The sequence below is a fragment of the Glycine soja genome, chromosome 18 (assembly GCF_004193775.1).
Source record: "Glycine soja cultivar W05 chromosome 18, ASM419377v2, whole genome shotgun sequence".
Taxonomy (NCBI): domain Eukaryota; kingdom Viridiplantae; phylum Streptophyta; class Magnoliopsida; order Fabales; family Fabaceae; genus Glycine; species Glycine soja.
This window is the reverse complement of record NC_041019.1, coordinates 3968207-4091454: the sequence shown is the minus strand read 5'-3', so window position 1 is coordinate 4091454 and position 123248 is coordinate 3968207. Positions and strand designations below refer to the sequence as shown.

Sequence of the window (123248 nt, the reverse complement as noted above, 5' to 3'; positions counted from 1 at the left end):
CAAAACCAAAAAATTAAAAATAAGGTGACTAATTAAAATTATATGTTATTATATAAAGAGATCAAATTACAATAAAATATTAATCTCTTTCCTTCTTATATATAGCTAACACAAATAGGCCTTGGTTTGAAACTTTCAATTTCCACTAAGGATTTAATTATGATTATATTGAACCATCGTGCTCCTATGAGGCGTGGTCCCGGATAAGCTGCTACCCACCACTCATGGCACTAACAGCGTAGATATTAATTTGAATCTAGCTATATATAATTGAAAGGTTTTCTTCATTATATATATATATATATATATATATATATATATATATATATATATATATATATATAAGGTTTTCTTTGCTATTTCCCTCATATTGTAGATGTTTCTTTTTATATTTGTTTATTTATTATTAAAAATAAATGGTACACTTCTTTTTCAACTGTTCACATATCTATGTTTTTCCAATTTCGACACAATAACTACTTTGTCAATAAAGTACTTTATTAACTGTTTTCTTTGTTGGCAAGGGAATAAATGATTATTAAATATTTAATGCATATGAATCAGGCTGAATATAATCGTGAATGTATTTGAGAGAAAATATTATGCAAATTTCATATTTTTTATTTTCTACTGTTTGGATCAATCATCAAATCTGTAATAAAAAATTTATATAATCATAATTATTTGTCAATATTTTAATTTAAAATTTATAAATACTTGTGTGCTGCATGCGTATTAATTAAAATCATAATTTACAAAATTTTGATATTATTATAAACTTTTAATATATTTGTCAATAGTTTTATTAATTTAAGCATATATATATATATATATATATATATATTAAAAGGATTATTAAACAAGCATGTTTTTTTCTACACCTAAAAAATGTATGTTAGCAAAGAAAATAATCCTGTACTTATAAACATATAATTATTTGAATATATATGAAGAGATATGTTAATAATACACTATCTACCATATTATTTTGAATGCACACTTTGTTAATTACTTGTTGGGATTTAATGAAAATCCAAAAATTCTGAAGTATTTTTAGTTTTATTTAATGATTTTTCATTTTCATATTATAAATTTTAATAAATTTCAACTAATAATAAAATACTAAAAAATATTTAAAAATTACTTCTTATTTTTTAGTATAGAATAAATTTCTCCATCAAAGAATTTAAAAGTGCATATTATAGTGCAGTTCTTGTCTCCCTTATCAAAGATTGTCACGTCAACTAATGAGTCCACAGTCAACGCCCTTCCTCGGCTAAAAATTTCGACGACGACCATGCTTCGCCGAAGAAGGAAAGAAAAGAAGGGGAAATTGACGTTAATGAGAGGAAATTACATCAATCAGGTTGTTTAAATTTATTTCTTGAAAAAAGGTATTTATAAATATTTTTAATGTATTTGTTTGAATTAATTTTGATTGAAAAAATTATTTTCTATTTAGTTTGAGAAATAAATTTTATATGTTTATTAAAAAAACATTTTTTTAAAAAAATATTTATTTTAAAATTGATTTTTAAGTTTAAACAAAATTAGCCCTAATTAATCCTCTGTTAAACATATGCAGCGGAAAATGATTTGGGACAAATTGGATTTGGACATAGATCAATTAATTTTCATTCAATCATTCACGTGTTGAAGTGAACGCCAAAATTGACTAAAATTAATTAATTTCCAAAGTCGTTGCCAGTAATTATTTATGGAAAATGTTGATTAGTACGAAATACACAAAGGCTATTTTCGTAAGAAGACTATTTTTTGTCAACAAAAATCACTATATCTTTTTTAATATTTAGTTTATAATTATTTTTAAAAATATAACAACATATAACTGATTATGGTCCACGCAATGTCATCATATCTTCATTGACAAGGGACGGATCCAGAGATTTACTATACAGGTGATTAATTTTTTTTCATCTACAATTATTTAAATGTTTATTTTTTCTTAAAGAATTATTTTTATAAAATATTTACTTATTCTATACATAAACTAAAACTGATTTTTATTTCAAATGACAAAAATAGAAAAAAGTAACAAATATTTCTATCACTGATTTTTATTTTATTTTAAACAATAAAAACTCTTTAATTATCGGAATATTGATTGTTTTAAAAGAAAGGAAATATCTGATAGTTACTTATTTAAAAATTATTGAATAATATAATAATTTTTTTAATGAAAATCTATTAAATTATTGAGAAGTTTATACAGATACTTTATCCATTTATTAATTTGTTTATTACTTTTCAATTTATTAAAATAATAGTAGTAAATGAAACAAATTAATAAATGGGATGAATTTTATTTGAAATTTATCAAATGGGGTGATTTTTTTAATTAATTTCTAAATGGGAATAAGTTGTAGAGATCCCACAACTCTAAATTAAGAAGTCATAAATAATTTATGACTTATACTTTTTTATTTTTTTAATGAAGTCATAAAAAATTTCACAACAACTTATGTAATTTTATTTTATAAATTTTTTAATGTAAAGTCATAAATTTTTAATGACTTCAAAGTGGTGCAACTTTCTTTTTATTTAATTTTTAACAAAATTTCCAACTATTCGCTTCGCTATTTTTGTCTTAATATTTTCTATACATTTTGTTATTGATATTAACAAATAATATTAACGATATTTATCTAATAATATTAAATTCATTTTTAATATTTTTTATTTTTACATTTATCAATTAGGTAAACTAATAATTTCATGTGATTTGATAGTATTATTAATTAATTTTATTTCATAAAATTATTTAACATTAATGACAGAAAATAATTTACTTATAAAAATAATTGTTAAAATAAAACAACATAATAATATATTAATATAAATTGAACAATACAAATTAACCACAAATATAAAATTGAAAAGTAGATACAATATTAGGTGTTAACTTGTTTGTATAAACAATTATTACGATTATGTCTTTTAGTTCTACACAAAGAACATTTTTTGAACTTATTTGGAACTAGTTTGTTCATTTCATTATGTACACATCTAGTGATTGGCCTTCCTGATGTGTTTTGTCACTTCCAAGGATCAAGCATAAAATATATCCAAACATTGAGATCATTTTTCTTCTCTTCCAAGAGAATGAAACTGATGCTGATAAACTTTATAAATATTTTTCAACTTGTGTGTAGGATCAACAAAATCATCGCATTTTAAATTGTAAGAGACACGTGCTACAATTGCATTGCCCACAATCACACCACCATTCAAAGTGTTTGAAATTTCGCACAATCACACCACCATTCTCTCAATTTGACAGTGTATGTCATTGCTAGTCGCCCAAGTTCATTATTTGCAATCTCCTAAACCTCAAACTCCCCTGCCTCCTTAGATGTACATTCCAATGTAATGCGAGCTAGCAATGTATCGATTTCTTGCATCATGACATATACCTCTTTGGAGTACCTATGTCTCGTCTTTATCGTATTCATGATTTTCATCCCATTAATAACAAAGAAATCATTTATTTCATTAAATGTTTCCTTGACTAAGACAGTAATAAATAATACTCGAACTCCTTTCAAAACTAAATTCATACATTAGAGAAGGTTAAAACAAAAACAGTATCTATAACAAAAATATAGAAAATATTAAAACAAAAACTATTTAAAAAAATAGAGAAGTCGTAGAATTAAAAACGACTTTAAAGTCGTTGGAAATTTTGTTAAAAATTTTTAAAAATGTTGCATCACTTTGAAGTCATTAGAAATTTACAACTTTACTTTAAATTCTTTAAAAAATAAAATCATAAAATTTTTATGACTACACTAAACAAAATAAAAAAGCAGTGAAATGTGTTATGACTTCTAACTTTAAATTTGTGGGAATCCCTATTTGGGGATAAATTCAAAATTCACCCTCATTTGATAGGTTCCAAATAAAATTGTCCCCTTTTGGACAAAAGGCCCTAGTCTCTCAAACCGACCACACAAAGCTATAAGGATAATGCCGCAACTTCTTAAGCTCCTAGCCTTAACTTTGATATGGTGGAGTAGTAATATTGTTGAATATTTTTTTTTTGCAGCTGACATATTGGGAGCAACTGAGTTGAAAGGTCCAGTTAGCTTCGAGTATAAAGATTTGAAAGCTGGAACAAAAAATTTCAGTGCTGACAATAAACCTTGAGAAGGAAGTTTTGGCACTGTATACAAGAAAAACTTTTGTTGTATTTTTCAATATTATGATGGAAAGCATGCTCAAAAGACAATGAGTTTGTGTGAATGTTTTTTTTTTTTTTAAAAGCAGTCGATTATCATAAACAAAAGAAATACTTTAAAGTGAAACAGAGAAAAACACTTTCATTGGTCAATCATACATACTATTATACAGGGTACTCTGAAAAATGGAAAAGTTGTTGCTGTAAAGAAACTAGTGTTGGGGAAATCAAGAAAAATGGAGGATGATTTTGAAAGTGAAGTGAAGCTTATAAGTAATGTTCATCATCGAAATCTCGTTAGACTTCTTGGTTGTTGCAGCAAAGGCCAAGAGAGAATTCTAGTTTATTAATACATGGCAAATAGCAGCCTTGACAAATTCTTATTTGGTAACTCATGTCAACCATTAATGGAATCATTTTCTTGAATCTTCATTGCTTTTTCTTATCTTCTCCACAATCTTACGTATATATCTAAACTTGGGAAACAGGTGACAAAAAGGGTTCCCTCAATTGGAAACAACGCTATGATATAAACTTTGGGCACGGCAAGGGGACTAGCATATCTACATGAGGGGTTCCACGTGTCCATCATTCATAGAGATATAAAGACCGGTAATATCCTTCTGGATGATGATCTCCAGCCCAAAATAGCTGATTTTGAGTTGGCAAGGCTTTTGCCAAGGGATCGTTCTCATCTTAGCACAAAATTTGCAGGAACATTGTAAGTAAAAAAAAAAAAAATTGCATGCAATCACATGAATTTCTTGACATTTATTTGAGTATTAAGTTGTAGCAAAAGAGACAAATTAATTAATAAAAACTTATTTGGGAAAAATGCAACAGGGTAACAAGTGTTGTTAATTTTTTAACTATGACTATATACTATACTTATCAGGAGATACACAGCACCTGAGTATGCAATGCAAGGTCAATTATCAGAGAAGGCTGATACCTACAGTTACGGTATTGTGGTTCTAGAAATCATAAGTGGTCAAAAGAGTACCAATGTGAAGGTTGATGATGAGGGTCGCGAGTACCTTCTTCAACAAGTAAGCAAGTTGCTATAACTAGGAACTGTCTGTTTTCTCATGATATTTTACTATATTATCGAGTATGAGACATATAATTTTCACTTAACAGGCATGGAAATTGTATGAGAGAGGCATGCAGTTGGAGCTTGTGGACAAGGACATAGACCTTGATGAATATGATGCAGAAGAAATGAATTTTTTTTATAGAAATTGCTATTATGCACTCAAGCGTCGGCTGCAACGAGGCCAACAATGTCTGAATTAATAGTTCTACTCAAAAACAAGAGCTTAGTGGAGCACCTACGACCAACTATGCCTGTGTTTGTTGAAACAAATACGATGAATTAGGAAGGCAGCTCTCCTGGTACATCTAATTCTACTATCTCCATTTCCGTTGGCCAGATGATATATTATTGGATCAATGTGGTTAAGGGACTTGATGAACTAGATAAAGATTGCTTTTGATTCCAGTTATTTATCAATCGTTCAAAGTAGGGACTACTGTGTGGTGGTGTTGATTTATTAGTAGAGGATAAAAAATTATTTATGAACTTTTCTGGATTATGTAATATTTTTCGTAAATAAATTAAAAAGACTTTTTAGTATAAATAAATAAATAAATTTTTAGAAAATGGAAAGATTTTTATAATTAAATAAATAAAGAAAAAATAGTTGTAATAAAATAATGCTTTGAAAAAAAATAATATATATATATATATATATATATATTTGATTTATTCATTTGATAAAAAAATAAAATAGAATTCATTTTTATAAAAAAAATAGAGTAAATAATAAGTTGTGTATCTAGGTATAAGTAGCGATATGTTAGGTCAGTTCTCACTATGCCTCATCTTCTTCTCATTTTCGTCTTTCTCTCTTCTCTTCCCAAAATTCTTTTTTTTTTCGTAGATCATCAAATATGTCTTAGAAAAATAATAATCTCAGACTCATTCACCGTTGGATCATTGTGAAATTTAACCATGAGGTTTGCAACTCAATTCTGAGTCTTTTCACCGTTGGAAATTTCGAAATCATGTCGGAGCTGAGAGAAATACACTTCGCATTGTAGTCTTTTACCTAGAGTTGTCTTGGTAAAACTATGATCCCGGACTCGTTAACCGTTAGATTGTTGTGAAATTTTTATATGTGGTTAGCTATTTAATTGCACACACCGTCACCGTTGGAATTTGTGAGATAATATTCCTGGAGGGAGAAAAAGAAATCACACAAAAACAGTACAAATAGAGGCTTCAATCCCTTCTCATTCTCTCTAACATTTGGAAACCCTATCAGGACAACCAGAGGAAAAACTTGAGAAATTTTAGGAAATTGCTAGAGATGTCACTATTGCTACCGGAACGTGAGCCCGCTTAGAGGTAAGGGATGAATTTATCGCAAGTGAGATTAGAATGAACATGTATAGGGATCCTTGAGGATTAAATTGGGGTTTATTTTGAAATGTTTATTGAATTTTTTCCTTTATGATTATAAATACAATATTGTTGTGTTCTACATATCAATTGATGTTCTGATGAGAATTGATTAATAAACTTAGTGCTCTTGATGTTTTTGTGTTTTGACCAATGATTTTGATTAATTGATTTTGATATAATTATGAGAAACTATTTGAGGGATTTTACTCCCCATGTTGTGATAAATCTTTTGTATAAATTTTTATGTTGAGATTATAAAATGATGATTCAAATTGTGAGTACGTGATAAATTGAACATGTGATAAATGATGAAATACATGTATATTGAGATGAGATGTGTGTATTGAGTTGTGAGCTATAAATTGTGCAGTCACACAATTGTAAGACCCTTTAAGGGCGACGAGTATTGTGATGAAATCTACTGTGGGAACTCAACGAGTAAAAATGATTTTGAAAACAATTGAGTAATTGTGTGTATTGCATAGTTCATAGGTAAAGTGTATATGATTCATGAGGTGTGATAACGTGTTAAATTGATATTATACCATTGTGATTGAGATTGAGTGTATGTGATAAATTGAGTATGTATGTACATTGAGATGTTGTATGCATTGAGTTGTGAACTATGAATTGTACAATTGCACGACTATAAGACCTTTTAAAGGCGACGAGTCAATACTAAGTTCCTTTAAGGGCGACAAGTTAATGTTAAGTCTCTTTAAGGGCGATGAGTTAATGCTAAGTCCCTTTAAAGGCGACGAGTTAATGTTAAGTCCCTTTAAGGGTGACGAGTTAATGCTAAGTCCCTTTAAGGACGACGAGTTAATGCTAAGACCCTTTAAGGACGACAAGATAGATTATTTTGAGAACAATTGAGGAGTCGTGTGTTTTGTACAGTTCATAGATAGAGTCTGTGTGCTAAAATGTTTTCTGGGTTGGACCTGAATCAGGAGGGAGAGACCCTGACAGACTCTTCGGAGTGTAGGCCTTGGGGGTCATCCAGTTTGAGTGCTCCTTTAAACCTATATTGATCTCATATGGTTGGAGCATTCTCGCAAAACACCATGACCCTGACTGGTCTCCTTATGATCTTACCTAGTGAGAGTGACTTAACTTGCTAGTGTGTGATTTGTCTTGTCAAATACTCCTAGGCGCTCGACGTGATTTTTCACTGATATGGTACCACATTACATATAGGATTGAGTCTTAATGTATATGTTGCATAATGCTTGTATATTGATCGATATTGATTGACTTGATGACATTGTGTTTTGATCCTTTAGTACGTGAATGTTGTGAAAATGAATGAAATGTGTTGTGTGATGATGTGATGTTGAATGACAAAGTGGTGAAATGATGTGAGCTATGTTTAAGTAAGTTTTATTTTATTTTTATGATATTTATACCTACATGTTGTATCGTTAGTCTTCATTAGTTATGAATGTGATAACTCACTCCCAGTGTGTTATTTGTGTTTGGATCGTGTGATGATTTCGAACCTTGTGTTCGTGGGAGCACATCATGTTAGAAGACACGGGAACACAATGTTCTGCTAGGATGTGACATTAGGATATATATTCTATATTAATTGTATGGAGTTTTGGATGACTTTGTTTTAAGTCAAAGTGAATTTATTATTTATTTAGACAAGTTTTATTATGATGTTAAAAAGGTGAATGTGAGCCTTTTATTCTTTTGAAAGACTTGTATTTAAAAAAAATGTTTCAAATATTTTTAATTAATATTTAAATTTTTATTCTTTTTTAAAAAAATCTTATAAAAAATTCTAAAATAATGTCTTATAGAAAGGAATGGTGAAAGTATTAGAAATGATATCTATACTTCAAATATCTTACTTTGTATCCCGTGAACTTGTCTCAACTTTAACAAAAAAATAACTATGTAGATACAGTTATTATCCAATTATTTTGAACGGGACAGGTATATAACTTATTCTTACTTGTAACTGTACTCACTTCATTACATTTTTTTTACAATTTTTTGTTTATATATATATATATATATATATATATATATATATATTATAATTTTTAAAATATAATTTTTTTAATCCTCCAGTTGATAGGGTAAGACACACTGATTAATTCAAAATTTGATATGAAAGCAAGTAAAATCAAACTAAGAGTAAGAATTATTTCCGATAATGATGAAATATAAATTAATTAATTTTATACTTAAATAATTCAATAATAATAATAATAATAATTAAACAAATTTAAATTTATAAACTTAACTAAAATTTAATTTAATTCTTAATTTTTTATTTGTAATTCCTTGTTACTTAATAATTTTTATATATTGTTTGAATTAAAATATCACTAATGAATTAATATATAATTTATTTAAAAATATAAAAATAAATTAAATTTTTAGAAAACTGTATGATGCCTTTACTCTCATGTTTACTCAAATCCAATAAAATCCGACTTGAGATAGAGATTAAATTTTAAATCCCACCCGAACCTACTTGTCTTTTGTGGGAACGGAAACTGGGAAACCTCTCAGACTCGCTCTATTTTAATATGGAGTCTTCTATCCCTAAACACAAGTCCACTCATGTTGTTTCATTTTTCTATCCTATCTTAAAGAGTAGGACCCGGCAACGACTATTTCAACTTGCAAGTTATATATATATATATGATCTTTTCTTAAAAAGAAAAATATATATAAAATCAGTATACTTTTTACAAATATTTCTGATATATATATATATATATATATATATATATATATGTGTGTGTGTGTCAGTGTGAAAATATGCATTCATGGCAAATTGAGACCAATTCTCTAAATCATTTTTTTATTTTTATGTGAAATCGTACCAAATTAATAAGATCATATATATATATATATATATATATCTTTTCGAATCTAAAACCTCAGATATATTTGAGTTGACTCGTTTTTTTATTGTTTTTCTGGGCTCACTGTGATTGTATTTCTAGACGACGACAAAGACTCCTGGGACAAGGACAATATATATATGGAGGAAAGAAATAAATTACGTTACATAACCACATTAGTTAATCCTCTGTTAAACATACATAGAGGAAAGTCAACAAGGATTGAGACATAAATCAATTAGTTTTCGATCAATCATTCACATATTGAAGTGAACACCAAAATTATATAATTATAGTATCTATATATATATGTATTATACGAAAATATAAAATAATAAAAACATCCTCCTCCTTGATATCGTGGACGTACACGACTCTTTGGTTCTCAGTCTTCTCTGAGACGTATTATACAAGTTATTAATATGTTATAATCAACATATATATAGTTAGCAATAATTGTATTTTAAATATGTGGTCAACAATTTGCAACTCCAAATTTGTAGGTACAAAAAAATATCTATTAAAAAAGATCATATCCCTTCACATACATAAAAGAAGACCAAGTCAAGACCATGGTAGGTCAATAAGCCTAAGTCCAAGAGTTCCTGATATATATATATATATAGCAATACACTTTGTAACCATAGAATACCAAAACAAAACACTCTTCACTAAAACACTCTTCACTAGAAAAACAATACCAAAATACTAGAATCTCAAACCTAGCTACCACATACACACAAAGCTAAGAGATGATGCTGCAGCAACTTATTAAGCTCCTAGCCTTAAATTTGATATGGTGGAGCAGTATTAATGTTGAATATGCAGTTGCAGCCACACGTGACACACGTGTGATAAACTCTGGGTGCAGCCCAATCAACGCTACCAACACGGTTAGCTTCTTTGGGAATGTCAATGAGACATTCTCAGAGCTGAGAGGAGAAATTAGGAACCAAAGCAAGCACTTTGGCACATCATTGAACTCCAGAGGAGCTGTCAATGCATATACTATGTTTCAATGCAGAAACTATGTCTCCAGAAATGACTGTCTTGCTTGCTTCAACACTGCCTCCGCCCAAATCCGGGATATATGCAAAATAGCCAACGGTGCCAGAGTCATCTACAATGACTGCTTCCTCAGGTATACATACACACAAGAAAAATATTTAGATTGGTGAATTTGCATTAATGTTATTAATATACACACAATGACTGCTTCATCTACAATGACTAACTAATGCTCTTGGAGCATTGAGTAATAAATTTTAAAAAAATATTTTTATTGTGTAAATCATAGAAGTTTATACAATCAAATAGTCTGAAAATTATTATACTTCAGCATGATAATCTTGACTATATGATAATACAAATACTTAGTTTCACTCTTTTTGTCTCTAACTACTTGTAAGGTGATCTTACGTAAATGAACTATTATATTATCAATAATTTTATATAAAATATGACTTTCATCGATACACTTTATAACTATATTAAGTTATAATTATAACTAGTATTTTAGCTTGTCAATTAGATAGAATAAATGACTATTTTATATATTTTATAATAAATAAATATTTTTAAATATATAAATTATGTTATAATTAAAATTTATAATAAATAAGTATTTGTGAACATATAAATTACATTTTAAATTGATGATAAATAATTTATATTGTGATATATTATTATTTTTAACTATTGATTATTTTTTAAAAAAATAAGTTTTAATTAAAGATATTAAAAGCATAAGAACGTACATCACACACATGTTAAGATTCTTTTTTTAAAAGCAAATATAGATTAATATTACTATGAAAGATAGAATTACATCTTGTACAAGATGTTAAGAGTCTATTTGCACTTTGAAGATAATATGTATTAATTTGAAATATTTTCTGATATTTAATTACAACTTGTTAAACTATTTGGCACATTGATATAAAAAGCAAAAGATTATATTTGATCTCTCTTTTTGTTACAATAAAATTAAAGAATGGATATAAAATAGAGGGAAAATGGAAGGAAAATTCTTTAATTTTAATTTAATATAATCTTTGTTATGTAAAAATATTAAATGAAATCTATGTAATCTATATATACAATCATTATCAGTTTATCAATATATATACAATGATTATCAATGAAACCACATAGTAATCAAAATTAAAATGATGATTATTTGTGAAAAATATAAAAATACTACTTATATATTTTGTCCATGATTCAGTCCTCGTATTTTTTCAATAAGTTTTGTATTAATTAATGTTATGTACTGTAAAATATTATAGTAAGGCAATTAATGTTAAGTATTTGACAATTTATTTTAAACTAATGCTGGATATTCTCAAAATGTTTGATAAGGTATGAGAGTGAGAGATTCTACCAACAGACCAACGAAATTGGTGGAGGGGTAACATGTGGGAACATCAGTTCAAATGCCACTAATTTAAAAGTAGTTGGACAACAAGCATTAATGGACCTTCAAACAGCAACACCTAAAATTAAAGGTTTCTATGCAGCTACTAAGACACAGGTGGAGGGTGGTAGTGCAATTTATGCCATTGCACAGTGTGTTGAAACTGCCTCCCCACAGAAATGTCTGGATTGCATGCAAGTTGGATACAACAACTTACAAAGTTGCCTTCCAAGCACAGATGGTACAGCATATGATGCTGGCTGTTTTATGAGATACTCCACCAAACCTTTCTTTGCTGATAATCAGACCATTGATATCAAACCCTATTTAAAAGAAGGTAGAATTACAATAAATCTCTTTTGTTAAACTTGTATTTGGATAAAAACTGTTAGGGTCATATATTTAATTTTCTTAAAACATTTCTGTTTTTATAAATAATTAGATACTGCACTATTGCAGGAGGTTCAAGCAAGAAGTGGGCTATTATTGGTGGTGTCGTAGGAGGTGTTGTTCTCCTCCTTGTGTTGTTTGCTTGGAGATTGTTTATTAAACAAAAGAGGGTTCCCAAAGGTAAGTAATTGTGATGTTAATTAGTTCATGGTTTGCATTTTTAATGCTTTTCAAATCGAAAAAAAAAATGATAGATAGTTCTACATTTGTTTTTTGCATTCAGTAACCTCGCAATGATAATTTCTTTATTTTGTTTCCTAATTTCTTTCATGATTATTTATTATTATTATTATGTGGCTAATAATTATTTCTTTTTACGAAAGCTCTCCTAATATATTTTTTTATTATAACTTATTTTAAATACAAAATTTGCTAATCTAAAAGTCATCTCTCATTTTTTATTTATTACAAAATCAAAAGTCGTGTGTTCCTTTGCAGCTGACATATTGGGAGCAACTGAGTTGAGAGGTCCAGTTAACTACAAGTATACAGATTTGAAAGCTGCAACAAAAAATTTCAGTGCTGACAATAAACTTGGAGAAGGAGGTTTTGGCGCTGTATACAAGGTAAATTTGTGTTTTATTTTTTCTATATATTGATGGAAAGCATGTTCAAAGACACTGACGATTGTGCTAGTGTTTTTTTTTAAAAGCATTATCATATTTTATTTGACAAATTGCTTATGTTTACAAAAATTTACAAATTTATTATCTTATTTTACTTTTTTCTGTTTACATTGGTAATAACAAAATCAAATTAGACTTGTCACTAATACACTTTGTTTATTATTAGTTAAAATTTATTTAAAATTAAATTTTTTATAAGACATTTTCTTATTATTTAATGAGTTTCTCTCTTGATTTTATAGTTTTCAATAAATTTTAATTTATTTTTTTCTAACTTCTTGTTCAAAATTAAAAAATGAGATAAAGTTAAAAATAAATATTTTTTTGTAATTATTTAAAAAAACAGACCTTAACAAACTAGAAAGGAAATAATTTAAAGTGCTATATAGAAAAAACACTTTCATTGGTCAATTAGTCATACATACTATTAAACAGGGTACTCTGAAAAATGGAAAAGTTGTTGCCGTCAAGAAACTAGTGTTGGGGAAATCAAGCAAGATGGAGGATGATTTTGAAGGTGAAGTGAAGCTTATAAGTAATGTTCATCATCGAAATCTCGTTAGACTTCTTGGTTGTTGCAGCAAAGGCCAAGAGAGAATTCTAGTTTATGAATACATGGCAAATAGCAGCCTTGACAAATTCTTATTTGGTAAATCATGTCAACCTTCAATGGAATCATTTCTTGAATCTTCATTGCTTTTTCTTCTCTTCTCCACAATCTTACGTATATATCTAAACTTGGGAAACAGGTGACAAAAAGGGTTCCCTCAATTGGAAACAACGCTATGATATAATTTTGGGAACAGCAAGGGGACTAGCATATCTACATGAGGAGTTCCATGTGTCCATCATTCATAGAGATATAAAGACTGGTAATATCCTCCTAGATGATGATCTCCAGCCCAAAATTGCTGATTTTGGGTTGGCAAGGCTTTTGCCAAGGGATCGTTCTCATCTTAGCACAAAATTTGCCGGAACATTGTAAGTAAACAAAATAATTGCATGCATTCACATGAATTTCTTGACATTTATTTGAGTATCCAAGTTGTAGCAAAAGAGACAAATTAATAAATAAAAACTTATGTGTGAAAAATGTGACAATGCAATGAGTGTTGTTAATTTTTTGACTATATGACTGTATATTATACTTATCAGGGGATACACAGCACCTGAGTATGCAATGCAAGGTCAATTATCAGAGAAGGCTGATACCTACAGTTATGGTATTGTGGTTCTGGAAATCATAAGTGGTCAAAAGAGTACCAATGTGAAGATTGATGACGAGGGTCGTGAGTACCTTCTTCAACGGGTAAGCAAGTTGCTATACCTAAGTTGTTTGTTTTCTCAAGATATTTTACTATTTGATCGAGCATGAGACATTTGATTTTCACTTAACAGGCATGGAAACTGTATGAGAAAGGCATGCAGTTGGAGCTTGTGGACAAGGACATAGACCCTGATGAATATGATGCAGAAGAAGTGAAGAAAATCATTGAAATTGCTTTATTATGCACTCAAGCATCAGCTGCAACAAGGCCAACAATGTCTGAATTAGTAGTGCTACTCAAAAGCAAGAGCTTAGTGGAGCAACTGCGACCAACTATGCCTGTGTTTGTTGAAACAAATAAGATGAATGGGGAAGGCATCTCTGATGATCCATCTAATGCTACTATCTCCATTTCTGTTCTATCGGCCCGATGATTATTGGATCAATGGGGTAAAGGGTTTTGATGAACTGAATCAATAAAGTAACGAAATAAAATAGATAAAGATTGTTATTCATTTCAGTTGTTTATCAATCGCTCAAGTAGAGCATATGTTGCGAAGTAAGGACTACTGTGGTGTCGTTGATTTGTTAGTAGAGTATATAATTAAGAATGTTTTGTCGATGTGTGATGCTACATATTTTCTAGTTTGATAGTTTCTTGTTTAAAACCAAAAAAGTATAGTGGAATTTTGAAGCATGTGTTTGTAACATCTTGGGTGTTGATGAAATCTGAGAGTCATCATCAGTGCAAAAAAGATGAACAAACAAGGAGCTTCTTTTGACATGCAGGCTTCCAGCATTAGGGATATATCAATAAATCAAATACACACCAGAATGAAGGATATCCTAATGTAACATTGTGATTTATTAATTGTCATATAAGTTATTTAATTTAATTACAAGGGAAATTAAATTAAATTAAAGTGCTTGAAATTAATTAATCAATGTGATTGGTGACTTGATTATGTGTTTCATGTGAGTTGGTGAGTTTTGGTGTGTTTGAGCCTAGAGGGATAGACTTTTGGTTTGTGAAAGGAGAGGTAGGTGTGCTTAGTAAAGCCTAGGTGTGAGAGGGAGACTTTCAAGAGTAATATAAACTATCTCCATTTATTATCATTGATTCACAAAAATATTTAAATCCAATCCCTTGAATGGGAAGAGACTAAATCCCTCAACTAAACTATCAATCCCTTGAATTAATTTAGTCAAGTAACTTGTTTGAAGAACAAAAGTTAAGAGATGACTGCCAAGTCTTGCTCTATCCCTAGACAGAAAACTCATTAGATGTTCTTTCATATTTCTAAGTTCAAATGCATTTCTCAATGATCATTCTAACCACAAAATCAAGCAATGGATGATCAAGCCAAGACAAGCATTAAGCATAAAAAAGAACACTTAACAATGAACAATACACAAAGATTCATAACTTGAATGTAAGCATAAGGATGGGTTCAATTACATCAATCCCCACAAAGAATAAACATAACTACAAGAAGAGAAGAAGATGCAAAAAATGAACAAAAATTATACACAAAATAATGATAGTTGGTAGGAAAGCCAAAGAAAACAAGTGAGAGTTTCTTAGCCACTCACAATGCCCTAGATAGCTCCCCAAAACCAAAAACTACTAAAAAAATCCCTTCAATTGGACATCTTATCCATTTGTTTCAGCTTCACTAATGCCACATTATCAGCCTCATGCCCAACCTTAAGTCTTCCCACATCTAGCTTCACAAAAGGCATCAAGGGTGCAACACAAGTCTTCTCACACTAGGCCTAGCTCAGATTCCTAACGCCCGACCTCAGGTAGACAACAAGCAAAATAGACTTTCTACATTCTTAATCCCAGCCTCAAATCTCCCAAGCTCTGCCTCAGCAAATAAAGAGCACAATCATTACTATGAAAATAGGATTTAACATCGCCTGGTTAACATTGGTTTTGACGAAAACCAATGTTAACAAAAAGGTGGTGACATAATTGTAAATAAAATAAGTTCGTTAGCATCGGTTTTCGAAAAACTGATGCTAACATGGCTTCATTAACATCGATTTTTTAAAAAATCAATGTTAAAGTAACTACGTTAACATCGGTTTTTTTAAAAACCGACATTGTTTTTCAGATATATATATATATATATATATATATATAATTGTTTTTCTCTCGCCCACTATCACTCTCCTCACTCTCACCCTAACACTCTCACTTCCTCCGTGGGGATGCAACTCATCCTCTCAACACACTCGCTCTCGCTCGCACTCGATATTTTACTCCCACTCACACTCGCTAATTGTTTTTCTCTCGCCCACTATCACTCTCCTCACTCTCACCCTAACACTCTCACTTCCTCCGTGGGGATGCAACTCATCCTCTCAACACACTCGCTCTCGCTCGCACTCGATATTTTACTCCCACTCACACTCGCTCTCATTCTCAGTCTCCCACTCATACTAGCTCTCGGTGTCAATGTTGGTCTCGATGACAAGGTATGTCTTTCTCTTACCTTTGGCAAATGGTGTTGCTTTGCGTTGTGCTTTGGGTGGTGTTGCTTAGTGTTGGCGGAGACGTCGTGGCGTCATGGCCATGTGGTGGACGACATGAGGAAGAAAACACGGCATGAGGTCGTTGTGAGGTCACCTTTTTTGTTATATAATATAAAAAATCATTATTGTAGACATTATATAACATCAATTTACTCTAATACAATAAAATGGTCCACTAATGAATTTTGTATTTTTTTTTCTTGTTCTACACCATCATTTACGTTGGATAGAATATATAGCATGTACATTTATCTGCCTATTTCACTCACCGACACTCATATCTATTCACGGTAGTTCAAAAGATGAAAACATAGACAAGGTTGGTAGATGAAAAGCCTCTATCTAACGGTTAACCACAACAGAGTTACGCATCGACCCATTTCACCTGGTAAGAATCTTCATCCACTCTAGGTTAAAATTTTTGTTCCTCTATCATAGACCCAAGATGATGTTAGGGTTTTTAACTTGAAGCAAAAAATTGATACTTTAAAAATATGAATATCATTCTTGGCTTTCAAAAATGGGTATATGCATAATGTCTTGCAACTCTGTGGCATGTAATAGACCAATCTCATATCTCTTGGTTTACTACTACTAAGTAGCATGCATATTTATTTTAAGTAATTCTAGCTTTTAAGACAAAGGGTAATTTTAGATTAGAGACTATACAATGTTGGATTAATAGTTTCTAACTGAACAAATTTAAGGCAAAACAGATGTTGTGGATTAATAGTATCTTTTATATTGTAAATGGAGTTTAGAAACAATGAATGAAGATCAAAAGAATTGGAATAAAATGGCTAAGACAATGATGCAGATTAACAAAAAAACCAAAGGAAATGTTCAACACAGTTCATATTAAGGATCAGGTTAAGAATTTCAAGACTATTCTCAAATAAACATGACATGATATAACACATCTGTATTGCTTATATTAGTTTACTTTAAATGTAGCCTTATGGTGAAGTGAGTAGGACATTTGTTGTAAGATGGAAGGATCAACTAGAGCATACTTGGCATTTGCTAGACAATAATGAAAACATGCACTCTATTACATACAACCAAGATCTGGTAAATCCAACTATATTGGATGGATGGACAGAACTCATGAAATTTCTATGGACTTATAGGAAATCATCAAGTGACCATGACCCATTTGGGATAGAGTCTTTTCTTCCTAACCATCTTCAAAAGAAACTATCAACCAAAAGCTTATCCTAAATGGCACTCATTGTACCATCAAATTCCTAACTCAATCACTTTTAAAGTCCTGTTAAATGAGTACAAAGTGACTTACATTAATTTGGTGAGTAACTTATCATTGTATATAATCAGTACAAAAGTACCTCTGTTTGTCAATTTTTAAAATCATATACATATTTAAGATAAACTTAATGTTAATTTCAGGATGTGTCGAGTATCGTGTACTCATTTATGAAAGGGTAGGATTCACCCATATGAATTTGGAAGTGATTACGGAATGCAAGATTGTTTATAATCATTAGAGGAAGTCTGCAAAAATTGGTTATGGATTGAGAACTTTTGCACAATAACAAAATTTGGAAGTTGAAACTCAAATTATATTTGAGTTCCTAGATGCAACATCTAACTTTGTTTTATGTTGGATTTGTTTGTAATTTAAGTATATTATACTATAATAATATCAGTAAATTTTGTTTATAACTCTTGTATATTTTTGTGGAAAATGATGTTTGGAATGTTTCTGCTAGGAATCTTTTTGTCAACTTATCATTTTGTAGATAGACAATTTATTATATAAAATATATTGAATATTCTAATTTTATTACATTTAGTTTTCATTTACTTCTTTTCAAGGATGACTTATGTTTATTTTTAGATTTTTTATAACTTTGAATGATAATTTGTGCTACGTTTAATTACAATTGGTAATTAAAAACAAAAAAAATTCCAAAACACAACATCGGTTTAATTGAGCAGAAAACATTGATTTTTTAGAAAATTGATGTTGTGTAGTTTAGTTTATATTGGTTTTCAAAAATTGATATTAGCATTGATACTTTTTAACATCGGTTAATAATCAATGTTAAAAATCCTTAATAACTAATGTTAAAAGCCTATTTTATAGTCGTGAATGATAGCTTTGGGCTTTCAAAATATGCTTCTAAAGTTGTGTGGTTTGACCTTGCAAATGTTAACTTCCAATTTATTCAATTCTTCTTCTTTTCTTACAATAAAACATAAAAAGCTAATAAAATTCTTAAAAGATTAGAAACATTAGCACTACTTCTAATTACTAGTTAGATTAGCCTAAAAGTGATTAGAACCAGGTTTTAAATCATGAAAATGTAAGATAAAAATGTCAACATGTATAAGCATACAAGGCATTTATCCAAACACCCTAAACTTAAAGCTTTGTTTGTCCTCAAGCAAATTAAAACTAAACTAAACAACCAAACATAAACAACCTACTTGTAAAATTAAAATAAAAATGAAAATAAACAACTAGACATGGTTTGAAAATCAAACACCACACCACATCCATCGACACATGCTTTCAACTCAAGTTTTTGACCAAGAAATCCCAAAATGAACAATCTTACCCTGTGGTGCCCGCACAAAAATTCACAGCAAGATACAAATGCAATTAGTTCCTCAAGAGACTAACAAGCATGGCAATGACAAATATTGAAAAACCAAAGAGCACTTGTCTCCTCACAGAGAAGATGTTTCTCTCAAGCACACAAGTTTATCTAGGTGAGTGTATCTCTCAATCTCACACAATGATAGCTTTGGCTTTCGAAATATGCTTCTAAAGCTGTGTGGTATGACCTTGCAAATGCTAATCTTCCAATTTCTTCAATTCTTCTTCTTTTTCTATAATAAAACATAAAAAGCTAATAATTTTTTTAAAATATTAGAAGCATTAACACTACTTCTAATTACTAGTTAGATTAGCCTAAAAGTGAGTAAAACAAAGTTTTAAGTCATAAAAATGTAAGATAAATGCCAAGATATATAAGCATACAAGGCATTTATCACTTTTGGTTTGTGAAAGGAGGGATAGGTGTGCTTAGTAAAGCCTAGGTGTGAGAGGGAGACTTTCAAGAGTCATATAAACTCCTTTAAATCCTCATATTTCAGATTTCACTTTCTCCAAAAACCTCTCCATATGTTTCTCCTCTTCTTCTTCAAGTAACTCATTCCTTGGGAGATTGAGTTTTGGTGATTGTGCTCATAGAAGGTCTTTTTTCTCAAATCCCATAGTCGACCATTGGAGTGGTAAGATTCTTTTCCTTTTCCCTTGTTTTCCATTTCCACTTTCTTTCCTTAGAGCAACCATGGAAGTCTTTGGTTTTGAGCCTAAATTGGATTTCTTGCTTTGGTTGGGTGTGGTTGGTGCTTTTCTTGTGTGAGCTACTAGTTGGGTGGTAGAAAGCTTCTCCCTTTCTCTCCTTTTCTCAAAAACCAAAGCTTGAAAACCCATAGGTAAGGGAAGCTAACCTTTCTTTTGAATCCTATGATTGTGTAAATTGTTGAGTATGATTTGTGGATTGTATGGAAGCCTTTTTTCTTATCAAAGTTAATGTTTTGGGATACTTAGGGATTATTTGGAGAACCAAAATTCGCATAGAACAAACTATTTTGACAAAACGCAGAATTGCATTGGGGCTTAAGTGCAGGTGAAACTAAGCTTAAGCACAACGGGCTTAAGCCCGATTTCACCCGGGAAATAAACTTAAGAGCATTAATTTTTGGAATAAAATTTGAATATATGATAGCATTAATTAAAAATAACTAATTTAACCTCTTTCTTTGATCTTGATGATTAGTGATATGTTTCTTATATATAGGAATGGAGGTAATAATGAATTGGACAAAAATTCTCTTTTACATCCATACTTAATCATCGAGCAGGTACTATAGAATTGGAGGTAGTAGCATTAGTCATAGAGGAACCAGTTCAAGCAGAGATATCTCTATGGGACCTCAAATTCGACTCAATAAAGATAGGCATTGAAGGTTTCATATGCTCAACAAAGTAATTGCTACTAAGTAGAACTACTACTTTAGACATGGTTGGCCTCATTGCAGCCGATGCTTGAGTGCACAACAAAGCAATGTCTATAACTTTCTTCACTTCTTCTGCATCATAGTTATTAGGGTCTAAGCTTTTGTCCACTAAATCCAAGTGCATGCCTCTCTCATACAACTTCCATGCCTATTGTAGTCAAAACCAAGTGTCATACACAGTAAAATGTTACAAGAAAACAAAAAACAAAAAAATGGGTACATATTTATGGGAAATTCCTTACTTGTCGAAGAAGGTATTCATCCTCACCATCATCATCATCAACAACCTTCACATCAATATTCTTTTGACCACTAATGATTTCTAGCACTACAATTCCATAGCTGTATGTATCAGCCTTTTCTGATAATTGACCGTGAAGTGCATACTCAGGTGCTGTGTATCCCCTAACAAGTGCATAACATTTATGTCACATATATAATTAAAAAATTATGAGACTATTCTGCATGTGGGGGCAGTATATTTTACACTTTAAAATTTTCAAGCTGAGTCATTAGTATTTTATTTTGACTTACATTGTCCCTGCAAATCTTGTGCTAAGATGAGATTGGTCCCCTGGAAGGAGCTTCACCAACCCAAAATCAGAAATTTTAGGCTGAAGTTGTTCATCCAAGAGGATATTCCCACTCTTAATATCTCTATGTATGATAGACACATGAAATTCCTCATGTAGATAGGCCAATCCCCTTGCTGTGCCCAAAATTATATCTAAGCGTTGTCTCCAGTTGAGTGAACCTTTTCTTTTACCTGTTTCCCAATTTTATATGTTCAAAACTTTAGAGGTAAAAAAAGAGGTAAAGAAAGGAAAACATACACAAAATGCTTTTATTGGAAATTGACATGTTAGTTACCAAATAAGAATTTGTCAAGGCTGTTGTTTGCCATGTATTCGTAAACAAGAATTCTGTCTTGGCCTTTACTACAACAACCAAGAAGTTGAACCAGATTTCTGTGGTGAACATTACTTATAAGCATTACTTCACTTTCAAAATCGTCATCTATCTTGTTGGATTTTCCTGAAATTAACTTTTTGACTGCAACAACTTTCCCATTTTTCATTGTCCCCTATACAATAGCATTAGAATTAAAAATTCTGCTTGAAAGTGATTTATCTCTATAACTAGATGCGTAGCTGGTAAGTAATATTGCCTTCTAAGCTTATGGACAGATCTTAGTTGACAACTTTATATTAAAAACAATACTCTTAGAGTCATGATTGAAATGTGTGGAGGAACAACTCAACTTTACCTTGTATACAGCGCCAAAGCCTCCTTCTCCTAGCTTATTTTTCTCACTAAAAATTTTTGTTGCAACTTTCAAGTCACTATACTTGTACTTGGTTGCAGCTTTCAACTCAGTTGCTCCCAATATGTTACCTGCCAAGTAAAATATAAGTTTGATTTTTCTTTATATATAAATGAAGAAATGAATTCATTTCTGTTTAGGAGAAAAATGATATTTTTTTTAGACATGGTAATTTGGTAATAGTTGGATGCAAAGCATCACATAAAGACTTTCTAATTAAAATCCAATTAGTCATATTACCTCTAGGAGCTCTCTTGGGACTTTGGGATCTTCTACGCCACCGGAGAAATAATGAAAGAAGGGTCACAACAAGGACTGCACCTCCAACACCACCACCAAAAATTGCCCACTTCTTGCTTGGACTTCCTCCTTCAAGACAGTAAAGAAGTTGACATCAATTCTAAATGATGCATCCGTTCAAGATATTGATATTTATTGAGGAAACCGAGTTGGAGAGATTTTCATCAACAGGATATGAACAATCACATAAATGAACTAATATCATATTTTGATCAAAAACCTTAAAGTTTAGATTTATAAATTTTTCCTTCACTTATGACATTTAATCTTCTCATTCGTACCTAATATAAGATTTCACTTTACACCTATACTTCAACAATATTATAGTATGAGAATCACTAATAACATGTTTTCTGTCATACTCTTCCTAATACATTTTTTACTATTGATTAAAATTTATTAGAAATTATAAAAACATGTGTGTGATTTATTAAATAACTTAGTCTCAAAATAAAGAATGTGTTAGATAATTTGTTATTAGCCTTTCTCCTTATACAAAGAGATGATGGCACACCACTAGGCCAATTTTTTCATTCAAGTCAACATCTATTAAATTAAGTTATGGCATTTGTACCTTGTTTTAAGAAGGGGTTGATATCAATGGTTTGGTTATCAGCAAAGAAGGGTGTCTCCGAGTATCTCATAAAGCACCCAGCATCGAATGCCCTACCATTTGTTTTGGGAAGACAACCTTGTATGCTGCTATGTTCAACTGACAAGCAATCCAAACAACTATCTTGTGTGAGAGTTTCTGCACATTGTGCAATGGCATAGATTGCACCACCAGCCACTTGTGTCTTGGTAGCTGCATAGAAGCCAGTAATTTTTGGTGTTGCTATCTGTAGATCCATCAACACTTGCTGTCCAGCTTCACTGAAAGTTGTGCTTTCATCTGCTGTATGATTTCCACAAAGTATGCTGCTGCGAGGCATGATCTGGGCAAAGAAGTCATTGCTCTCGTACCTCAACATTCAACACATAAGAAAGTATATATCAAATATTGAAGCTAATCATGACTTAGTTTCATGAACTGCCAACCTACATGTTCTTGCGATGTACGTAAACACATTAAAAGAACTAATCCACAGTCTTAAATATATATATATATATAATGTTTTATGTACAAGGTTTAATTTTAAGAAGCAGGTCACCCATTTCATTAAATTCAAAGAAGAAAAAGTTATGCTAGATTCAACGACTGAATAATAATATTAAGACTTCAATAATCAAGTGTAATGAATATTAAAGTTTTTAAACTTATCAGAAGCAATTGAATGTATAGATACATGGTGTTTGTTTGGGGTGACTGTATATGACTATAGGTTTAGGATGATTATACAAGATGTTTCTCTTTTCGGTTGCAAGTAGAAGGATTGTCTTTGATGTATTGGGGAGGAGTAGCCCTTGACTCCATATGCATACACTTTGATTTATAAATTAAAAAAGAAAAAATTATTAGAAATCATATCTTTAATAGGAGTGTGACTTTTAAATAATTATTAAAACAACTAATAAATTTATTCATGTTTTATCAATATAAAGTAAACATTTTACACACGTACTTTATATGTCTTTGTCTCGTGTCTATTTGTATTGTTTCACTTGTCACTCTCAATCTCTCTCTAGTCTTTCCTCTCATCAAAGTGTACACACCAAGAGTGTCAGAAATATCATTTTTGAATTATTGGCCATGACTATGGGAATGGATGGCTGAAGAAATAATAGATGGAAGTGTACCTAAGGAAGCAGCCGTCATAAATGACACGGACACCGTTGGCTCCGGTGGAGCAGTTGCGGACTTTGGCGGTAGCCGTGGCGAGGCAGGTGGTGCAGTCAGTGTTGTTGAGGTAGTTCCTGCATTGAAACATAGCATAGACAGGATCCGATCCAATGGTTGATTGAGCCGTGGCAAAGATCTTGCTTTGGTTGCTGACCTGTGTTCTCAGGTCTGCCAAACTTGCGTTTAGGTTTTGGTAGAAGTTGGACAAGTTGGGTACCTTGAATCCGCTGCAATCCCATTTGAGTAAAAAGAGTTGAGGGTCTCCTACTGCACCATCAAAGCTCCACCATGGCCACAGTATCGACAGGGTTAGGGCTACCAGCTTGAGTTGTACCATGTTCTTGTTTGTGATCGGAATATTTCTAAGGTTTCAAAAGATGGGTTTGATATAAGCCTCAAAGAAAAGAAAACCTAGTTGTTGATTATGTCAATGCATGGGTGGACTAAGATAATATCCAAGTCTAAAGTCTGAGAGATGGAGGAGGATATATTGTTTGTTTGTGTTTGTTTTTTTTTTTCAATAGAAGCTAGATATGCACAAGCTTCGTGTTATCTCCCATCATGGCACCATGAAAAATAACCATGCGATCTGCCGCAGAATACCTATGTATTGTTATTAAAAGTAGACAAGAGTACGTAAAAGCTATATTTTAGACTATATAAAATATAAAAAAAGATTTTATTAATTTAGAATTAATTGAAATTTTGTTCTCTTTATATAACAATATATAATTTTAGTTTCTTTTATTTTTAAATTGCTCCAATTTCCCTAAATTTATAAAAATTAATCAATTTAAATTTATATTAACTTATTAATTGTTCAATATTTATTGGAAGTATTGACACAGAGTAATACATATATGAAACTGTGTATCACCCGCGTCGGATACTTCATCGTCATATCAATATCTCTCTAAAGTATTATTATTATTTCCTTTTCATATGTTTAGATGTTTTACTCTTCTTTTTATTTCAAAATAATTGATGTTTTAAAATTTTAAAATTTAATTAATTTTTTTAAAATATATCCTTATTTTATTAATATTTTACCACTAGCAGTACAAGTATCAAGGATCCATGTATTAAATTAGAAAATTTAAATTCAAATATAAATATATATTTTTTCTATTAAATAATTCTTAACCTATGTGGATATTAATCTTGATCAAAATCTAAAAATATATAGAAGAAGGTAATAGATGATAGTGGATAAGTTAACAAACTGACTAAAGTTCCTCAATTTTAAAAATATAAAACTAAATTATTGTGAAATTAAAAATGTGAAACCAAAATAAATAATGGTGAGTTGACTATATTGGAAGACCAAAAATACCATTAATTCGAAATTTACTAACTACCAGAAAAATGTCTGGTTTGAAACTACGCTCTAAGGATTTAATTATTATAACATGGAATCATCGTGCACAAGCAAATTAAAAAGTTGCCCTTCACTTAGGGGCGGAACTACGCTCTACGTCACAAGCTAGGGTGATAGCCTCCCTAAATGGAAAAAAATGACTAAAATTTATTATAAGATTAAATCTCTGTCCCTTCTCTCGTTCCTCCTTTCCGTTCTGTTCTTGATCCATCACTCTTTTATGTTTTTCACCTTTACAGAAAATTATTGTCAGCGCATTGATTTCCTTTAATTATATATTTAATTATGTCTGATCAAAATATATGTAAAAGAATAAATTTATCAACTAAAAATATATAAGTCTTCTATAAGAAACAAAAATTATGATATAATAAAAAAAAATATCATCTTAGAGACGGAAACAATTCCGTCTGTCGGTTATTAAAATTTAGAAAACTCAAGATGAATATACAGAGACGAATTCACATATGGGTATATGGTCATGGACGATTTCCGTCTCTATAACTGTTACTGAAATAAATTTCTAGTTTTCGTCTCTACTTCCGTCTCAGTCAGAGATGGAAACTTTTCAGTCTCTATATATATTGCATTTTTCTAGTATTGAAGTCATCTCTCACACCATTATTCTCAAAAGCATCATTTTCATCCTTTACTCCATTATTCAGTTGTACGTGCTTTTATTTCATTTTATAGTTTTTATTTATAACAATTTTTACATTAGGTAAATAAAATATAAGTTAATAGCTTTGATTTGTTGGCATGTTCAAACCCACACACTCTTATAATTAAGTGTGTGTATATATATCTTCGATTCTCTTTCTTCTCTATGACTAGCTAAGACACACACGATGGCTACAAGTTATTAATATGATTAGCAGATAATTGTTAAGTATGTAGTCAAGAATTTAGTTTCCAACTTTTTATGTACAAAAACATGACTATTATAAAAGATACACTTCACTTGGGAATGGAACTGTGTTCAACAGGATGATAGCCCCCCTAAATGAAAAAAGTTGCTTAACATTTATTATAAGATTAAACATTTGCTTTCCTGCCCTAGTTTCCTTCCCCTTCAAATCTTGCTCCATCCTCCTTCCTTTACATTTCTCACCTTTACATAAAATTATTTTCAACGTCAAAATACACATGCATAACACAATAAATCTTATCAACTAATTAAAAATATATAAGTCTTCTATAAGAAACAAGTCATCTCTCACACCAGTGTTCTGAAAAGCATCGTTTTCTTTCTTTACTTCATTATTCTATTATTTCATTTTATAGATTTTATTTATAACAACAATTTTTACATTAGGTAAATAAAAACATACTTCTCCTAAATCTCTGGGATGTATATGACTCTTCGGTTCTCTTTCTTCTCTGTGACTAATACACACACAGGCTACAAGTTATTAATATGGTCAGCATATAATTGTTTTTTTTAATTATGTGGTCAAGAATTTCATCTCCAATTTATATGTGCAAAACAAATTATTAAAAAGATACCCTTCACTTAGGGACGGAACTGCGTTCAACGTCACAGGGCAATAGCCCCCTTAAATGCAAAAAGATTTCTTAAAATTTACTATAATCCCTCCCCTAGTCCGCTTCCCCAATTCTCATCTGCTCCAAACCCCTTCCTCTTATGACCTTTACAGAAAATTATTTTCAGAACACTGGTTTTCTATAAATATATATTTTATGTTGTTTAGTCACACTAATATTCTTAAATAAAAGCATCATTTTCTTCCTTTACTTCATTATTTAATTGTTCTTTTATTTCATTTTATAGATTTTATTTATAACTAATTTTTACATTTGGTAAATAAAATTTAAGTTAAGTGCTTTGATTTGTTAGCATGTTCAACCCACACACTCTTATAATTTGAGAATATATATATATATATATATATATATATATATATATATATATATATATCATAAAAATATAAAATAACAAAAACATCATCCTCCTCAATCTGTTGGACGTACGTACAACTCTTCAGTTCTCTTTCTTCTTTGTGACTAATATACACATGAAAGCTAGCTACAAGTTGTTAATATGGTTAGCAGATGGTTGTGTTTCAAGTACGTAGTCAAGAATTTGATCTCCAAATATGTATATACAAAAAAAAAAATATTAAAAGAGATGTCCTTCACTTAGGGACGGAACTGCGTTGAACGTCACAAAGGCAATAGCCCCCTAAATGGAAAAAATTGCTTAACATTTATTATAAGATTAAATATTTGGTCCCCTCCCAATATATATTTTATTTGTGTATAGATTTTGTCAACTAATTAAAAGTATATAAGTCTTGTATAAGAAACAAGCCATCTCTCACACTAGTATACTCGATCAAAAGTATCATTTTCTTCCTTTACTTCATTATTCAATTGTGCTTATTTTCATTTTATTGATTTTATTTATAACGACGCTAATTTATACATTAGGTAAATAAAATATGAGTTATGTGCTTTGATTTGTTGGCATTTTCAAACCTGCACTCTTATAATGTAAGAAGATATTAGCAACCCACTAAGTCAAAAGAGGAAAGAGCAAGAGATTATAAGGTTGATTTAATGATGAAAGAAGAAGAAAAATAAGTTGTGGGTTCAAAATATCTCATTAACAAAAATTAATAAATTAATAATTAATACTTACCGATAAAAAAAGAAAAAAAAAGAGTAAATATAAGTTAATTTTATATTAATTTTAGCTAGAATTATTTTATTTTACGTTAATTTCTATATAGATTCTTTTATTTTCTTATATTAATTATAATAGCACTAATTATTCCATTTGTTATATAATTTTATAAATTATATGTTAATTTTTTTAATTATTTTTAGGTTAATTTAAGTTTTTAGTCCTCAACTTTTAAATTTCAATTTTTCGTCTTTCAAATTTTGTTTGACAACTATTAGTCATTGATTAATTTTATGTATTCATTTTTAGTCTTTCAAAAAAATTTGCACAATTTTAGTCATTCATTTATTGTTATTACTCAAAATTAGTCCCTAATGTAAAATAAATGAGACTTAAAAATGGACAAAATAGAAATTAATTTTAAAAAATAAAATTAAAACAGGGGCTGAAAAAGTAAAAATGAGCAAAAATGTTTAGAAGAACTAAAACTACTAACGATGGATGACTAAAAATTATAAAAAAATTTATAAAAAAACAGAAAATTGGAATAAGAAAAGACTGAAAGAATAAAAACTTAATTAACTTTATTTTTTATTACAGTTTTAATTAAGTTATTGATTTCAAATATGTTTACTTTGTTATATGTTACGGTTTAAATTGATTTTAATTTGGTTGGCGAATTAATTTATATGAGAAAAAATAATTTTAGTGATAGATCATGGTTGATTTTGTTTAGAGTAAATTATATGATCTCGTCGAGATTTGCTTTTATTACATACGATATTTCTTCATTTTTATACATTACTTTGAGCCCGTAAGGTTGTGTTAACAACTTTTTATGCTTAAGAGGGCGAATCATTATAACCAAAGTCCAAAAATTAAGAGATTTTCTTTAGGATTCAAAAACGAAGAAATATTATGTATAATAAGGACAAAGCTAAAGAGGTCCTTGTAATTTACTTTGTTATTTATCATATATTAAATTTTTGTCCCTCAACAATTTTTTCTTATTCCGTCCCTCGGCTTCACGTACCTTAAAAGAAACCGAGATTATGGTAAGTCAATAAGCCAATTAAGTCCAAGAGTTCCTGATATATATATATATATATAATAGCAGTACATGCACTTGGTAATCAAAGAATACCAAAACACTAGTATCTCAAACCGACCACAAAGCTATAAGGATGATTCTTCAACTTAAACTTTTGGCCTTAAGTTTGATATGGTGGAGCAGTATTAATGTTGAATATGCAGTTGCAGCCACACGTAACCCACGTCTAATAAACACTGGGTGTAGCCAAGTTAACGCTTCCAACCCGGGTAGCTTCTTTGCAAATGTCAATGATTCGATCTTAGAGATGAGAGAAGAAATTAGCAATGATAACAAGCACTTTGGCACAGCATATAAAGCCAGGGGAGAGGTGCTAACATATGCTATGTTTCAATGCAGAAACTATGTCTCCAAAAATGACTGTCTTGCTTGCTTCAACACGGCCTCCACCCAAATTCGCAACTGCTCCAAAGCCAACGGCGCCAGAGTCATCTACAATGACTGCTTCCTCAGGTATACAATCAAATATAAACTGTGAAAAGTATTATACTTAAGCCTAATAGTGTGGATTTTGAAATAAAATTATCTAATTTGAAATTACTGAATGGCATAATAATTTATATAAATTACATTTTTTCGTATGATTTGATCCCTAAATGTGTTTGTCATTCAATTTTAACTAAGGCCTGTTTATTTGGATAAACTTCTTCGAAAGTATTTTTAGAAGAAAAAAAATTAAATGAATTTCTACATAAACTAAAATTTAAAATAAAAAAAAAGATAGAGAATGTGAAACAAGATAATGATTTGATGAAGAAAAAAATAGTATTGTGAAAAATGCAATAGAAATACATTGTTTAATATATATAAATAGTAGAAGTTCATTTAAATATAAACTATTGTTTATATATTGATAGTGGATAAAAGTTTTACAATATTATCCAAATATAAATTATTGCTTATGGTAAAATTATTTTATTTTATAACAATCACTTTTAAAATAATTTTTATAAGAAATTTTTAATTGATTGGCAATATAAAAAATTTACATCAATATTGCTTATAGCTTTTTTTTTTCTATCCTTATCTTCCCCCTCCTCCAATAAAGAAAGAGAATTTTGGATTTTTGTAGGGGTTTAACTTCGTCAAATCATCTAAACATATAATCACTATTTTTCTTATTCACATTATTATCATCAACCCACGAATATTTTCAATTCATATATAATTTCTTAAGAAAAATAACCTAGTTAGTTTTTTAATTCTACTATCAATTCCTTGAATTAATATAATTAAGTTGTTTAATTTGCATTAAGAAATTAAGAGGGTTCTAATGATACTCAATCATTTTTACCTTATCCATAGGCATAAAATTGTTGGATGATCTCTCCCATTCACAATTCAATTAAACTTTTCCATTATAATCAAATAAAATGAATCATATGTTGAGATGATCAAGCTACGAACAAGCATTAGGCATAGAAAAGAAACAATAATAATTATTTATTGAAATTAGCTAGTCATAGCTGTGGGGGAAACGGGAATTGATGAAGAATTGATCCGGGACAAAGCCTTGAGCATGGAAGCCGTCCAAATGCAACCTCTGAACTCTAAGCCTCAAAAACACAAAAATTAAAATAATGTGTTTAGATGAGGGAATTTAAAATTCTGAGAAATTTTAAATACTTTAATTGAAATTCTTTTATTTTCAAAATTTTGTGTTTGAATAAAAAAATTAAAATTATGAGGGTGAAAGAAAATGAATGTAAAAAAAAAATATATGGTTGGTGTACTTTCAGAGAGAATATTGATGCAACATGGGAAGTCGCAGAAAACCAAAACATGATAGCATACTTTACCACACCCGACCACAACATTCAGTTAACGGCGCAAAACATGACTCAGGCTCCCCGCGTCAACGAGCACCTTCGCCGCGTGATGGATAGCGACGGCTGCTCCCCTTGACTAGCGGGTGCAGTTCTACGTGTCCTCTTACGTCCACACTCGATCGATGTTCCACGAGCTCAGACGGTGTTTCTTGAAAAAGAGAATCATCGGTGTGAAGGAAGAGTCGCGAATTCGAGAACGGAATTTCAGAAACTTTCATGTGGAAAAGATGATGAAAGTTATAAAGAAAATACACAAATGTTTTAAAAGATTCTTCTATCAAGAAAAGAATTTCAATTTCTCACATTTTAGAAGGAAATTAAAATTCCACATTTTTAGTTGTTTAAAATTCTTTTTTAAAATTCCAAAAATTTAAATTCTTCATAGAAAAACACCCAAACAATGAATTTTAGATTACAGAAATCTACTGATAAATTATTTTTCTAAGTTAAAATTTTCTATCACAGTCTTAACATGTCAAAGGTCAACTCTTCATCAAACGAGTCTTTCATTAAATTTTCTACAAAACAGGAGCAAACAACCGAAGATTAAGTGTAAAAAGTAGAAAAACAGAAAATTCTAAATAAAATAAACCTTTATTCAAAACATACATAACTAAAATAAACACAAATAAAACTCAAAAACATAATTATCCTAAAATTATTACAACTAGAATATAGATATCAGTGGCCATTATCATATATAAAATAGTGGAAAAAATGAAAGGAAAATTCTTTAATGTTAAATTAATCTTTGTTATGTAAAAAAATTAAATGAAATCTATTTATACAATCATTATGAATTTATTAATATATATATATATATATATATATATATAATGGTTATCAATGAAACCACATAGTAATCAAAATTAAAATTAAGATTATTTGTGAAAAATATAAAAATACTACTTATATATTTTGTCCATGAATCAGTCCTCATATTTTTCAATAATTTTTGTATTAATTAATGTTATGCGCAATATTATAGTGAGACAATTAATTTTAAGTATTTGATCATTTATTTTATATTAATGCTGGATATTCTCAAAATGTGTGACAAGGTATGAGAGTGAGAGGTTCTACCAACAGACGAATGAAATTGGTGGTGGGGTAACATGTGGGAACAAGAGTTCAAATGCCACAGGTTTTAGAGCAGTTGGACAACAAGCACTAGTGGACCTTCAAACAGCAACACCTAAAATTAAAGGTTTCTATGCAGCTACTAAGACACAGGTGGAGGGTGGTAGTGCAATTTATGCCATTGCACAGTGTGTTGAAACTGCCTCCCCACAGAAATGTCTGGATTGCATGCAAGTTGGATACAACAACTTACAAAGTTGCCTTCCAAGCACAGATGGTACAGCATATGATGCTGGCTGTTTTATGAGATACTCCACCACACCTTTCTTTGCTGATAATCAGACCATTGATATCAGACCCTATTTAAAAGAAGGTAGAATTACAATAAATCTCTTTTGTTAAACTTGTATTTGGATAAAAACTGTTAGGGTCATATATTTAATTTTCTTAAAACATTTCTGTTTTTATAAATAATTAGATACTGCACTATTGCAGGAGGTTCAAGCAAGAAGTGGGCTATTATAGGTGGTGTCGTAGGAGGTGTTGTTCTCCTCCTTCTGTTGTTTGCTTGGAGATTGTTTACAAAACCAAAGAGGGTTCCCAAAGGTAAGTAATTGTGGAAAGTCTTCAGTATAATGCTTGGTATTGATTATTAGTTCATGGTTTGCATTTTTAATGCTTTTCTAATAGAAAAAAAAACGTAAAATATGTTTGGGATCCTATAAAATTTAAAAAATATTAATTTGATTCACATAAAAAATTTATATTAATTTAGTTCCTATTTTTTATGATCAATGGTAATTTTCTTAGATAGTTTCTTTTCGTGCTTAGGAGACTTTAATTACCTTATCTCTCTACCTTCCCAAGCAGACTCAAGATACCAAAACTCATTAATGTTTCATATTTCCTTTTAATTTTATCAAAAAATGTGAAAAAATCACTCAATAAGTGACAAAAAATTACAATTTTAAAGAATTTTAACCAAAAAAAATTGTTTAATTCATTTTGGGGTTCTAACCACCACAAATTATTTAATTCATTTGTAATAATATTATATATGTAAGTTTATTAGTTACATCACGTTACAATTACGGAGTTACTAATGAGGACCATAAAAAATTTGTTTTATTTTTCATAGATCAAATTAATACGAAAATTTTTATAAGGATCAAATTAATATTTTTTCAAATTTTAATGGGACTCCAAACATATTTTAACCAAAAAGAAATATATTGATAGATAGTACGAAAAAAATCTGTTCAATGCAATTTTTTTATTTTATTTCCTAATTTCCTTCGTGATTATTTAGTAATATTTCGTGGCTAATAATTATTTCTTTTTCGAAAGCTCTCTTAATATTTTTTATTATAAATTATTTTAATTACAAAATAAGCTAATCTAAAAGTCATCTCTCACTTTTTGTTTAATACAAAATAAAAAAGTCGTGTGCTCCTTTGCAGCTGACATATTGGGAGCAACTGAGTTGAAAGGTCCAGTTAACTTCAAGTATAAAGATTTGAAAGCTGCAACAAAAAATTTCAGTGCTGACAATAAACTTGGAGAAGGAGGTTTTGGTGCTGTATACAAGGTAAATTTATGTTGTTGTTCTTTTACAATATTAAGATGAAAAGCATGTTCAAAGACAATAACGATTGTGCGTCTGTGTTTTTAAAAGCAGTCGATCTACTTTATTTGAGAAATTGTTCAAGTTTATAAATCATTACAAAAATATTATCTTATTATACCTTTTCTATATTTACATTGATCACAAACAATCAAATAAGAAATGTTAGTAAGACACTATCTAATTAACAAACTCTTTTAAATACACTTTCTATTATTTCTATTATTAGTTAAAAATTATTGAAAAATTATAATTTTTTTTGTAAGACTCACTTATTGTTTAATCACTATCTTCTAATTTTATAGTTTTTGATAAATTTTCACTAATATTAAGAGTATTGTTACAACGAAATTATGTTTTCCAAACTTCTTGTACAAATTTTTAAAAATGACATAAAGTAAAAATAAAGATTTTTTCTGTAATTACATTTTAGAAAAATAAAATAAAAAATTCCCTACAAAAGAAATACTTTAAAGTGAAGCAGAGAAAAACAATTTCATTGTCAATCATACATACCATTAAACAGGGTACTCTGAAAAATGGAAAAGTTGTTGCTGTCAAGAAACTAGTGTTGGGGAAATCAAACAAGATGAAGGATGATTTTGAAAGTGAAGTGAAGCTTATAAGTAATGTTCATCATCGAAATCTCGTTAGACTTCTTGGCTGTTGCAGCATAGGCCAAGAGAGAATCCTAGTTTATGAATACATGGCAAATAGCAGCCTTGACAAATTTTTATTTGGTAACTCATGTCAACCATCACTGGGATCAATTTTTTAATCTTTATTAATTTTTCTTCTCTTCTCCACAATCTTAAGTATCGATACAAACTTGGGAAACAGGTGACAAAAAAGGTTCCCTCAATTGGAAACAACGCTATGATATAATTTTAGGCACAGCAAGGGGACTAGCATATCTACATGAGGAGTTCCATGTGTCCATCATTCATAGAGATATAAAGACCGGTAATATCCTTCTAGATGATGATCTACAGCCCAAAATTGCTGATTTTGGGTTGGCAAGGCTTTTGCCAAAGGATCGTTCTCATCTTAGCACAAAATTTGCAGGAACACTGTAAGTAAAAAAACCAATTGCATCCATTCACATGAATTTATTGACATTTATTTGAGCATCAAGTTGTAGCAAAAGAGACAAATTAATTAATAAAAACTTATGTGGGAAAAATGGAACAGGGTAACAAGTGTTGTTTTATTAACTATGCACTATATGCACTTCTTAGGGGATACACAGCACCTGAGTATGCAATGCAAGGTCAATTATCAGAGAAGGCTGATACCTACAGCTATGGTATTGTGGTCCTAGAAATCATAAGTGGTCAAAAGAGTACTGATGTGAAGATTAGTGACGAGGGTCGTGAGTACCTTCTTCAACGAGTAAGCAAGTTTCTATAACTAGGAATTGTTTGTTTTCTCATTAAATTTTACTATATGGCCAAGTATGAGACATTTGTTTTTCACTTGTCAGGCATGGAAACTGTATGAGAGAGGCATGCAGTTGGATCTTGTGGACAAGCGCATAGAACTTAATGAATATGACGCAGAAGAAGTGAAGAAAATCATAGAAATTGCGTTATTATGCACGCAAGCATCAGCTGCAACAAGGCCAACAATGTCTGAATTAGTAGTGCTGCTCAAAAGCAAGGGCTTAGTGGAGGACTTGCGACCAACTACGCCTGTGTATGTTGAAACGAATATGATGAACCGGGAAAGCATCTCTACTGGTTCTCCATCCAATGCTACTATTTCCATTTCTGTTCTATCAGCCCGTTGATTATTGGATCAATGTGGTAAAGGGTCTTGATGAACCGAATCAATAAAGTAACAGGATAAAATAAATAAAGATTGCATTTCATTCCAGTTGCTTATCAATCGTTCAAGTAGGGCATATGTTGCGACGTAGGAACTATTGTGGTGTTTTTTATTTATTAGTAGAGTATAAAATTAAGAATGTTTTGTCCATGTGACCATGTGTGAAGCTACATATTTTCTAGTTTCCTATTCAAAACCATGCATGGATAAGTGCAATTTAGAATCATGTGTTATATATATGTAACATCCGGGGTAGTGGATCGATCGAAAATATTTAAGTTTTTATAAATTATGATTGTCCTAGATGTATTTTCATACTTTAAAAATATTTTATGATTTTTTCGTTGTCAATATTATCAAAAATTAAAAGAATAAAGTTCTTATATTTTTTTACATTCATTTAAAAAAATGATCTTACAAAAATAATATCCATTTTTTAATGGACAAATTTTTATTACACATACAAATAAAAAAATAAGTTCTTGTGGGGGCAATTTCCCCCACACCATTACATGTGCATCCGCTAGTGATCCCGGGTGCTGAGGAAGGTTGAGAGTGATCGATGTTACAAAAAGATGAGGCACAAATAAGGAATGGCTCATGATAGTCTTCCAACAAGATGGATACATAAATGAATCAAATAGACACTCAAATGAGAGGAATCTAGAAGATTAGACAAGTATATGAAACTATAGAGTTGATGAGTACTACCTACATTAACAATATACATATACTTTTTAATTAGTATCATATCACTTAAAAATTTCACAATTAAGCATCTTTGACTTGAAAGTAATTTTGGGTGGATGATCTTCTTAGAAGTTTTTTAATTAGGAAGCATGTGAGTAAGACCAAAATATGCTAAAAAATCTTATGTTAATTTATAAAGATAGACATCAATCATAAATATTATATGTACGGATAAGAAATGCATGGAATTTGATTATTTGATTACCGTTAGATTTGAGATACTTAATTCCCCTTAACTAGTATGTCATATTTGAAATAGATATGTAAATTGGCCATAAATAATACCTTAAACTAATTGTAAAATATCAAAGAGAGGATAAAGTATCATATATGACTACAATTACTTAAGGATTCGACGTAAGCCATACAATACATCAGTATCTTCGAGGTTGTTTCACATATCTTCTGTATACCTACTTAATATAGAACAAGAATATTAATCTAGCCAGACAATGTATCAGTGAGTGTCTTAGAACAATATGTATGTGTTTTACCCATAAAAACATAACTCATATAGCATCCTTTACATGAACCATCAGGACATCGAACATGAAAATTCCATAAAGTATTAATACATATAAACTATCAACATGGGCATGCTTAAACTTTACATTTTTTCCTCTTTTCCTTTCTTTGGTAGAGATGAGCTCAATTTCTCAAGGAATGTCCCCCTTCTCTATGTCAGTCTCTTATATTTATACTCCTTCGAGTCAAGGATTCCTCAACCATTGTTCTAAATGTCATGGTTTCTGAAGCACTTTGCACATAGTACAACCACGATCGCACTTAGCATTAGTTAGGGGTGTGTATATAAACTAGTTCAAACTGAACCGTTTCCAAACTGCACTGAACTGAACTAGTTTTTGAGCCGAACTGGTTCGATTAGATAAAACTGAACTAGTTTTTCAAATAAGTTTAGTTCGAACCAAACTGATCTTAAAACTGGTTTGATTCACTTAATAATTAAACTGTTTTTTTCTAAAATTGGAAGTTTTTTTAAAGAAAAAAAACAGTTTGTAAAATAGTTTGAAACTAATTCAATTCTTAAAACTGGTTTAAAATTGATTCGAAACTTTCAGGTCACAAACCAGTTTTTAAAATCATTCCGAATCTTTTTTCTTAAAATCAGTTGGGTTGAACCAAGTCTCAAAATTTTGGTTTAAAAAATCAAACCATTTAAACCATGTTCGGAACCAGTTCAGTTGGATTTTTTCCCGGAACTAATATTTGCACACTCATAGCACTGGCGCACTGGCCATCAAGCTCAGGCCTCAAGCACTCTGCGTTAAGCACCATGAAGGCACGTTTAGCACGATAGAATGATCTACATATCGTAAAATTCACAAGATACATCCGCCAAAACAGTGTTTGAAATAAAGGAAGGGATTACATCAAAAACTCTCAATTGGACCTCCAAACACAAACCACAGCTAGCAAGCCTATCCGTGGTTCCCTTCTCGAAAAGTATGAGTCCACCGCAAAATACCACCCTCCAAGGAAAACTCCTTAATGTTCTTAAAAAGACTAAATCATGGATGAGAAGTTGGACATCCATTTTTTAGGAGATTGATAGACACCTGAGAATCACTGTATACCCAACTCTATTTTGAAATTTACTTTACTACACCAAATACAGCGCTCTAAAAATACTGCATTGTTTTATTTCTGAGGAACTGATGAACTCATTATTAAATTTATAGTGCAGCCAAGGCATCCGAAAGGTCCCCTTAAAAACCGATTCATAAGGGGTGGCCTACCCAGCTATATAAGCACTTATCATGTTCATGAATTACCCGATGTGGGACTATTCTTAACACTCATAGCCACCAATCAAAGGGTCCCTGTGCTCAAAGTAACTAAAGTGCATCCATGCCTTGCACGTCATAGGTACTTCAAATAGAGTACTGTAAAATACATCCACATATATATAATATTTGATACAAAATGCATATGGTAACCACCAATTTTTATTCATTGATAATTTATTACAGCACAAAGTGCATCTAGAAAGATACTCGAATACCAAGTAGTGCCATCAGCTGAGCAATGAACTCAGGGAGCCCTTGCCATGCAGCTCCAGTAACTAGATTTCCATCAGTGAAGCAACGGCTTATGGGGTCAGGCTCCAGCCATGTTGCTCCTGACAGAACCACATGAAGCTTCACATCGGGATAAGCAGTACATTTCCTTCCCTGTTCCAGTAAAAATGTATGTCACCATAGCACTAAGAATTTATTCTGCCATCCATTGCATATCAATTAAGTCATCACATACGCAAAGCCAAAAGAAGAGTAGTGCTAGATTTTGAGGTTCTGTCGCAATACTGAAATAGATGATAGAATGAAATAAGGGGAATGACAGAAATATCACCTTTTTCAATCCATAATATTCAATGATTATCGTTGTGTTTTTCTACCTACTTTCACTGATGTGTATAGGAAATTAAGAAAAATAAAAGTAACAAACAAGACATCATTGAATATACAAGAACTCATAACTAATCATTCCATATATTATCATTCTTTCTGTTCCTTGATAGGAGATAGAGAGCAAGTAAAGTGAAATATCCTACGAATATACCTAAGGATTACAATCCAATTATCCAAGCAAGCAAACAAGGTATACTAAAACTAGAAGACTACCTAAGTGAGAAAGGACTAGGAAAAGAATAAACTTGGGTAACAAAAGTAATCATTTCATGAACTCCAAATACACCAGGAGATGAAGCCACACAGAAGTTGGCTGATTACATTCCATTAATCCAGACTAATCAGAAAGTCAGTCTGCACAGCAGATGCCGTGATTCTCAATTCATGCATAATGTATGTCTCTACCAACCAGCAAGACAAGAATGAAGATAGGGACAATAACCAGAATAAAAAGATTAGGAGCAAGCTAGCCTGCATGACTCGTTCAAGGAAATGACTGTAACCCAGTAAATAATAAGTGATAACTTCCTACTTGCTCAGTCTTACCAGTTACACCTTTGTAAGCCAACAATTCAAAAGAATTGTCTGGATACTGCTAGAACAAACAATTGAAGCAACAAATTATTATGAGATGCATTCAAATAGAGTGCTTTTCTTTCCTGATTATTAGTACAAAACAAATCTTGACCAGAAAGACTAACCGAAATAAGTGTGGATTGAACAAGAGTTCCATGAAATCAATGTTAAGATACCTCAACTTCAAGATTACCTCAAGAGTCAATATATGCAATTCATGATCTCTCTTTTCTTTTCTTTTTTGTTTGTCAAACTATAGCAATAGCCACTTGATTCAAATACTGGTTGATAGCATATGTGAAACATAACAAGTACAGTCTTTCTTTTGAGTTTACAGTATAAATACCTTTAGAACACCAGCAGCAGCTAAAATCTGTTGGCCATGACCGATAGACCCCACTGGCTTATTGTTTAAAAAGAAATGCCTCACCAAGTCAAGGACTGGATCCATCAATGACAAATACTCAGGTGATCGACCTCCAGGGATGACAAGAGCATCATAGTCTGAAGGATCCACATCATCAAAGGCTACTGTTAAATCAAAATGATGCCCATGCTTCTCACTGTAAGTTTGATCTCCTTCAAAATCATGAACAGCAGTTGGACAAAAGTCACCAGCAAACTTTGAGGGGCAAATTGCATCGACATGGCATCCTAAAGACTGAAGGGACTGAAAAGGAACCTTGGCCTGGAAATCTTCCACGAAATCCTGCAATTAAAGTTATTAAAACTCATTTTCATTAATCATCATTTCAACAAAAGTGAAAAGTCTTATGAAAGAAACATGAAAACAGAGAGAAATTATTATTTGGTACACTAGGTGCAATAACTGAGGCAAATGGCCTACACAATTTAGGTGAAATTACTCAATGGTATAGTGTAATTAAGATTACAATCTTACACCATGTGTGGCTACTAATCTCTCAAACAACAAAAAGTAGATAGTCTCAGCCCATGATTATCAACTGTAAGCAGAAACATTTGAACCTACCCCACAAATAAAGAGAATTTTCTTTTTGGTGCCACTTATTTTGCCTCCTAATGCCTTCACAAGAAGGCTAATAATCTCCGGTTGCCCTTCATAAGTAGTTGAAGTAATGAATCCACCATCCTCCACTGTTGTTGTCATGGTGTCAGGATCAACCCAATCAGCTCCAGCATCAACCAACACTGGTTTAAGAGAAGGAAAACCCGTGCATTTGCGACCTTTAAGCACTCCAGAAGCTGCCAGAATCAAAGGTCCATGACAAGTGCTAGCAATTAGTTTTCCTAAACTTACAAACTTGGTCACCAGTTCCAGAACACCAGGAACACGAGAAAGATACTCAGGAGACCTGCCACCCGGCACCCACAACACATCATAGCTTGAAGCATCAACTTCATCAAACGTTGCATTGAGTACAAATTTGTGACCAATCATCTCAGAGTAAGTCTGAAAGCAGCCAAAATGCATCACCCAAAATTAAAACTTCACCATAACAACTACAAGTTCCTAAGAGTTGTATGTTTTCATGTTTTCAAAAAATTGTATGGAAAGAAAACAACTTATATTTTGTTTTCACTATTTCCTGTATAAACTTTTGAAAAGAAAAAATCAAATGAAAATAAGTTGGTATTTTTGTTATTAAAAGTGAAAAGGTAGAATAAAATCCTCATACCAAACTATCAAATGAGTTTTTTTTTTTCCCTCAAAAACGTATACAATTATATTATATTTGATTTTAAGTTGTGGAGAACATATCAAATCAAAATTCTTCCTATAAGAAATGAAAATTATAAATATAAACCATTAAATCACATTCGAATAACTAAAAGCAAAATAAAAAAAAATGTACATGAGACTTTTTGTAAGTATTCTTATCATTTATACAACGTTACATGACTCAGATTATAATGTTTATTTCTCACTTTAGAAAAAAATTCTCATTTCATACCCCCTTATGTTGTGTATACAAACATGGACATTTTGATTTTAAAACCTATATAAGTAAAACACTATTCAACCATAAAAAATTTAAAAATCAATTCAAGCCTTATTTTTTGCAAATCAATTGAATGGCACAATTTAGTGTGTTCCGTTTGGTGTTTTCTCTTAGTTTTGATTCTTTGGGCTCAGTTTGATCCTCTCAAACGCTTGTTCAGATTTTCTTTTACAGTGTAATGATATATGGGTGTGTGCTTTACAGGGAGATGTTGATGGGGTGTCAATACAATCGGGATGTCATCCTCATGGCACTTCTCTTCTTTTTTATTAAAAAAAATGTTGGATTGGATATAACATCAGTTTGAGCATTTTAAACGTAAAAACAAACACACTGTTAAGGAGCAAAGGCAGAAAAGAACATGACAGAGACCTGGTCGCCGTGAATTCCATGGATGGCGGTGCGGCAGACATCACCGGCTTTCCTTCCGGGACACACGGTGTCAACGGTGAGACCGAAGGCCTGCAATGCCTGAAATGGAACCATGGCCTGCAAGCAACACAGAAACACGTACGAGGAATGAATGATTGATAACATGAATGAGAGAGAAGTAAAGTACGTGTGAAGAAGAGGGTAGTTACTTCATAGTCTTCAGTGAAATCCCCACAAAGGAGAAGAATCCTTTTAGAAGCCATGCATGCTATTAATGCTCGCTACTACGTAACACTTTCTCACGGATTCAGAGTCAGAATGAGAGCATTGGATGTAAACAAAGGATTGGAAGATGATGATGATGAGATCATGCGGTAATGAGCATCTTACCTCTGCACCTGCCAAAAAAGGTTGTTAAAAAATTAAGATTTGACTGAGTAAATATTTAGATTAGATTCCTCTGAAAAACAAATAATGGATGCTTTTATTTCTCTCAAATAATTTAATTACTTAAAATTATACTTGTGAGAACTTTTTTTTCTTAAGAACCCACGTGTGACGTGCCCACATGTATTCTCTTTTATGCCAATTGTTATTTACTCCTCCCATTTGTAATTTTTTTTTAATATTGTTTTTGATCCATCGTGTTCCGCAGTTATTTCGCTTGAGTACATTAAGCTTTAAAAGTTTTATTCTCGTCCTTTGTGTTTTTAAAATATATCATTTTGATTTTTTTTTTATTTTTCATTGAAAACGTTAGTGTACCTTTAAATTTTAAAATGATTTAAGGTTACTTTTAGTCCGTTTTATAATTACTTCACTTTGCATACATTATCTTTTAAAAGTTCATTACTAACCTTTATGTTTTTAAAATGTATCGTTTTGTTATTTTTTCAATTTTTTGTTAGAAATCGTGTTCATTTTGGTTTAATGGAATGCATCATTTGATCCCTCTTTGTGTTGTTTGCCTTCGTCTGGTTCAATTATAGATGTCGAATGGAAAATTTCTGCTTGCCTAGCCCACCCAACCGTGCGTGAGAGTGAAAGTCTTGCTCAAACCTCACAACGAGCCATATTATAACTTCTTTGTTCAAATTTGAGTTAATTGGCAAGTTAGGATCATGTTTTTATCCTTTTGTCAAAGATGACTCTTGCTTCAATCTCCCTGTTTTAAATAGCATAGTTGTGTGAACGATTTTAATTTTCTAATGAGTATAAGAATTTTCGATGATTCCAATAAGATTATATGTTGACATCGTTTGATTTGTGTGACATTGTATTTCTTTTTTACCTTTTCAAATTGATAGATGTCACAGGAGATAATTTTTTTAGTTATTTATTTTTTAAAAAATAAAACAAAGATAATGATTGTTTTTAATCGTCACTATGTAAAATTAATTATTTTAAAACACTTAATGTCACTTTTTGTCCATTATATTTCACAATTATTTCACTTTGATTCATTAAATTTTAAAATTTTATTCTAATCCTTTATGTTTTTGATATGTATCATTTTAATTCTATTTTAAAATTTAAAAATTAACATAACATTAGCATTTCTAAAGGAAAGTTGAAAAAAGGACAAAAACAATACATTTTGAAACATAAAAGATTAAAATAAAATTTTTAAAACTCAATATACCAAAACAAAACAACTAAAAAACATAATAAACTAGAAATAAAATTAATTATTTTTTTTCTAAAAACATCTTTTTTCAAAAAAGAATTTCTAGAGGTGTTAAAACTTTAACACATCTCAAAAAGTAATTTCCTGAAGTCACTTTTCACAAGAAAAAAAAAGGTGGCATAAATTGTAGTTTGAGATAGTTAAAAGATAGATTTTTCTGTTAGTCGTGAGAATAGCATGTGAAATGTATATTCAAATAAGACAAATATATAATACATTAATATTGAGAATGTCTAATGGAAAGAATGTGGTGTATGAAAAATATCACTCTTTTAGTTATATATTCTAATTTATAGTACAGGCATGGCTACTTTATTTATTAAATAAGAATAAATTAAGAGATAAGATTTTTTAAATTACAATTAAATTGTGAAAAAAAAATGAATTAAGATACATCAACCAGGCTGCGTATCTTCGAAGGGACTAAAGTGGTGGGGGGTGGCGAATTGAAAACTGGCTGAATTCAGCTCCTCTGTAATAAAATCAGTCCATACATAGATAATCAGGTACCTTATCGCGCTATATCCAACTTTTGAAATTTACTTTACTACACCAAATTTGACATACCAAATTACAGTACAATGTCAAATTTGGGGTAGTAAAATGCATAATTAGTTACTTTTGCACATTATAGGTCCTTCAAATACAGGACTGTAAAATACATTAACATACATATAATATTTGATACAAAATGCATATGGAGACTGCCAAGCTTTATTCATTGATAATTAATTACATCACAAAGTGCATCTAGAAAGATACTTGAATACCAAGTAGTGCTATCAACTGAGCAATGAACTCAGGGTGCCCTGGCCATGCAGCTCCAGTAACTAGATTTCCATCAGTGAAGCATCGGCTTATAGGGTCAGGCTCAAGCCATGTTGCTCCTGACAGAACCACATTAAGCTTCACAGCCGGATAAGCAGTACATTTCCTTCCCTGTTACAGAAAAAATGTATGTCACCGTAGCACTAACAATTCATTCTACCATTCAATGATTATCATTATGTGCTTTCTACCTACTTTCACCAATGAATGGTGTATATGAAATTAAGAAAAATAGAAGTAACAAACAAGACATCATTGAATATACGAGATCTCATAACCAATCATACCATCCATATAGTCATAATAGAATTCAATAATTCATCAAGCATTTCAAGAGACAGCAGTATTAATCTAGAGATGCACCCATGACCAAAGATTTTGATCAATTCATTATAGATGGAGATTTAGAAACGATCAAACAAAAGAAGCAATTTACGGAGACTCTTAGTTAACATCTGTCCAGTTCCACATATATTTAATTTCTTTATGCTTAATTCTATATATTGTCAGTCTTTCTGTTCCTAGATGGGAGATAGAGGGCAAGGAACTAAGGATTACAATCCAATTATCCAAGCAAGCAAAAAAAAGTATACAAAAGCTAGAAGACCGCCTAAGTGAGAAAGAACTAAGATAAGAATAAAGTCAATGAACCTAGTAACAAAAGTAATGCCATTTCATGAACACAAAATACACCAGGAGATAAAGTCACACAGAAGCTGGTTGCATAAATAGATTTCATTAATCCAGACTAATCAGAAAGTCTTCTGACAATGTGTGTGATTTAGTGACAAGCCAGAATAACAAAATAAGAAGCAAGCCTGCATGACTTATTAAAGGAAATGGCTGTAACCCAGTCAATGATAAGTGATAACTTCCTGCTTGCTCAGTCTTGCTAGTTACACCTTTTTAACCCAACAATTCAAAAGAATTTTGTCTTGATACTGTTAGAACAAATAACTGAAGTAACAAATTATTGAGATGTAGTCTAATAGGGTGTTCTTTCCTGATAATTGGTACAAGACAAATCTTGACCAGAAAGACTAATAGAAAAGTGTAGAATGAACACGAGTTCCAAGAAAACAATAGTAAAATATCTCAACCTTTTTTTTGACAAACTATGTCAATAGCCACTTGATTCAAATACTGGTTGATAGCATATGTGAAACATAACAAACTCAGTGTTTCTTTCGAGTTTACAGTAATAATACCTTGAGAACACCAGCAGCAGATAAAATCTGTTGGCCATGACAGATAGATGCCACTGGCTTCTTGTTTTCAAAGAAATACTTCACCAAGGCAATGACTGACTCGTTCAATGCCAAATACTCAGGTGCTCGACCTCCAGGGATGACAAGAGCGTCATAACCTGAGGGATCCACATCATCAAAGGTAGCTGTTAAAGCAAAAGTATGTCCTGGTTTCTCACTGTAAGTTTGATCCCCTTCAAAATCGTGAACAGCGGTTGGGCAAGTGTCACCGGCCTTCTTTGAGGGGCAAACAGCATCAACATGGCATCCTAAAGCCTGAAGGGACTGAAAAGGAACCTTGACCTCATAATCTTCCATGTAATCCTGCAATTAATGTAATTAAAACTCATCTTCATCAATCATCATTGCAATAAAAGTGAAAAGTTTTAGGAAACAAACATGAAATTATTGGGTACACTAGGTTCAATAACTGACACTGAAGCAAATGGCTTGCACAATTAAGGTGAAATTACTCAAATAGTAGATAGTCTCTCAGCTCTACCCCTTAAAATTCTACAACTAATCATGCCAAAAGAAGTAAGGTGAGCAGTATTGCAGCCCATGATTCTCAACTATAAGCAACATGATAAACATTATAACCTACCCCACAAATAAAGAGGATTTTCTTATCAAAACCACTTATTTTGCCTCCTAATGCCTTCACGAAATGGCGAATGAGCTCCGGGTGCCCCTCATAAGTAGCTGCAGTAATGAGATCACCATCTACCACTGTTGCTGCCTCAGTGTCAGGTTCAACCCAATGAGCACCAGCAGCAACTAGCACGGGTTTAACAGGAGGAAAAGCCGTGCACGTGCGGCCTTTAACCACTCCAGCAGCAGCCAGAATCAACTGTCCATGACAAATGCTAGCAATTTGTTTTCCCAAACTGACAAACTTGGTCACCAGTTCCACAACACCAGGAACATGAGCAAGATACTCTGGAGCCCTCCCACCTGGCACCCACAACCCATCATAGCTTGCAGCATCAACTTCATCAAACGTTGCATTGAGTGAAAAATTGTGACCAACCGTCTCACTATAAGTCTGAAAGCAGCCAAAATGCATCACCCAAAATTATCCACCATATCAATTACAAAGTCAACTATGAGAGCAGGCTTGGAACTACAATTCTGGGAATTGATTAATTAAGAGTTGTTTAGTATAAGAAAACATTTTTTGTTTTCACTTTTAATTTTAAAAAAAAAATGACGCAAGCTTTTTGTCCTGTTTTCAAAAATTTGTTCGGAAATGACACTTTTTTCACTATTTCCTATAAACTTTTGAAAAGGGAAATTAAAATGAAAACAGGTTGGCATTTTTGTAATTAAAAGTGAAAATAGAAAATAAAATTCTCATACCAAACTGTCCAAATGAATTTTTCTTTTCTTTTCTCTAAACCTATGCAATTATATTAGATCTGATTTTAAGTTGTTGAGAACATATCAAATCAGAGTTCTTCCGAATGTAAGAAATGAAAGCTACAAATATAAATCACTAGATCATATTTAAATAACCAAGATTAAAATAAAAATGTATATATGATTTTATTTTATTTTTAAGTATTTTTTACCTTCCATAGATGGTTATATGACTAATATTTATAATTTTTATTTCACACCATATAAAAAAAGTTGAAATTCTATTCATCGATAAAAATAAAATTAAAAAACCAAGCCAAGCCGTCTTTTTTGCAAATCAATTGAATTGCAGATTCCAATGATTGGAAACACTATGTAAGGAAACAAAAGCAGAAGAGAAGATGAAAGAGACCTGGGCGCCGGCAAGTACATGGACAGCGGTGCGGCAGACATCGCCGGATTTCTTTCCGGGACAGACGGCGTCGACGGCGAGACCGAAGGCTTGCAATGCCTGAAATGGAACCATGGCCTACAAGCAACACAGAAACACGTAAGAGAATTGAAGTTATTGAAGAAGAAGAAGGTAGGTAGTTAGTTACTTCATAGTCTTCCATGAAGTCCCCGCAAAGGAGAAGAACCTTCTTCGGGGCCATGCTCGCTTGCTACTACAAAGTACAAACACTCTCTCACAGAGTCAGAGTACATAAACAAGATAAAGGAAATAATTGATTTAGAAATATCTACACCAGTTGCCAGCATCTACAGTGTTTGATGGAAAAAATAAAACAAAATACACTTCTTGTTAAGTTCTAAATTTCAATAATAAATTTCACAACTCCAACATCAAAGTGGACGTGCCGGAGTGGTTATCGGGCATGACTAGAAATCATGTGGGCTCTGCCCGCGCAGGTTCGAATCCTGCCGTTCACGTTCTTAATGTTATTTTTGTATAACATTTCATGGCTTTTTAACAAAATAGTGTAAAATTAAAGCTTAAATATATTTTTTTTGTTTAATTACTCATTTGGTCCCTATAGTTTCATCATTTATACATTTTAGTCCTTATAAATTTAAAGTGATTTATTTTAGTCTCTATAATTTACGTTTTAATTCTATTTTAGTTCATGTAATTTGAAAATAATTTTTTTATTCCTTATCATTTGCATTTTAATTCTCGTTTAAATCCTACAGTTTGAAAGTGATCTTTTTAGTCTCTGTATTTTATATTTTAAATCTCTTTTTAGTCCTTACCATCAAAATATGAATAATATTATTAATTATAATTAACTAAAAACATATTAGTAAGTAATTCGTAACTAATTTATCGCAAGATAATTTGTAATAAAAAAATAGTTGATAATTTATAACTAATTTGTAGCTAATTATTTTTATATTTTTTTGTAATAAAGACTAAAAGATAATTAAAATACAAATTATAAGGATTAAAAAAATTATTTTCAAACTATAGAGATTAAAAGAAAATTAAAATATAAACTATAAGGACTAAAAATATCACTTTTAAACTATAGGAACCAAAAGAGAATTAAAATATAAACTATACAAACTAAAAAACTATTTTCAAACTATAGAGGATACAAGGTACGAATTGTGAAGTTATAGGGACCAAATAAGTAATTTAACTCTTTTTTTAAATATGCATCTTTTCAAGACGTATTTGTTATCATTTTTTTATTACATTTCATGTGTTTTTAACAAAATATTATAAAATTAAAGTTTAAATATATTTTTTGGTACTTTGAATATACTTTTTATATTACCACCCAATTTTTTTTATTTGGGATTGTTTTGATTTTGAGGACAAAGAGAACATAAAATTTTGGGGGAGATTGACTTGAGGAAGAAAGAGATATTTTAGACCTTTCATTAATAATTATTAAAAAAAAAGTAAATGATGTTAAAACTTATGAGAACCAACATAATATTAAGTGTGTGACACTTTGTCTATTTTGTTATCATTTAACCCACAAATACCAATGATAGGTATAAAAAATATTACAGATATAAAAGGAAAATAAATAATTTAGGTTATGAAAACATATATTTAAATCTAAAATTAAAGAAAAATTACAGAAAAATGAAAATAAAAAACAATTCATCAATGTAATGTTGTTTTTAATGCGTAGACTACGGTACAATCGTATTAAATAAAGACTTTGATTATGCAACCAAAACAAAATAAAGACTTCGATTTAAAGATTTTTATACGATGAATCAATTAGAAATCATCTAATATGTATTTTTAAAATAATATTATAAAAAATAGAAAATTTATTTGAGTTAAATACTTGCATGTAAATTTAGTTTTATATCATAATCACTCACAAATCATGTAAATCATTTTTGTAAAAGTCAATAATTATATTATATATATATATATATATATATATCAATTTTTTATTAGATAATCATTCCAATATATATATCATCAATACATATAGTGTTTATCTCAAATGATGATTTACAGTTGAATAACTATAAAAAAAAAAAAAAACACTTTTACACCCTTGTTGTTTACACAGCCACAATTATGTTTACATGTGATGCAATCACAATAATTCAAAAAACCTTTATGTTGTGGTTGCAATTGTGGTTGTGGGTTGCAATTTAAAATTATAATTATCATACATATGAAAAATAAATTATGAGATGAAATAAAATATGCAATTGAATAAACATAAAAGTATCTAATGAGTAGAAAAGAGAACAAAACATAAGAAAGAAACTATCCAATAAAAAAAACTAAATACATATTGGTACCAGAGTAACTAAATAACATCTCACAACCAAAACTAAATATGAGAAAAAAAGGGAATTAACACACAATATTTTAACATGAAAAATCTTCAACGAAAAAAGGAAAAAAAAACAAGACCAAAACTAAGAAGAGATATTACAACTTCTCTAAAATATAAGCAGAGAACAATTATGCATTGTCTCTTATAATAAGAAATATACCTCTCTATAAGATAGGAGACACACTCAGAGAACTCTCTTACGTTTTCTCTCTTAGAATGAGCCAACCTAGGACACCATGGATTCCGACTAAGTCAAGTTGATAAAAAATAACTTACATCGTTTATAAGAAAAAATTGACCCTTGAGTTGAACTTATAGTGAGTCAGGTTAGCCCACTTTGCTTTCACCTTAATGTTTTATTCATATGTCATAATTCAATTATCAATGAGTGTTTAGGTTGTGTTTGTTTTTGTTGTATCATTTTATTTTATTTTAGTGCAATCGTATGTTTCCCATATTCTTATGTTTTTGTTGTATTATTTTCAATGATACATTTTTTTCTATTTTGGATGAACTAACTCGTTTAATCCACTAAGGTGGCTTTTTACAAACTCACCAAAAAATGAATCGGGTTATGTTAACCTACTTTTCGAGTAATCCATGATAAGTTAGGTTGACCCACTTTGACGACTCTACTATTTATAAGAGTAACATTCTTGTTCCTCCATCCAACAACCACCTAAATTGAAAATAAAAAAGACTAACAACAATAGCAACCAGAATTCCAAAAATCAAAGTAAACATGCACACACGAACACGAGATTAACAAGGTTCAACAAGTATACTTATGTCATCAGGAGCAAAACGACTATTTCTATTATTCGTTTGACAAATATGGCTATGATCTCATTTTGTTCTGCTACACTACACTCCAGCATCTTCTCATCGATATGCACAACAAAAACTATTATATTCGTACGCTTTGCCTCTGTTTTTATTTCTATTTTGAAAACAAAACAATCAAACCATATGGTATACTTGTATTAAGTTTACTTAATGGATATGTAACATTATGTAATCTATAATCATCTTGTTACATGTCAATTTCATATGTAGTATGAGTCTATTATTTTTTCCTCTTTTATCAATTCTCTCTCTTTTTCTTTTTATCTCTCATACTTATCTAGTGTGCAAACACATTATTATAACACATGATTTATAATCTTATAAAAAGTTTGTAAGGCGTGACCTTTGTTACTATACTGGTAACAAGTATTAAACTAATTTATTTCTTCTTGTTGTTGTAATTTAGATGCATAACTTATTTTTATATATTAGAAAAATGGCATGTCAATATTGTTAAAATACAATACTAAAAATAATATATGATGCATAATTTATTTTTATGTTAAAAAAGATATACAAATATTATTAAAGAACAATGTTAAACGCGAGAGAATGAAATGAAATATAGATGATGAAATTCAATTGTTTACTTGAAGTAAACTAATAGCAATTTTAATGTCAGATCTTGAGTTCAAAATTTGATTTTCAATAGATTCACTATAAGAGAGTCAAGTTCTCCATGCTAGAGGATGAGGTCTTCCACAAAATTCCTCAAGATTTGCACCCTTTGTTTTCCTTCATTTTTTATTTTTCTTTCATTATTATCATTCATATTTTTCTCTCCTATCTATTTTCTACTTAATTAACTAATAATCCAATCTATAAAACAAATTCCAAAACTCCAACTCTAAGGCTCCGTTTGGGGTATTTTTTATTTCATGTGTTCAAAATCTTAAAAATTAAAACTAGTTTTTTGTTTAAAATTTTAGTTTTGATTTATTTTTTCCAAATTTAAAAGTTATTGCCGATTTTAGAACAATTCATCTTAAGTATGTTTTCATCTTCTTCTCTTCACTTGCCAAGAATAAACATGTTCTTCTATGGCAGCGAAACTTGTTAGGCCTATCTTGTAAATCTCAAGGGTTTCTGAGATTAACAATTATAAGAAATCAATAGGATCTTGAAATATATGATTCTCACAAATAATAGATAAACAATGTACACCTTTTTTCATAATAAGATTTCTCTTGGTGCACTTTGATTCCTTAAAAGATGAGAGAAACAAAATTTTGCTTCCTTGACTATTATTTCTATCTCTCTAAATTCGTGATGATTAGGGCTTAAAGAAAACACTTTTGTTAGAGAACATTGTTTTACGTTAGTGAGTATTCAGTTCTTTATAACCATTATTGTTGTCAAGTAACAGTTATTTCTAGACATTTTTCATATTTAACCCAATTAAAATTTAATTTTTAATTATTAATCATTTATTTATTAGCCTTTACCTAAATCACATATCTCTCACATCAAACATTAATTCTAACATATCTCACTTCAAGTTGGTCCAAAACCTTTGACAACCTCTGTAATTGGAGTGTCCATCTCCTCTGAAACACCATCACCGTCAACCTCGATGCGAAGGATGTAAAAGTGTTCCTCGGTCTCGTGGTAAGGTGTTTTCTTTGTACTTGTAAAAAGAAGAAGAAGCCTAATGCAACAACGGTGGTTAGGTGGTTACCAACACTGGGTGGGGTTGTCAAGGAACGAGACTAGGTGGATGGGCATCAGTAATGGCAAGGTGGGTGGCTTGTGATAAGGTATTTTTCTTTGTGCTTGTATAAAGAAGAAGAAGCCCAATGCAGCGATGGTGGTTGGGCATCAACAATGGTCAGGTGGGTGGCCACACAACTGAATATAGTAGAAACAAAAATTGGTGATTTGTCTTGTTTTGATGAAAGAAAATAGAGAAAAGAAACATTTTTTTTTGTTTTTAAAAACTGATATGAAAGTGTTTTAAAATTGGGTGAAAAACCATTATGATCCCACTTTTATCAAACAGGTTTTGTTTTTAAAATTAGGTTAAATTACTCATTTTGTCCCTATAGTTTCATGATTCTTACTTTTTTAGTTCCTATTTTGAAATGGGTCTTTTTAGTCCCTATAATTTACATTTTAATTCTCTTTTAGTCCTTTTAGTTTTGAAAATGGTCTTTTTAGTCCTTATAGTTTCATGATTTTTACCTTTTTAGTCCCTATAGTTTTCAAATTATAGGGACTAAAAGATAATTAAAATACAAACTATAAGGACTAAAAAAAGTATTTTTAAACTATAGGGACTAAAAGAGAATTAAAATGTAAATGATAGGGACTAAAAAAACTATTTTCAAACTATAAAGACTAAAAAGGTAAAAATCATGAAAGTATATAGACCAAATGAGTAATTTAATCTTAAAATTACATTTCAACACCAAAAACTAAAAATTTGTAAAAACTTCAAATATGACTTAAGTAATGTGTGCTTATATTAAAGTATGCAAAATTAATTTTATATGAACTCTACCTTGTTGAATTGATTTTAGTTAAAGTGTGTATAAATAAATTAATTTATGTTTTAAAATATTTACACGAAAATTTATTTTATATTATAAATCTTGTTTGGATAATTTGATAAAAGATACACTTAGATATAAAAATTATTAATATGGATATGTAATTAACACTGAAGTAATTACACTAATATAGAAAACACATCGATTTATAATTATATATGATTTATCATGTAATTGGTACATCAATATGATAAAAAATATTATATTGACATGTATTATATTTTATAATATGATTGTTCAAAATATATAAGATATATACAATGATAACATTGATGTTGATTTTGATGAAATGAATGAAGAGATTTTAAATATTGATTATATACATACAAGAAGATTGCAAATGTTTTTTATTTTGTTGCTTATGAATTTATGTATTTTTCATCTAATTAACTTTATTCATAAATAATTTTTTTAATTATTATTATTTTCTATTTTTTAAAATTAAATATTTCTTAATTAAAATGTTTATAATTAGTTGCTTAAATTTGATTTAAAAATAATTCATAAAAAATAATTTAAGGGGGATCCATTATGAGATAAAAAAAAGTCCCAATATCTGAAATTAGAATCTATCACTAAAGCAAAAAAGAAAAAAAAATTGGTACACATATGACATTACAAAATTCGCCAAAAAATTATCCAAAATCTTAAAATTAGAATTATTATTAAAGATGCTCTTAAAATTACTTTTGTGAGACTCACCAAAACCAAATTATATTTAGTTTAACATAATCCAAATCGCATGAGTTGTTTAACTTTTTACTTAATCCCTAATTTATTTGGATATTGACTTGGATTTACATTTTAAAAAATATAAAAAAATTGAAGATATTTTTTTTATAAACTCCGTTAATTTATAAAGGTACTTAGTATTCTTATAATTATGTTATATTATATATGGGTGTGTGTAAGAAAAATATGATAATATTACAACGTAATAAGAAAAATAATAATTTTATATTAATTTTCCAATTTTTATAAAAATAAATAAATAGATCCCTCTATTAAATTCTCAACTTGCAAGAGATTCCTTGCCCTAACGTCAATTCCCATCACTTTTCAGTAAAAGCATTCTTCCTCTCAATCCACTTGTTTTCACTCCTAAACGACAACGTCGTTCATACACTTCTTCTGCAAACAAAAAAAATTCCCGCATTAGGGTTTCCTTTCTCCGGCGACAATGGAGGTAGCTGCGAACGCGCGGAACCCCGCCGCTAAGCGAAAATTCGACGACGCCGTTTCTAACGGCGTCGCCGCCCCCGCCGACGTCGATCTCTCCCTCCTCGAAGCCATCGAGAAGTCGCAGAACGCGGTCGAAGCCCTCGATCTCCGAGCCCTAAAGAAGCACGTGCTCTCCTTCGAGCGTCGCCTGAAGGATAACATCGAAGCGCGCCTTAAATACCCTAACCAACCGGACCGCTTCGCCGATTCCGAAGTAGAACTCCACGAAGAGCTTCAGAAGCTGAAGGTCCTCGCCGGCGCGCCGGAGCTCTACCCGGACCTCGTCAACCTCAACGTGGTTCCCTCCATCGTCGACCTCCTCAACCACGACAACACCGACATCGCCATCGACGTCGTGCAATTGCTCCAGGACCTCACCGACGAGGACGTTCTCGACGACAACGACGACTCCGCTAGGGTTTTGGTCGACGCGCTTGTCGACAACAGCGCGCTCGAGCTCCTCGTGCAGAACCTGCACCGCTTGAACGATTCCGATCCCGACGAGAACGCCGCCGTGTACGGCTCCCTCGCCACGGTGGAGAATATGATCGAGGTGAAGCCCGCGGTGGCGGAGCTGGTTTGCGAGAAGACGAAGTTGCTGAAGTGGCTTCTCGGGAAGATAAAAGTGAGGGAATTTGACAGTAATAAGCAGTATGCTTCCGAGATTTTGGCGATTTTGCTGCAGAGTAGTACTGTGAATCAGAAGAAGCTGGGACAGATGAATGGGGTTGATGTGGTGCTTCAGGCTGTGGCTATGTATAAGTCTAAGGATCCGAAGAGTTCCGATGAGGAGGAGATGTTGGAGAATTTGTTTGATTGCTTGTGTTGTTTGTTAATGCCGTTGGAGAATAAGGAACGGTTTGTAAAGGCTGAAGGGGTTGAGTTAATGATAATTATTATGAAGCAGAAGAAATTGGCTTATGGGTCGGCCATTAGGGCGCTTGATTTTGCTATGACGAAGTACCCGCCGGCTTGTGAGCGTTTTGTGGATGTTTTGGGGTTGAAGACCGCGTTTGCAGCTTTCATGGGTAAGGCAAGTGATGCTACAACTTAACACTGTTGGTCCTTTGCAGAATTGTTGAGAGTGTATCCGGTGCTTGTTTTTGAATTGTTGTTATTGGTGTTTGTGAAGGATTATGCTGTTACTTTTGGTTTGTTCGAATTGCATTGTGTTTGCCTTTTGCTTGTAAATGGATTATTCTAGAGAAGTTGTATTTTTTTATGTGTAGATTCCTTTAAGTAAGAAGAACAAGAAAGAAAGGTACCAAGAGGATTTGGAGGAGCGCATTGTGTCACTGATTGCGTCATTATTTGGTAAGCAGGCAAGTGAAATTTATTTGAGTTTGAACTTAGGATGTCTTGTTTGGCAAGCGACTAAAGTTTCCTGATTGTATCCATAATTAGTTTTGTTTGAAATTTATTATGGTCAAGTTGCAGTTGCTCTGCAAATACACTGTGTGTCCTGCATTTTACTGGGTATGATCAATCTTAGACATGAAGGAGGATTATTGCTTTAAACGGGTTACTGAGAATTTGGTTTTTAATAGAGCCTAATTACATCACGCCATCTAACCAATCTCACCTAGTGGGTTAATGCCTGGTTGTTGTTTGTGAAGGTGTCTTCAGCATTGTTGCCTATGTCTGGAACGTGGTACATGCCTTAATGAGATAAGAATATTTGGCCATCTGTAATGGAAATTACATTAGTAGGAATATAAGCTGAAACATCTCCCGATTGAGTTTCAACTATTGGTTGGTATATATTGCATTTTATTTGTATATGCCAAATTTTTGAATTGTTCAAGTTACACTAAGAGAATCCAGTCATGAAATTGAATATGCATTGCAGTGCCACTTAGACATGAATGTGTATACCACTGTTATCAATATCATATGATTCATGATACTACTTGTGTGATATGATACATTTCGGGTGACTGGCGATGCGAGTCTGGTGCTGACTCATTTTGGCGCTTGAATCACAGCATGAATTGCAGAAATCATATGGTTCAGGCCTAATAATCTGATTCTACCACAACTGGGTCACGCATCTTAACTGGGTTAGGTCATTCACAACCTGGTTCCGAAAACCCTGAATTTTTTTTTCCCAAAAAATTAGTAGATAAGAGAGTGAATCAGCTGATTCTTCCCCTCCGATCAGACCGAGGGTGGCCCATTCTTCATGTGCATCTCTTTTGCCTATTTCTTGTTCTCTTCTTTGCCTCTCCCTCACTTTTTTTTTGTGTATTTCTCTTTCCACACAATTTTACTGCAGGTTCTGGTCATTGTCTGCCACTACACTTGTGTTCCTCTTTCCACACTATATATATGTTTTGACTTTTGATATGTTTCTTTATGATAAATTGCTCCTAGATTTATGTTTGAGTTATTGATCATGAATTTGTGCTTTTATTTATCTTTGCTAGTTGTATATCCTGTTTTTTATTATTGGATACAGTTCAATTCATGATGCAGAAAGTAGGCCTTCTGATTCATGATTTTAATCTCGATTCAACTACTGTGTATACTTATATCATATTTGATATTGAACTTCAGTGCTCTATATTTTTGCCAGGTGGAATCTTGAGGGGTTCTAGGAGAGAAAGATTATTAAGTAAATTTGTTGAAAATGAGTGTGAGAAGATAGACAGGCTAATGGAACTATACATCAGGTAGGTTGGACTTGTTATCTCCTCTTTGTGAAGTTTATGATTATTGAACTTGGAAAATGTTAACTAGTGCCCTACTAGCACTGGTTAAGGAATCAAAAGTAGAAAGTTTTTATAGTGAAGTTGCATTTAATGTTATCGATGCACCTCCATCATGATTTCCAATAAAAAACTTCTATTTATTGATTTCATAAACTATGCACTCAGCACTCTTGTTAGACTACATCTTTCTCTGTATAGAATTGTAAAATTTGTGGTAGTAAGCTCTTGATTTAAAGCTTATATTCTCATTTGAACATGCTGTGTTTTCCCTCTCCAGATATTCAGATAGAGTCAAAGCAGAAACTGAACGGTTGAATCAAGTTGAGCTTGATGACTTGGAGGTAGTTGACTTATTCTGCTTCTACATTTCATATTGAAATAACTTTTTTTTTTATCACATTCTAATATTTCTGTATTTTGTAGATGGATGAAGATGAAAAATACAACCGTAAACTAGAATCTGGACTATATACTCTTCAGGCAAGATTTTTTTTACATACACTAACTGATTCTGAGAAATGACATAGGTGTAGTTTTTTGCTGTTATATGAACTCATCCATAATTACTTTAACAAATGGATGTCTTCTATGATTTCTTAGGAAACTTTTGTTCTTTGTACATAATCAACTGTATTACCAAATGGATTTTATAAAGGTTTAGTTTCTTCCCATTTCAAAAATTGCATTTAGGAAGAATTTTAGTAAACACCAGTGGTTCTTGTACTAGCATCATCTTAGGAAACATTTGTTCCTTGTACATAATCAACTGTATTACCAAATGAATCTTATAAAGGTTTAGTTTCTTTCATTTTCAAATGGAATTTAGGAAGAATTTTAGTAAAAAAAAGGTGGTTATTGTACTAGCATCATGTTTGTAGAAGCAGATACCAGTTTTACAGCACCTGTTGTGCACTGACAATTTTATATATGTTCCTGCAGTTGATTGCTGTCATTTTGGGTCATCTTTGGTGCTCAGAGTAAGTATTTGCTTCTATATATTGGTAATGTCAAGACCTTTGATGTATATGTTTTTCACCAGACTAGTGTTGATAAATATTGTGTTCAGGCATCCACAAATGAGAGGGAGAATTGAACTACTTCTCAAGCAGAACAAACTTAGTAAGAAGCATATCAAGGATATACTTCAGGTATATGCCCTCAAAGACTTATTAGTATTCAGTTAAGAATGAAATTGATTATCCCTTAGCGCAGTTTACCTGTCCTTAAAAGGTTGCAACCTTGTACTTAAATTTTGGTAATTTAATTATATTCCCTTTTTCTACACCTGACCATGCTTAGCTTCCCCACTTATGATGTGTTTGAATGATTCAGTGCATTACTCCTAGAAGCCCACTATTTTAAAAAAGAAATACCAGAGGCTCAAATCTATTGGAATTTCTTCTATTTTTCAGGAGTATCATGACAATATTGGTGACCTTGATGGACCGGAAGAGAAGGAGAGAGCACAGACAAAAATTCAGAAGTTCATAACGGCATTATAATTAGTGTAAGACACAAACTTCAATGGAAGTGACTCAAGTAATTCATTTTGCATGTAAAAGAGAATAGATTAGTCAGGGTAATGGAGAAGGAACACCGATCTGCAAATGTCGTTGAGATCATAGCCATGTAGTGGGCTTTTCACACAACTTCTTAATGTAGTTATATTGGATATTAGTTTTTTCCTTTGGTGGGGTGTCATGAATGTTGTTCCTCTATAAAGCAATTTCAGTCCAATAGGGATACTTTAGTCTTTCGCTGTGTATTTTCATAGGTGTAACCTGAAATTAACCTCCACACTAAGAGTGTTAGTTAAAGTTTTCCTTGTAGTCAGTTTGACATTTTAACCTTTTAACATTGTGGAGGCGTAGGAAAGAAGTTGAGTTTCTTAGCAATCTTAGTTTTTTATATTTGGTATTTTTTTATAAAAAAAAAGTAAGATTCCTTGAAAACAATGTTTTCAGGAATGTTTTTTAATAAGTTTTTCATTAAAACTTTTCAGTGAGAATTTTACTCTCAATTTAATTTTTATTTTATTATAGTAAAAATATAATGTTATTTTTATTAATGTGATAAATAATTAAAATAATTAATAAAAATGATCATGTAACTCTTATTGCCAAGAAAGTTATGGAAATATTTTTCATGTCAAATTAAATAGATTTTATTCAATTTTCATTAATCATGATTTTTGGGCATGAAAAAACTTTTTTCCAATTAAATGCCTCTTGTAGGTAAATTTGGCTGGGATTATAATATACATATGCATGATACATTGCTTATGACCTACTATCCTTACCTTCCCGTCAAGAAACTTAACTATAGTTTGATGATATTAAGTTAAATGGTTTGTTAGTGAAAAAATTTGTACTCAATCAATTAAAAATTATTGTTAATGATTAACATAGTTATTGTAAAAGTTAATTATACATGATAGTATATGATTAAATGATGGTGAAACTATTTTACACCCTTCTGTTCATAGGTTATTTTTCTGTAGTCTTTTGTTCATAATAATAAATGAAATACAAAGTGTATTTCAATACCTCAGAATATGGCTAAATTTACAGCGTTCGGTCATAGCTACGGCCTACTGGATCCTAATTCTTTTTTTATCATGTAATCTGACTGGTATAAGTATGATGGTGGGGTTTCAGTGGCAAAACAAGCAACTCAAACAAATGTTTCCATGGCCGCATAATTGGAAGTAATCACCCGGTGAAATTTGATCATAATGGAAGAATGCTTTGAATATGTAATAATTCGTATATAGTATAACATTGTTTTTTTATTGGATTTGAGAAAACGCTAGTGACTTTTTTCTTTATTTTGACCCTTGTACACAAATTTACAATATATTAACTCCCTTGTGGATATAATGTTTTTGGAAGAATTGGCACGTGCTTCTTCACCCTGCATTCTTCATTTATATTACGGCGGCAAACTATTACAACTCGTATTGTTGTTCCCGTGCAATCTCTATATATTCCCATCCCTCACCAGTCACCACCTTGGTGTCCTTGGTCTGCCCCTGAAAGACCCTCTGGTATATAGATAAATGATTAGTTCTTCAAACTAGCTATAACGCTAATCTAACGTGTACATTATGCTTTTTGCATGCTTGTTATGCCTAAGTTAATATTACTTCATCTTTCAATTGTCAAATTGGTTATTAATGAGTAAAATGAAAATTAAATGGCTAGGCTAATATCCCCTTACCTAAAGGTGGTAGCAGTTGTTCGTGATGTTCCCCTTAGACTGAGTTTCTTAAATGGGGACTCAGATTCATCAGGTATTTCAATACGCAAGGCTTCTTCCTCAATGGCCTTTGCCAGTTTCTTGTCATCTTAGGCATTATGGAAACACCCTCTTTTCTTGGCATCATTGACTAGATTTCTCCATAGAGAGTCACCACTGCTTAAAGTTTTTTCATTCCCTAATATCCATAGGCAATGTCTGCACAAATTAAACCCAGGTTTTAATCAACTTATGTCTGTTCTCTGAACTTGAAAGAAGCAATGCATGAGTATCTAACATACCTAGACCGAGTCAGTGCCACATTAGCTCTTTGCCGGTTGTCAAGGAAACCTATTTTTCCATTCCCATTTGATCTCACAGTGGAGATTATTATTATTATATCATCTTCACCACCTTGAAAGCCATCAACAGAACGAACACTGACAGAGAAGTTAGGATCCTAAACCAAATTTTGCCACGTAATTCTTTCCTGGATTTCATACACCTGACCATTATATGGAGATATGATTCCTATGCTAACTTTCTTCCCTGTACTCAAAAACTCTAGCAAAAAAAGGAACAATGTCATGTACATGGTATGCTATTGTTTCCAAAAGAAGTTTTCTTATTTGAGATTGATACAAATAACGATTCACAAACACATAATTGGACACTAGAGAAGGAGGGAGAAAAAAGTAACCATTTTCAAGGCTTTCAATAATCTTGCAAACAGCAGCAGCCTCGGCCATGTTCTTCCAACCGTGTTACCCTTGGCTATGTTTATAAATGAGTAGGAGTCATACATTTTTCCTTCAAGGGAACGCCTGTTATAGCTCATTTCTCTGACAAAAAGGGCATCAGAAATTTGTTTCTCATAGAACTCCTTATTGGGGAATACGCTGATGGATGGGTGCATTCTGTACTGAACATTAAGCAGATGCTTCTTATGTCCCAACGATACCAGCCTCTCAAACAAACTGCTTCCATATTCAGCCTCTTGAGAAACCTAAAATTTGATCATTATAATCATATTAGAAACCAATCCTTAATTATGCACACAATCCAAATCACAAAGAATGACAAAAAAGCAAGTACCTGACTTTTGACATCAATAACTAGGAATTCTACTGGTGTCATTCCATCCGTGAACAATTTAGTAGAACTCGCAGCAGTACAGAAAATCAGGCGTGCACTCATCAAGTAAAATTTTGCCATTTCATATTTGTCAGTAATGTTTGGAAGTGAAGTTGTCTGAGAAAGTGATTTCAGTTTGACAAGGCACTCTTCCTTTTTTATGCCTAACCTTCCAAGGCAGTCAAGAATGCTTTCTCCATCATCACAACCATCAGAAGTTTGCTTGAACTTGGCTTTACTCAGAAAGTTTTCAAGAGAACTTAGCAAATCAAGGGCTACAGGTATTTTCTTTATCTACTCTAGTGGAATTAAAGAAGTTGGTAGGTGTGTATGCAAGGTTCGCATGTATTCCTTGAGTTGCTGTCTATTGGAACACAATCTCTGCATAAAATATTGCTCCAGTGTCATGATACTTGTCCTTTTTTTATCCTTATACAAAAGGTATTGCTCTTTAATGCAACTGGATTCCTTCTTCAAAAATTGCACTAATGTCAGAGGATCATCATGCTTTTCATTAAAGTACTTCTGCCTGGCAAATTCTTCCAATGACTTAGACTATTTTCTCATTCACGCTTACATGAATCATATTGCTGTTAAGGGTACTCAAGCAACTAGATCATTGATTCCAATGAATTTTTCCATCCAGAACACTTGAAAAGATTGCCTACACGAAAATCGAGAAAGACATCATGGAGGCACCAGTAACTGTCTACTTTCATTCGAGATCTATTGCCAAATACAACTATGTCACGAATGCCAAATGTATCACACTCGAGTGACTCCTTAACTAAATTCTGCAGGCGAGCAGCCACTTCCAACACTGCAGTATTAGTTGGAGCACATGCTAATGTTCTGGTTTTTAACTTGAGCAGGGAAAATAACAAGGAAGCCACTGTCTTTGTTTTGCCAGTCCCTGGTGGCCCCCAAATAAGTTTAATAGTGTCATTATGATGAGTGATGACATTTCCTCGAAGTAACACAGCTTACAACTGCTTCTTTCTGGGATTGATTCAGATTTTGAGACCGGATTATGTTTTGTACACTAGAACAAGCTACACTATGGTTTTCCCCAGAAAAGCAAAGTTGGCAGTTTTCTCCATTCTGTAAAATATAAAGCAAGAAAGAATTAGTAGTGAATAAATAGTATTAGTTGGATCTGTAGAAGACTGAAATTTTCTATGACCAATTTAGTTGGATCTTTCCATCACTTTTAATGTTGTGTACTAGTTTGTCGACTCTGATGGAAAATGTTGAGAACCAACATAAGGAGTTCTACTATGTTGCTTAATGTATAAGCCTCCATAAAACAGAAAACATAAATAATATGAGTTTAATTAACATAGTTAAGCAATCAAAAATGATAATTTGGTATGATTCTTTTTAAGATAGTTTAATTTAATTAACATAGTTAACAAAAAATAATATGAGTTTAACTAACATAGTTAACAAATCTTAATTAAATATTTTTTATTAATAATGCTAACATATTAATTTCTTATAATCAATAATTGATAAAGAAATATAAAAAATTTAAAAATAAAAGAAAATCCTAACCAAGATAAACTTTTGGATAAAATATGTTTGGGGTCTTTCTAAAATTTGAAAAGTATTAATTTTATTTTTATAAAAAAATTGTATTAATTTGATTCCTGTCAAAATAAAACATATTTTTACTGGTTTTTAGACTAATTTTGTTAATTGATAATTTGACGTGCCTAACAAATTTACACATATAATTTGCTTACAAATGAATTAAAAAATTTGTCGCAATTGAAACCCCCAAAATAAATTAAATAATTTTTTGCCGTTAAATACTTTCAAAAATTATAATTTTTTTACCACTTTGTATGCGATGTTTCACACTTCCTGATGAGATTCGGGAGGAAGACAAAGCAACCATGAATTTTAATGTCTTCTAAATATGTCTGATAAGATAAAGAGAAAAAATAATTTTGTTAACTACGTCAGAAAACAGTCTAACAGATTTATCACTGAATACCAATAAAAATATGTATTATTTTTACATAGATCAACCTAATAATTTTTTTTTATAAAAACTAAATTAATATTTTTGAAATTTTATAGGATGTTAAACATATTTTATCCTAAACTTTTGAAGAGTTTTTTTTTCTGAACTAATATGGAGAAACTCATGATCATTTTGCTATTATTTTCTATGTATGAGCTTGGTTTCTATGCATAATGTTTTTGCTACACTAACACAATACACATGTTATAAAATATACTATATAAAGTTAGTTAATTAGTTTATACACAACACATATTTACTAGATCTTAACCAGTGACCGTGATAATAAAAAGTTAGTAGTAAAAAAATAAATTAGTGATTTCAAATTATACAATACCCATAATAAATACTTAAATATTCAAAATCATTGAAAAAATTTACAAAAATCATATTTTCCTTATAAATGAGTGTGTACAAATAAAGTAAAAAAAGTTTAGAACTAATAATTAATTAAGGATGTTGGTTAATGAATTAATAAATAAATTTTTTTAAAAAAAATACGGTGCAACTGCCTTGATAATTATGGTGAAGTATTCTGATGACACTTTTTATTTTTACTTTTAATTTCTTGATTGAGGTACTATTTAACATTTTCCTCTAATCAAAGTCAAGAAACTATAACTCTGTTAATTGAGTATGATACTGAATTATTATAAAACTCGAATATTGCTTTCGCTACTGAATTCTCCACTAATCAGAAGAAGAATAACTTGATTAATGGTATTTCAAAAGGACTTCAAGAAAAAAAAATGATTGAATGAAAATAGTTAGGAGTATAAAATGAATTATGATTTATAAGCAAATAATCATTTGGAGTATAAAATGCAAACATTGGCTTTATGGAAGACTATACTATAGGATGACTTTTGGTTCGTCCTTGGTCAATTTTTACTTTTCAGGACAGGGCAAGGACGAAATTTGAAGTAGACTACGTACTATACGCGTATGTATTAATATAAGTGCCTGCGTGTTTAGTTAATGTAACATTGCTTTCTTTTTTTCTTAAAGTATCACTATTATTATTACTCCATTTTAGTACGTGTAATGTAAAAAATAAATGTTTATTTTTATATAACTAAAATTCATAATTAATAAATTTTTAATATATAAGTTGCATTATAATTAAATTCATGATAAATAAATATTTTTAAAATATAAATTAGATTTTATATTTAAAATAAATAGCTTATATTGTGACACAAAGTTACTTTTAATTATTTGATAATTTTAATTTAAAAATATGAGATTAAGATAAAACATATGTTTCAGTAAGGATGAGAATAAATTCTAAAACCCTCTTGTTAAGCTAGCAAAGGCTAGGAGGTGCCTCTTAGTAGTTTATTTTTTTTCTTTAAAGATTGACGTAAGATTAACAAAATCTTCTAATTTTATGGGTTTAGTGAAGGGGAGGAATAACTAGATTTTATTTTAATTTTTTTAGTGACTACAAATATTATCTACAAGAAACAATCATGTTTGAGATAGATAGAATTTCTATAGCCAACAAATTCTATTTTGAACCCAAAACTCAAAACTACTTATTAAACTGGAAAAATCTCACATCCTCTCATCTACCCACTCACAGATTTTATTTTAATTTCAAGTATGATACCAATATCACTTTTACAATTTAGTGTAACTTGACTGTACCGTTTGGTAATGCAATTTTATAAAATCTGAATTATGGTCACTGAAATTATCTTTTAAAAATAGTAGTTCACATGTTTATGTTTTTCAGAATCTTGATCTTTATCGTTGAAGGTTTCGTTCTATGTTTCTCACTTGTTGAGATTTTAACCACAATTTATTTTAATTGAAGTACTGTTCCTTGCATTTTATTAAAAATTGCCCCTCCCGTTTTCAAATTATTAAGTTGGCACCTTTTCCCCCCATCGAAATGCTTTTCAATTTATGAATACGAACTTCTGAACTTTACAACCCTACTACTTCAAATATAGAGATCAATGACAATTAATTAATCAAATCATATAATGGATTAAACGCGTATAATTTGTTTGATCTGATTAATCAATCGTCATTAACCAATTCTTTGCATATGACCTAAATCTGATTAACTACGGAAAATTTCCTCATTCACCTTTGTTGTTTCATCTTGATGTTTATATACATGCAAGTGCATTAGAAACAGGCAAATCAACAAAAACACAAATGACAAAAAAAAACTATATATTAGAAACAATCAGCATGTAGCAAAAGAGGCCATCCCTTACACCAACCTTATGCCTGTTATCTATATTTATGGAGGATTTGACTCTTTTTAGTTCACTACATAGAGGAAAATGCGACATCTCAATCATTAATGAAAAAAATCAACACAGGAGATTTTAACAACTGTATGGTTTGTTGGACAAGTTCATGTAACATCAACTGTTGATCTTATCAATGATTGAGATCTTTTACTTTTCTCTCTAAAGTGAAAGCTTACTCTAGAAGAGTTAAATCCTTGCAGAAAAATGAGTCACGCACCATACTCTGCTTCTTCCTTATCATGTCAGAAATATAGCAAAGGCAAACCCAAAAGAGACATTATCTTTTACTTAACCTATGACTGTATGCATAGAGTATACTCTTCTATACTTATATACACAATTGCTATTGACCTTGCAGTTGAAGCAGATGTTTTCCCAAACTTAAAATTCAGTATTGCTCTCCATACCAAAGCTACATGGTATAGGGTTCCAAAATCCAATATTTCTGAAAAATGAAAATGAAAGTATCATCATCTGCCTCAACATCAATAAAAAAAAATGAAATAAACAATGTGAAAGGTCATGAAGAAACGAAATTGGAAAGCTCAAGCAAATCATTCTTGCGAAAGTATAAGAGACTCAAATTTTGATTTCTTATTAGTTTTAAGATGGATATACAAAGTGAGAAACAAAGATCAATATCTCATTTGGATTAGCAAAAGGAAAGACTTACTTTAGAATTTAGAATTACCACGACAAAAAATAAAATCTAAACATGACAACAACATTGAAGTCCCAAAAAGGCAAAAATGAAAAACTTACCCGTAACTTCTGATTGGTTGAAATTGAGAGTAAATTACTCTGACTTCTTCTGTACTTTAAAAACCTTCACTGAAAATATGCATTGGAATCCCTACATACACCTCTCAATTTTTTTACATATTTTTTTTTCTAAACAGAGGAGAGATTTGTGTAACAGAAACAAAATTTAAGTGAGGTGAGTAGTATACTATTGATTCCAATTTATGTCCCTCAGTCTGAGCGAAGAAAATTGGTTACATAGAAATTGCATGGGATCAGCTTGTGGAAGATTATAATTGGATAGATGATTCGAACTCTTGTATGAGATGTCAACATCCCTCACCAAATTGGATACCTCAGACAATGGCAAAACATCCCAAATCTTTAAAACTTGAACATAATTTGAGTTCTCCTCTAGAACATCTATGGTCCATGCAAGATAAAGTGACTCATTGACTTTATACAGCTCCAACTGTTGGGAAGAAGTATCATCCAAAACTCTAATATTTATGTTCCGGTGAGGCTGACGCCAACCACTTGAAAGTTGCATCAGCAGGGAACATATTTTCTTGCAAATCTCAGCACTCTTAATTCTTGCCATAGAGATCAGAAAACTTTGATTGAGGCAAACCTATAATAAATATAGATTGTCACAGAAACGATTAAGAATACATGAAAATAGTAAAGCTGTTTAAGAATCGTCAGAAGATTTTCATTCACTGTATCGGTCATAAGGGTTAAAGAGCAGCTAAAATTCATCAATAGCTTCTCCTAATTCCTCAGGAGAAAGAATTCTAACTTTAGCACAATTTTCTGCATATGATAAATACATTGATTTGTTATGTGAGAATTTTTTGGGTTTTAGTTGGAAATGTTCTCTATCTCTTGGGTTATGTATGCTTTTGGGAGATTTAACTTGAGACTTATTATGGCATGTTTAATAATAAAAATAAAAATAAAGGTGCAAGAAGAATTTCAAGCAGCATACCTTCCACTTTGCTTTCTTAAAGAGCAGAGAATTCAATTTCAATAGATCACTAACTTGACCAAGCTCAATCACGGAAGTTGCAATAGCATCAGATAACCTCTCATCCTCATCAGCATTATGATAACACCCTCGAGCCCTAGCATCAAGGATTAATCTCTCCCAAACAGAGCCACTATTCATCAAAGTTTCACTATTACCTACTATCCAAAGGCAATACCTGTATAGATAAGGAAAAGTACATCCATAATTAGAACATATGTAGAACAAATAGTGTGTACAATATCAGGGCACATATCATACCTTGCTCTTGTTAAAGCAACATTAGTTCTTTGAAAATTAGAAAGGAATCCCACATATCCCATGTTATTATATCTTACAGTGGATATTATTATCACATCCTCTTCACCACCTTGGAAACCATCAACCGTGGAAACCTTCAGGGAAAAGTCATTATCAACATTACCAACAAACCTTTTTCCAAGAGCATCTTGTATGGCAAGAACTTGAGCTTTATATGGTGATATAACACCAACACTAACAGTCTGTTTTCTAGAAGCTGATTCTGTAAAGTATCAACAGATGATAACAACAACCCCACAGTTAGGATAAAAGATATATTCATAAATTATATGGATAAAGAAACTCATCACAAACATTTATATTTCAGTCAGTTACTTTTGTTCATACTCATATATTAGATCACATTATAAAATTACCTTTATAGAGGTTGAGAACAATCTCAGATACCACAGCTACTTCCACCATATTTTTTCGGCTATTCCCTTCATCGAATTCATCTTGTCCATAAGCAACATTTATGAAAGAGTAGAACTTAAACATATCTCCATGTAGAAAATGCTTCTCATGGCTTCTTTCTTTAACACTAGGAGAATCCAAAATCTGTTTGTCATAGAATTCCATATTTGGAAACAAGCTAATGGATGGATGCATTCTATATTGAACATTGAGAAGGTGTTTTTCATGACCCAAAAGAACCAGCCTTTCAAACAAACTTCTCCCGAACCCTGCCTTGCCAGAAATCTGCATATTCATAAAATTTTCTAGATGTTGAAATATTTTTTCCATAAATTTCATAGAACAAAAAATGACAGACATTATAACAAACATGCTTGCATAGACATTAGACAGGAAGTCAGGAGTTAACAAGACTGGAACATACCTCACTTTTGACTAGGGCAGGCAACTGTTTCTCATCTCCAATAAGTACAACATGACGAAGACCAGGAAGTTGTAAAGGTATATTTGACTCACATTCTTTGAGTTGAGCAGCTTCATCTATAACTAACATTTCTAGTCTATAATGTTCTACTGCATGCAATCTAGCGGAGCTTGAAGCAGTACAAAAAATCATGCGCGATCTTTTGATACAAAAGTTTTTTATTGTATATTCATCAAAAAAATCAGGAAGAATAATCTTTTGAAGTGATTTCAGCTTTGTAAGGCATTCTTTCCTGGCCTTATACAATTGTTGATCAGTAATGGAATTGTTTGATAGCATCTCTGCAAGGACTTTAAGCAAATCAAGACATTCAAATAAACATTTCACCTGTCTTAATGAAATAAAAGAAGTTGGCAAATGAGTACACATATCCACTGCAAATGTCCTCATCCACCTCCGGATATAATTCAATTTTTTGTTGACAAACTCATGAAATGTCAAAATTTGTATTTTGTTCTCACGAAAAAGAAAATCCTTCTTCTCTTGCTTATCATATTTACTTTTGTTTGCCTCCTTAAAACACAACCTGTTTTCTCTTAAAGTTTTATTAATTATTTTCATCCACTCATTTTGCTTACAAATTTTTGAATCCTTGGACATATGCTTCTTCTCTTGCTTTGTTTGTTGACTTGCAATTGCATGTAGTTCATTCTCTTCTTTCAAGCAATCATCATCATCATCTATCTCATAATCCCTCTTTTCCTCACACTTTAAATATTCACGATACTGCTCTTCAGGATTTTCAAGTAACAATATCACCTGTTCTAAATGATGTTTCCAACCAGACAAGGGAGCAAAGCACTTGGCAAGAATATTTGCACGGTAATCAAGAAATATATCAAGAAGATCATCACGATCGTCAATACTCATCCGCTTTCTGTTTCCAAATAATACTATGTCTCCAAGACCATAAGTGTGATAATCAATGGACTCTGTCACTAGCCTAAGAAACCTAGATGTCACTTCCAGTACTGCCACATTAGTTGGAGCACAAGTAAGTGTTCTGCATTTCTTTTTGAGGAGGGCAAATAGTAATGAGGCAACTGTTTTTGTTTTCCCTGTCCCTGGAGGACCCCAAATCAATTTCACAGTATTTTTGTGAGAGCATTCCCTTGCAGCTAAACAACTTAAAACGCCCTCTTCTTGAGCTTTGTTTAAATCGAATAAGCGAATGGCAGCACCAATCATTGATCCATCATCAGTGTGCCTTTGAAATGAGTAACATTGAGCACAATTTTCCCCAACCTGTCAGAAGAAGCAACAGCAATTAAAGTACTTAAATCATTTAATGAATAAGTAATCTTCTCAAGGTATGGAATAAAATAAAAGGGAGGGGGTTGATAATACAAAAAATCTAGCTTCATCTGCTAATCAGTCGTACAGTTATATCATGAACTGTGATATTGCAAGGTATATATCTATAACAAAAGGCAGAGAATAAATCACTGTTCTTACAGCAGAATCAGGTTGGAGCAGTTGCTTGCTGACATGGATGACTGGACCATCTGGATCTGAGTTCAGAGCATTCCATATACGCATATTTGTTGTTAAACTAAAAAGATAAAAAGCAAAACCATATATACCATATATATATTTGTCATCCTCTTGCCAGTACATTTCCAATTTAATGGGCTGTGAGGCTAGTATTTGAACCTCAAAAACATTTTCATCGTCATTTTTCTTTCTAACCTTCCTAATTAAAGCAATAAGATAGGAATTTCCATGCTTGTTCAAATCATCAATGCATGTTGGCCTCTTATCAGTCAAAGCAATGAGATGTCCAACCTCAGGCTCATAAACATCCCCTTTTTTATCACTAGCTACTATTGTTTTCATTTCTATCTGGTATAACAAATCATGTGGAGGTGAGTAATCTTCAGACAAATTAATGTCAGTTATTTCACACGCCGGAGCTTCTGACAACATCTTCATGCTTGAGCATAAATCTGTACGAGTTTCCTCAATAAGTGGAAAAATAAATGATTTCAGATAGTGACTTACTGACCAGAATGCCGTTGGAATTTGCCTCACCTATTAAAACATACAAACATGATAGTTTTAGAAGCTAATTATGTACAAAAAGCAAGGAACTTCCAGTATGTAATGAATGTTGACTGCACAATCAGCTATTTATCAACTTTTTAGCAAAACGTAAATGCTCAGTACTCAGTCCCACAACTTCCTGTAGGAAATCTTTTGGTTTACACATAACTCATTACACATACAAACATCAATATATATATAAAAAAATGCATATTGTTCCCGTCAAAGAACATACTCAGTGATCACTGCCTATGTATTGAGTGTGTCCTCTAGAAACTACTATATATTTGACCCATGTCAGACGATCCAATTTAAACAGTCCACTTATGTTGTCAAACAAATTGAACTACACCAACACTTAGGAACAAACAAACTGAATTACCACAACACTTAGGAACAAACAAACTGAATTACCACAACACTTAGGAACAATCAAGGTTTTAAAAAACGGTCCACGACCGTGATTTGGACCGCAACATCAAGATTCTTTAAATGTCCACGACCGCAAGTGGGACCATATCGGCCGTATTTGTCCACGATTTACCACCATATCAACAAACATGACGAAAATACAGTGTGACCGCAACCGATATTTAAAACCTCGAACAATGTAAAGAGAAAATTTTGAAATATTACACCAACTCTAAGGAACAATGCATGGGCCAAACGAAACACAACAGCAATGCAGCGATAGACAGAAAATTGCTGAAACCCTACTACCCTAACTGGACAGTAACATTACAAAAAAACTCATACATTAACCAAATTCCATGAGAATTTTATAGTACAACTATAACCTAAAACTAGTAGTGGTGTTTTCAAAAAAAAAAAAAAAGTAATCGAGGAATGAATGATCATATAAATAACAGTTGAATATGTGTAATAGGCATGAGCAACCTGACCTTGTCTTTGTAAAGATCATTGTTGAATATATCCCCAAGAGACCAAGAAAATATCAATTTCAAGAAGCCTTCACTATTATTTTCCATCACTTGGGTTTCCCAGAAAATTCAATCACAGAAATCCAGTGATCAGTGAGGGGAAAGAGATATAAAGGAATGAAGTTTTGAATTCGCGGGTAATGGAAAATGAAAGAGTATTGAAGAAAAGGAACAATCTGCGGTGCAGAGAATAGCAAAGACAGAAGAACGGTAGAGCAAGTTAGAGCGGCAATTGGGCTAATTGGAGTGATGTCAATTTTTAACGGGGTAAAAATATCCATTTATCTAAAAATAATTGATGAAAATCCTCTTTAAAGAATTCTTATCTCTTACACTTCTTTTTTTTTTTTTTTACTACGAAATATTCATCAACTAATATATTGATTAATGATTAATGTCTATTGAAGAAGTTGACTCTTTTAGTCAGATTTTTTTATTTATATTAGTGAAACTTTGTGAGTAAGCTGTAAGTGGTACATATATAAACACCCTTAAACCTTGAAGTTTATCTTGATTTTGATGAATTCTCTATAATCAACTCATCTAAATTTTTCAATACAAAAAAAATCTCTAATTTTATAGGGATTTTTTTTATTTTTAGAATGAATTGTCATTATCTCCTTTAATTATTCTTATATCTTTTAACTTAAATATTAAGGGAATATTTATTTTACGGAATCATTTTGCATTTCTAAGAAAATGAAGGTGGAAATGTCTATTTTATTTATTCTCATGTTTGTTAGGATGTTATCATAAAATATTATTGAGTATATTTTATTTGCAGGACATTTTCATGTTTACACAACTTTTATTCTTATACTAACGAGATAATAAAGTTATATTTTCATGAGAATGTGAAAAGTTATTTCCTAACTCCACTAACTTTCATTCTTACTTTTATTTTTCATTTATTATTCTAAAAATTAAAAAATATTTCTATGAATGTTAAAAGTTAACCAAACTAATTTTTATATATGCCACAAAATAACATTCATAACTACAATATTATTGGGATCGTGATTCACAAAAATGTAAAATGATTTCATAATCCTAATTTTTCTATCTTTCATTTGATTTAAATTTTAAACTCTTATATCATTTATCAGTATTCTTTATATTATCAAGATACCAAACTATTATTCCTCCATTTAAATTTTATTGTCATTATTAATTGGAATTGCAAGAACTGAAATGATTAACTGGAATAATTACTAAATTTTAATTATTTTGATTGTCTTGGCGATTATTATATTTAGATATATTTAATGTTTTTATGTAAGTAAATTTATTAAATTTCACCAAAGTCATTTGATATATATTTAATTTAATGACATGATCGGAATAATTTTTTACATTTTATAATTAATAATTATGATCAAAGTTTTCACTTTTATGATAGACAATTATAATCATAAAATTCATATATTATATTTGATTCGTATATTCCACAGGCTAATTTATAATTCTTTAAAATAATTTGAAGGTTGCATTTATAGTAAATGTTTTAAAAATGATTAAATTTAAAAAAATGTTTCTAAAATTTATTGATAAAGTTTCGTTTCTTTACTAAGTTTAATTGTCATGCATGTTAGTCTAAAAAATTATATAGATAACTAATTAAGAATTATGATTGGGATAACTTTAAAATAATTATTATAAACCTCAATAAAGTAATATATGAATGAATAACAACATTTACCAATAAAAGAGAGAATAACAGTGTAAAAAATATATATTTAAATTAAATTCATGTATAGAGAGTTGGGGGGTTCATTAAAGTCTACTATAAATCATTTTATCTCTACTTTGCCTCCTATTTGACTTGAAAATCTAACAGTTGAAGGGCTCATTCTTGGAGGAACGAATTCATTGAGCAAATTTTCAATCCAGTACAAGCTGCTCAAATTCAATCTCTGCCTCTTTTGAGCATCTCGGATATGGAAACGCCATAGTGATAAAGTATGGAATTATTCGGAACAACCAGTGTTGATGCATCATCTTCCAGCTCCTGTTTTTCTCAAATGTGTTATGGAGAGAAATAACTATTTTATCACTACTCCTAATCTAATATAAATGAGTAGTATAATTTTTTATCTCCCGTGACAATTTTTTTGATTTTATGGTATTTTTGGTTTAAAATGAAAATTTTGAATAACAGAAAAACGATATGAGCTCCTTTGTTTTCGACAAACCCTCCCTTCCTCTCAAACACAAGTTGACACCTTCTGATTTTCTTGGCACAAGAATCTTCAACATGGACGGAAACACCTGGAAGTTTCAGTCCTCACCTCAACAGCAGTACAAGACAACATTTTCCAACATTTCACATTCGACAACATTTGCAACAAACAGTTTCGCGAGCCGTTGCCGTAACGAGAGGTATGCAATTAATTTGAGTTTGTAGTTTGATGTTTTGTCGATAATACATGGACTATGGAGTATAACTTAACTAATTTGAGCCGTTGCAGTTGCCATTTTTCTTTTATTTTTCCTATTCCAGTGGTCAATTTCTTCTTCATATAATGACGGGAAAAAGACATAAGGGAAACCAATTCATTTCACTTTCAAGAAAAAACTTTGGAGAGAACACGGTTCTAAAAAATCTTACTTGCTTGCAAAACAAAAGTTTTGGACGGAGCTTCATATCTTTCAGTTTTTTATTTTTTATTTTTTTAAACTGGGTCGTGGTGACTTTACGGTAATGTTGTGGCTTTCGTTTTGTGGGTCTAAATATGATCTATCCATGGTCACAATTATCCTTTTCCTTTTGGTTTTTGTACTCTGCATTGTGCAAGCACATGTCATCATGGCGTATACATGTGATATTCTTTTTTCTTTAATGTTTAACATGAATTACTTATTTTGTTGTGGTTAATTTCATAGCTTACATGATCGACATCTCGGATACAGATAAATTCATGCTATTCCCTGGTTTGGTTTCTTATACCATAGTAATAAAGAAAGAGAGAATTCTGATCCAAAATCTGAGACATTATTGTTCTTAAACCAGGTATGTTGGATTAGTAGAAAAAGATGATGGCAAGTGTTTTACTACTTTGTTAAGTCAGAAAATGATCCTCTAATGCTTTGGCTAACTGGTGGTCCTGACTGCTCTTTATTTTCAAGTCTTGCCTTTCAAATAGGTAATTTTTTAGATACAAACTTTTTATGTTAATTCCTATAACAACAATAACTAGATTTGGATTTTTTTTACTATTACCCTTCTATTTGACCAACTAATTCCAACCTGTGTGAACTCCTATATATGTTGTATTACTCGATCTGGATCTGAACCTGAATTACCCTATGGCAAAAGCTGTTTTGGAAAATAGTTTTGTCAAAAAACCTTACATGTGTTTATTGTAACAATCTGTAGTTTTGACAGTTTTAAAGAGGCAAAAAAGAGGTAAGAATGAAAAGTCAATTGATGTGCTTTAAAAGGTTATACCATTTTCAGTTAAGTTGAAATATGAAAGGCGTGCTTCAGTTTCTTTCAAGACAAAGCATAGGTAGGAAGTCTACATGCTACTTGGAGAGAAGCTTTGACAAGTACATCTAACTCTAAACTCACATGGAAGGTATTCATGTTTTCTTAATTCTTTTATATTTTTTCTATTTATTTATGCTTTACTAACATTGGCATGTTCTCTGCTCATGTATTATTTCACTAATTTCTGATTCTAATTTGTGCTTCCCAATATAATATAAAATCCCATGATATGTGTTGGATTGAAGATGAACTTACTGTCGCAGCCCTATGGAAGAAGCTTGAAGACTCACCCTCTCCTTCGTTGAAATCCCAATATAATATGAATCTTTTGGTATTCATTGAAAAAGATAAGGACCCTATCTTCTACTTTTGTTATGTTTCACGACATTTTGCATGAACCCTGGCATGATGTCTTGGTTGCTTTAAGTAAAAGAATTATTTAGATGTCATGTGAGCAGAAGTTTAAATTTCAAATTGAATGATTTTTTCCTGGATTTTTTATTTGTCATTGGTAGTAGCCATTTTTGGCTGATTTGAAGAGTCTTCAACTGTTTTTTCGGATCAACACATTATAAAAGAATGGTAATGATATTGAGAATCATTCCTTTATTCTCAATGTTTACCTTATGGAAGTAGATAGATTGTCATATGCATATTTGGCGGAAAGGGATTATAGAAGTTAGCATTTAATGTAATTTTTCATTAAATTCATTTTTATCTATTGTGGATAAAGTTTGATGTTCACATAAATTATGTGGATACTTCACTTTCATTTTTTATTTCATTTTTTATTGTTTGCCCATTCTTGGAGGGAATATAGATCACAAAAAAAATAAATTCCTAGGGAACACTTTATTTCCTTAGGATGTTTTTGTTCTTCTATCATAATCATAATACATCCAAATAAGGGATCAAACAGTTTTTTCACCATTAATTTCCAATATGTTTGTTGGATGAATAATATTTGCATTTCAAACTCATTCTTTTTTAGACATGCCTTCCTTGGTAGGCAAAGTAGGAATTCCAAAGTGCAGGTTGCAATTTGGAGTGAATAAGGGTGGCTGAAATTTTCAGCTTTTCATTTTGATCCCATTTTTTTTCTTTAACTTCACTATTATAACTTCAATTGAGCAGATTCCCGAGACATCTCAATTACAAATTATTGTTTCCCAGTCACCATTGTTTTGCACCCAAATTTTTTACTATTTTTGGATTTTGATTGTTTCTCATCCTATCATATATAACAAAACTCTCAAATCAACTATTTTAAGCAATTACAATTTTTTTACTTTAATTCAACATTATTTGGTAAGATTTAAAAACAACACGTTGGGATACATTGAAGACTAACTTTTTTTCATATCCTCTCTATTCCTTTATATAATTTTATAGATATAAATATTTTCTTTTGCCATGCATTTTAGTAGTACTGATTAGTTTTTTAAGGTTTAAATATCTTTTTTAAAATTTGTTGATTATTTTTTCAAATTCCTTCAAAAAATATTATTTTTATTAGTCATTCAAATTTTAAAAAGTTATTTTTAGTATATATATATATATATATATATATATAAAAGAGTAGTAAATATATAAAAAAGTATATAAATATATAGAAGAGTAGTCTAGTAAAATTATTATTTTAAATATATAAAAGGTATAGACAAGTTAAATGATCAAAATAGACATTTTATATTATAGACATGTAACTTGATAAGGGGTAAAATGAAAATTTTGATAAAAAAATTATTTTTCACCTTTTATTTTTTATTTGTATTTCTAAATCAAACACGAATTGAAAAAGAGAGAGGTGATATGGTATGGTAATGTTGGATGGGTTTGTCTAATTAAAGCTTTTTTTGTAAATAACCGAGTAATAATGATGAGACATTTGTTTTTATATTATCGCATTGAATGTTGCTTCTGTTATGACCTTTCTTTTTTCTTCTGTCATAGCATGTTAACGTTCTCTGCGGTTGCTCTGCACTCTTTAGGCTCTTTTCCTTAAAAACACTTTACACTCTATCAACTTTTTCATTTTTAAAATATATTGAATAAAAATTATGCTTAATTTTGTTTTAAAATATAATAACAGATATATCAGTTTTAATAACATAAAAATTTTTATATGAAAGTTTATTTAAAATCTTAGTTTACGTAAAAAAAACTGTATCATTAACTAATCATGATTTTTTTTTCGTATAACATAATAATTATTATAAAAATTAATGATTTTTTAAATGTAATTACTATAAAAATTAATAAATTTATCATATATGATAATTTTATGATTAAATAACAATATAATTTGTGCATATATTATTCACTTATTAAATTATAATTGGAGAGGGTAAAATTATCAAAATTTATAAGTCATTGTCATTCATTTTAAAAGAATATATAGATATTTGCTTTTTTTGTAAATAACCGAGTAATGATGATGAGGCATTTGCTTTTAATATCACGAGATGACTTTCTTATCCAAACCCAAAGACAAAATATAATAATAGATACAATAGTTTAGTAGTATGAAAAATTTTATATAATAGATATAACAATTTTAGTAGTATAAGAAATTTTATATGAAAGTTTATTCAAAAGTTTAATTTCTTTTCAAAAATTTTGTATCATTAATCAATCATAGATTTTTTTAGTAAACTTATAAAATAATTATTATAAAAATTGATAAAAAAAATTCAATAAACTTATTATAAAAATTAATAAATTTATCATATATGATAATTTTGTGGTTAGATAATAATATAATTGTGCACATATTATTCATTTATTAAATTATAGTTGGAGAGAATAAAATTAACAAAGTTTATAAGTAATTTTCATTCATTTTAAAAGTATATATGAATATATAGAATAATATAGTTTGCTAAGACTTTCTAACTCCACGAGACCTTCTACTATTAAGGGATGACAACCTTATCCAAACTCAAAGACGAAATATAATAATAGATACAAAAATTTTAATAGTATAAAAAATTTTATATAACAGATACAACGGTTTTAGTAATTTATAAGTCATTTTCATTCATTTTAAAAGAATACATAGATATATTAAAAAGTATAGTTTAACCTTCTAATTTCACGAGTCCTTCTAATACCACGCGATGACCTCTTTATCCAAACTCAGAGACGAAATATAATAATAGATACAATAGTAGTTTTTAGTAGTATAAAAAATTTTATATAATAGATACAACAGTTTAAGTAATATAAGAAATTTTATATGAAAGTTTATTCAAAAGTTTGATTTCTTATCAAAGATTTTGTATTATTAATCAATTATAATTTTTTTAGTATAACTTATAAAATAATTATTATAAAAATTAATAAATTTATCATATATGATAATTTAGTAATTAAATAGCAATATAATTTGTACACATTATATTCATTTGTTCAATTATAGTTGGGGAGAGTAAAATTATCTAAGTTTATAAGTCATTTTCATTCATTTTTTTAATAAATAAATTGTTGGTCCAATTATATGACTCCAATAATCCTATATTATTGATACATCCCTTAAATTAGGACAAAATGAGAATTTTAAATGCTAGAAAGAGAAAGATAACAACAAAATAAATACATGGGATAGGAGGTAACCTGTTATGTATGGAAAGAAAGTGGAAATGGAGATGCCCATCTTTTTAGTGATCCAACTCCTTTTATTCATCAAAAAGTAATTGTGATTTTTTATATTTTTTCTTACAATTTTTATACTTTTTGGCATGTTTTACTTTTTAGTTTAACAACAATTTTAATAGTAAAAAAAAATATAATGAAGTGGAGCGACCCATGCGTATGCACAGATAACTAACTAGTTTTACAACTAAAAAAGTAAAATAATTATGATATTCTTCATTTCTCCCATTTCATCCTGATTATAGAGTATATAAAAAAAATACTCACAATCTCTTCTACCAGAATTATAACAAATTTCTTTTAGAACCTACCTATATGAGATACTATCTATTACTATCATTAAAAGACAAATAAAGAAATATCAACATTAATAATGGGCCTAAGAGGACCTAAGGATAGGAGATGGATCATAACAAAATGCAATGTTGATGCTGCCATCTTTGAATTTGACAATTTGTTTGGAGTTGAGATGTGCATTCGTAATCATAGGTGAATTCATCAAAGCCAAAATATCCTTCATACAAACAAGGATGCTTGTGCCCTCTAGAAGCTGAAGCATGAGCACTTTACCAAGCTATTAGGTGGATTAATGATCTTGGTATGCATAATGTTGTTTTTCTGAAATTGGTTGTAAGTTAGTGGTAGACAATCTTAATAGCTACTGATCAAATGGTATTTCTGATTTCAATGTTATTAGCCAAATGGAGGGCTTACTTATCTAATATTTCAAACTAAATGATGAGTTTTACTAGGAGGTAAGTTAATCTTGTTGTCCTTAAGTTAGCGAGGGTGTCAAGAGGTTATACATACTAGAAATCATGTTTTTTTTTAATTGCATTCCTTTATGTATTGAGTCTTTGATTATGAATGAAATGATGTGATCTTCCTTCTTTAGAAAAAAGGAAGGGAGAGTTTAACATCACTATTGAGTGCATAAATAAGTTATCACAAGGTGTTCTAGTTAAGTCTCAAATTCAAACCTTGGATATTCAATAATTCTAAATACTAAATTGTCTGATAACATAAATTGATGCGTTCAATTAATTGTAATTATGATACTATTAATAAGGTAACTTGATTCATTAGTAATTAATTTGATTTTAATTAAAAATAATAATTTACACCATAACTAATTTGATTACTATTAAAAAGGATAACTTGCATTGTATGATAATTAATTCAATTAATATTAAAAGGTAAGTATCTTAAAAAATAGCTAATACATAGAATTAATTACACAACATAAATAAGTTTCCATAATTTCTATTGTATTACGGGGATGCCCTGTATTTGTTGAAAATTTTGCACATTGGAAATGAGTATCCTTGTGTTGTAGGGACATCAAAGATTAGAGTTAGTCTTATAATTTTTTACTATGAAGATACCTTAACAAAAATAAAAATAAAAATAGGGGTATTTTTGTCAAAAAAATGCATTTATGAAAGAGTGAGGGGTTTAAATAGCAATGAGGGGGAGCAAAGCCCTACTCGGTCTGCTTTATCTGCATATCAATGGATCTGGTTAGGCATCTGCTTGGGGCACTAGTGTTTTTGTTGGGACATCCAACAGATTTTTAAAATGCCAAAAATATCCTTATTTTCGGTTATAAATAATAGATTTTATTTTTCATTTTTGCAGCACCTTTTTTTTCTGTAAAATCTAATTCCCTTAATGTAATTCTCTTTCATTAGCCTCCTATTTTGAGCATTTGTTATCTCTAACGATGTGCGTGTATTATTTATGAATATACAATGAAATTGGATAGTTTTTCATTGTCGAAGAAAAAGAGGTGCATAATTTTTTAAAAAAAACATACGGATTATTGATCCATATGACCTTATAAATTGTTAATTTGTATGTTTCATACGGATTGCTGATCCATAGTTTTTTTTAAAAAAATAAAATCAAAAATATTTTTTTAATTTGTTTTGTAGTGTAATTTTTTTAATAGTTTTAGCAATTTTATAAATAAGAATTTTAAATTTTAATTTTTTAAAAAAAAAATAAAAAAGAAAACTCATAAGGATTGTTGATCCGTATGAGTCATATGGATTACAACAATTCATATGAGTTAAAAAAAACTCATAAGAATCAACAATTCGTATGAGTTTTTTTTTGTTTTTTTTTTAAAATTAAAAATAAAACAAAACTTATCGGATCACCAATCTGTATGAATCATAAGGATTGTCAATCCGTATTTAAAGAATAGGTGAAGAACATTTTAACCATTTCTGTGTTATTGGGTGTCCCAATAAAAATACGGGTGCCCAAAGTAAGTGCCATCTCATTATGTTTGATTTTCTGTGGCGCGGCTTAAACCCATAAATATTTATGTATTTATGTATTAAAACAGAAAAAATGAGAGAAAAAATAAATGACATTTTTGGGCTGTGCCTGTGTCTTCGACTGACTTCACCTTTTATTATATCTTCTTCCAGCACTGCGTTGCGTTTGGAAACTCTGATTACTTAGAGATCTCAAATTTTGATTTCGTAAGTTCACTTTTCATTTTCTAGTCTTTATTAATTTCAATGTCACACACACTTATGAAATAGGAGGGTGGGATGGTTGATTTGATTGGAAGGGTTTCAAAGTTATGATCTTTTGCAATGGATTTCTTCTGGGTCGGTTTCAATTTTTTTGTTTATAGTTGTTGTTTGGTACTGTGAAGGGAGATTAACAGTGGGAAGGTGTTGCAGATTGATTTGGTTGTGGGAAGATGCACCCTCCTTTAACATTGCACAAACACCCAATGTGTGCTGAAGTGAGTCTGTTTCATCATCCTATTTTATAATAAATATTATAAATATTTACTGTTTATTATTGTTTTTGAATATTAGTATTAATTTGATTCTCATGGTTATATCATGGGGGATAATGGCTAGCTGTAGGATATTTGATCCTAATCCTAGAAATAGAAGACTTTGATTATGGCCCTATTTAGATAAACTTATTTGTAAGTATTCATGAGAAAACAATAAAAAGATAAAATGAATTGAATTTTTCACAAGTTAGCTCATGCACTTACAAAGTTGTAATGGCTAGGTGGAGCTTTATTTTGAAAGAGCTTCAATTTCCTTTTCCTTTCCTTTGCAGTCCACGGTGGATTTAGGAATCACGTTTGTGAATTTAGAATTTCAGATCACTAAATTTTTCTTTGGTCCTCAAAGTCATCATAATTGGCCTTGCAAATGTGAAGCAATATATATATTTTAATTTAGGCTGTGCCCTTATGCAGATTATTGAGCAGTTTCAAAAGTGTCATATAGAACATCCTATTGCAAAATTCTTTGGTGAATGTACTGATTTAAAAATAAAATTGGATCGCTGTTTCAGAGAAGAGGTGAGCTTTTCTTTCTTTCTTTTTTCTATTTTGTTGATTTGTTGTATTTAAGGGTCTCTGTTGTTTTCCCACAGAAAGCTTTGAAGCGGAAGGCCAACTTTGAAGAGAGCAAAAAGTTGAAGGAACAGTTGAGAGCTTTGAGGAAAGAAAATGCTGCAAGCAGTGGTCAATAGAAGAATCTTTTAAAATGTTGAAAATACGAAATTGTTTTGCAAATTACAATCCACAATTTTGTGCAAGGGCTCGATATGATATGTATCTTGCAGCCTTAAAAGAGGGTTATTGCAGATAATATTGTTTGAAGTATATCTGATGCTCTTGCCTTCAGTGCTCTATCTTTATGCTGCTCACTTACATACCTTCGGTCTTTTTTATAAGAAACTAGTGATAGTGTAAAAATATATCATCACTTCTTTCTTAACAAAAAATAAAAATGAAAGGTAATATATGTGGACAACTATATGTAAAATTTTAAATGAGGATCCTAGAAGATTTAGGTAGTTAAAATTCAAATCTGATTTGATTTTATTCTATGAGATTTTGTTAGCTGATATCAAGATCAGATTATGCATATCTGATTTGATATCAACTATATGTGAATCTTTCTGCTTTATTCACTTCCTGAACAGTTTCTGTGTCCATTCTGGATTGAATACCTGTATATCTTGGTAAGATTAGGGTCAACGGTTTGTGCCTGTCTATTCCATCCATCCCTTCATGGAGTTAGGGCGTGTGTTGTGTCCTTTCCGATGCCCTCAGCTGCATTTCGGAATCAAAGAGTCATGGTGCTTTAGTTGTGGGTTACCAGGGATAAGTTGGACTGCCCTAGTAGATAGGGTGGTAAGATGAGCACTACGATCGAAGGGCTCACTCTATGGAAGTCTTTTTGAATCAATAAAGGAAGAATGCATTCCTATGGAATCCGCTCTTGGGAATAGAAGGGAAATGGAAATGAAGGTTAAAACCTTTTATTATTCTATTAAATAGAAAAGGGTAATCGAGATCCTAACTCGAAAGAAATAGGGCATTACATTAAGTTCTACTTAATGAGCAGAATATTGATCGGGGAGATCTCGCCCTATTGTGGAACTTTAACATGACCTTTGTTTGTCCATGTTACCCGTCACTTGAGATTTCACCACACTCCTCTTTGCTTATTGTTACATAGGAGTGGCTATAATTAAGGTGACTTTCCAACAATATTTTATAGATGAGAGCATCACGCTGAAAGAAAAAATTAGTAGGAATTCTCTATTTATCTATCTGTGTGTGTATATGATGATGTAATTGGGATTTAAACTTGGAATCAATGAATAGAGAACACTCACATATAAAAATAAATATAGTTTCTAAGCATCTACCTTTTAGCCGTAACTATTGCCATGACCATAACATGCTTGGATTCCACATTTCCACTTCAGATAACAAGTCAACATGTTTCAATACGTATCTCTGCATGATGTAGATGGTATGCATGACAATTTAGCTTGAAGATTGCCTTCAGAGGATATCTTATTAAAAAGACAAAAATCAATTTAGGTATCACAACATTTACTGTTACCTGTAATGTGCATATAGCTCACTCTAGTTACTTCAATGAAGTCTCCTCAAAATCAACACCATGCTTTCTTTTGCTAAGATGGAGCACTGCATAGCATTTAGTGTAACTTTGTTTTCTCAAGTCTCTTTTATTTCTGTTGGCCTAAAATCCTACAGAATCGGGAACATGTTTCCTAGATTTTTCAGATTATAGTTTATTCAATGGTTACAGCCAAAAAGGAGTATAATAACGAATTGTACAATTACCCAATTCTATATATAGTTTTAATGCGTGTTTGGAAACACTTGTGCAGAGGATAAATCCACGTCAAGTTGGTCTTTGATGCAGAAGCTATTATGGGGAGCAATAACAGAAACTAGCATATAAGGAGTTTCTGAGGCGGTTCCAAACATACACTAAATATGTTTTGGCACGTAAAGTGTGATTTTTCTTTCATCAACACAAACAATGATGATAGTTTTAATAAATATGATTCCATCCTCGATAAACCCATCAGCTTTTATTCACTCATGGTACTTAACAAACCATAGAATTTAATTTTTATGTATTATTAATGTAAAATATTTATATTATCAATCAATAAAAAATCATCATTATTCACTAAAAAATAAAAAACCATCATTAGTATCACTTTTAAGATAAATACTATAAAAATAAAGAAATTTATCATGACAATTTATAATTAAATGATACTCCATTTGTCACTAATGATAATATCTTTTTAACTCATTCACACCCTTTAAGAAGAATAATTAATTTAATTAATCACATTAAATCTATCAATTATTTATACTATCATTTTAAAATATTATTTTCTTATTTATCTATCCACTTAATTATTTCTTATTAATATTGGAAAAAAAATAATTAAGTAAGAGCATGTGGGAGAAAAATATTTAATGCATCTAAAAAATAAAAAATAATCTTATTAAAATAAATAAATAAATTTTTAAAAATAATCTTATAATTAGAGACAAGAGAAAATAGTATAAAAACTTTTTACACCCATTGGTGCATAGACTAGGCAACATTTGAAGCAACGACACTTCTTCTTGCACCCTTCATATCTCTCTCTACACCCCTTTTTCATTTATTATTTAAAAAATCCCAACATTACTCCCTATTCATGCTATGCCCCCCTCCTTTGTTTCTCTTTTTCTCTGAATCTCTTGTTCCTTTGTTCCCCCTTGCTATGACCTCCTTCTCAATTTTTTTTTGCCCGATTGAACTGTGTGTCTCTAAATTCAGTAGTAAGTTCTTCGTTATTTCTTTTCTTAATCTATTCATCTTTTCGAATTACCGAATCTGAAATGTAATTAATTGTATTTTGGAAAACATAATTTGGTGTAAAAGAGTTAATGTTATGGATTACGTAATCTGTAATAACATCCCTTTTTGGTACATTCAGGATTACTTATGGACATTTCAGAACATTGACTCTGAAAGATGTAAAATAATGAATCATGTGATCTAAAAAACACACAATTATGACAAATGCTAATGGATTCATCAATCCATAGCACCACCTAAATCAAGAATCCCAATATTGGGAGCATATCATCAAACGACAAAGCTTAACCACCTAGCCGAAGTTACAACTCAAGGCTTAAACATTAGGTATAAGCTACGATCCAATGAGAATGCTTAACCACCATAAGGTAGAAGCAACAATCAAGCCAAAATAGGCTGGATCACAATGAAATCATCAAAGGAGAAAATCATTGAACAATTGGTGTGCATGAGAAATAACTACCAACAAGAGAACCATCCAACGATGTAGAACCTTTGAACAAAATCTTCATCCACCAAGAATAAAAGTAACCAACTGAGACCAAGTGTACATCAAGAAACATTGAAACTATGGAACCTCCCAAGATCACGCCGAATTGGATTTTGCATCACACAAAACCAAATCCCATACACATTTCATCAAACACCTTTCAAGCATCAATGTATCTACTGCATTGAATCAGAATGTAAATGAAGCACCAAGAACTTTGAAAAAACCGTCTATCACATTGAGTCTTCAATTTGACGATGAAGGAAGAAAAACGAAAATCAATGGAAGATTGTGATTGGAAGCATCAATCCAGAAATTCCACATGATGTTGCGACAAAGGAAGAATGGGAGAAAAAATGAATCCGATATCAAAAAGGAGAGAGGAGCTGTATAATTTTTCTTGGGAAAATGAAAAAAGAAAATCAACAAATGAAAGAAGCATAAAAAATTTTCAAGGTAGATGGTATTGCTCTGATAAGAAAACATGATTCCAAAGAAGAAAAGAGAAAAAAAGTATGATATTAAAAGATGTATTTTTTTTTTATTATGATATTAATATAAAATACCCATTAACTTTAATGATATCTCATATTTATTGAAGAATCAAATTAATCACCTTAAATATGATCTTCCTTCCAATTATATTTTTTCATGTATTAGATTCAAATTTGAAATCTTACTTAACAAAACAAGAAATGAATTCAGAATCAATCAGACTAACAACTTGATCACAGTAAAAGTATATTAGAGTGGTAGAAGTTGAATTTACAATGAGAATAAAGGGGCTATTACATAGCCAACTGTAACAACTAATTTCCTGTCTCTAATAAAAGGAAAAAGGAAGGTGATGGCAAAGTTTATATAAAGTAACAAGCACTAGTAGAAAAAGCTAAAGCCTTCCATGAATTGATCCATGCATGAACACCAGTGTTATAATACAAAGAAGGAGGTCAGGAGTTATTATAACTAATAAATTATAAACTCATACTTAATCAATGGCAATGCATGTCTGTCCTAAGTCCTAATTAAGGTCCACAACAGTATGCTATTACATTAATATATTAATTGTAGGAAACACATAGATATGAAGCATGAAGTTGTTATTTATATATATGAGTCAGCTAGCTAGCTAGCTAGCCAGGGAAAGCAGCAACCTCAATGGCTGCAGTGGGCCTGCTTGCTGGTGCATCATAGTTGGTGAAGAGCTTGTATGAGGAAATGAGGGAAAGCAAGACATAGCAAAACACTGCCACAAATGTGATAGCTACTGATGCTGTGACCTTATGGCAAAATCGACCAAAAGAGCCACAAGCTGAGCTCCACGTTGTTGCAGCGTCTCCTTTCTCAGCCAGGTACAGCACCTCCGTTGACACTGCTCCAGCCGCTAGAATTATGTATGTCAGCACCTACCAACGCAAATATATTGGACTATTTTTTCAGTGCAAATATATATAATCAATATGGATCGGGACTTTTTTACAAAAATGGTAATTAAAAAAGAAATATTTACAAAACTGCAGTAGTATGAAAGCTATTTACGGTGCATGGATTGTTTTTGGCACGTTCAGGATACACCATCTTCAATGACAACTTTCCTTTTATCTTTGTCTTTTTGCGAGCAACAACGTCCTAAACGTAGCAATCTGCATAAATTGTTACATGTGTGAAAGAGACATCATTCTACATGCAATTTCTTTCACTGTTTGTTGACAGCGCAAGAGACTTCATATAAGATGGTGCCTCTTTCGCTGCGTATATAATGCCACAATTTATAAAGATTGTTACATTTAGGATGGTGTTAGGAGCAAAGGGAAGGGGAAGAAAACTACACTACTTGATTTCGAGGACCAAGACCTCCTTACAAACTAATTTTCTAAATTCTTCTCTTTCTGCCTTATTCATTGATTCTTAGAGCTTTTATACACAATTACATGTCTACATTCCCACTACAATAACCGCAACAATAACCATTACAATAACCGCTATAATAACCACTACAATAACCGCTATAATAACCACTACAATAACCGCACCCCCACTACAATAACCGTTACTAGAATGATAACTACCCTATGACAGATTTCCATGGCAGAGCATCTTCTTCCTAACATTCCCTAGCCCATCAAAAACACCTTGTCCTCAAGGTGTTGGGTGTAGAAAACAGAACCTGGATCCCAAATGAAAATGGGTGTAAGAATTAGTGCCTGAAGATGATTGTGGAGACAGAGCCCTTTGGCAGTGACGAGAATGACGAAGATGAGGAGGAGGAAGGGGTGGTTGAGATTTGTGTCCCTGACCGTGGCAGCACACACAACAAAAAGAAAGAAGTGGATGTCAGAGGGAAGGATGTCATGACTAGAGGACTTTGTGTGGGACCGATGACTGGCGACCGGGAGGGATTCGAAGGAGAGTGCGTGGTGCTTGTTAACGGGAAGGTGGGAAGTTGCCATGGGAAGGGGAGGCAACGTGATTTCTGCTATTGGTGGAGGCGACGTGGTTTCTACTGTTGGTGGTGGCTTAGTAGAGGAAGAAGTTGGGTTGGTTGTCTTGGAAAGCAGAGGCGGCATGGGTGGTGACTTCGCAGAGGCAGAAGATGGAGAGGGTTGTTTAAGTACCATGGTATTCAATATCCGAATAATGGCATCAAGTTTGGAAGTAATGGAAGTTTGGTCTGCAGTAGTGGAAGTTTGAATTGCAGCGAGTTTGGCCATGGCGGCCTCGAGACGATCCACACAGGCGGTGGAAAGTTCGGTGTCCGCCATTGAAGAGTGGCAGGTCGAACCAATTGTTAGGAGCAGAGGGGAGGGAAGAAAACTACACTACTTGATTTCGAGGACCAAGACCTCATTACAAACTAATTTTCTAAATTCTTCTCTTTCTGCCTTATTCATTGATTCTTAGAGCTTTTATACACAATTGCATGTCTACATTCCCACTACAATAAGCGCTATAATAACCACTACAATAACCGCTGTAATAACCACTACAATAACCACACCCCCACTACAATAACCGTTACTAGAATGATAACTACCCATATGACAGATTTCCATGGCAGAGCATCTTCTTCCTAACAGATGGTCATCCTAAATATGTAGTAATTTGTGTAAATTGTATCACAATTTATAAAGATTGTTACATTCGGGATGCTGATTTCCGCTAAAAGACAAAAATAAAAGGGAAATTGTCGTTCAAGGTGACGTCTCTTAAGTTCCACGTGAGGAAGATAACTCATGCACCTTAAATAGTTTTCATACTACTCCAATTCCGTAAAAAACATTTTTTAGTTACCACTTTCGTAAAAAAAATCACAGATCAGAGTATCTACTCAAACTCTTGTGATAAAATGTAGGATTTGGTTGTTAAATTTTGAGCTCAAATATTTAAATGATGTTTTATCTTTGGATCCATAAATATTAATTGTTAGTTTTTTTATCAGTAAAAGTATTTGATTGAACTTATGGTACTACTAAATCAATCTTACATCTCCAATGTTATTTTTAACTTAAACTGATCATGCCTTGATCTTGTCTTATGTCGCAAAAATTGTCGAAAGCTCCCAAGAAAACATGTAAAACGTTTACCTTTCATTTTAAAGTCTAGTTTTTTTTTTAATTTTTTTTACGCAAACTGCTGTAATCCATAATCCGCATCAAACTGGCTGAATTTTCATTTTGTCTCACCTCCAAATGCCACTAAATTTAATTAGTGCCACTTACATTATTGCATGTTTGGTAACAAGGTGAGATATGATTTCTTGAAGTAACAAATAGTTGTTTTTATAGTGATTTTACCATAATTTTGTACGTATTCACCATAATTTTTTATCACCAAACCAAACACATAATTAGTGCAATGCTAAAAATATTTGCAAAATTTGAAAGTGATCGACACAATAGCACACAGGGCATCGCGCTAATCCTCACGACACCATTGATCGAAGGACCACTATCACATCTTTTGCTATTTTCGTGAGGCAGAGGCAAGTTCCATGTAATTGTATTTCACTATCATTTTTTTGGAGCAATAATAATGTGTTTAGTAAGTTAGCTATGATGTGCAAAGTGTGTGAAGGACCATAACGATCATCCAAACTCCTTTACCAAATTAACTACTAATTTGTATTGAACTGTTAATATAAGCAAAATATGTATTGAAATCAATTTCAACTACTCATTTACACAAAGTGTATGAAAAGGTTATAACTACAATAGGTTCAAGTTACTCTGTTAGGCTGTCAAAAAAGAAACAATTAAAATGATGTTTCCACATCACAGTGGATGTATATACTTTTAGAAGAAAAAGAGAAACAAAAAAATAAACATAAACATAACAGGAGGTGTGATAAAAAAAAATAGACGTAAAAACAAATATGAAAATATTAAGGTTGAAAGAGAAATGTAATTAATTTGTTGATATTTATTTCTCTAATTAATAATTTATTTATTCTTCTCATACACTATTCTCACAAAATATTTATTAAGAGTATCTTTAGAAAAAAAAATTAATATAACATTAATTTTATAGAACATATATATTTTGGAAAAAAAAAAATTTCTTCTAAAAACATATATATTTTGGAACAATTTTTTTCTAAAACATTTATATTCCGGAACTAAGGGAGTTTTACAAAACGCGAAAAACACATAAATTTAAATCTTATCTTTTATATATCATCTTTCAATCACACTATTAATTATGAGAATTTATTACAACAACAAACACTTAATAAATTAATTAAACTATTCCAATATAATGTAAAAAATACAAAAGTGAAAAAAATATAAAACAATAATACTAAAAATAAACCAGCAAACAATTAGCAGGGCTCACATATGAATGAAACATTGGGTGCATGCATATTGATAAAAGAGCATCAATACATGACCATACTTTTTCTTTAACACTTCTGGGTTTTAATTAATTTAACCATATAAAATTAGTACTGCGAGGAAAATGCTATTGCAGTTCATCGAGCACTGCTAGCTGGTACTCTTTACATTAATAAAATTCGGTTTATCTTCTGATAAGAAATACTAATAATTAACTGGCTATGAAAATTTTATACCTTTTATTTTGTTAATTTTTTTAAGTCTGAAAATGAAATTGCAGCAAGAAAATGAACAACTTAATTAAGAATTAGTGAGATGACCTGATCAAGCAAAAAGAAAGTCCAAGCACGAGTCATAGTGGAAGGGCGTGGCATAGCAGCGATCACCGCTGAAAATAGAGAGTAGCCTGCACAAATGCCATTGGCATGCACCAAATACCTGCAACATCCAAAATAAACCTACGGTTTTTAGGTTATTTCATTTTAGAAGTTTCGATATTTTAGTCTAAAGTTTAACCAAACTAAGATTCATCTTGCACAATCCCTGCTCAAAAACCAATAATGCATGGGTGTTTCTAACATCCATTTATTTTTATCAGCATTATAAGTTTACAATATTAACAATAGCATATGTATGATATTGTGATTTGTAAATAAAGAAAACTAATACTCCATATTCCATGATTATGATGTAATAACATTAATTAGTGATCAAAAGAGGCAGGTACAGCATAGAGACCAAAAATGTTTCAGTGTCTAATTAATATACTTCATGGATGCAACATTTAGTGACAGCAATTGGCAGAGAATATTAGAGACCAAAAATGTTTCAGATTGATTTTATTTCTACTTAAAATTTCTACAACATTTTAACTTTTACAAATATCACATCACCAATTTTATCTTATATTTTTCTCTTCTCTCTTCTTTTATTATGCTTTTCTTTTAATAGATAATTATTAGTTTTTGTTAGAAATATTAATTGAAGGATTTAAACATGCAATCTCTCCCCTCTTGCCTTCTTCTTTTATTCTTTTCCAACCAGTGAATTAATCTTATTATCGTTTCTCCTGGTGTTAAAAAGTTTCTAAAAATTTCTCTACTTGATATACACACACATCAACATACCTGAAAGCTCCAAGATCGCTGTAATCAACAGATCCATATTCATTCTGCTGAGAGTTCTTAAGCATGAGAACAAGTGCTGAAACACATAGACCAACAGGAACTAAACGCAGAAACGTCTCAGCAGTGCGTAGGGCACTGGTGTTGCCTTCTAATTCATCCCCCATCTTCATCTGCATGGGAGATCTTGGTGCTGCAGCTTCAACCACACTTCCTTTCTCCATCACCCCTTTAACTTTGTAGTTTTTGTGTGTTGTCAATACCCTACAACCTCTTTCTTTTTATGTTAGTAATTTCTTTCTAGGTTTTTTATGAGAGTATGGAGTAGCTATATAGCTAGCACTAGTTAGTTTTTAACCTTTGATCCAATATCCATACACCATACCAACCATTACTAAAGTTTTTAGGGTTGGCATATGGGGCATTAAAGAAAAGAGTGGGAGAGAGGCAGGTATGGTGATACTGAAACTGCATTCAATGCCATTATGGCAGGCCACATATTCCCAAGCTATTGATAAGTCTTTTACGGTTTTACCTCTCTCTCTTTTGGATTCATCAACCCGTTAATTACCACCTCTTTACGACAGTTTGAGGACAACGGAGCACAATAAATAGGAGAAATGTAACAGTACTTTTGTTTTTTTTCACATGATGCCACTTAAGGGACAAGTTGAAGTAGATTTCTTATAAAACAGATAATAAATGGAAATGTACTTGTGGTAGTATTATGCTACCAATATCTAATGGCACTGCAAACCAATATTTTTAGAGTATTGGTTAAGAAATTAAAAGAAAAAAATATTTAGTGAAAAAAATTATAGGAAAATATAAAAAATTATGAATAATACAATTTTTCATCTTTTAATAAAAAAATTCTACCTTTTAAGTTTCTTAAAAAGTGTTCTTAGGGCACTAATTATCATTCTCCAATAACTAATTAATCAAACGGTCTTTCTCGGTAAGAAAACAAATTGAGTAGTCATTTTGATTTGTTATCAATTAAACGTCCTAATGTGAATCAAGGTGATGTAGCGTGATTAAATAATTTTGTCATTAAATATTTTAAATTTTTTTAAAAGGAAATATTCTTTCTATTCCTCTTTATAAGATTCAAATTAAAAAAATTATTTATTTTTATAAGACTCAATATATATTGTCTCTTGCATTAATTATTTTTAGACTAAAATATTCTTAATTAATTACATTGGTAAACAGTTAATTATAAGAGAAAGAAGAGTTCATAAAAAAAGAAAAAGACATTAATGACATGATTAGTTTTAGAAAAAGATAAAAGTTTAGGATAATTTAGTCCTATATAAATAAGAGGAAAGAGGTATGTAACTTTAGGAGATTGATTCTAAAGTTTGTGTATATGATAAAACATACATTTGTTAAAAGGGATCAATCTCTTAGATGAATCTTACACATTAAAGCATTAATTTTTTTTTAATTTTTGGTCAAAAATACTTGAATTCTAAAATAAAAAGTCATAATTTGATCTAAGTTCCAATTTCAAATAATTGTGGATGATGATAGTCAATTATTCAATTTACTTATACTATTTTCTTTTCATATTTTTTGATGTTTTAGTTTTCTATTTTTTCTCAAAACATTTAATATTTTAGAATTTCAAAATCTAATTAATGTATTTTTTTAAAATATATCCTTATTTAATTCCTACTATTAATAGTTCAAGTATCAAAGATCATGGTATTAAATAAGGACATCTTAATGTAATAATTATTTTTTTGTGAATAATTCATGTAATAATAATTGTACTGTAAAAAATGAAATTTAAAAGAAATATATTTATAATTCCCAAACTATTAATTAATGCCATCTTAGAATTTTAAAATGATAAATAAAAAAATTCGAAAAAATAGAGAAAATGATAAATATATTTTTTATTTTCAAATTCTTATCGTGGGGTTGTACAACCCATAAATACACACGATAGGCATCTCCGATTTTGTTTTGGAAAATATATAGCTATTAGCTAAACTGGTGACGAAAACTCGTTCTTCATAATATTGTTTGAACTTTGAACAACAAATCAAATGCACATAAGGACAAATATATAGAGAGATTGAGAAGAAAAAACAATTAATAAATCATTAAAAAGAATAAAAACATTGTGAGTCATGAAAACATTTTAAACGGGTCAAAACAATGAATCTCGTGTTGAATATGCAGAACACAATATAAAACAAACTTTGGCTGATCAGCAAGCACAAGAGACCTCAGCGAAGGAGGAGAATCCACAAGAATGACAAGATGACCCAGCTTGGGAAGCCAAACAAATTAAATTAAACTCATTGAGGAATATTGAAGAGAATGTTTCATGAATATTTTTAAGACAAAGAAAAAAAACAAAAAATTCAATATGAAATAAATATATGTTCTTTGTCCTGCATGAAAAGTAATAGGAATTAGTCTTGATTCAAATGAGTGAGGTTTTTTTAAGGCTAAATTTTTTTATAAATATTAAAATATTTGAAATTGGTCCTTGTAAAATTTTTGTTTATTTTTTATCCTTGTAAAATTTAAATGTTATTTTTTAGTCTTAGGGTGAAAAGTTAGTTTTTTTTAACTTTTTTACATTGGTTATTCATGTATGTAACTGATGTAGAAAATGTTATTCTTCATTAGTTATATTTATGATTGATGTAAAAAAAAAATAATTCCAGAGCACACACTTCGACTACCTTTTGTGACAATTCTAATGATGATACCTTTACCATGGCAACCAACCACACATACCCATTCAACCAAATATGATTCAATCATTCGAGTAAACAAAAAAAAACAATCATATCTACAATCACCGTGCGTGCAAACAACCACCCTACCCCAATCTCCTCCGTGCCACAACCATCACCACCTCCACCACTCTGCACACACACATCAATCGGCACCATCATCATGCGCATTTGCCAAGGACACCAAATTTGTGTTGCACCAACCAGCACCAACTCCTTTGTGTCATCACCTCACACTGTCGATCCTGACACTACCAAATTTGTGCACAACTTCCCTCCCAAAACACCAAATCTTTGAGGCCATTGCTTCGCTCAAAAACTCCCTCAACAACACCATCAACAAATACTCAAAACCCAACCCACCTCGTAGCCTCGTGTGGAGCACCATCCTTTGCAACCTCACACAACAACTGTTGGCATTCATGGGTGACAGATCTAGGTCAGAAGTGGATGCCAATGGCGAATTTGGGTCAAAAATGGGTGATGATTGTTCATTCATGGATTCAAGAAAGAGGGACAAGTTAGATTTTGAACACATGTTGTCATCTCATTGGTTAATGGATGGACTTAGGCACACAATTATACGATAAGTAATAGTTTCGTACATATCCAAACCTAACAAAAAAAAAGTAGCATATTTAAATTTTACGAGAAAAAATAGATAAAAAATTATAGAATCAAATTTTGAATTATTTATAAGACGAAAAATATATTTTAATATTTTATAATTAGATGATTGTCTTATCCAGCTGGAATATCATTCTTTCTCCCTAATTTTTTTTTCAAATTATGTTTATTAATTAAATTTGATAAACATTATTTCTTTCACTTCTTCTTCTTATTTAATATATACTTAGTAATTATAAATTAAACATACATATTTTTTTAATTTTTATCTTTTTTTTCTTATTTACTTTTTTCATTTGTCATCCCATTACTTATATTTTTTTTATCATTTTATTAATATAAAGTATTTATTAACTTTATTTATCACTAAAATTTATAGGTAACCGGATTTGCCACCTTTTAGTGATATCCCTTTTCTTAATCAAATTTTTTTCACCCGTCATGAACTTTAGTTATATTTCCACTCTAAATTTCTCGATTCTCGTCTATACACCAATCTACCAAAAATTAGAGTTCCAAAATTGAGGTGAACGTTCCATACATTTCTTCTCTCTATAGTATTTTGGGAAGAAATTAAAATAATAATTCAAGACAATCCTAAAGTTTTAACTATGAATCATGGAATACTTTATTCAACTATAAAAATTGGTTTTGGGTCACGTCGTATTTCTATGGAAGTGACAAATTAATCGTAATCAATTAGTCCATGTAACACGCACAATTAATGTATAAAAAAAGAAAGAAAAAACATGCATTCTTTCTGCTGCATCCATGTCTGTGTCCACCATGCTCACACCTCAACCCCTAAACATTAATGTTTTCATTTGTCATTTCCTTATCATATAGACTCGCGATCTGTTGCGTACGTGGATCGGTACGTATTGGTCATGTGGACGAAAATCAATCCCTAGAGACATAGTGGAATGGCATGAATGGTTAATTCTCATTTGTTCTACGTACATCGATCATGCCTTGGATCACTGTGAGATGTTCAACCACGACATTCATTAATTAATTTTCTTCCGCAATTTAGGTATGTCACCCATTCTGAAAAAGGTACAGCTACCCATACTAATTGGGACTATCGCTTTTCTTGGAGGAACTAAAGAGTTTTCTTTGGGAAGAATACAATGATGCGCTTCTCAAGGAATAATTAATTGTTGTGGTATCAAAAATCTACTCTATGTAAGTAATTAAGCTTCACTTTGGAGATATAAATTTCAAATTCTACCATAGATCTACCATAATTAGAATATGAAAAAATATATTTGATATTCTTCCAGGTGTTTGGGTGTCATTCATCTCTTAAAAATCTCATGAATATGATCACTAATTTTTTAATTTTACTTAACCACAAAATTTCATATCGATTAGGAATGGAGATTATGAATCATTTATATATATATATTTTTTCTCTTAATCCACCTAGACAGTATTATTAAAAATAAAATGATTATAATCGACCAAACACCTAAACAGATATAGATAATATCTTGAATATGAGAATTCTAATAATACACGGGGATATGAGCTCCAAATATTAAAAACTATATGAGTCGATCTGATGTTTAGGTTAACTATACTTAAAATTCCCCATCCTCTCTTATTATGTATTTATATGAGATTAAAGTTCAGGTTCTCCCTTACAAGATCTGTGTATTGCTAATTGAGCCACGAAAAATTCATCGAAGCCCCTCAAATAAGAAACTGCAGAAGCTCATCAAATATGATAGCATATGATCTGAATAAACTATAGCAAGTCCTGTTTTGTATTTCTCTGTATCGGAACCCCTCAAATAAAAAAAATTACAAAAGAAAATGAGAAAACATGTTTAGTTGTTTTTTTTTTATTTTTTTACTCTTATTAAAACACTTGTTTTAAAAATAATTTTCAAAGTTTTATAAATTTTAGGTGAAAAATAATTAGTGGGCAGCATAAAATGTTTTAGAGATCAGATAATACCAAAAACTAGAAAGTAAACCAGATATATGTCGTTAACCTCTTGAATTTTAGCGTACCTTTTTTTTTTCATCCATACATGATATATAATGAATTGACTTCTTAATCCACCTCTATCTCTGATATTTTAATTTTCTTTTACATTTTATGAGTTATATTTCTTTATTTTTTTGACAAGTCATGTTCATGATCCTATATAAATAAATAAATAAAATTTTTATACTTCAAATATTCTAAAAGAATGCCCTTTAAAATTTCCAAAAAGAAGGAAACATCTTTAAGATGGACATTATTAGGCTGAAAGTTCTTCCTTAATCAAAATTTCTTAAATCATGAGTAACTAATATGTTTTTTTCTCTTAAAATAGTTTAGTAACTATTGTTATATATTAAGACTAGGCATTGTTTATATTAGCATTTAATTTAGACATAGTGAGCATATAATGAAAAATTTCTAAATATTTTGAGTTTAATTTTTATAACTCGTCTATAAAAAAAATCATATTATCAATTTATAAAAAATTATTATTGATATGACTTTTAATATAATTAGTTAATAATTTATCATATGATAATTTATAATTGGATAACAATATCATTTTTTTATATAGTTAATTCACACACATACTATTTACTCACATTTTATTGATAATTATTAAAATATGTCTTAATAAGCTACTTCAAATGGGCGAGTGTAATATTGGGGGAAGTTTGATTCTTATGTCATATAGACAAAACTCAAGGTAAGAGAATCACTCTAAAAATTATATTATTAATTAAGTTAATAGAAATGAAGTGGAGTCTAATATTCAAATAGATTTGGAGATTGATGTCATTTAAATAAACCTCAAGTTAATAGAATTTAATTTATTATAACCAAAATATCGTATTTTGATATTTTGGGCAATTGATTTTTAAACTATTATATATATAATATTAATAAAATACTATTACATTGTTCTACAAGTTTAAAAAAATCACATTTTTTAGATTAAATTAATTACCCAAAATGTAATTATAAAAATAAATAAAATTAATGTAAGATATTGCATATTGTTATTTGCATATATATATATATATATATGACTAAAGTGAAAAAAAGGATAAAAAGATAAGTAATTTTTCTAATCAAACAAGAAGATAAGTCATTTTAAAGATAAAATAGAAGTTTACTGTAAATTTAATTTAACATGTAAATGTATTTTTTAATATGAAGAAAACAAAGACAAATATCATGTAGTTTAGAATAACTTACGTATTTTACTTAATAATTAGACTGTTTGATAAAAGAGTGTATGAAATCACTCTCAAAATCACTTAATTATGTATATTCATCTAACACTTTTTTCAATCAATCTAAGTATATTTTATTTTCTGAAGTACATTACTTACTTTAAGATAAGTTTAGTTGTGTAGAATACAATAAAAGAGAAAGAAAGGGAAATATTTGAATTAAAATAGATAGGTAAAGATGTGAGACCCACATTAATTTTTGAATTAAATATATTATATAAACCTCAAGAACTAATGATAGTTTAATTTTATAGTGTGTGTTTGATTTATCGCGGGAAGACTCTCAAATAAATGGTGAATCTAAAGTTATGAATTTTTACTTTTTATAAAATATGCATGAAAATATGTGTTCATGTTAAACAAAATACACATATAAAAGTGGTTCTTCTTAACATAAATAATTACAATTTGAATTCTATTAACTAAGATATGTCTCACAAGACCTCCAATCAAATTATCTCTAAATGAGGATAACACTTAGGGGGAAACATGAAGTTTGGGAGAAGATATATATGTATCCTTTAGCGGATTTTTTTCTAAGATAACGCAACATTTAATGATGTAAAATATGCAATAAGGTATGTTTTAAAATATTAGCTAATTAATTAATAAAAAGAAATTCTATTAAAATTGATGATAAAATTTTATTGAAAATGGCGAGTTGATTGATAATATTATCATGGATTTGTGGCTTATGAAAAAGATAAATAATAATTAGTGTTTTAAGGATATTGGTTGAGAAATTTAAAATAAAAATATTTTTATTAGAATATAAAAAATTGTGTTGTTGATGATTTTTTGACGCTTTCTTATAATTTACATCATAATTTTTTTTATTTTAGTTTCTTAATCAATACTCTAAAGACACTTATTAGTAAGTGTAATATTTTTATTGTCGACTTCTAGATACTCTGCGTAGGTAATCCTTCTCAAGACCTCGTAAATATGATTAATCCCATAAATCAACACAAGATTTTTTAACATATTTTGTCCTCACTCATCTCATAACTATTTCAAGTCAAACATGTTTAATTATGAATTTCTTAAGTGACAAACTATCAAAAAAAGTAGATACATCCTGTTGTTATAGATATTACCAATAAATTCTTTTAAGCCGTTCTCAATTATACATTTTTATACTTATACAATCTCTGAATTTCTTTCATTTTAACATGATTTGATTGAAGTGTTACAATAAAACTCTATCAAAAATAGTCATTAGGAATGGTTTGGCATGAAGAAGAGAAAGAGGTGGAGGAGGGAAGAGAAGGAAAGAGTGGATTGAGGTGTGGTTTGATACAAAAGAAGAAAAATAAATTTTTGGAAGAAAAAAAATATGGGTCTTACTAAAAAAATATTTATTCTCAAGTGATTGAGATTTGAGAAAAAATAAGTACTATTTACTTTGTTTTCTTTTTAGCCATCCTCTTGATCATGTGTGCTTTTCAGTTGTAAGGATAAAATAGTATTTTTATAAATTATTAAATTTTTTTTACCGTTCACTTTAATTTAAATATTTTTTTATTCTATTTGATTTCAGCTAATCAAATAATTATAATTTTCACTCTATTTCTCTTCTTGTTGTTGTGTTCCATTTTTTCCTTTTCTCTCTTCACAGCCAAATATACCATTATCCTTAATAACGTGGGAATGCACACAAGTTGCTAACAAGAAGAAAAAGGGGAGACAGAAAGGGATGAAGTTGGGCCATGTTGCCCTCAAAAGATGGATACTACCAATCACATTTCAAATTTCGAATTTCATTCAACTCAGTGGGCGCCGCGCATTCCGTTCCGTTGATTTGAGTCAACCTTGCCATGTCAACACCTTCGACCTTATCCAAACCCCTTCCCAACGTCACTCTCCACGCGCTCCTCCACACGTTCCTCTCACCCTCCCTCCCATAAATTATTCTATTTTCTTTATGGTTTTCAAGGATTTGATATCCAATTTCCTATTTTATGTGTTAAAAATTACTTAGAGATTATTACTACTATTTTGGTAACTTTAATATGCTTTGTTATCGATAAATCCATGGTTTATATCTATAAAGTAAAGATTTTAAACATATTTTTTCTTTTATTACTTTCTACTAATAAAAATTTGCAGTTAATTCTAAGATTTTAAAATTTTCAAACTTTCATGGAACATGGTTGAACCCAAGACAAAAGAGAAAATATATAGAACTCAAATAGAAAATTATCAAAATAAGAAAAGTAATACTGAGATTTATATAGTCAATCGGAACAATTAATATTCTAACTCGTGTAATTAATAGTATTTTACATATCTATTATAAAGACTCATTATTGCCATTGAATTTTCATCCAAAACTTTCATTTTATTTTCTAAAATTCTAATATCAATAGTAATGATTTAAAATTAACTGTCAATATATAAGCACAGCAGAAAGTTAAAAAGAAAATCATCTCCAAAAAATATAAATTATTAAAATACGTGAAAATTTATATTTTCGTCATATTATCATCTCGCCAATAGCTTTCTTTGACTCCTTTGAATTTTGACGTAAATATTCAACGGCATATTTTAATTTAAATAAAAATGTGAAGACAATTTTGTGGACTAAATAGAATATGAACAAGTCAAGCAACGCGCTAAAAGAGACGTGTTTCGTTTAGAATGGAAAATAGACATAAAGGTAATGCCACTGCCACATTTGGCTATGTAGAAGAAGGATGATACATGATAGGGTGGGTGTATAGGGGAGACAAAAGAATCATATTTGGATAAAGCCGAATCTTACTATTTCTTTCCAAAGAGGAATAAATATTAACAATATTAAACAATTGGATAAAAGTGGAAAAGATCCTTTAATCTTATCCGCCACCTTAGCACTTTCCGTATAAATCATCTCTAAGGTTTTTCAAACCTTCCATTCCATTTATAGCTCTCACAAAAAATAGAAAAAAGGGTATGTATGAATGTATGTGCTCGTAGCAGTCATAAAGTGCTAAGTCAAATATAAATTGTTTGCGTGTGGTGGTTCATCAAATACACAAAAGGGTATCTAAAGAACACAACATTGGAGATTATGGAGCTAGAACCAAAGAAAGGACCGGTTCATGATCAATACGATGATCTTGTTGGTTCTTTTTCTTCTTCTTCTTCTTCAACATCATCTTCTGTTTCTGGAATTTCAAGTGGGTCATCATTGGAATCTGATTCTTTTGAAGAAGTAACATCCTCTGCCTCCTCTTCTTCATCATCAGCAGCTGATGATCAACTTGTAGTTGTAGCTGATCCATTGGGTGACATGACTTCTCTCTTTCAACAACTTCCCATCAAGTAAGTTTCTCAATTTCTCTCACCAAGTTTGTTTCTTCTTTAATTTCTTCCTTTTCTTTGTTTTTCCATAAACTCTCAAATTAGTCCATACTTACCAATATGTAGTTGGTTTGAATAATAATTGCTCGAGTTTCTTAAATTACTGTTTAAATGTTCAAATTCTCAAATGAGTAATAAAACAACTCTTTTTTTTCGGCGAACCCATGACCTCTTTCTTTCTCCTTCTTTCTCTTTATTTCTTCGACCACCAAGTAAATCTTGTAACTTTGAGTCATTAGACAACTTAACTTTAGGTGTTTTCGGATCTTGGAAAAAATTAGCAACTTATGAACACGTTTCTTGTAATCATATATTCATATGCATATAAAAAAAAAATAGTCCAAAGTTACAACCATAAGTCACTTTTTTTTATAAAAAAAAATGGGTGTTTTTGTTTGTTTATGAATTTGCTAAAGTTTGTGTCTTGTGGAAATGGTGTAGGAGGGGGCTATCAAAATTCTACCAGGGAAAGTCACAATCTTTCACTTCACTGACAAATGTGAGGAGCTTGGAGGACCTTGCAAAGCCAGAGAACCCTTACAACAAGAGGTTGAAGTCTTGCAAGAGCTATGCAGGAGGGTTGGCAGAGAGCCATTCAACAAGGGCTGTTTCTAAGAGGGGAATGGTGCATTCAACAAGTTCAAGAGGTTCATGTTCTTCTTTTAGAAGGGGCAGTGCTACTACTAATTTCATGGGTAGTAGGCCACCAATTCCTCCTCATAGATCTACCAGCACCAACACCATCCCTAATCAAACTGTGTTGTTTGCTTGAAAGGGATTGTGTCATGTTTCTTTTTTGTTGAACTAAGTTTTTGTTTTTTACTTTTTTGGGGGTATCATGTGATGATGTAGATTAAGTAGTTTCATTCGAGGAACACTCTGAGTGTTGGAGATTGGGGGGAAAAGAGTATTTGGGTTACACCTAATCTGATTTTTTCTTTCTTTTTTAAATGGAAGTGCAATTCACATGTGCAATTTTGATCCAATATTTTAATGCAAATTGATTTTATTTTTCTGACAACTTCTTCACCCAGAATATCATTGCTTAATGGTAACAGGCTAAATTTAGTGTGACTTACTTTATAACTTTACTGTCTAAATCTGACTTACCTGACTTAACTAATGTTTGATTTCTTAATCTGTGTAAAGAGCTAATTTTTATCAAGATTTTAAATAAGTTATTAGGTTCGTTTTTAACAGACAAATAAAGTATCAGTTAATAGGTCTGTTTTTGAGAAAAATTAACAAATTTATGAACTAACGAATTAATAATCAGACCAATAAATTCATAGAATAGCAGATTTATCACATTAACATGGTTAAAACTATAAAATATATTATTTTATAGATATTATAATTAGTTTAAATAAGAAGTTTAACAATTCAGCTGTTAAAGTAACGCTATAATATTATATATTAAAAAATAATATTTTGTATTAAAATAATATTATTTATAAATACATTAGTCTCTAAATTTTTTAATAGATTTTTCTAAAATCTTACGGCCTAACTTAGTTTATATTTAGATGAAGTATTGAAATGTATTTATGGAAATTTAGGTTTCATTTTTTTAAATTTATTTATTAAAATTTTTTTTTAAATAAAATAAACATTTCTGTTTACTTTTTTGGGTATATTTATTTAAACTATTTTTTTACTTTTTAAAAAGCACTTTTATCAAAAGTAATTTTTTAATTTTAAACAAATAGACCCTTAATTGCACATTCCCAAATTTCAAGACCAAACTAAAGAAGGGAGCATTTGATATTTAGAAATAAAAATGCTTTTGAGCTCTCTCAATTGGCATTAAAACGTACATTGAGTTTTTCTTTTCTATTCAAAAAATAGACCAGGCCTTAAACTTTTAACAGGTGATTTGACATATTTTCTCCCCTAATTATCAATGTTTATGGTTCATCCCATTTTATTAATCCTACCTAATATAAAGTTAACAGTGATGGATTATAATTTTATAAATTAAACTTCATTTATTTTGGAACGAGTTTGATTCATATTTCAAATTTTTAAAACCTAGCTAGTATTAATTCTTTGAAAAGTTATAATTCTTTTGGTTTAATATATTTTTTATTTCTAGATTTTTTTTCCTTTTAGTCCTAATAGGGACGAACCCAGACTTGTTTGCAGGGTCAATTTCATATAACAAATATACATAAAATTTCTTACAAAACATTCAATATGTGTATTAAATTTTTTTGGAGGGGGATAGAGTAAGGGCCGCCAAGGCATACCAAGCTATTAGGTTATTCCGTCATGTCTGAACCTTAAACAAAATTTTAGTGCTTTTATTATTGTTAGGGCAAGAAAGACACTCCGTACCATGTAACTGTTTGTTGAATGCTAAAACAAAATACTATATGATTTATAATAATTGAGAGTAAAAATATTCAGAAGAAAGATTATATCAAATAAAATTGTTTTCTTTATAATAATTATAGATGCTAACCAAGTTCAGGAAATAGATTAAGGTGTTGGTGGAGGGAACAAGAAGATGGATAACAGCATGAGGAGTTCTTATTATGGTATTCAATTGTTAATTTGTTAAAGTTCTCCTTCAGTATCTATCAATTATATATGAGTGTTGTTAGGTACACTAGACATATTGCTTATGTACTAACTCGTTAGCAAGTACACCAAATTGTCATAAGTAGTAAAATACTCAAAAATTCGAGTGTTGAATCTACACGGACTTTATTTGTACTTAGATTAATACAAACACAATTTACAAGCAAGAAAGAGAAAAAAATTTAAATAAAAGATGCAGAAAGTTAGAAGATAAGATAAATATTTAAAAGAAAAGATAAGAGATAAAACATAGAGAAGAAAATATTTAAATTAAAAAATGATAAAGATAAAAAATATAGAAGAAAAAAATAAGATAAGAAAAGTAAAAGATGAAAAAGATAATAAAGATAAAAAAATAAAAGATAAGATGAATAAAAGATAAGTTATGCGATAATGTTGGAAACTAGTCTGTCTTATCTTATCTGACTAGGATGTATGATTTTATGATTTTTTTTTTATCAATTCAAGTGAATTTATCCTATTCATATTTATTCATTTACTTGCCCATGATTCTTCGGGATGACAAGCCTATTTTATTTATCTATCTTCTAAATGACTTTGAAAAGATTCAATAAGCATGAAGTGTGAATTCTAGATGTTTGCAAAAATGTATGGACATAAAATTTATCATTCTATGTCTAACAATAACTTTCTTATGAAATCTTTTCTTTTCGTTCTATTAGAAGTTACAATGAATAACATTCTTATATCATACATCGCTTGACTTTTAGGTATGTCAGGCCCTAACTAGGGGTTTAGTTAGGGCCTTAGTCACTCATGGCCATTGAGAGCTTTAAACTGAATGAGGTATAAGAACTGATGGAATGAGAAGGGTGAAAGAAAGAAATGGAGAAAATGATTTCCCCTACTAGAGATAAGAATGTATTCATTGTAGAGCTACAAGTCTCTGAGGGTTGTTGTGGGTGGTGTCGTGGTGGTCTTTTATGTTTGGCTTGACTCCATTTTTATAGTTGTTGTAGTGGACCTGAGCCTGATACTAGAAATCTCCCTTTTTGATATTTTCTCAATCTTTCTTTCTTTTAATCTATCATTTTTCATATCTGCAAGCCATAAATAATAAAAATATCAATTCTTATCATTTAAGCCAAAAATAACTGTTAAATAAATATTTTTAAAGATATTTTAATATATTTTATTATCAAAATTAACTCATATTTTTTATTAAGGTGTTGGTGGAGGGAACAAGAAGATGAATAACAACAAGAGGAGTTCTTATTATGGTATTCAGTTGTTAATTTGTTAAGGTTCTCCTCGAGTGTCTATCAATTATATATGGGTGTTGCTAGGAGCACCAAACATATTGCTTGTGCACCCAACATTAAAACAAAATTTCAAAAATGCCCTTAAGTATTTTTTGCTTCTACGGATTACGTAATCCATATGACTCATACGGATTAGTTAATCTGTATGAATTATACAGATACTCATACGAATTAGTTAATCTGTATGAGTTATATCAAAATTAATTATCACAAAATGTATTATTTAAATTTACATGCACATTAAATATACATTATAAATTTTGGTGTCATATATAACAACATTATTTATTTTATAACATAATTGATCTATTAGCTTAGTTGGTTAGAATATTATGCTAATAACGCGAAAATCAGAAGTTTAACTCCTGCTTGGGTCATTAATTTTGAATTAATTTGTAAAACATATTTTTGAAAAAAATAAAAAAAATGCTTATGGATTACGTAATTCCATATAACCAATCTGTAGAAGCAAAAAACACTTAAGGCTATTTTCGAATTTTGTTTTAATGCTGACAGCACAAGCAACATGCCTTATAATCTCATTCTTCTTAGCCCAAAACTGAGGGGGGGGAGGGGGGCGGTCGTTTGGGCCATGCAATGAATGATATCTTTTTGGCAATTACTATTTCCACTCTTTCTTTTTGCTACCTTTCAAGTTTGTTTACCCAAAATTCTGGAATCTAGTTTTTGGAAGGCAATTCCATGCCCTGATTACTACCATCAAAAGCAAACACATATGGATTCGGTTGCAAAGCATGAAAATGAAGAAATGTACTGCATGTGTCGAGTCATCGCATGCTCCCGTTAAAACTCTAGAAATTATTAAAAAAATATTTGTCCACCAAATAATGAAATAAACTTTTCAAGTTAATAAAAAAAATTAAAACTTGTTGAATTGACTGGTCAAACATAACTTAAATAGTATCACAAATAGTCAAGATTAAAACACACGTATTATGTGAATTTTTTTAAAATTCAAATGACTTATTTACAAAAATTATAAATATAATTTTAAAAATAAATACTATTTTTTAAAAAAATTAGTATAATAAATAATCTTTTTATTAAAAAATGAACTTGTATTCTTTTAGAATTTTAAGAATATTATTCGTTAAGATTCTTATTAAAAGTATAGGCTATTAGTGATATATTATTTTGGATTATCATATTATAAGTAATTTTTACTAAAGTATTTAATTTACCAATTTAGTGAGAATTTTCCTGAGATTCAAATCTAAAACATCCCTTAAAAAAGTGAAGGTCGATTAATTTAATTAATTAGTTCATTTATATTATTTTAATTTTAAAAGCTAAGTTGGGATTGCTGATAGTTCAATTAGTAAGCGATGATGTAAGATAATATCTCTTCTTTTTTTATTTATTTAGTCGTTTTGGTCTGTGGTGGATACTGAATGGGATCCGACAAGAAAATACATAATTTGGTGACCTAATTCTTGCACATGGGTTACCTGTTTGTATTTGGAGATGGTGAGTTGGTGCTAAACCGAATTTGATAGTGCAATATATTAAAATTACTATAAAACAAATCAATTTGGTCATGATTAGTCCTTTGCCCTATGGCTTGCAGGGTAATCATGCGTGGACCTTAACTAATTATACAAATTAATTCGGTTAGATTCATATTATATATATATATATATATATATATATATATAAACTCATTGACAAATACTAATCCTCATTCTCCATTCTAAAAGTTGTAAGATTCATTAATCAATCGGCCACACACATGGATAAGATATGTGTGACGAAAGATATAGATGTGTATTTCTTGACGTTTGAATAAATTTTAAAAACTTTTTGCCGAAACAACTATTTAAGAATGGTTGAAGAAAAATTGTATTTAAATGTAAACTGTCTAAGGTTTTAATTAAAAACTAATTATCTAAACTTTCAAACAATTTATAATTAAATATAAATTTTAACGAAAAAAATTGAGTGTTAAAAAGGCTTGCTCAAAAGCAATGTTTAGTTGGTTAAACAAATGACATTAAATAAAAAAGAATTTAGAAGATTGTATAAGATATTTATCCTATTTCATTTGGAGATGTGATACTCTTACAATAATTTGTACATCATATTTTTTCAATCTATCTCTTTTTATTATTTATTACATTTCAAGGTTTTTTCTCTTTATTCTATCTTAATCAATTGTACAAATTATTGTGCAAGTGACGTTTCTCTTTTTCTAATAGCAGTTCGTTTTTTCTGTTGTGCAAACAACTTTACAAGGATTTGCTACGCTTGTGTTTGTGTCTTTTTTCTCTTTTTGTGCAAGCAGAATATTGTTGAAATTAAATCTTTCTTTTGTCTTACAGTTTTAGTGAACTATATATGCAATGCTCAATATATACTTTGCTTCGTACTTTTGCATCAAATATGATTTCATTTTATTTTTACAAAGTATCTTTCAACTCCTTAACAAAACTTCTTCAAACGAGTTAGATCAGCGAGTATAAGAAGGTTGTTTTAGATAACCACTTCATACTCTTAATTGTGTGTTAGTCTTAAGTCTTCAGAATGTATTATTTTAGATGCTAGCATTAAGCTGTGCTGTGTGCAATGCTCTCTTAGGATTATATGGAACTTTTGCATGGGGTATGTCCTTGGTTATTAAATATCGACTTAAATATATTTTTAATTCTTGTAATTTAATATGTTGTTTTTTGTCTTTATAGAAAAAAAAATTAAATTAGAAGGATTAAAATGTATTTAAATCTCAAATATTTATTCTATCATGAAATGAATATTGTATAACCGTTGGATTAATTGACTTTTTGTTGGTGTTTTTTGAACACTTGTATTAAACTTGGTACTTCTGGTAGCACAAATTTATTAAAAGAAAAAAAAAAGGAGAAAAGGGAAATGATTGGATTTGTGAAAGTTTCTACATTTTATATTGGTTTAATTAATTTTTTATTATAATTTAGTATTTTTTTCATTTTAATTTTTATAAAATATTTTTATTTTATTTTTCGTTCTTAAAGTATTTTAAATAATATTTTTTACTATTTAAAGTACTATCTAAATCACTTTAAAAATAAAAAATAAAATAAACACATTTTATAAAAAAAATTATAGAAAAAAAAACTAAATTACAGCAATAAAACTTTTTATATTTGCAAAATTATCATTATAAGAATGATTTTGTAAGCAGCAAGCGAAACAGTTAGCAGTAGAACATTATAGTTGGTCAAAGAAAGATTCATGTACGAAGGAATCTTAATCTTAATTAATAAAGAAAGCAAATTGCAGCAAAGAGAAAGCAAAATCAAAAGCAGCTTGGAGGTGGACCAGCTGGTTGCTGGCTGTGGTGGGGTCATCACTCATCAGTCATCACCACAGTGAAAGAACAAATTGTTTTTCTGGACACGTCCAGGGTGGAATATACGCAAGTTTTATGAGAAAGGATATCATAGAAAAAAAACCTTACAAATAAAAAGGGAAAAGTGGGTCACAAGGAAATAGTGTCCTTAAAATAATGATTCCAAAAGATTTGCTTATACCAATTTCTGGTTAACACTTAACATGATAGGATGCACTTTAGGCTCGATCGATCAAAATTAAATGGTGCAAAGATTATATAGATTGAACTTAAATATTTAATTTATAAATTATAATTTTATTTTATTTATATTAAAATAATACGATATTGACACTGTAATAGTTGTTATCCATTCATTAACATTTCTTAAGACTATATAAATATATTTATTCTTACTTATAATGATGAATGAATGAAATCAGAATTTTATCTTATTCTCTTTAGCTCTTTTATTTATAGTTTTAATAGTGTTTTTTTAGTAGCAGTGGTAGAGTTCCATGGGTTTCGTCTCCGCCAGTGGCTTCTTCTCCGTGATTTGCTTCATGGTAGTCATGCATGATATGTGAGAAGCTTATGTTGCAAGTGATTGGGTGGAAAAATGAACATGTGGTGTGCAATGCGATGTGGGTTTTGGATGATTTTATTGCATAGGAAAAGGTTGGGATTGGAGGCTAAGGGATGTTGTGTTGGTTGTATAGTGAAGGGACAATATGGTGGTTTTGGTTGGAATAGGGATGGACGTGGGTTGTTCAAAGATGTTGGTGTGGTGAAGAGTGGAAAAAGGCCTTGTAAGGGTTTTGGAGATTCATGTGTTGTAGGGCAATCTATTGTGGTGGAGAGGGTTTGCTTAAGCCGGAAAGGGTGTGAATCCTATGAATATTGAAAATTATCTAGTTGTGTGTGGAGGGTTGCTAGCTTAGCAGGGACATTGTGGAGGTGATTTAAGGTCGTCCATGGTGATGGAGATGGGTTAGGAAGGGGAGTAAGTTGATGAAATCACCATTATTAGACTTAGAGAGCTCTATTTTACACTACTCCCAACATTCTACAACTAAAAGGATAAACATAAAATTCATGTTTCTTCATTGACTATATCAATACATTGCAAATCATACATTAAATAGTAAACCTAATGAATGATAATCTTATATGTGTGAACATCTAGTACTATAGGGAATATAAAAACTAAATAACATAATAAAAATAAAAGGATAATATCTAAGATATTTAATTCATGAGCAAACCTATTTGGACCTCTCAAGGCCTATCCTACCATAACACCTAGAGATAAAAAAAGAAAAAACAATGTAAGTATTGTCTGGTGGCAAAGTTTCAAGAGGACTCAAGCAAGGCTCAACAATAATTTTCAGCGACTGAAACAAGATCACCTATAAAGACTTCAATGCTCAAATCACTATGAGAATAAGAAGAGTGAAAAAATGAAATTAATTAGAATTATATATGATGGGCAAGACACCCTTATGCAGTATAGGTTTCCGTAGGTGGGAAATGTCATTAGGTGATTACACTATACATGTGACAAGAACCATGCTACATGATAGTGTTAGAGCCACACAGGATGTGTGAAGCATACATCATGAACTTGGTTTAAAAATGGTCAACTACTACAAATCGGTCTTGATAAGTTGGCAAATAGACATTTTAGGGCTTGATTAGGCGTATCGATCAGATGACGATATCATGTCATTCAAGTTGGAGATTTGGCCTTTAGAGGTCGGTTTGTGTGTCCATAAAAGAAAAAAAAAATATATATATATATATATATATATTAAAAAGTCTAACTCAATTAATTTAATAAAATAAATACATTATTATAAATCTCTTATTATATTGTATATCTTTAATTCTTATGAGTTATTATTAATAGAGTGTGTATTTATATGATGTCCCCATATCATTAATCAATTATTATATTGTTATTGTTTTGCTAGGTCGGCTACTTATACTTGGTGGTATGTGAGGGATGACGAGAAGGGAAACAAAAAGAAAAGTAGGTGAGAGTATCGTAGTTGAAAATTCATACAAGGAGTGAAAGAAACATCGTCCTCTTTTTATTGACAGAATTGGTGTGATTTATGGAATCTCATGAGCTTCTTGTGAGGTTCGTTTTGATTATCAGCCATTTCTTTTTAAAATGTCACATAATGATGCCAAAGAATCACGTGGTCGTTGGTGTATTTTCTGGGCACATTAACGTGCTTTGACCCCAATAGACCAATTTATACTGCTGGAATCCAAGTATATCCAACGAAACGATACAATGAATGATGCTTTTTTTATTATTAATACTATTATTATTATTTTAAAACGGGCTCCGAATTCGTTTTTAAGAAGTTCACGTAATCAATTTTTCAACTCTCAAAAAAGCAAAATTTTAGACTGATTATTGAGAAGTTTGAATATTCACTATATTAGTCTTTATCTCATGAATAAATGCATTTGCTGATTACGGCCTAATACAGTGTATCAATGTTGGTTAAGCTAAAATCTGAAACAATTTCATTTCAATTCATCTACGTGCTTAATGATTTTAGATTTTTTTTTAAGTTTTTTAATACTTATGTATTAAACTAATGCTATGTTTTTTTTGGGTGTACTAATGTTATAATTATTTTTTTCAACATATTGATTGCAATGTTATAATTAAGAATTATTTTGGTTACGGAACTTTTATTAAAATATAATTATGCATTTTTTAAATAAATTCATATAAATTTGGTTAGATTACGTGGACTAAATTTTATTTTAGTACTAATTGTTTGTATCAATAATGCGTTTTTATTCATTTATAACCTTCTACTACATATTTTAAATAAGGTTAATAAAATGCAACATATGAACACAGTACTTAGAAAATAAGTGTTAAATCAAAATATTTTATTCTATATGTATTTCTTTTAATCAATTGAAAATTTATTTGGTTAAAAGTTTAAAAAAAATTAATTCAAGTATATTAAATTCAAATTAATTATTCAATATGTGAACCATTCAAGTATATTAAATTTGATTGTTATAAATTTAAATTTAGACACACGTACATGTCAGATTAATCGATGCAAATCATTTCATAATTTACTAATTAGTTTTAAAACTTTCATTTCTTTCATTTATGCTCACGCAATTAAAATATTTAAATAAAACTTTTAATTGTCAATGCTGAGGAAATCTCCTAGTATATTTGTTTTCCACGTTGAAACTCATGATCTGCATAACAATGATAATGTATGTTATTTTTTTAACTTATATTTTAATTTTTCTTAAATTAAAAAATTCCATACAATATTTTTGTATACAGATAAAATATTAATTAATATAATTATATATGTTAAAAAAATATTTTCAATAATGTGCAAAATAAAATACAAATTTATAATATAATATGAGAATTAAAAAAATAATGTCTTAACGCTGTTTTAATAAAATTAAAGGCAAATTTTGAAAAATAATTAAGAATAAGCCAGCACTTTGGTTCCTAGAAGTGTAATGTGATGTGACACTAATCCATGAAACTAAACAAATTTCAAATAAATCCCTAATATTTCTAGTTCTATCATTTAATTAAATTCCTAAAAATAATTATTTACTGTCATTTTTAATCCTTAATCATACGTTAGTATTATTACTTAAATGGTTTTTATTTTATTTTAAAAGTATGTGATTCACAATTGCATTTTTTATTTACTTTTTTTTTAGTTTCTTGAAATAATATGACAATATTATAGACTTCTAAAGACTCAAATGATGGTTTACTCAAACAATTAAACTTGACCTTTTGCTTTTATCATTGATTTTGATCCATTCAATTGTTTTTTTTTCTCTCTCTCACATATTGGTAAGGGTGTTTGTGAGATGGGATGAAACAACTTGTTTCAAACACTTACACGGTCTAAAATATTGATGAATTTTATGAACTCAAACCTGATCGAATTAATATAAATAATCAATTGAGATAAGACTAGTTTTACTCGACTTGTTAGTACGTACAATAATATCATCATTATATAAAGTTAAGTTGTAAAATTAAAAATACGAGTTTATGAAGGTCGGTTTGAACCGGGTATAATTAAATTTGTCATCCAAACTAATTAAATTTAAACGGTTGATTTGGATTCATTTTTCAAGAAAAAAAATAAAACTAAGTCCAAATTAATTCATTCATAAATAATTTGGGTTAAGTTTGAATCATCATATCATATTATAGTATTTAATTTTGTTTGTTTTATTTTAAATACAATATTTTTATATGTTAAATTTTTTATCAAATAAAATAATGGGTCTGGACGCTGGCTTTGTAGTTAATAATTATTTATATATGTTTTGGATATTAATAATTTTTAATTGGCTGCTTTCTTGCAGACCTCAACATCCTTTGTATCTTTTAATACTTCTGTAACAATTTCTAATATGTGTGTTTTTTTTTATATAAAAAAACTTATAATTGTTATATGTAGTCAAATAGGAAAAAAAAAATTAAGAGAAGAATCATGAAATTGGTTTTTCTATTGTCGTTTTTTCATACTATTTTTGTATTATCTTTTCAAAATGACGTCGTTTTGAAAGTTGTGTTAATATTTAATTATGAAAATATTAACACAACTCTCAAAACCTACAACATGTGAATAATCAAAAGGAACAACAAAAATATCATATCCGATGAATTATATTGTTGTTATTTTATCATTATTATCACATAAGTTAACATATTATATTAAACATGATTTAAAAATTAAAATATAATAAACAAGTATCACAACCATAAAGCCTAAAAACCCGTAAACTGAAACTAATATAAAAGGTATCTGTCCATGTATGAATTTGTGTTTTTCGTGTCTTTTCTCTTTCTTACTAAATATCGATCCTCTATTATTAATTACAGTATAATTAAATTACGTAATAAATAAACATTTTTAAATAGATAAATTATATTTAGATTTATGATAAATTAAGTTATATTTACTATAAACAATTTATATTATGATATAAGGTTATTTTTAACTAATTGATAATTTCTCTTAAAAATATATCCAAAATTAATTTAAATTTACAGATTAAAAGAATAAATTGAAAGAGACAAGAGGTGAATTTATTTTTCTTTCTAAAAAGACTCTTATTCAAGAAAATTATTAAAAACGCTATCATTGAAATATAGTTCCTAAAAGAACTCTCAATCGATATATCTATTCTAATTTTAATGTATAGAGTATTATTGATAGTTTCTTTTACAAATATTAAAATTTAATATAGAAATAAGGAAGAGAAATAATATATTAAAAGTATTGGTTAAGAAAAATATTAAAAATGCTCTTGCTTGGAAAAAAAAACTCCTATAAATATTCTTGTTAAATAATAATTCCAAAAAATGTTGTTATTCAAAATAGTCATTTCAATATTTAGACATAGAATTTTTAATATATTTTCATCTTATTTTTAATAAATATATAAATGTTTATTTATAAATTTTTTAATCAATATTTTTAACAAACCTAATGAATAAAATGTTATTGATAATGTAAGAAAATTTATCAACTATCCTTTTTGTTACTTAACTTGTATTTTAGTTTGTGTATTATATATGATAAATTCTTATTTTTATGCAATTAAAATTTATAATAAATATATAAATTATATTTGTAATTTACAATGAATAATTTAAATTATAATATAATATTATTTTAACAGATGATAAATTATATAAAAAATGTATGAAAATTTAATTGTATATAATTAATCTTTGAAATTATATATATATTATGAATGTTTGTTAATCCATTTCAACTAATTTATAATAAATAAATGCATATCATATTAGTTAATCTTTACAGCCACAAAAACGTCATTTTAACCTTTAAGAAGATCAACAAATCGCAGATATTTTAACTTTCCTTAAAAAAAAAGATTTCCTAATAGTAATTTAAGTAACTAAAATAACCATCATTTAACAATGTCTATAATTAAGAGAACTAATGATTTAATAATTGAAACGATCAAAATAGGAAATCTCAGACGTTTAAAAACCAAAGTGAATAGATACCTAACATTTGATGACGAAACAATTCCACTTTTCCTGGGCGAATAGAAAAAGGTTTATAAATAGATACACTTATTTAAAATATACTAATAAATCGTAATTAAACATTAATATATTAATAGCCAAAAGGGATTTGATTTTGAGGTAAGCGGAAAAAGGGTTCCGTGGGGTATAAATAAGAGTGTTTTGGGAAGAGACTCTGCAATCATCACCATTCCTAAGGAGAGGGAGGGAGAGATTCGAATTCCAATTAGGGTTTTCTCATCATCATCGACTTTTTCTCTTATGCAAGGAAGGTTCTCCTTCTCCGATTTCAATTTGATTGAACGAGTAGTGTTAAGATTATGATATTTTTTGAGAAGCTTCGTTTCTCTCCTCACCTAAGCCGCTTCATTGCCGGCATCATCTTGTTAATTTTCTGCAATTCATTCCAGTTAGTCTCCAATTTCCCCATTCCTATACAGCCTTAGATTCTACGTCGTTAACTCTCTCCGATTTGATTCTATATTCGATATTCGTTGATTTGATTCGCTCCTCTCTCTCTCTCTCTCTCTCGCTTTCGATTCGACGCCTGAACAAGTGAACATGGACCCTAATCACCTCTTCTTCACGCATTTCCGCGATGGTTAGTGTTTTCAGCTCCTTCGCTTTTTTATCTCATGCAAACTAGTTTTATTGCAATTCTTCGGGTTTTGTTTTTCCTCCTTGTAGTTTTATTGTTTTATGTTCCTTAAGCTTTGATTTTTAACTGTGTTGAATGATGCGTAAGATCCATGTTGCTGATCTCATCTAGTGCATAAGGCATAATTTTTATTTTAATTTTCAATTTTATGAATATATGTACTTGTTTTTTGGATTTATTAAGTACTTTTTTTTTCTTCATTTTTTGTTTATTGGGTTCTTCTTCTTCTTCTTCAATTTTATGTTTTTTTAATATTACCTTTTTTTCGATTGGACAAAATTTAGATCTGGTTCCAGGTGTGCTTTTGATGTTGTTCTCTAATCAGAATTAGAATTCTACCGAGATGAGACTCCAGTTCTGAGTGGAGAACAATGTCAAAAACACTTGGAAGTTGGAACTGCATATAAGTTTTGTACTTTTCAGTTTTATGAATAGGTGCAGTATTTTTTATATATAGATTTTTCTTTGCTGATGTTCAGGGATTTGATAGTTTGTTTGTGTGTTAAAAAAGATCTTTGTTGTTATGTATGAATAATGGACTTTTTTTATGATCATTGTCATGTCTATGATTGCAATCCTGGCGGGAACTGGGAAGACTTGTCTCTAAAGTGGTTATGAAATAATTAATGTCTTAATCAACTACAAAGTAGATGGTTACTGCATAGAGTCCATTTGTGAGTAATTCAGCAGGATGCTCTATGGATCTTTTTGTCCTTCTAATGTTTTTTAATGACAAATGCTTTTGATTGGTTTAAGCATATTTTAAAATGGTCCGATTCCTATGTTGGGGGTAACTCACGACGATATCTAAGGAGTGTTTTCTTCTACAATATATATATATTATTATATAATGGAATGGAATTGTTTGTGAGATTTGCAACCTTTGGGTCATTTCAGGATCCTGTGTGTAGATATATATAAGGCAATCTTTGTACTATGTTTAGTTCATTCTTGTGGCTGCAATCTTGTATATTGAGAAACAGGATAGAGCTGTAGCTTTATGTGATTTTTTAGTTCATTCTCATGGTTTTAATCTTGTATATTGAAAAATTTGGAGAGATGTTATTGTCTGGTTCATTCTTATTATGCATTAGGATTTTTCCTCTTCTGATTTTTGTGTCCAATAATCAGGTGCTATTGCCTCACGCATTGAGGGCCAACACAGAGGAGCTCTCCCTTCTGTTATTGTGATTGGTGCTGGAATATCTGGACTTGCAGCAGCACGAAGTCTCTATGATGCATCTTTTAAGGTGTCATATCATTATGATCAACTTGCCCTTTATTTATTTTTTCTATTTTCATTAATTAGGTGACCTTAAAGATTTTTTTCATACCTTTTGCTTTTGCTTATTTCATCATTTGATTAGGTGACTGTACTGGAGTCACGAGATAGGCTTGGTGGTCGCATTCATACTGACTTCTCATTTGGCTGTCCAGTTGACATGGGAGCCTCATGGTAAGTTCAATGTGATCTACTGAAATTGTATTTCTTCTGACCTGATTTTGTTGATGAAAAATGAACAGAATTTTGTGCACTGTCTTTGCACAATTTTCTAGCTTGCCTTTAATGTGGTGTCCTTTGTTTTTATACCATACTTCTGGGTTTGGTATTGTTTCAAACAGGGACATGCCCTCGATACTTTGGTAGAGCACAAGGAATTTGAACTTGTTTAACTGACTTTTATGCTAAAATAATCATTTCTTGTAGCATAAAGCTCTACCCGCATATTGTTGTTACATGTCTTGATAGAGTACTGGTTTCCGAAAGATGGCTCACTCTGTGCCACTTGAGTTTATATATATATATATATATATATATATATATATATATATATATATATATATATATATATCTTGTTTTCTATTTGCTTCATTTTTTCATTTTGTCAAATCCTTGCCAAAGCTTTCAACCTTTTAAAGTGCCATCTCCAGTTGAGGATGGCTATCAATTGCAGTTTTTAGATTAATTCACTTGGTTCTTAAAACATAGTGGCTTCTCTCACTATGGAGGCTTAAGATTCAGTATGAAGCTAGAAATGTAATATGGTCATTACCACTTTCATTTATTGACTTTTTTGTTTGAATATTTATTTTTAACTTTCTATTCTTCTCTTAAGGAGTTAGCTGTTCTTCATATGCTGGAAGAGAGTTTTGTAATACATAATAGTTATTGACTACTTTTTAATACTATTAGTTCTTTCTTGATTATCTTTTCAGGCTACATGGAGTTTGTAATGAGAATCCATTGGCTCCATTGATACGTGGCCTGGGGCTTTCATTATATCGTACCAGTGGTGACAACTCTGTCTTATATGACCATGACTTGGAAAGGTAATAATCCTTCATTTATGCAATTCCATGGAGATTGATGCATCCGATGGCTTATGATGCAATTTTTAGAAATATATTTTAATAGTATTTAAACTAACCTACATGATTAGTTGCAAGTTTACAAAAACAGTCACTCTTTGTGGGCCTTAACCTTTTCTATATACATGGAGTACTTATAAATCACCAATTTTGAGATGAAAAAAGAAATAGGAAAAAATTAATTTATTATTGAAAAAAAAGATGAATGTATTACAGAGATGAAATCTGCAATACCTGCAGATCTATGCTTTGGACCCACTACTAACTGAAATCTCCAGAAAACTGATTCATCCCCACTCCTTCTCCCTCCCTAAAAGGAATTACAAATGAGTGTAACTAGCTCACACCTCAAATTCTCTTTTTGCCCTCCTGCTCATATTATTTTTTTATTTCTTCTGCTGCATCTTCTAAACTCACGGCCCATAACTAATTTGGACTGGGCTATGTAATTTGTGAAACCTGATATTGTCTCATGAAAATGAAGTATTAGCTTACACATATGATTTACTGTTGTGTTTGAAACAATAAAATATTTGGGTATTTTGCAATTCTACTAGTAGTGTTTTATATAGTAACTGCATTTTTGTTTTTCCAGTTATATGCTTTTTAACATCGATGGTAAGCAAGTTCCACAACAGATGGTCATTGAAGTTGGAGACACCTTTAAGAAAATTCTGGAAGAGGTAAAACCTTTTCACTTTGCACATTATGGCGTGTTTCTGATTATCTTAATCTTGAATCTAATAATCTGATGACTACAGACAGGGAAAGTGAGGGATGAGCATACCGAGGACATTTCAGTTTCCCAAGCTATTTCAATTGTGCTAGATAGGCACCCTGATCTAAGGTATTTGATTGAGAAGAGAATATTGTGCAAATATTGAGGTTTTAAGTTCCAATCTAGTGCTGTAATTGACATAGTTTTCTGCAGGCAACAAGGACTTGCCCATGAAGTGCTACAATGGTTTATATGCAGAATGGAAGCTTGGTTTGCTGCTGATGCAGATATGATTTCACTGAAAACCTGGGATCAGGCAAGTGCCAATCTAAGTTGAAGGATATAAGATATCCTTTTGCCTCTAAACTACAACAAATGCTTGTGTTTTATACATGATTTCATTCATTAACCTTAGTTTGCCACCATTTCCTTGGGTTATTGTTGATATAAATGATGAAATCTTGGGATGAGTATAGTAAGCTGAAATCCAAAAACTGATAATTTATATAAAAAGGTCAATGTATTGTTTCATTTCAATTATTATATACTCTGTATTTAAAACTCATCAATAATTGTTAATTAATCTTACTAATAATTTGTATTTTTAGAGATAAGCTACTTGACAATCTTGATTTGACAGATTAGCTTCCCATGATAAAAAAATTTCACTCATGTCAGGTATAGCCATAGGGGGGAGGCTTTTGTTGCCTCTTTTTTTGTCATTAAGTTATTTCTCTAGTTTAAGTTGACAAAAGGAGATGAAGGATTTTCACAGAGCAATTAAATTTTTATTGCTGTATTCTATATTCTATATGTGGAAGATCAAGTCAGCATTATTTTAATAACCCAAATTAATGCTTACATTGTTGAGTTTCCTGATTATAGGAACATGTCCTGTCTGGTGGTCATGGACTCATGGTGCAAGGATATGATCCAGTTATAAAAGTTCTTGCAAAAGATATTGACATACGCTTGAACCACAGGTATGCCAGCTAGATCTAGTACATGACTTAACTACTTAGTCATTTTTCATGATTTATGACAGAACATGCAATAAATTGAGAAACAAAGGAGAAACATAAGTTGATTCCATGTTTGGATCCCAGAGAATAATAAGCTGGAAAATGTTTTTTGTTTTGTTTGTTAAAATTAATTTTCTGTTAATTAGAAATATGTTTTCAAAACCTATACCCCTAGTCTTTTTCATAGTTTTTTTTTTAAAGATATGGACATACACCTCTGGCTTATGTTTAGGTGGTTTAATTGATTGAATAAACATTTGGTACTTGATAATTCATTGATTGATTTTACCATCAATGATGACAAACAATGTTCCACAATTAATTTCAACTTTATTTAAGCCAATCTACTCTTGCTGTAACTTGAGAGTTGACCACTGACCAGCAGGTGGTTACTACAAAATTTGAACCTTTTTTATGTTACTTTAAAATAAGAATAGTTCCTTAATTTTTCCTTTATCCGATTTTGATCCTTTGTGAAATCTCACGATGTAGGGTGAAAAGGATATCTAGTGGTTACAACAAGGTAATGGTGACGGTCGAGGATGGCAGGAACTTTGTTGCTGATGCTGCTATCATAACTGTTCCTATTGGAATCCTAAAAGCGAATTTGATTGAATTTGAACCAAAACTTCCTGATTGGAAGGTTTCAGCAATTTCAGATCTTGGTGTGGGCAATGAAAATAAGATTGCCCTAAGATTTGACAAAGTATTTTGGCCTAATGTAGAACTCTTGGGCACTGTTGCTCCGACCTCTTATACCTGTGGCTATTTTCTCAATCTTCACAAAGCAACAGGCCATCCTGTTCTTGTCTACATGGTAGCTGGAAGGTTCGCTTACGACATTGAGAAACTATCTGATGAAGCAGCTGCAAATTTTGTGATGCAACAGCTCAAGAAGATGTTTCCAAATGCTTCTAAGCCAGTAAGTCCACCTCTAATGTTGTCCTCATACATTGCTCATCTATTAAAAGTTTGCTCTCTCTAGTGTCTGCACCCTACTTGAGGAGCTTAACTTGTTTTGTTGGGACTTTTGCAGGTTCAGTATCTTGTGTCTCGATGGGGAACAGATCCAAACTCTCTTGGATGTTACTCGTATGATTTAGTTGGAAAACCAACTGATGTGTATGACAAGCTTCGTGCACCCTTGGGTAATCTATTCTTTGGGGGAGAAGCTGTAAGCTTGGACAATCAGGGGTCTGTGCATGGAGCTTACTCTGCTGGGGTTATGGCTGCTGAAAATTGTGAGAGCTATATGTTAGAGAAACTAGGCCACGCAGAAAAGCTATCTCTAGCTTCTGTTAGGCATGAAATGCTTGAAACTCTTATACCTCTTATACCTCTTCAGATCTCGAGGATGTGATTTGTTGGTGCTCAGTAGCTTTTAGACAATGATTCTGCATAATGCAATGGCAAAATATTTGCCATTCGATATAATAAAGAAATAAATGTTCTTTAAGGATGGTGAATTGGTGACTATCGTCCAAGTAACACCATTTTCACTTATCCGCATTGGATTCGAATAGCTTTTTTTATCCTTTTTTTTAGGCCTGGCTTATTAAGGTGTATGTAGTATGTACCTTGGTCCATCTGAGACACAGTGCATGTAAGACCATCACTATTGTGTTACCCCACAATTCTGTAATGTGGGTGTGTCCTACTTGTATGTAGCTTCTCAACATTTTCCTTAATCAACATGTTTCTTGGCAGACAATATGCTTTTTTTTCCTTAGGCTAGTTTGTTTTGTTTGTCCTTTCTATCTCTTGTTCTCTCAAATTATTGTGTTTTTTCATTAAGCCAAAAAAGAACCGAAAGGAAACATGATTATCATTTCCCTTTTTTAGCATGTACAAAATCACAATACTTTTGGTAAAGAGGGAGCACTGGAACGGAGTGGGAACATCTCATAAAAGACAAGCAATAACAAAAAAAAACTGATTAAAAAGCTAGTAAAAATTAGCCACTTATAACCAGGTTGCTAATATAGTTTTGTGTAAATTATACAAATATCCCCTTTTCACACCTTGATTGAATTTGTTAATTAATGTTGTTCGTGTGTTTGTGAAATATCGAAATTATATTTCATAGCTCTGAAATTTCTCATTTCACTGTTCCATCATATGTTTTGAAACTCCTACAATGTATTACACACATGTTTCACATGACCTTATTAAGCAGTAATTTTCATATATGCAATCATTAATATGGTCTAAAGTAAATATTGGATTTTCTATTGAGATCTCTTCGTTAATGAAAAATCAAAATTATGTTTCATTTTGCAAGGTGGATATTAACATTCATAAGTATGATTTTAAGTATTGTAAATGAATTAATATTTAAATTTCCTCCAAATAAACAAATGCTTCAACTATTTTTTAGGAATATTCCTCATGTACATTTACATGAAAAAAGGAGAACAAGGAACACTATTGTGGAGCTGAAATTCAAGTTGTCAAGTTGTCATATAGGAGAACTAGACAACATACCGGATGCATAATACTTATTTGATAAAATTTTAATAATTTCACTTCAAAAAATAGATAGTAGTTCCATTTTGCATTACATTTCACAAATGATTGTTACCACCCCTCGTGAAGAAATTGATTTGACAAATAAGAATCAAACAGAAGTCAACAAAGACAAAAAGAACCCGTAAAATGTTTGATTTAAATTGTTGATGGGAAGGAGACATGTGTATTTTTGTCATAAAATTTCTCTTAAAAGATTATGTAATTAACACATGACTATTTTGGATAAACGAAATTAATATTGATACCGAAAAAGAGATACTAATATAACTGAAATATCAAAATAGTGGATGTTTATGTAAGAATCAAATACCAAAGACATATGCGTATAATATGTTCAAACTTGAAGAATTTCTGATGTATTTTGTTCTATTATTTTTTAAACACAATTAACATTTGTTAAATCCTGAATTTTATATTAACAAAATTAATTAAATAGATATTCTTTCCTTATGATTTTAATTAATATTAAAATTTATTTTCGGATTGCTTGCATGAAATGAAAGAATCTGTTTTTCTAAATAATTACATATGGCTTTATCCTCCAACCGACCTTGGGGCTGTGGTTAACACAGGACATAGCTTCTTTGTAACTATGACACGATTGGCCCTTCATTATTTTATTTTTTAGAATTTTAATGTTAACTAGCATTTTGCAATAAAGAGATAAGACATGAAGTCTCATTTGGTTAATGTGCTGCCATCTCTGAAGTTATTGTTTAACCACTTGATTAGAAACGAAGACAAGATATAGCAAAACACACGATCGCTTCTCCAAATTAGCTTATAAAAAATGTTTTACCATAGAAATTTCCAAATATATTTATATAATGTTATATAAAGTGGTAAATACGTGTAGTAAGACATCTTTTAATTTCTATTCTTAATTATTAATTTTAATAATTATTTTGAATTATTTTAATTATATTTTATAAATTTTTTATATTTTTGTTGTTTATAAAACATATTCAAGTAAACAAATACAGTTTAGAAAATTTGCTACCGTAATATTTCTCTATTTATACTAGTGTTGTTTTTATGTATATTATTAACTATTGTATTTATACAATATAATGTATAGTTAAATTTAATAATATTTTTAAGGATAAATAAGAATAAATTAT

At 30.4% G+C, this 123248-nt stretch overlaps 12 protein-coding genes, 1 non-coding gene and 2 pseudogenes across 15 annotated transcripts; 8 read left to right on the top strand and 7 right to left on the bottom strand.

Annotated features, from left to right (window-relative positions):
• The first annotated feature begins 3987 nt into the window (after window positions 1–3987).
• Window positions 3988–5588, top strand: LOC114396238 (annotated as a pseudogene).
• Window positions 5589–10159: 4571 nt separating this feature from the next.
• On the top strand, window positions 10160–15070 carry LOC114396430 (cysteine-rich receptor-like protein kinase 2). Its single transcript, XM_028358409.1, has 8 exons — window positions 10160–10670; window positions 11891–12282; window positions 12405–12515; window positions 12834–12961; window positions 13457–13670; window positions 13771–14002; window positions 14177–14330; window positions 14420–15070. The coding sequence occupies exons 1-8, from the start codon at window positions 10282–10284 to the stop codon at window positions 14720–14722; spliced, it is 1923 nt and encodes a 640-aa protein (XP_028214210.1). The 5' UTR covers window positions 10160–10281; the 3' UTR covers window positions 14723–15070.
• A 5576-nt stretch (window positions 15071–20646) lies between these two features.
• Window positions 20647–23463, bottom strand: LOC114396237 (cold-responsive protein kinase 1-like). Its single transcript, XM_028358138.1, has 7 exons — window positions 23081–23463; window positions 22447–22575; window positions 22150–22277; window positions 21753–21966; window positions 21417–21648; window positions 21125–21287; window positions 20647–21030 (listed from the first exon to the last, which is right to left on the bottom strand). The coding sequence occupies exons 1-7, from the start codon at window positions 23436–23438 to the stop codon at window positions 20773–20775; spliced, it is 1482 nt and encodes a 493-aa protein (XP_028213939.1). The 5' UTR covers window positions 23439–23463; the 3' UTR covers window positions 20647–20772.
• Window positions 23464–24108: 645 nt separating this feature from the next.
• On the bottom strand, window positions 24109–24813 carry LOC114396434 (antifungal protein ginkbilobin-like protein). The gene has a single exon (XM_028358411.1). It carries the CDS (start codon window positions 24621–24623, stop codon window positions 24201–24203), a length of 423 nt encoding a protein of 140 aa, XP_028214212.1. The 5' UTR covers window positions 24624–24813; the 3' UTR covers window positions 24109–24200.
• Window positions 24814–29495: 4682 nt separating this feature from the next.
• On the top strand, window positions 29496–35932 carry LOC114396431 (cold-responsive protein kinase 1-like). The gene is made up of 8 exons (XM_028358410.1): window positions 29496–29875; window positions 32313–32704; window positions 32827–32937; window positions 33792–33919; window positions 34482–34695; window positions 34796–35027; window positions 35194–35347; window positions 35439–35932. Exons 1-8 carry the CDS (start codon window positions 29496–29498, stop codon window positions 35742–35744), a joined length of 1917 nt encoding a protein of 638 aa, XP_028214211.1. The 3' UTR covers window positions 35745–35932.
• Window positions 35933–38459: 2527 nt separating this feature from the next.
• On the bottom strand, window positions 38460–42262 carry LOC114395469 (protein DJ-1 homolog D-like). The gene is made up of 5 exons (XM_028357257.1): window positions 42101–42262; window positions 41892–42008; window positions 40529–40969; window positions 39884–40246; window positions 38460–38724 (listed from the first exon to the last, which is right to left on the bottom strand). Exons 1-5 carry the CDS (start codon window positions 42152–42154, stop codon window positions 38536–38538), a joined length of 1164 nt encoding a protein of 387 aa, XP_028213058.1. The 5' UTR covers window positions 42155–42262; the 3' UTR covers window positions 38460–38535.
• A 1772-nt stretch (window positions 42263–44034) lies between these two features.
• LOC114396507 (protein DJ-1 homolog D-like) lies at window positions 44035–47770 on the bottom strand. Its single transcript, XM_028358520.1, has 5 exons — window positions 47612–47770; window positions 47425–47541; window positions 46258–46698; window positions 45615–45977; window positions 44035–44517 (listed from the first exon to the last, which is right to left on the bottom strand). Exons 1-5 carry the CDS (start codon window positions 47663–47665, stop codon window positions 44329–44331), a joined length of 1164 nt encoding a protein of 387 aa, XP_028214321.1. The 5' UTR covers window positions 47666–47770; the 3' UTR covers window positions 44035–44328.
• Window positions 47771–47860: 90 nt separating this feature from the next.
• On the top strand, window positions 47861–47942 carry TRNAS-AGA. The gene has a single exon. It is a non-coding gene; the product is annotated as a tRNA-Ser (tRNA).
• A 6311-nt stretch (window positions 47943–54253) lies between these two features.
• Window positions 54254–58988, top strand: LOC114396448 (beta-catenin-like protein 1). Its single transcript, XM_028358424.1, has 8 exons — window positions 54254–55477; window positions 55674–55758; window positions 57020–57116; window positions 57433–57496; window positions 57579–57635; window positions 58095–58132; window positions 58222–58303; window positions 58568–58988. The coding sequence occupies exons 1-8, from the start codon at window positions 54404–54406 to the stop codon at window positions 58655–58657; spliced, it is 1587 nt and encodes a 528-aa protein (XP_028214225.1). The 5' UTR covers window positions 54254–54403; the 3' UTR covers window positions 58658–58988.
• Window positions 58989–60346: 1358 nt separating this feature from the next.
• On the bottom strand, window positions 60347–62648 carry LOC114396235 (annotated as a pseudogene).
• Window positions 62649–65725: 3077 nt separating this feature from the next.
• Window positions 65726–72030, bottom strand: LOC114395097. 2 transcript variants are annotated; one of them, XM_028356799.1, is made up of 8 exons: window positions 71740–72030; window positions 70250–70825; window positions 68735–70039; window positions 68271–68595; window positions 67855–68116; window positions 67555–67771; window positions 66588–67197; window positions 65726–66270 (listed from the first exon to the last, which is right to left on the bottom strand). In XM_028356799.1, exons 1-7 carry the CDS (start codon window positions 71824–71826, stop codon window positions 66775–66777), a joined length of 3195 nt encoding a protein of 1064 aa, XP_028212600.1. In that variant the 5' UTR covers window positions 71827–72030; the 3' UTR covers window positions 65726–66270; window positions 66588–66774. The 2 variants fall into 2 exon arrangements, with proteins under 2 accessions (XP_028212600.1, XP_028212601.1); XM_028356800.1 differs by having other exon boundaries at window positions 68026–68116.
• Window positions 72031–81284: 9254 nt separating this feature from the next.
• On the top strand, window positions 81285–82600 carry LOC114395837 (COX assembly mitochondrial protein 2 homolog). Of its 2 annotated transcripts, none has more exons than XM_028357704.1 (4): window positions 81285–81414; window positions 81622–81686; window positions 82161–82265; window positions 82340–82600. In XM_028357704.1, exons 2-4 carry the CDS (start codon window positions 81642–81644, stop codon window positions 82436–82438), a joined length of 249 nt encoding a protein of 82 aa, XP_028213505.1. In that variant the 5' UTR covers window positions 81285–81414; window positions 81622–81641; the 3' UTR covers window positions 82439–82600. The 2 variants fall into 2 exon arrangements, with proteins under 2 accessions (XP_028213505.1, XP_028213506.1); XM_028357705.1 differs by having other exon boundaries at window positions 81287–81414; window positions 81594–81686.
• Window positions 82601–86330: 3730 nt separating this feature from the next.
• On the bottom strand, window positions 86331–91996 carry LOC114395471 (CASP-like protein 2A2). Its single transcript, XM_028357259.1, has 3 exons — window positions 91566–91996; window positions 90759–90876; window positions 86331–87012 (listed from the first exon to the last, which is right to left on the bottom strand). Exons 1-3 carry the CDS (start codon window positions 91784–91786, stop codon window positions 86740–86742), a joined length of 612 nt encoding a protein of 203 aa, XP_028213060.1. The 5' UTR covers window positions 91787–91996; the 3' UTR covers window positions 86331–86739.
• An 8895-nt stretch (window positions 91997–100891) lies between these two features.
• On the top strand, window positions 100892–102566 carry LOC114394484 (uncharacterized protein DDB_G0271670-like). Its single transcript, XM_028356068.1, has 2 exons — window positions 100892–101506; window positions 101987–102566. The coding sequence occupies exons 1-2, from the start codon at window positions 101253–101255 to the stop codon at window positions 102315–102317; spliced, it is 585 nt and encodes a 194-aa protein (XP_028211869.1). The 5' UTR covers window positions 100892–101252; the 3' UTR covers window positions 102318–102566.
• A 12428-nt stretch (window positions 102567–114994) lies between these two features.
• LOC114396367 (probable polyamine oxidase 4) lies at window positions 114995–121349 on the top strand. The gene is made up of 10 exons (XM_028358298.1): window positions 114995–115431; window positions 116620–116738; window positions 116856–116944; window positions 117706–117819; window positions 118454–118541; window positions 118620–118705; window positions 118790–118892; window positions 119462–119559; window positions 120091–120520; window positions 120635–121349. Exons 1-10 carry the CDS (start codon window positions 115392–115394, stop codon window positions 120956–120958), a joined length of 1491 nt encoding a protein of 496 aa, XP_028214099.1. The 5' UTR covers window positions 114995–115391; the 3' UTR covers window positions 120959–121349.
• Window positions 121350–123248: the final 1899 nt, after the last annotated feature.

What these genes read in the sequence shown, in the direction of transcription:
- LOC114396237 (XM_028358138.1), bottom strand. Translation starts at nt 23,438, where the DNA reads ATGCCTCGCAGCAGCATACTTTGTGGAAATCATACAGCAGATGAAAGC. An exon ending in CAACCCCTTCTTAAAACAAG is followed by an intron (nt 22,576 to 23,080) that starts GTACAAATGCCA and finishes ACTGTCTTGAAG; the next exon opens with GAGGAAGTCCAAGCAAGAAG. An exon ending in ATGAATACCTTCTTCGACAA is followed by an intron (nt 21,031 to 21,124) that starts GTAAGGAATTTC and finishes TGACTACAATAG; the next exon opens with GCATGGAAGTTGTATGAGAG.
- LOC114395469 (XM_028357257.1), bottom strand. Translation starts at nt 42,154, where the DNA reads ATGGCTTCTAAAAGGATTCTTCTCCTTTGTGGGGATTTCACTGAAGAC. An exon ending in ATTTCACTGAAGACTATGAA is followed by an intron (nt 42,009 to 42,100) that starts GTAACTACCCTC and finishes TGTTGCTTGCAG; the next exon opens with GCCATGGTTCCATTTCAGGC. An exon ending in AAATTCTCTTTATTTGTGGG is followed by an intron (nt 40,247 to 40,528) that starts GTAGGTTCAAAT and finishes CTTTAATTGCAG; the next exon opens with GATTTCGTGGAAGATTTCCA.
- LOC114396367 (XM_028358298.1), top strand. Translation starts at nt 115,392, where the DNA reads ATGGACCCTAATCACCTCTTCTTCACGCATTTCCGCGATG. An exon ending in TATGACCATGACTTGGAAAG is followed by an intron (nt 117,820 to 118,453) that starts GTAATAATCCTT and finishes TTGTTTTTCCAG; the next exon opens with TTATATGCTTTTTAACATCG. An exon ending in CACTGAAAACCTGGGATCAG is followed by an intron (nt 118,893 to 119,461) that starts GCAAGTGCCAAT and finishes TCCTGATTATAG; the next exon opens with GAACATGTCCTGTCTGGTGG.
- LOC114394484 (XM_028356068.1), top strand. Translation starts at nt 101,253, where the DNA reads ATGGAGCTAGAACCAAAGAAAGGACCGGTTCATGATCAATACGATGAT. An exon ending in TTTCAACAACTTCCCATCAA is followed by an intron (nt 101,507 to 101,986) that starts GTAAGTTTCTCA and finishes GAAATGGTGTAG; the next exon opens with GAGGGGGCTATCAAAATTCT.
- LOC114396448 (XM_028358424.1), top strand. Translation starts at nt 54,404, where the DNA reads ATGGAGGTAGCTGCGAACGCGCGGAACCCCGCCGCTAAGCGAAAATTC. An exon ending in CTAATGGAACTATACATCAG is followed by an intron (nt 57,117 to 57,432) that starts GTAGGTTGGACT and finishes TTCCCTCTCCAG; the next exon opens with ATATTCAGATAGAGTCAAAG. An exon ending in TTGAGCTTGATGACTTGGAG is followed by an intron (nt 57,497 to 57,578) that starts GTAGTTGACTTA and finishes TGTATTTTGTAG; the next exon opens with ATGGATGAAGATGAAAAATA.
- LOC114396507 (XM_028358520.1), bottom strand. Translation starts at nt 47,665, where the DNA reads ATGGCCCCGAAGAAGGTTCTTCTCCTTTGCGGGGACTTCATGGAAGAC. An exon ending in ACTTCATGGAAGACTATGAA is followed by an intron (nt 47,542 to 47,611) that starts GTAACTAACTAC and finishes TGTTGCTTGTAG; the next exon opens with GCCATGGTTCCATTTCAGGC. An exon ending in ATGTACTTGCCGGCGCCCAG is followed by an intron (nt 46,699 to 47,424) that starts GTCTCTTTCATC and finishes GGCTGCTTTCAG; the next exon opens with ACTTATAGTGAGACGGTTGG.
- LOC114395471 (XM_028357259.1), bottom strand. Translation starts at nt 91,786, where the DNA reads ATGGAGAAAGGAAGTGTGGTTGAAGCTGCAGCACCAAGATCTCCCATG. An exon ending in AGCGATCTTGGAGCTTTCAG is followed by an intron (nt 90,877 to 91,565) that starts GTATGTTGATGT and finishes TGGATGTTGCAG; the next exon opens with GTATTTGGTGCATGCCAATG. An exon ending in CTTTCTTTTTGCTTGATCAG is followed by an intron (nt 87,013 to 90,758) that starts GTCATCTCACTA and finishes TTGCGTTGGTAG; the next exon opens with GTGCTGACATACATAATTCT.
- LOC114395837 (XM_028357704.1), top strand. Translation starts at nt 81,642, where the DNA reads ATGCACCCTCCTTTAACATTGCACAAACACCCAATGTGTGCTGAA. An exon ending in AACACCCAATGTGTGCTGAA is followed by an intron (nt 81,687 to 82,160) that starts GTGAGTCTGTTT and finishes GCCCTTATGCAG; the next exon opens with ATTATTGAGCAGTTTCAAAA. An exon ending in ATCGCTGTTTCAGAGAAGAG is followed by an intron (nt 82,266 to 82,339) that starts GTGAGCTTTTCT and finishes GTTTTCCCACAG; the next exon opens with AAAGCTTTGAAGCGGAAGGC.
- LOC114396431 (XM_028358410.1), top strand. Translation starts at nt 29,496, where the DNA reads ATGATTCTTCAACTTAAACTTTTGGCCTTAAGTTTGATATGGTGGAGC. An exon ending in CAGACCCTATTTAAAAGAAG is followed by an intron (nt 32,705 to 32,826) that starts GTAGAATTACAA and finishes GCACTATTGCAG; the next exon opens with GAGGTTCAAGCAAGAAGTGG. An exon ending in GTGAGTACCTTCTTCAACGA is followed by an intron (nt 35,348 to 35,438) that starts GTAAGCAAGTTT and finishes TTCACTTGTCAG; the next exon opens with GCATGGAAACTGTATGAGAG.
- LOC114396430 (XM_028358409.1), top strand. Translation starts at nt 10,282, where the DNA reads ATGATGCTGCAGCAACTTATTAAGCTCCTAGCCTTAAATTTGATATGG. An exon ending in GTTTTGGCGCTGTATACAAG is followed by an intron (nt 12,962 to 13,456) that starts GTAAATTTGTGT and finishes ACTATTAAACAG; the next exon opens with GGTACTCTGAAAAATGGAAA. An exon ending in ACAAAATTTGCCGGAACATT is followed by an intron (nt 14,003 to 14,176) that starts GTAAGTAAACAA and finishes TATACTTATCAG; the next exon opens with GGGATACACAGCACCTGAGT.
- LOC114395097 (XM_028356799.1), bottom strand. Translation starts at nt 71,826, where the DNA reads ATGGAAAATAATAGTGAAGGCTTCTTGAAATTGATATTTTCTTGGTCT. An exon ending in CTGCCCTAGTCAAAAGTGAG is followed by an intron (nt 68,596 to 68,734) that starts GTATGTTCCAGT and finishes ATGAATATGCAG; the next exon opens with ATTTCTGGCAAGGCAGGGTT. An exon ending in TGTTCTCAACCTCTATAAAG is followed by an intron (nt 68,117 to 68,270) that starts GTAATTTTATAA and finishes GATACTTTACAG; the next exon opens with AATCAGCTTCTAGAAAACAG.
- LOC114396434 (XM_028358411.1), bottom strand. Translation starts at nt 24,623, where the DNA reads ATGGTACAACTCAAGCTGGTAGCCCTAACCCTGTCGATACTGTGGCCA.